Genomic DNA, 144,179 nt, shown 5'->3' with positions numbered 1-144,179 from the left:
TATCATATCTAACAATCATAAACTAAAATATGCTAATTAACATAAACTCCCATCCATCTTCTTGAACTTCAACTCCCCTTTTCCATAAAAAAGAAGAAAAAAGAAAATATTAATACTAATACAGTTACATTCTATTCATTTAAAAGCTATTTAATATTTTGTTATTTCAGTCCAATATTTTTTAAAAAACAAACCATCTCCATTATATATATATCTTTCAAAAATAATCTTTCAAATACGCTGATAATTCTACCTTCTCATCTAAGTCCATTAAGTTTAAAGTCCAATCTTCTATAATAAACAATATCCTATCTTCCGCTGTTGTAATATCAAAAAATATTCCTCAGTGTACCTTATAATCCATCAAATTTGTATATCCATCATACATAATAATAAACACCATCTTTTAGCTAATATAAATTTAACATTTACCTCATATTCTTCCCCCTATTCCCCACACTAAAAAATTTCTAAGCATTTTACACCCCATTTATCATACAATCCATAACTAATTATATTTCTTATCCCTACACAATATTACACTATCAAAGAGTTTCAATATATCTTATATTCCCTCAAATTTATATATCCATCATACCCTGAAAACTTTTATACTATCTAGTTTAACTATCCTCGCTAAAAGTAAATATGACTTATTCTATTCAAAAATATCCCTTATAATTTACCCTATCCCATGAAAGGAAAGTCATTTCATTTGAAAATATTACTTCTTTACTCCTTGCTCTTTATGTTTAATAGTTACAATCGTACTTTGATCCTCCCCTGCAGCTTTTTGTGTTTCTTCTCCCAAAATTACAGCCCCACTTTTAGGTTGTATTTGCTTTGCTTCCTTTTCCCCTTTTTTAACCATTCCCACCTCTCCTTCCATCTTAACTTCTAAAAATGGCAAACTTCCTACCTTTAATACTTTAGTATAAAAATCTCTTGTTTTAAAAACTGTATTAAGACAATATTTCCCTCCCTTATAGTTTACTGTTAATCCAGCTGGTACATTCCATCTATACTGTATCTGGAGATTTCTAAGCTGATCCACCAAAAAAGCATATTCTTTTCTATTTCTTAACATTTTAGAAGGAATTTCTTTCAATACAAATACCTCTTGTCCCAATATTTGAATTTTACTTCTATAAGAAACTTGTGAAATGTCATTCCTAATTTTCCTAGATGTAAAATAAATTACTACATGTCTTGGCAAATGTCTCTGCTTTGCAACCCATGAATTAACACTGTAATTTTTTTCAATTTGGATTTCAAAGTCCATTGGTTTCTGTCCAATCAGCTGTGCAAAAGCCTCTGCAAAAATCTTTTTTAGAGCCTCTCGTTTATTTTCTTTCAGACCTCTTACTCTCAATGCAGATTCCATAACTCTGTATTGCAATAAAACAGGCTCTTCTTCTGCTCTCTCCGCCTTGATCTGGAGCACCTCTATTTTATTTTTTAAGTCCAAATTAACTTGATTAATTTCTTCAACTCTATTATCCAACTGCTTTATATTCTCCGCCTTGGTCTGAAACTCCTCTATTTTGCTTTTTAAGTTCAAATTAACTTGATCAATCTCTTCCACTTTTTCATCCAATTGTTTTATATATTCAACCAGAGTCTTAAATGCTGCCACCACTTCTTCTCTTATCTCTTCATTCTCAGCTGCAACAGAATCTTTAATTTTCAATATTTTCTCCTCAATTTCCTTAATTCTTTTATCCCAAACAGAAATTTGAGCCTTCAGAAATTCCTTCAGCTCCTCTTGTAATTTATGTAGTTGAACTAATGGGGCTCCAACTTCCTTGAAGACAGCAGGCTGTATTTGTACAGAAGCCATCTTACTTTGATTTTATAATTTAAAACAAAGTCAAATCTTTTTGTAAACACAGTATTTAAGTTGAATAAATCAGTTGTATAATTCTTCCAGCTTTCACTTTATAGTTTCTTCATATAAATGTAAAATCCAGCAAGTTTAAGCAAAGTTATAAACGGTAACAGTGTTAATAAACACCTCTTTGACTTTCACTTTCACGCCCATTATACTCAGACGCCATTTCCTTTCTTCTCAAACAGAATCCACACACGGGGTTGAGGTCTGGTATTTACATCTACCTTGCCTCCTGACATTGCTCTGTCTGGTTAAGTCAAAAATCCATTTAAATCACAGATCACAGATGTGGTCGTGGCGTTTTGCTCTGCCAAAAAAGACAGAGGCGTCCTGGATCCGGAGCTCTTCGGGTTACCAAGGGAGCTTTTCCTTTCAAGCCTTCAGGATCATTCCTGGTGCTTTTGGGGGAGCTCTACCTCCACCCGATCGCTCACCTTTCCCTCTTCACCAGGGGAAAAGGTTTCCAGGCTGCTAGACAGCTGATTTTCGCTGTCTTAGCGGCTCTACGCGATCCAGGGCTGGTGGTCTAAAAAGACCATCCTCAATGACCAGCAGAGCCACAGGAAGTTCTACTGGAAGTGCTGTAGAAGTCTTCTTGATTGTCATTGGGAGCATATAGTGCTACTAGGAGTATTTTCATGTTATTGTCTATTATTTCCACCATCAGAGATCTTCCATTCTCATCTGAATATATTAATTTAGTCCTAATTGCGTCTCTTATATATAGAGCTATTCCTCTTTTCTTGCATTGTGATAGTGAGGTAAATATTTTCCCCAATTTTGGCTGTATTAATAATTGTTCATATTGCTTTTTAATGTGTACTTCTTGCAAACAAATTATATACAATTTTAATTTCTCTAATTTGTGAAATGTTTTCCTTCTCTTGATAGCTGAATTAAGTCCATTTATATTTATTGTTATCCATTTTCTCTCTTTCATTTTCATACTTTATAATTAGGGTTTATGGCTCTTGTTGATCTTAGTTCACGTTGTGGTTTGACCTCTACCTTACCACCCACAGCGCCTTCTTCTTTTCCAATCATTGCCAATAATTCTGACTCCTGCAGTTCAATCAATGTGACTTCTCCACTTGTATCCATTTCTTTTTCTTTTAAGTATTATGCATGAAATTCTTTAGCTTTATCTATTGAGTCTATTCTGTATTTTTGTTGCTGCCATGTAAACACCAGACCCTCTGGTGCCAGCCATCTATAGTTAACACCTTTCTGTAATAAAATTTTAGTCAAAAAGTGATATTCTCTTCTCATCTCTCTCACTCTTCTTGGGAGTTGCTTCAGTACTACAATTTCTTTATCTTTGTATTTCAACGTTTTGTCTCTTGCTGTTTGCATTATTTGTGCTTTAATTGATTTTTTAGTGAATCTTATATGGACTTCTCTTGGGCGATTATGTCTTGTTGCATATCTTGTATGCACTCTAGAAATCTCGTCAATGCCATCAATCATCTTTTCTTTACTAATTTCTAAGGCTTTGGCCAAAATTTCTACCATTTTATCTGCCAAATTCTCTCCCTTCTCCTCTTATGTGTTTTGGAATCTGAGAAAAAATTCTGCTCTATCTATCTCCCAACCCAATGATCCACTTTTATCTCTTTCAACCTCCTCCATCATTTGTTGTATATCTTCCACCTCTTCATCCAGTTTCTCTGTTCTTTGCTTAATTTGTTCTGCTTCTTCTTGTAGCTTTTGGATTTCTTGCCAAATCACCTATAAGGTAATCTCTTTATTCTCCTTGTCTTTTTCCTGTTGAAGCATCAATTGTATTGACCTTTGACCTCCTAACAGTGAGGACGAGGGTGTTGATATGGCCAATCCATATGTTGTTCCTTTTCTACTCATTATGATGTATAACAAAGAAAAAAGAAAAAAGCAAAGTAACACCCACAGGACACCAAAGGAAAAAAAAGCACCTCAAAAATAACACAAAAAAATTCTTTAGACTCTTGTGTGTCTTAATCCAATTGTTTCAATTGATCCCAAAAGAAAAAGAAAAAAAGAGGAAGAAAAAACAGCATCAAAAAAGAAAAGAGAAAAGAAAAATAAGAAATTATTGCCCTCTTTTATTTTTAATAATCAGCAGGGAGGGAGCAGAGGAAGGACAGCGGGGGAGAAGGATCTTCTTTTATAAATTCTCCAATGGTTATCTATAGTTCTTTTTCCAGAGTCACTGCAATCTTCTCAGGAAAAAAAAGCAACAGAGCCTTTTTCTTCTTTCCCCTTGCCTTTTCAGGCTCCTTTAGTTGATAGTACCCAGCAGAGAATCTGAATAAACAAGACTGCAGAGTTACAAAGTCTCTTTGAAGCTGTCACCCACTAGCTCATCAGCAACAAAGTATAACAAACATAGAGCCCTTGGAATATATTGTAGCAACTTTCTTGCATCAGGGAAAGTGCAAAGTTGAGGAAAATCAAAGTCCACTAGGTGGCAGTGTTGTTTAGTCTTTCCTTACCTCCCTCCTTCCTCAAGCAAAGAAAACAATAGAGAAAAAGATTTTAAATTTATTACAGTGCCAAAAAATGTGTGTGTGTGTGTGTGTGTGTGTGTGTGTGTGTGTGTGTGTGTGTGTAAAATTTGTTTTCTGAGGTTTTCACAGGTATTTGTATGTAGGTCTTTGGTTATTCAGGTTTTCTCCCGTGTAAAATTAGAAGAGTCTTGGCGACATTTCGACGAAGTCTCATTTGTCATCTTCAGGCTTCAGCTTCGTGCTTATAGGAGCAAATCGAAACGTCGCCAAGACATTTCTAATTTTACATGGGAGAAAACCCGAATAACCAAAGACCTACATATATATATATATATTCCCCAAAAAAAGCACAGGAAAAAAAATTAAGTCCAGAAGAGGCAATTCCCTAATTTCAATTCAGTCCAGATCGGTTTTACAAATTAAATCCAGCATAAGGACATTCCCAGAAAAAAAAGAGTCTTTTTAAAAGGTAAAAGGAAAAATATTTCTTCTAAAATAATCTTAAATCGCCGCTCAATCTCTTTTTTTCTCAAAGTCAGCCTCTTCTAATATCAGGATGATTTTTAAAACCATTTTAAAAGAAACGTCTGTCACCCCACCAGCACACTTCTTTTCAATTCTTCCATTCCGGAGCTGTCCCAACTTCAGCAGTAAATGTAGCTGATACTTCCTGTCTAGAAAAAGGGCTTCTCCTGGATCAGTCAGGGACTTTGTGGTATCCCTGAGATCCTCAGGAAGTGCCCTTAACAATCACTGTCTCTTTGGGACAGTGAGGTCCAAAAAGGGACTGTCTGGACAGGAAAACATTGACGGTGAACCTGGAGCTTCAGGTTCCATCATTTCGTTGCAACGTCAGCTCCCGATGTCCTTGCTTTTTAGTATGCTGTCTAACTTTGCTATAGCTTTCCCCCACAGGAGCAAGCATCTTTTAATATTTTAATTCCAACTTGTGATTTATCTAGCCCTGCCTTTCTCATGATGTGCCCCACATGTAAGTTAAATAGGTAGGGCATCAGTATACAGCCTTGCCAAACTCATTTCCCAATTTTGAACCAATCAGTAGTTCCATGTCCAGTTCTCACTATTGTTTCTTGACCTGCATATAGGTTTCTCAAGAGACAAATAAGATACTCCCATCTCTTTAAGAACTTGCTAAAATTTGTGATCCATACAATACAATTGTTGTGATCCATACAATTAAAGGCTTTAGCATAGTCAATTAAGCAGAAATAGATGTTTTTCTGGAACTCCCTAGCTTTCTACATGATCTAGTGTATGTTGGCAACTTGATCTCTACTTCCTCTGCCTCTTTGAAATCTTGCCTGCACTTCTGGTAGTTTTCAGTCCACATACTGCTGGAGCCTAGCTTGTAGGATTTTGAGCATAACTTTGCTAGCATGTGAAATGAGTGCAGTGGTGCACAGTGGTACTCCAAGACCAAACTTGCCTGATATTCCAGTTATCTTTTGGCTTCCTACTTTAGCATTCCAATCTCCCATGATGATAAGGCCATCATTTTTTGATGTTAATTCTTGAAGATGTTGTAGGTCTTCATAGAACCGGTCAACTTCAGCCTCTTCAGCACCAGTGGTTGGGGCATAAACTTGGACTACTGTGATGTTGAATGGTTTGCCTTGGATTCGAACAGAGATCATTCTGTCATTTTGGGGATTGTATTCCAGTACTGCTTTTTCTATTCTTTTATTTACTATAATGGCTACTCCATTTCTTCTGAGGGATTCTTGGCCGCAGTAGTATACCTGATGTTCATCTGAATTAAATTCACCCATTCCTGTTCATTTTAGTTTGCGGATTCCTAGGATGTAGATGTTCAGTCTTGTCATCTCTTGTTTGACCACGTCCAGCTTGCCCTGATTCATGAATTTTACATTCTAGGTTCCTATGGAGTATAGATCTTCACAGCATCAGACTTTCCTTTCACCACCAGATACATCCACAGCTGAGCATCCTTTCAGCTTTGGCGCAGTTGCTTCACTCTTTCTGGCGCTATTAGTACTAGCCCCCTGCTCTTCCCCAGTAGCATATTCGACATCTTCCGACATGAGGGGCTCATCTTCCAGCATCGTATCTATTTTTCTTTTTGGTATTGTCCATGGGGTTTTCATGGGGTTGAGTAACTATCGTCCAGTCTCCAACCTTCGCTTTGTGGTGAAGGTTGTTGAGAGTGTGGTGGCACACCAGTTACCCCGGTACCTGGATGAATCTGTCTATCTAGACCCGTTCCAGTCCTGTTTCCGACCCGGGTACAGCACGGAGACAGCTTTGGTCGCTTTGGTGGATGACCTCTGGAGGGCCCGGGATAGGGGTTATTCCTCTGCCCTGGTTCTCCTTGATCTCTCAGCGGCTTTTGATACCATCGACCATGGTATCCTGCTGCGGCAGTTGGGGGGATTGGGTGTGGGAGGCACCGTGTTTCGGTGGTTCTCATCCTATCTCTCCGACCGATTGCAGACGGTGTTGGCAGGGGGGCAGAAGTCGACCTCGAGGCGCCTCCTTTGTGGGGTGCCACAGGGGTCGGTTCTCTCGCCTCTCCTGTTCAACATCTATATGAAGCCGCTGGGCGAGGTCATCAGTGGTTTTGGGGTGAGTTATCAACTGTACGCGGATGACACCCAGCTGTACATTTCCACCCCTGACCACCCCAATGTAGCTGTTGAAGTGTTGTCTCGGTGTTTGGAGGCCGTACGGGTCTGGATGGGGAGAAACAGGCTCAAGCTCAACCCCTCCAAGACTGAGTGGCTGTGGATGCTGGCATCCCGGTACAACCGCGGCTGACTGTTGGAGGCGAATCATTGGCCCCAGTGGAGAGGGTGCGCAATCTGGGGGTTCTCCTGGATGGACGGTTGTCTTTTGAAGATCACTTGGCGACCGTCTCCAGGAGAGCTTTTTACCAGGTTTGCCTGGTCCGCCAGTTGCGCCCCTTTCTAGACCGGGATGCCTTATGCACGGTCACTCACGCCCTCGTCACTTCTCGCCTGGACTACTGTAACGCTCTCTACATGGGGCTCCCCTTGAGGTGCACCCGGAGACTTCAGTTAGTTCAGAATGCAGCCGCCCGGGTGATAGAGCCATATAACACCGATCCTGCGTAGGCTGCACTGGCTACCTGTGGTTTTCCGAGTGCACTTCAAGGTGTTGGTTACCACCTTTAAAGCGCTCCATGGCATAGGACCGGGATATCTTCGGGACCACCTTCTGTTACCACATGCCTCCCACCGGCCGGTACGCTCCCATAGAGAGGGTCTCCTCAGGGTGCCGTCAGCCAAACAGTGTAGGCTGGTGACCCCCAGGGGGAGAGCCTTCTCTGTGGGGGCACCTACCCTCTGGAATGAGCTTCCTCCAGGACTTCGACAACTTCCTGACCTCCGGACCTTTCGCCGCGAGCTTAAAACATATCTATTCTTTCGAGCAGGACTGGCTTAATAGGGTTTTTAAACATGGATTTTATTGGGGTTTATTTTATATTTTGTATTGTATTTTAAATTTAGGCTTTATTGAATAAGTTTTTTAAATAGTGTTTTTATTGTAATGTATTGTATTATTTTATCTGCCTGTTAACTGCCCTGAGTCCTTTGGGAGAAGGGCGGTATAAAAATTAAATAATAATAATAATAATAATAATAATAATAATAATAATAATAATAATAATAATAATAATTATTATTATTATTATTATTATTATTATTGTTATTATTATTATTATTCATGGCAAAGATATTGGAGTGGGTTGCCATTTCCTTCTCCAGTGGATCACATGTTGTCAGAGCTCTCTGCTATGACCTGTCTGTCTTGGGTGGCCCTGCACAACATAGCTCATCGCTTCATTGCGCTGTGAAAGCCCCTTTGCCACGATAAGACAGTGATCCATGAAAGGGTTCATTAGACTGATCATTATATCATTATCATTATATCATTATAAACTGGTCATTATATCAGACTTTATATCCAAATAAACCTCATCATTTTATGAACCTTCAGTTGGTCAAATCAGGTATGATATTATCTAACTATGGATTTCCCTCTCCTCTCCTCTCCTCTCCTCTCCTCTCCTCCCCCTTAGCTGTCCATTTTAGATCTTGCGATATGATAGAACCTAGAAATTTAAAGGTTTCTACTGTTAATACTGTGTTGTCTAGTATTGTGAGAGGTGGAAGTATGGAAGGGTTTCTCCTAAAGTCTACCACCATTTCTACAGTTTTGAGTGTGTTCAGTTCCAGATTGTTTTAGTCGCACCACAAGGCTAGTCATTCGACCTCTCGTCTATATGCGGATTCGTCATTGTCTCGAATGAGACCAATCACTGTTGTGTCATCTGCGAACTTCAATAGTTTTACAGATGGATCGTTGGAGATGCAGTCATTGGTATACAGAGAGAAAAGAAGTGGGGAGAGCACACAGTCTTGGGGGGCCCCTGTGCTAATTGTACAGGTATTTGATGTGATCTTGCTTAGCTTCACCTGCTGCTTCCTGTTTGTTAGGAAGCTTGTGATCCACTTACAAGTCTGTTCCGGTACCTGTAGCCGGTTTTAAAAGTTAAAAAAAAATGTTGGCCACACCCACCCAGTCACATTACCCCCCCCCCCAAGCCACACAACCGGTAGTAAAAAATTTTACATTTCACGCCTGACTATTATTATAACAGTAAAGATCTACCCACAACTCAATAAAATATATAGAATATATCGGCTATATATGTATATCTTTTAGCCTAAACATTTAATAATTTATAATGATCAGTGAAAGCTAATACTTCTATCGGTTCTATTGATTACTCATAAATCTTAAGTGCAGGTGATTCTTCAGACTCTTCTTTCTTCACCCATCAAATTTGTAATCTACACAACATTTGTCCCCACTATTGTTGCTACCATTTTTTTGAAAGTCTTTTTGCTGGTTAAAATTTATAATCCACAAAGGCCCCAAAACGCATCAAATCACCGAAATTTTCCAGAACAATAACTAGATGATTATATAATTTCCAAGTTTATCAAAAGTATTTCTCTTGTTTTTCACTCTTCTGTATTCAAACTTAATTTATGTCCTCTAAATATCTTAATAGGTCTTTTGTAATCTTTATAGGTATTATATCAGTCACTTCACTTTTATATGCACTCTTCTTGTCAGTAGATGGTGCTGTTACTCTTTTTAATAGTAAAACAGCTTCTTCCCAAGCACTTTAAGTGCCCTCTCAGTCAAAAACAAAGAGGACAGAAACAAAGGAATAAAGACAACATAAGGTCCTTTCAAAGTAATTAGTCTAGGCTTTCTACCAGCTTGGTCTCCATTTCTTTATAATTATTCTGTAATTCTATTTCGGTTCTGTCGCTGGCTCCAACCACTTAGTCGCCGCTACTCTCCTGTAGTGGAAATCCTGCTCTGGTCTTTTTTGAGTCACACTTTCACACTTTTCTATTGCTATACCAGGGTAAATCCATTGCAGAGAGTTAGAATTGAAAAGTTCTCACCCAGCACTTCTACGCTGCTTCTTGATTTTTGCCTTCCTATCTCTTGCTTAGGTGTCACAGCTTCGAGTCGGCCATGTTGACTGTCTTCTCTCCCGTTTGTGCCAAGGGGTTTCCCTTCATTCTAGCAGGAGATTGTCTTTCTCTGCACTGTCTTTGGGGTTTCCCCTCTGCCTTTTTTAACCACTCCGGGGTTTGTAATGCCCATTAAGGGTCACCAGATAGGAGAAATTGATTGGGGATAATGGAGCCAGTTTCCCCACACCTCTTTGCTGTGATGTCACTTCTGGAGGTCCCCAGTAGATTCTTTCTTCTTGCTTCCCTGATGCATTCATTTCATGTCATTCCAAACTGACAAGTAAAAGTCCCAGGAATGCTGAAACAAAAGAGTCTCAGAGTTGTGAGAGTTTATTGATAAGGTTGGTGGAATATATATTTTAAAAATAAATAAAATAATAAAAGATAATCTTACATCTGACCAATCCCTGCATGCCCGATTTCATTTAGTCCTTATATCTTTTAATAATTGTGTAGTCCATCAAGTAATTGTTCACAACATTTGAGGATTGTGAGATCAAACTGAAAGTGTTGTGACTCCAGCCCCCGAACCTGGCCCCATGCCCGGAAATGACTTGGAGCTGGGCCTGCTGCCAGAAAGTGACTTGGACAGTGAGGGGGAAGGGCCATCAGGACTTACCTCGGGAGCTCCGGCTTCCCTTGCTTAGCTCCAGGAGCCAGAAGCAGGCCAGGTGAAAGAGATAACAAGGCCTCCTTCCCCTGACTCTTCCCCCCCCCAGGCCATGCCTGCAGACCCAGCTGACAGCAATCAGGCTTGGTTTCGTAGGCAGGAGAGGAAGGAACAACAGAAGCAAGGGTGGGGCAGGCCTAGGAAGTGCTGAGTCATGGAGCCACACCCCACAGGATATAAAAGGCAGCCAGAGCTGCTGTGTCTCTTTGTAACAGGCAAATCCACTGATTGACTAGAGCCGAAGTTTGTGACTCACCAGCGTCATGGAAGATAACGAGAGCTCTTGGCAGACGCTGGCTCTTTTGTCGCCAGAGCTGATAGTGCCGGCTAATTAAGCCATCATTCGGACGGAGGCAGAGGAGGACAGAACAGAAAGCCTTGTAGTCCAGACTATCAAGTTAGCTCAGAAAGCTGAATATAGAATTTTTCCACATTGATTAATCCCACGCCTTACTTTAGTATGCTTTTGATAATACTTGTTTGTTTGTTTTCCCTCTTTCATTTTCTTGTCAAGGTTCCCTGTAGATTTAGCAAAGACTTAATTTGCTTTCTTTTCTTATTATTGTTGCTATGGTTATAGTTTGAATTTTTGCATCTTTCATCTTGCTTTTATTCTAACCTGTTTGGGTGTCTAGACAGCTTGCTTTGGAAAAGATTAATTAAGCACATAGCATTTTTCAGTGTGTTGTTTTTTCCAATATCTCCCCCCACCCCCGCCAAAATATTGGCATTAGTGACATGATTCAAGTTTTTAATCAAAGGCATCCAAATGCTGTTTAGCCCAATACAAGTCAAATACAGGGCTACAAAGCACTTCAGTTTTCGTGAAAACTTCAGTTGCTTGTTTCTGTATGATGGGCTTCAGTGGGAAGGAATAGATGGAAGATGGAAGGGAAAACAAACAGGCTTGCTTGCCTTTCAGCAAACGTGTCTGGATGCCAATTGACTTTCCCTGTTTTTTCACAGGTCATTCAGATTTCTATCCCAAAATTGTATTATTTGAATATTAAGAGCCAGTTTAGTCTAGTGATTAAGGCACCAGGCTAGAAAGCAAAGACACTAATTCTAGTCCTGCCTCAGGCATGAAAGCCAGCTGGGCGAATTTGGGCCAGTCACTCTCTCTCAGTCCAACTTACCACACAGAGTTGTTGTGGTGGGAAAAATAGGGGGAGAAATGAGTATTAGGTATGTTCACTGCCTTGAGTTATTTGTAAAAATAATAAAAGTGGATTACAAATAAATAAATTCCGTATTTTTCAGAGTATAAGACACTCCAGAGTATAAGATGCACATTAGTTTTTGGGAAGGAAAACAAGAAAAAAAAATCTGCCTCTGCCTACCAGCATCCATTGGTATTCATCTGGCTAGTGTCCTTGCAGCAAACAGCAAACATCCTGGTCAGCTTTAGCATGTTATCGTTAGCATGAGCAGCTGATAGGTGATTGGATCGGCCTCCTGGAATACCACCACTCAACTGTTCCAGGCTGCAGGGATCACCACAACCCATCGCCACCTCCATGTGTTACGTTTTTGGCATCCACACATTGTGTTTTTGGCCTCTGCACACCCCATTTTAGACCTGTTTCAGGCTGCGGGGATCTCCACAGCACATCGCCACTGATCACTGCCTCTGCATGTCACGTTTTTGGCCTCTGCATGCCACATTTTTGGCCTCTGTGCATCACATTTTTGGCCGGTTCCAGGTGGTGGGGATTGGCTGTGATCCCTGCTGCCTGGAACCAGCTGAAAATGTAAAGCACAGAGGCCAAAAAAAGGGGCATGCGGAGGCCGAAGACATGATGCGGAAAGGCCGAAAATGCAACACGTGGAAGCAGCAATCAGCAGGGATGTGCTGTGGTGATTCCCGCAGCCTGGAATGGGTCTAAAATGGAGCATACAAAGGCCAAAAACGTGATGGGCGAAGGTTGAAAATGGCTGAAAGGGGGGCTGGTGGGTACGCTGGGCTTCGGCAACAATCAGTGTATAAGATACACAGACATTTCCACCCACTTTTAGTTGGTGGGGGAGCGAATCTTATACTCTGAAAAGTACGGTACATATTTCTAGGTAAAGTCTGATAAAACTATTGGTCTAGGGCCCCCTGAGAATTTGTTTATTAGTATTAAGATTCTTCATTGCCTGATGTTTTAAAATTAACTAAAATAATACTGGGGGGAAGGGGAATCCAACAAATTCTTATTTGTATCTATTATTATAAATATGTCATTCCTCTACTGTATTACACAACTTTTTTCTAATTGGATCTTTAAAAATGTGTAGCATATTTAGCATTAATTTTTTATCTCATTCAGAGCCTTCCTAGTAAGTTAGAATGTTTAAAACATTGGACAGAAGAGATTTGGGCTTTCTCCCCTGACACGAAAGCTCACCGAGTTATATTTGGCTACTCAGGGTCTCCGAGAGGAGTTTATGACAATGTTTCTCATACCCAGATATGGAATTCTGGTATTTGTATTCACATATCTTAAATGTAATGAGATTGAGGACAATAGTCTATGATAATGAATGGTTATTGCGGTTATTGTGGGGAAATTTATTTATTTATTTTTGTCACACAGTGTATATAAGCATAAGCATGAAACATACAACACATAAGCATATATATGAGCATGAGTATGTAATAACTATATTAATTGGATATAACAAAGGAAAACAATAGCACAGGAACGGTAGGCATGTTTGTGTTCTTATGCACGCCCCTTACAGACCTCTTAGGAATGGGGTAAGGTCAATGGTAGATAGTTTTTGGTTGAAGCTTTTGGGATTTTGGGAAGAGACCACAGAGTCTGGTAGTGTATTCCAAGCATCAACAACTCTGTTACTGAAGTCATATTTTCTGCAATCAAGATTGGAGCGATTAACATTAAGCTTAAATCTATTGTGTGCTTGTGTATTGTTGCAATTGAAGCTGAAGTAGTCTTTGACAGGAAGGACATTATAATAGATGATTCTATGAGTTAAACTCAGGTCATGTTGAAGGCGGCGTAGTTCTAAATTGTTAGAGTTTGTTGCAAAATCAAATCCAGAAAGCACACACAGGTAAACTGATTCAGCAGGATTCATTCTTTATGTACATAATAACACATGAAGTAAATTTACAATAGCAACAGCAGATTCTTCCAACGTGTTAGAGAGGAGAGATTGTTTTCAGCTCCAGCAGTTCAGAGCAGACTAGTTTGCTAGACTCAAAGCACAGAGCTTAAAGCTGCAGAGCCATGCCCAGGCTCCTTCCAGTTTCAGTTTCCAATTCAGCTCCCATTGGCTGATCTGTTGCCATGCCTATTCATTGGCTGACCTTGTTACTATGTCTTCCCAGACATGAATATTCTGACAGAAATGTTAGAGGCAGCACTACTATGTTCATTAATTTCCTGAATGTAGTGCTTTATATAAACTGAATCCCAACATGTTTTGAAAGTCTTATGTGTTTATGATAACGAAATAACTTATGCTGTCAACATTGCTGTGTTTTTTGATAAGAAAGTGCAATGAAACCTGTAATAAAATTCATTAGACCAACGAAAGAAGATTTTGTCCTTCAAGGGCAAACAATCAGACAATACATGCTGAAGTGTTTATGACTGTTTGACTTACCTCTTTTCATGCTCAAAATTTTAAATTACTTAAATTAGAATATTATGCCATTTTGGAATTCCACTATAATATAATATAATTGGTGTGTGTGTTTGTGTGTGCGTGTATGTGTATATATATGTATATAGGAAATATTTTTTGCATCCTCTAGACCAGTGCCAAACTTTTGAGCACCAGGAACTAGTTCCATGGAGAGAGATTTTTTTTGGCCTGGAAGGGGTGTGGTTTCACATGCTGCCTGCATCCTGTGGATGGGACTTCCCTTGTTTGCACAGCCTGGTTACTGGCATGCCTGGTCCATGAACCGGGGGTTGGAGACCCCTGCTCTACACAATGTGGGGATTAAGGGAAATGAGCATGACAGAAGAGATGAAGAAATTGAAATAATTACTAATGAAACCACCTGTACGAAATCTACTGTCAACTCACAAAGCATCCCTGGCCTGTTCTTGAGTTGCCATATGCAAGGGGGATGGGAAAACAAACTTTGCAGCTGCGGCGAGGTAGCATGTCAGTCAAAACAAATGCACATTCCAGCCTCTGTCAAGGCCGTTTCCGTGGTTACCCACAATGACTGGAGGGAAGTGATCTTTACAACCCGCAAAATTGCTTTGTTGGGGAATGTGACACATCTTGTGGGGAGGGGGAAAACTGGATCAGAACTGGAATGTAAATTATGTGGGGTCAAAGTTGGCTTCACTTGGAATGTGCTGACATGAAGCTCCTAATAAATAACTGATTTTCTTTTGAAGCTTCACTCGAGCTCATGATTTAATTAAGGCATCGGTCAGAACCCTGACAGCAAGCCAACTCTCTCAAAACTAATCAAAATAACCAGGACTCCTGAGCCCTAGGCTCTCCAGTCATTCACCAACCCCTGGGTACATGGAGAGATACTCAGGCTACCATGGCAGAGGTCAGACTATCTGAAGAGAGCCTGATCCAGGCGACCCAGAAAGAGGCAGAACTTGCTTCTACCCAGGGATTTCCAGCACCCAGCAGCCCAATTGAAATCGGAGTGCAAACCCGCACTGACCATCAAAGCTGAGACGCCCACCCCAGCGACTGAAGCAAAAAGGGATGAGTATTGGTGGGGGAAAATCCCTAAAGCAGTTTCCCCACCCTAGCACCGAACGATGGGGAAGGCCCCTGAGCAAGCTAAGAAGAGTGGAATGGATGTGGGACTGGGCACAGGCCAGGCTCCCAAAGCCCCTGACAGAACCCTTGGGGAGATCCATAGAGCAGCTGAGGGAGGAATTTGACCGAGCCACCCTTCGTGATGAGGGGCCATCATGCTGCCCAAAAGAGAGGAGGTTGCAGCTGAGCCCTTTGAAGGAGACACAGACAGAAATGCAGCCCTGCTTCTCCACCCACCAGAAGGAGAAGGAGCCCGAGGCTGCAGCCAGTGCCTCCCCCATGCAACAGGCAAGTGGCCCAGGGCAGAAAGCCCCTCCCTTCTCTACAAAATAGAGCTGAGAAAGACTGCCAGGCACATCAAGTACAGGCTTACAGGGGCCAACATGAGGAGGGAGGAGCAGTGCTGAATGAACTGCCCCAATTCAGGGGGAAATTTTATAGGGACTCAGATCAGCTGGCTCTATTCCTTAACTCAGCTGAAATCCACCTAGAGCACTATGGTCACCTCTAACCATCCCACAAAGCCATGGTGAATACCATTGCCGAGGGGCTAGAAGGAGAAGCAAGAGTTAGGGTTAGCAGCCCTCCACAACAGGAGAGCCCCCTCAACTGCAAGATGGCTTCCTACAACAGCTAGAAGCCAGATTTGAGGACGTGGAGGAGGATCCATATGCAGATGAGCTCTGAAACCTAAATCAGAGAGGGTGACCCATTAAGGAACACATCTGTGAGTTCAGGATAGTTGTGGGGAAGCTACTCCCTTTTGTCAGCGTTCCAGAAAACCCTTCTTGCAGAAAAGACTCCGAAGCAAGACATATTTCTTTTTCTTTTTTTTTTAAAGTTTTATTCTTACAATCATATCAAATAGTTCATCCAATGTACAGTTATATACAATTAGTCGGGCTTGCCCAGTCACCACCCCCCTTTTTAACACTCTTCCCTCTTCTACCTTCTTCTACTTTCCAGACCTTCCTCTCCTTCTCTTATCTACATCCTCTCCTCCCTCCACCCTACACCTTCCTTCTCCCTCTTCTACCCCTCATTCTTCCTCTTCTCCTCTTTCCTACCTCCTACTCTCTCTTTTCTCCCTCCCCACCGTTCTAAAATGGTAACTGGGCAGACCCGACCTTGCATTAATTATATTTATACATCTTCAATAAACCCTGTACATTAACCATCACTCCATCTCTACCAACCCCCAATTCCCTCCCCTTACCCCCACCCCCACCCCGTCTTCCCAGAACATAATGCAGGGTATCAAAACTAACAATCATAATCTAAAATAAATCCTAAATTATAATCTCTAGTCACACCACACTTAGTCACACTCTCAATTCCCTCTCCTTCAAAATATATCTAATACAAAATATTTCCTAAATTTACTCATATGCTATTCGATATTTTTTATCTGATACTTATTTTGAATATAATCAATCCACATTTTCCATTCTAAAATATATTTTCTAGTGTATAGTCTTTCAAGTAAGCGGAGATTTTGCCATCTCTGCCAGATTTGATACTTTGAGTGTCCATTCTTCAATTGTAGGTAATTCTTCTTTCTTCCAATACTGAGCAATCAAAAGTCTTATGGCTGTTATTAAGTTCAAAATCAATTTAGTCTCTATAGCTGTACAGTCCATAATAATTCCTAGTAGAAAGAACTGCGAGTAAACTTAATCTTCTTTTCAAAATATTCTGCATGATCCACCATACTTTAATCCAAAATGCTTTAACTTTTTACAAGTCCACCATATATGGTAATAAGTGGCATCTTCACAATCGCATCTCAACATTTAGCCTGTACATTAGGCTACATACATGACAACTTTTTGGGGTCTAAATGCCATCTATAAAACATCTTATAAAAATTTTCTCTCATATTTTGCGCTTGTGTAAATTTAACATTCCTCACCCAAATTCTTTCCCAAGTTTCCAACATTATTGGTTGCTGAAAATTTTGTGCCCACTTAATCATACAATCCTTAACTAGTTCGGACTCTGAGTCTATTTCTACTAATACATTATACAACCTCTTAATATGCTGTTGACCTTGATCTCTCATTTGTTTTAACAAATTATCCTCAATTTGCTTAACACCTATTTTTTGATCTAATTTCCATCTAGCTTGTAATTGTCCATATTGGAACCATGTATAATTTTTCCCTTCTTCCCCCATCTTTTCTCTAGATTTTAATTGTAATTCCCCCTTTTCCATACAAAGAAGTTCTTTATAGGTAACTACCTCCATCTTTTGATATATATTTATATTTTCTATCATGTGTCTCGCGATTGCCCATATTGGAATCTTTCCATCTAATTTATATTGATATTTCCTCCAAACCCTCAATAATGCATTTCTAATTATATTATTTTTAAATATTTTATCTACTTTCTTATCATATAATATATAGGCGTGCCACCCATATAACAAACCATACCCTTCTATATTCAAAACTCTTTCCTCAGTTAAATTAATCCAATCAGTAATTAATGATAAAACAACTGCTTCATAATACAATTTTAAATTAGGCATTTTAAGACCCCCTTTCCCTTGTATCCTGCATTATTTTTAATTTTATTCTTGGTTTTTGCCCATCCATACAAATTATTAACCCCTTTTGCCATTCCTGTAATTTAATATCATTCTTAAGCACGGTATCATTTGAAATAAAAATAGAAACCTGGGCAAAACATTCATTTTATAGCGCTATTCTTCCCAACAAGGATAGTTGTAACTTCTTCCAACTCTCCATTTCTTTCCATACCTTCTGCCACAATACCTCATAATTATTTTTATATAATTTGACGTTTGAAGCTGTAATATATATTCCTAAATATTTAACCTTTTTAACGATTTCAAAACCTGTAGTTCTTTCTAACTCTTCTTTTTGTTGTATATTCATATTTTTAGTTATCATCTTTGTCTTTTGCTGATTCACCTTAAATCCAGATACTTTACCATACTGACCAATTATATCTTTTAAACCAGTAGCTGAGTATGTTGGTTGAGATACAATAACAACCAAGTCATCTGCGAAAGCTCTTAATCTGTAATCTTGATGTTTAACTCTAATTCCCTTTATTTGATCGAACCACGTATTTTATTCAAAAGAATTTCTAAAGTTAAAATAAAAAGCAATGGAGACAGGGGACATCCCTGTCTCGTCCCTTTCCCAATTTTAAAAGTTTCTGTTAACCCACCATTTACTATTATTTGTGCTGTTTGCTTCTGATATATTGCTTTAATTGCGTGGATAAAATAATCCCCAAATTGCATTTTTTCTATTACTTTAAACAGAAACTGCCAGTCCAATCTATCAAAAGCTTTTTCAGCATCCAAAAAATAAAAAGCCGCTGAGATTTGGTTGTTTCTTTCCAAATATTCAAGTAAATTTACAATTTGCCTCACATTATATCTCATCTGCCTACCCTTAATAAATCCTGACTGATCATTATGAATTATTTGGTTCATCACTGGCATTAATCTATTAGCAAGTATCTTGGCAAATATCTTATAATCAGTATTTAAAAGTGATATAGGCCTATAATTCTCTGCTTTAATACCATCTCGATCTTCCTTCGGTATTAGCGAAATAAAGGCTGTCCTCCATGAAGGGGGAACATCTCCTCCCATTTGAATTTTATTAAATAACTCTTTAAGTGGTTCAACCATCTCATTTTGTAAATTTTTATAATAAACAGCTGTTAAGCCATCTGTACCTGGTGCTTTACCAATTTTAAGTTGCTTAATTGCTAACAAAATTTCCTCTGAAGTAATTAATTGATTCAGTTCTTCTCTTTGATTTTCTGTAAGCTCACAAATATTTTGTTGTTGTAAATATCTTTCTATCTCTATATCATCAATCATATCCCTAGTATATAACTTACTATAATACTCTAAAATGCTTTTTAATCAAATTCTTTGATAAACTTCCTTACCCCTATATTCTATTTTATCAATCATTCGTGATTTCTGTTTTTTCCTTATTAAATAGGCAAGCCATCTTCCTGGCTTATTGGCATTATTAAACGTATCATGTTTTACATATTGTAAATTAATTGCTACTTGATCTGCCATCAACATGTTAAACTGACCTCTTAATATATTTATTGATTCTTTTATTTTACTATTTCCTGGGCTATTTATCAATAACTGTTCTTTCTTTTTAATTTCCTCTTCCAATTCCTTTTTCTTTTTCTGCAATTTATTTTTGTATTTAATATTCATTTGTATAAGATTTCCTCTCATATAGGCCTTGCTAGCGTCCCAAATCATCTCTATAGATGTTTCTTTTTTCATATTCATAATAAAAAATTCCTTCATTTGCTTTTTACATTCATTTACATTTTGTTCATATTTAAACAAATTCTCATTCAACCTCCATGATCTCCTAGCCTCCTTTTCCCGATCAAATTCAATCCAAACCGGACTATGATCAGATAGAGTTCTTGAACAAATCTTAGTCTTCTTCACTCTAGAATACAAATCATTAGAAATCAAAATAAAATCAATCCTCGAAAATGATTGATGCCTGTCAGAAAAGAAGGTAAAATCCCTCTCTTCTGTATTATGTTCTCTCCAAATATCTCTTAATTCCAAGTCCTCCATCATTTCAAAAAAAACCTTTGGTAATTTCGCCCTACTTGACATCTTCCTTAAACTTTTTTTATCTTTTTGAGTATCCAACACACCATTCCAATCACCCATTAATATATATGATTTATAATCCCAAAACACTATTCTTTTATGTAAGAACTTGAAAAATTTTCTTGTTGTTGATTCAGAGCATAAACTCCTATTAATAATACCTTCTTTCCCTCCAACAAAAGTTCAATAGCAATGTATCTTCCTTGCTTATCCACCTCAATTAATTTTGCTGATATATCCTTTTTTATATATATAACTAAACCATTTTTTTCCAAAGAGGAGGCAACAAAATGTACTCCCAGTTTTGAGTTTATCAAATATTTCTGGTCTAAAGATCTAATATGTGTTTCTTGTAAACAGGTAATGTCATTTTTAAATTGTTTCAAATAATGAAATACTTTCCTTCTCTTCTGCGGTGAATTCAAACCATTAACATTCCAAGATAATAGTTTAATTGCCATTATCGGCCAAAGGAAACTTTTGGAACACCAGCTGCGGATCAAATTTTTCTTTAGGCCTTGCTCCTCCACTGTTTCCGTTGTAGTAGTTGCCAGTTGTTGTTGTGCCTTCATCTCTTGTTCCTTGCGTTTAGCAGCAGCTCTTGTCAGCCTTTGTTCTTTTGAATCTAAACCCGTCGTAGGTATTTCCAATACTTGTAATAAATCTTCTTCCATCACAATCTGTTCTTGTACCTGCTTCACTTCTCTTCCTTCACTTCAGCCTCCTTCTTCTAGCTTCCAATGGGGAAGACTTCCAACTTTAATACCTCAACATAAAATTCTCTTGCTTTTCCAACTGTATTGAGATGATGTACTTTCCCTGCATAGTATACTATTATACCAGTTGGAATATCCCATCTATATTCAATCTGACGTTTTTTAAGTTCATTCACCAGGAAGGCAAATTCCTTCCTAGCCCTTAACATATTTGGTGGAATTTCCTTTAATATTAAAATATCTTGACCAGCAATCTGAATCTTCTCCCCCTTATATGAAGCTTGCAAAATCTGATTTCTCACTGTTCTGTTTGTAAAATAAATAACAACATCCCTTGGCAACTTTTTTTGCCTTGCTATCCAAGAATTCACGATATATTTTATCAATTTGATAAGCCACATCTGCTGGACGAGCTGCTAATATCTCAGCAAATACTTCAGAAAAAATTTCCCTTAAATTCTCTTCCTTATTTTCTTTCAAACCTCGGATTCTAAGAGCAAATTCCATATTTCTATATTGTATCAAAACTATTTCATCCTCTGTTTTTTCCATTTTACTTTGAAATTCATCCATTTTATTTTCTAATTTTAAATTATGTTGCTTAATTTCTGCAACCTCCTCTTCTAATAAAATCACATTCGTTGCCAAACTTTGTACTGCCATTACAAATCCTTCTTTAACTTCTTTATTTCCCACTTGAATTTCTGATATCTGCTCTTTCATTTCAGACATCTCATCAGTTATTACTTTAAATTTTTCTTCTATAAAGCCTTTTAAGTTCTCTTGTAACGCCTCTAAATTCAATGTTCTAGTCTCTGCTGTATGAGCTGGAGAGGCACCAGATGATAAAGTTCCAGAACTCTTTGTTACAGTAGACTTTAATTGTTTGGCTGCCATCTTCTATGAAATTATTTATTTATTTATTTCCAACTTAATATTCACTTTAAATCTTCTTAACTTCTAAGAAACACAGTCTTTTGAAGCAATATTTAAAAATCTCCCTAGATTCTATCAGCAGGCAGCAAAGAGTTAAAGAGTTAAAGCAGCAAGTAACATGCAAATTACCAACTGCAGACAAACGCTGAAAGTATCACTTTCGCTTTCCACTCGTTAACTTGTTAACAATTCGCCTCCATTTTCTTGCTGTTTTCAAGCTTGTTACAAAGTAACGGGGAATCGGCTTAGCTACTTGCATAAAGTTCTCCCACTTTCGTTCTGTCCGGTATAATCCTTTATTGTCCAAAATAAGTCTCGGCGTTTGGTCGTGGTGATTGGTTCCGCCAAAGCAGAAGAATCCTCGGATCTGGAGCACTTCGGGTTACTGGAGGGAACTTAACCCTTCAAACCCCTTTTTTCTCAGGGGCTTTAGGGAAATTCAACCTCTGCCCTCAGCTCACCACCTTCTCCTTCTCCCGAAGAGGGGGTTTTCCGAACCGCTGGACAGCAGATTTAAGCTGTCCTAGCGATTCCACATAATCCAGAGGTTGGTGATCGTAAAGATCACCGCCATCACCTACGGTGCCAAACCGGAAGTCCGAAGCAAGACATATTTCAAAGTTCTTTTACTAGCATAGGTAACCTGGCACTGTGGGAATAGAACGTCTGCAGTTTCATATACATGCAGGTTGTTTAGATGGCTGACCACTAGATGGTAGACCACTACAGCCGGACCATGTAAAACAGTCTCTACCTATGACTCATCCCCAAGGAATCTCTGCCCTTGCAAAGACCCTGACACACACTGGTACCTCTGTTGGCAGAAATCATTTTCTATCATAGCAGGTATCTATCTCAGCTTAGCACTCATTGAATAGGCAGCACCTCAGCCAATCATATATTGTTTTATTGTACATGCATCTTCGCTGACCTATCATGATGCTACATATATGTATCCCCTTGTATGAAGTATAATAAAAGGGAGCTTTGGATTTGACTCTGCGCTCTCATCCCGAGGAAATCTTGTGTGATGTCCCTCATTATTCGGCTCATTTCATGAGAAGCCCACCAGGGAAAAACTGCAACTGGTGACCCCGATGTGATTCTGCAAAGAATACGTCCTTGGACCTCTCATTCTCATCGCCTGGAAGAGGCTTGTGCACACGATATCGTCCGAAGCAAGACAAATATCCCCTCGTGAGTATGAGAGGAGGGTTTTCTAAATCGCAAGCAGCGCACTTGCAGGAACTTAGAGAACTAACCAAGTCCTCAATTGTTATATTAAAAAACAATGGGAAATTACTCCCTATTTTGACCAAATCCGACCTTGTTGAATTATTGTCCTATATTTGGAAACAATGTCCAGCATATCTGGAAAAGGGCTCGCTCAAAGTGATTACATGGAAAAAATTGGGTACCTATTTCCATGAAAGTCCAAGAGCCCCTGCAAAAATTCTGTCCACGTGGCACGTAGTCCTTGAATGCCTCAGTTCACACGAAAAAGGACTTGCAGACACCACTTAGCCACCTGGAGACCTGTCAGGACCTCCGCCTTATCAAAAAATGACTCAAAAGGATCCACAATCACATTCATGATTTAAACTGCTGAGTTTTCTCAGACAACTTCCCCAGGTCTGTAAATGTTGTTTGATGGTGTGTATGTATGTGTGTAACCATTTTCAGATTTGCATAAGAATTGTAGAGATAATTGTGATGCTTGATTTGCATGGAATGTGTGTATGTGCAAAACTCATTGAGAAGGTGTGAGATTTCTGTGTTGTCTTTTGGATTTGCAAGAAATGTGTGCATGTGTGAGAAATTGTCTCTGCATGTGTGTGTGTGTGTGTGCAGTGTGTGTGTGTGTATGTGTGTGTGTGTGTGTGTGTGTATCTGTATGCAAAAATTTCGTATGCAAACAGTGAGATACTTTTGAAAAAAAAAATTTTTTTTTCCTTTTGCAAGCAGTGAGTTACTTTTGGAAATTTTTTTTCTCTGTCCTCGCTGGCTTATCTTAACTACCCCCCCCATTACTCCTTGTTGAGCCAGGGAAGGGGGTGGGTGACGGGGGAGAACCATTCACCCCCACTCCATTTTTTCTCTCTCTTCTTTCTTGTCTGAGAAGGGAGGGACAATTAGGGTCTCTGGAAGCATTGCTTTTGCAAAAAGCTATGTAAAAATTATGCAGATATATTTTCTTTTCCACCCTGAAAACAATTTTGATTTTAATTTTCAACCCTGAAAACACTTTTGATTTTAATTTTTTTTTTTTTTTGTTTGTTTACATTTATACCCCGCCCTTCTCCGAAGACTCAGGGCGGCTTACAGTGTATAAGGCAATAGTCTCATTCTATTTGTATATTTTTACAAAGTCAACTTATTGCCCCCCCAACAATCTGGGTCCTCATTTTACCTACCTTATAAAGGATGGAAGGCTGAGTCAACCTTGGGCCGGGCTCGAACCTGCAATAATTGCAGGCTTCGGTGTTCTTAATAACAGGCTATTACCAGCCTGAGCTATCTATGTTAACTATGAAAACAATTTTGATTTTGATTTTGATTTTTAATTTTTCTTTTTTCTGGAACTTTTTGAGGTTTAAACTGCCTGATTAAACCTATACCTTTATAAATGTTTTCAAAGCACTGAGTTTGACTCAAAATGTTTCATTTAGCTTTGTATTTTTGAAGCTGTTAACATACATAAAGAGAGTTGAAAGGGACCCTTGGAGGTCTTCTAGTCCAACCCCCTGTCCAGGCAGGAAACCCTACAGCATTTCAGACAAATGGCTATCTTCTTATCTGTTTTTTAAAAAATGCACTCAGGTTTTCCACATAAACAGGCTCACCCAAAAGCTTACAAAATGTTTTTTTTTTGAATCAGACTCAATGTGCCCCTTATTTGCTGTTTGTATTGTTTATTTTTCTTTTTTAGCAGCACAATATGTGCCCTGTTTTAGGAACTATTTCAGAGATAAGTTAGAAAGTTACAGGATGTGATAAGTTAGAAAGTTACAGGATGTGAAGAGAGAGTTAAGAAGATGATCTGATACTAGTGCTGAGAAGGTTTTAATTTGTTAAGTCAAGCCTTGAATTTTAAGCTTGAGGCATAATGGAGCTGAAATAAAAGTATGAGCAAGTGTGATTTTGCAAGTTAGGAGGAGGAGTTAGAAAAGTATGAGCAAAGTAAGACAGATGGTGATTTTGCTAAGATATAATGTGATTTGTTTTTGGAAGTTTTTGATAGTATGGATTTGTTAGTGAACAAGTTCTACCAAAAAAAAGGGGGAGGGAGTTGGGTTTTTGTTGATTGTTTGTCTTTTTCTCTGTCTTCCACATAGTACCTTTGTTAAAAAACAAAACTGAGATTTGTATGTAAACCACCTCCCCAAGTTGTGTCATCTCTTCTTTGTCCCTGCTTTTGTGTGGGTATGAATTTTAAAAATGCTGGAAAGAAGAAAAATGACTTTTCGCCCAGGTGAACAGAGTTCAACTTTCTTTCTTCTCTGTACTTTTGTTTAAATGATTTTACCTGCTCATCTCTACCTTTTCTCATATGGGAATATATTGTAATGCTGATATGTTGTTGTTTATTTTCAAGTTCTACCTGCAAGCTATCTATTTCCCCTTGGCCCCCTCCCTAATCTTCCAACAATGCCTTTTCTCACCCAAAAGGGAGGAGGAGGGGATCCCTTTTCATGTCTTTTAACCATGTAACGATCAAAAGACTTTTTTTTCAATTCCCAGAAGACAGTTGGTTCTTTCTTGTTTAATGTATTCATGTAAGGATTGTATTTGAAAAGTCCTGCTGAACTCATCACCTGGGGATGGGGCTATGCTGCCATCCAAACCAACGGTGAGACCTTGTGGGTCCCTGGGCGACATATCCGTCCCTACCATCAAAAGATTGACACTTCCTTACTGAGTCATACCGGCAATTGACTCTCTCCCTACGGGAGACACCTCATCATGCGGATACTTTCCCTTTTGTCCTTTCAATCCGCCCTGGTGCTGTCATACTTCCCACCAGCTACATCAAATTCTGCCCATCAACCGCAGAATCTGACTTGGGTTGTCCTGGATACGTATCATGACCTTCTTAACTCCACCTCAGCACTTCAGGTACCAGGCTCATGGTTTCCTGATTTGTATTTTGACTTTGCACAAATGCTACACGGTACAGAAGACCACAAATTTATACAAAAACATCATTTCTACGTCTGCCCGGGACATATCAAAGAGTTGGACAACAACAGGTATTGAGGTCAGGCTGACAAATCTGTAGTTTCCTGGATCTAATTTTTTTCCTTTTTTGAAGATGGGAACTACATCAGCCCTTTTCCAGTTCTGTGGCAGTTCCCTGGTGCTGCAGGATCTCTGAAAGATATAATTCAAGCAGAAGTTGACTGCGTAGGCAATGGTGGTGATCCCTTTGATTGCCAACCTCTGGATCGTGTGGAACCGCTAGGACAGCGAAAACCGGCTGCCCAGAAGTTCATAAACCCCCCTCTTTGGGTAAAGAAGAGGAGGTGAGTGGTAGGGGCAGAGGTAGAACTTCCCCAGAACCCCTGGAAGATACCAGTGGTGTTGTGACTCCAGCCTCCAAACCTGGCCCCATGCCCGAAAGTGACTCTGAGAGTGAGGGGGAAGGGCCGGTAAGGCTTACCTCAGGAGCACCAATTCCTTTGGCCCAGTTCCAGGAGCCAGAACCAGGCCAGTCGGAGGACGTAATGAGGCCAACATCCCCTGATTCCTCCCTTCCTCAGGCTACGCCTACAGATGTAGCTGTGACCAATCAAGCCTGGACCGATCCGCGCTTCAGAAGATTAGAGAGCCGGCGTCATCAAAGGGAAGGCTATATAAAGAGTTTTGGGACTGCTTTCAGTTCTAAGGGAAGCAAATTAGCTGAACCATGTCGAAGTGAGCTGAAGTCTTAATCTCTTTGAACTTTTTGGCAGGCAGCTGCGTTTTCCCGGCCAGGACTGATAAGAGCCATGTATCCACTGTCTGAAGGCCAGCTCATTACTCCAGAGTGAAGACGGAGACAGAACAAGTGGGTTCGAAGGGTTAAGCTCCCTCAAAACCAAAAAATCAGAACCAAGGATTTTTCCTGCTTCGGCGGACCTAATTACCACGACCAATGCCAGGACCGATTTCGGCTTATAGAAGTATATACCGGACCGAACAGAAACGGGAGAACTTTAACTTTAAAAGCAAGTAATCAAAATCAATTCCCTGTTATTTTATTTTAAGTTTTGGAACTGATTTCAAAGTGAAAATGGCGGCTGGTTTCTAATGAGCTAACGAGCTGAAAACGAAAGTGTTAGAACTTTTACTGCTTGCTGTGTATTGCTGAAGAAGTGCTGGAGACTTTTTAAAACATTATAACAAGAGGGGGGAAGAGATATTGAGACTGTTTTTTTCTTTCTTTTAAAAGATTTAGAAGATTTATAAGCAATATTGAGTTAAAGAGAAATTTTCTAGAAGATGGCAGCAAAACAATTAAAGACAATTGTAACAAAAAGGTCAGGAACATCTACACTGGGAGTTTCTCCAGCACATACAGCAGATACAAAATCATTAAATTTGGAAGCACTGCAGGATAATTTGAAAGATTTTATGAGAGAATCCCTTAATGATGCTATATGATCTCTGGAGGGCCAGGGATAGGGGTTATTCCTCTGCCTTGGTCCTATTAGACCTCTCAGCGGCTTTTGATACCATCGACCATGGTATCCTGCTGCACCGGTTGGAGGGATTGGGAGTGGGAGGCACCGTTTACCGGTGGTTCTCCTCCTATCTCTCCGATCGGTCGCAGACGGTGTTGACGGGGGGGGCAGAGGTCGGCCCCGAGACGCCTCACTTGTGGGGTGCCTCAGGGGTCGATTCTCTCGCCCCTCTTGTTCAACATCTATATGAAGCCGCTGGGTGAGATCATCAGTGGTTTCGGTGTGAGGTACCAGCTATATGCTGACGACACTCAGCTGTACTTTTCCACACCGGACCACCCCAACGAAGCTATCGAGGTGTTGTCCCGGTGTCTGGAGGCTGTACGGGTCTGGATGGGGAGAAACAGGCTCAAGCTCAATCCCTCCAAGACGGAGTGGCTGTGGATGCCGGCATCCCGGTACAGTCAGCTGCAGCCGTGGCTGACTGTTGGGGGCGAGTCATTGGCCCCAATGGAGAGGGTGCGCAATTTGGGCGTTCTCCTGGATGGACAGCTGTCTTTTGAAGACCATTTGACGGCCGTCTCCAGGAGAGCCTTTTACCAGGTTCACCTGGTTCGCCAGTTGCGCCCCTTTCTAGACCGGGATGCCTTGTGCACGGTCACTCATGCTCTCGTGACATCTCGGCTGGACTACTGCAATGCTCTCTACATGGGGCTCCCCTTGAGGAGCACCCGGAGGCTCCAGGTAGTTCAGAATGCAGCTGCGCGGGTGATAGAGGGAGCCCCTTGTGGCTCCCATGTAACACCTCTCCTGCGCAGACTGCACTGGCTGCCTGTGGTTTTCCGGGTGCACTTCAAGGTTTTGGTAATGATCTTCAAAGCGCTCCATGGCATAGGGCTGGGTTACTTATGGGACCGTCTGCTGCCACCGAATGCCTCCCACCAACCCGTGCACTCTCACAGGGAGGGACTCCTCAGGGTGCCGTCGGCCAGGCAGTGCCGACTGGCAACACCCAGGGGAAGGGCCTTTTCTGTGGGGGCTCCCACCCTCTGGAACGAGCTTCCCCCAGGACTTCGTCAACTTCCTGACCTTCGGACCTTCCGCCGCGAGCTTAAGACACATCTATTCATTTGCGCAGGACTGGACTAGGGTTTTAAATTTTTAAATGACTAAATTTTAGCTTTGGTTTTTAAATTGGGTTTTATTATTTATATCTTATTTTAAATATTTGGCCCTTTATAATAAGTTTTTTAGATGAATGTTTTATTTTGTATATTTGTGTGTTTTTATATGGCTGTACACCGCCCTGAGTCCTTAGGGAGATAGGGCGGTATAGAAATACGAATAAATAAAATAAATAAATAAATAAATAAATATAAATTTGCAAACTTCTCTGATAGAAGAAAAGCTTAAATTAATTACAGATGAAATGTCAGAAATGAAAAATCAGATGTTAGAAATCCAAATTGGAAATAAAGAAGTTAAAGAAGGTTTGGTGTCAACTGTACAGGGTTTGGCATCAAATGTGATTTTGCTGGAGGAGGAAGTAGAAGAAATAAAGCAATTTAATTCAAAGTTGGAAAATAAGATGGAGGAAACTCAAAATAAAATGGATAAAGTAGATTATGAAATTGTTTTGGTACAATATAGAGTCATGGAATTTGCTTTAAGAATTCGAGGTCTAAAAGAAAATAAACAAGAGAACTTGAAAGAATTTTTTTCTGAGGCCTTTGTGGAGATTTTGGCAGTTCGCCCAGCAGATGCGGCTATCCAAATTGATAAAATTTATCATGTGAATTCTAGGATAGCAAGACAAAGAAACCTTCCAAGAGACATTGTTATTTACTTTACTACTAGAACAGTGAGAAATGAGATTTTACAAGCCTCCTTTAAAGGAGAAAAGATCCAAGCGGCTGGTCAAGAAATTTTAATTCTAAAGGAAATCCCTGCAAAAATGCTGAGAGGCAGGAAGGAATTTGCTTTCTTGGTGAATGAATTTAAAAAACGTCACATTGAGTACAGATGGGATATCCCAACTGGTATAATAGTTTATTATGAAGGGAAAGTACATAATCTTAACAGAGTTGGGAAAGAAGGGGAGTTTTATGCTTATGTGCTCAAAGCTGGAAGTTCACCATTCTCAGTTGGTAGGAGAAAGGAAGGTGAAACTAAGGAAAGAGAAATGATAGTGATGGAAGAAGATTTTTTACAAGTGCTGGATACATCTAAGATGGGTTCAGAGACTCCAAGAGAGCAAAGGTTGACAAGAACGGCTGCCAGACGCAAGGAACAAGAAGTAAAGTCCCAGGAGACTTCCGGTTGGCTCCGCTGGTAATGGCGGCGATCTCTTTGATCGCCAACCTCTGGATCGTGTTGAACTGCTAGGACAGCAACAATCGGCTGCCCAGTGGTTCGTAATTCCCCCTCTTCGGGCGAAGAAGAGGAGGTGAGTGGCAGGGGCAGAAGTAGAGCTTCCCCAGAACCCCTGGAAGATACCAGTGGGTTTGAAGGGTTAAGCTCCCTCAGAACTCCGAAGTGTTCCAGATCCGAGGATTTTTTCCTGCTTTGGCAGATTTAATTGCTGCGACCAACACCGGGACCGATTTTAGCTTATAGAAGAAAATACTGGACTGAACAGAAACGGGAGAACTCTAACTATAAAAGCAAGTAACCAAAATCAATCAGAGATTGGGATCAGAGATTCCAAGAGAGCAAAGGTTGACAAGAGCTGCTGTTAAACACAAGGAGCAAGAAGAAAAGGCCCAACAGGCTCAATCTGCAACTACTAAGACGGAAATAGTGGGAGGTGCATGGCCCAAAGAAAATTATGATTTGCAGCTGGTGCTTCAAAAATTTCCATTTGCTGATAATGGCAATTAGACTTTTATCATGGAATGTTAATGATTTAAACTTACCACAAAAGAGAAGAAAGATATTTCATTATTTGAAGCAATTTAAAAATGACATTGTATGCTTACAATAAACACATATTAGAATATTAGATCAGAAATATTTGATAAATTCAAGGTTGGGAACACATTTTGTTGCCTCTGCTACGGAAAAGAAGAATGGACTAGTTGTTTATATAAAGAGTAATTTAACTGCAACATTAATAGAGGCGGATAATCAAGGAAGATATTTTGCCATTGAACTTGTATTGGAGGGGAGAAAAAAGATATTTCTCATAGGAGTTTATGCGCCAAATCAACAAGAGAAGTTTTATAAGTTTTTACACAAAAGAATAACATTTTGGTATTATAAAATTTATATACTAATGGGTGATTGGAATGGATTGATGGATATTCAGAAAGATAAAAGTAGTCTTAGAAATATTTCAAGCCGTGTCAAATTACCAAAGGCCTTCTTTGATATGATGGAAGATTTAGAATTAAGAGATGTATGGCGAGAACATAATGAGGATGAGAGAGTTTTACTTTTTTCCCCGATAGACATCAATCATTTTCTAGGATTGATTTTATTTTAATTACTAATGATTTGTTTTTTAGAGTGAAAAAGACTAAACTTTGTTCCAGAACTTTGTCTGATCATAGTCCGGTTTGGATTGAACTTGATCGAGAAAAGGAGGCCAGGAGGTCATGGAGGATGAATGAGAATTTGTTTAAATATGAACAAAATGTAAATTTACTTGAATATTTGGAAAGAAACAGCCAGGTCTCAGCAGCACTCTTTTTTTTTGGATGCGGAAAAAGCTTTCAATAGATTGGATTGGCAGTTCTTATTTAAAGTAATAGAAAAAATGCAATTTGGGGATTATTTTACTCAAGCAATTAAGGCTATATACCGAAAGCAAACAAATAATAGTAAACGGTGGATTAACAGAATCTTTTAAGATTGAGAAAGGGACTAGACAAGGATGTCCTTTGTCACCGTTATTATTTATTTTAACTTTGGAAAGATTATTGAGTAATATACGTGGTTCAGATCGAATAACAGGAATTAGAATTAAAAATCAAGATTATAAATTAAGAGCGTTTGCAGATGACCTGGTTGTTACTTTATCTCAACCAACACATTCAGCTATATATTTAAAGGAGACAATTGATCAGTATAGTAAGGTATCTGGGTTTAAAGTGAATCAACAGAAGACAAAAATGATAATTAAAAATATGAATACACACCAGAGGGAAGATCTAGAAAGAATAACTGGATATGAAGTAGTTAAAAAGGTTAAATACTTAGGAGTATATATTACTGCATCGAATGTGAAATTATATAAAAATAACTATGAGGTATAGTGGCGGAAAGTAATTAAAGAAATGGAGAATTGGAAGAAGTTACAATTATCACTATTGAGAAGAGTGGCAGCTATACAAATGAATGTTCTGCCTAGATTTTTATTTTTGTTTCAAATAATTCCAATATTGAAGAAAGATGCAAACTTACAGGAATGGCAAAAAGGAATGAGTAATTTTGTATGGAAGGGTAAAAAACTGAGAATAAAGTTAAAAATAATGCAAGATGTTAGGGAAAGAGAGGGTTTAAAAATGCCTAATTTGAAATTGTATTATGAAGCAGTTGCCTTATCCTTAATTTCTGATTGGATAAATTTAACAGAGGAAAGGGTTTTGAATATAGAAGGTTATGGTTTAATAATAATAACAACAGAGTTGGAAGGGACCTTGGAGGCCTTCTAGTCCAACCCCCTGCCCAGGCAGGAAACCCTACATCATCTCAGACAGATGGTTATCCAACATTTTCTTAAAAATTTCCAGTGTTGGAGCATTCACAACTTCTGCAGGCGAGTCGTTCCACTTATTAATTGTTCTAACTGTCAGGAAATTTCTCCTTAGTTCTAAGTTGCTTCTTTCCTTGATCAGTTTCCACCCATTGCTTCTTGTTCTACCCTCAGGTGCTTTGGAGAACAGAATACTTCTCTGTGGCAGCCCCTGAGATATTGGAACACTGCTATCATGTCTCCCCTAGTCCTTCTTTTCATTAAACTAGACATACCCAGTTCCTGCAATCGTTCTTCATATGTTTTAGCCTCCAGTCCCCTAATCATCTTTGTTGCTCTTCTCTGCACTCTTTCTAGAGTCTCAGCATCTTTTTTACATCGTGGTGACCAAAACTGAATGCAATATTCTAAGTGTGGCCTTACCAAGGCATTATAAAGTGGCACTAACACTTCACGTGACCTTGATTCTATCCCTCTGTTTATGCAGCCCAGAACTGTGTTGGCTTTTTTAGCAGCAGCTGCACACTGCTGGCTCATATCTAAATGGTTATCCACTAGGACTCCAAGATCCCTCTCACAGGTACTACTATTGAGCAAGGTACCACATATACGGTACCTGTGCATTTTGGGTTTTTTTGCCTAAATGTAGAACCTTACTTTTTTCACTGTTGAATTTCATTTTGTTAGATAGCGCCCAATGTTCAAGTCTGTCAAGATCTTTCTGTAATTTGAGCCTATCTTCTGGAGTGTTGGCTATTCCTGCCAGCTTGGTGTCATCTGCAAATTTGATGAGTTCCCCATCTATCCCCTCGTCCAAGTCATTGATGAACATACAACTAGAGGGATATAAATTATTTAAAAGAAATAGACCAAATAAAAGAGGAGGTGGAGTTGCACTATATATAAGAAATAACTACATCTCTACAGAAATAGAGCACAACAATGATGAAAATCATCTTGAATGTATTTGGGTCAATATAAAAGGGGTGAAAAACGATATTGCCATAGGTCTATACTATAGGCCACCCAACCAAACAGAGGAAGTAGATGAACTTTTTGCTAGTCAGCTAACTAAGGTATGTAGGAAGCACATCACAGTATTAGATTTAACTACCTGACATCAACTGGGAAACAAACTCTGCACCAAGTGGAAAATCAACAGGTTCTAACAAACCTAGCAGACAACTTTGTTTCCCAAAAATAGAGAAGGCGACAAGGGGTCAGCCATATTGGACTTAATTCTCACTAACAGAGATGAAATGATAGAAGGTGTTGAAGCTACAGGAACCTTGGGGCAAGTGACCATATTGAATTCAACATTAAGCAAATACAAGTAGTAGAACAAAGTCAAACTAGAGTCTTGGACTTTAAGAGAGCTAATTTCAATAAACTTAGAGAGATCTTGAGAAGGATTCAATGGTTGAGAATCATCAGGGCAAAAACAGCTCAAAAAGCTTGGGAAATTTTGAAAAGTGAGATTATAAAAGCACAGTCTAACACAATACCAATGAAGAAGAAAATAGTAGATCACAAAGAAACCAGCATGGATGCATAAAGAACTATCTGACAAATTGAAAGACAAAAGGACAAATATAAAAATGGAAGAGGGGCAAATAACTAAGGCAGAATATCAGCAAATAGCCGAGCCTGTAAAGATGAAGTGAGGAAAGCTAAGGCTCACAATGAACAAAGGCTAGCGACAAAAGTAAAAATAATAAAAAGCTTCTTCCAACATGTTAAAACAAGAAAAGTCAAGAAACAATTGGCCCATTGCTGGAGAAAGTGGCAAGAAGATGACAAGCAACAGGGAGAAAGCAGATCTACTTAACTCATATTTTGCATCTGTCTTTACAAAAGGAAAAACAATCCAACCTATCAAAACAGCACTACAAAAACAGATTAGAAACACAAGTTAAAATAGGAAGAAAATGGTAAGTGAACACCTGTCTACCTAGGCGTGTTCAAATCACCAGGACGGATGGATTACACCCAAGGTTCTGAAGGAACTGGCAGGCGTGATCTCAGAACCACTGAACTATATCTTTCAAAGATCCTGGAGCACAGGAGCTGCCAGAGGACTGGAAAAGAGCTGATGTAGTTCCCATCTTCAAAAAGGAAAACAGATCCAGACTACAGACCTATCAGTCTGACCTCAATACCGGGAAGATTCTGGAAAGATAATCAAGCAACGAATCACGAACACTTAGATGCAAACAAAGTAATAACCAAAAGCCAACATGGGTTTGTCAAAAACAAATCATGCCAGAGTAATCTTATTGCATGCTTTGACAAGGTAACAAAACTAGTGGATCAGAGAAATGCTGTTGATATAATTTATTTGGACTTCAGTAAGGCATTTGATAAAGTAGACCATAACCTACTACTAGATAAAGTAGAAAAATGTAGGTTAGACAGCATCACCACCAGATGGATTCATAAGTGGCTGACCAACCGCACTCAACGTGTAGTCCTCAATGGAACTGCATCTACATGGAGGGAAGCATGCAGTGGAGTACCCCAAGGCTCTGTTTTAGGCCCAGTACTCTTCAACATCGTCATCAATGACTTGGACAAAGGGATAGATGGGGAATTCATCAAATTTGCAGATGACACCAAGCTGGCAGGAATAGCCAACACTCCAGAAGATAGGCTCAAGTTACAGAAAGATCTTGACAGACTTGAACATTGGGCTATCTAACAAAATGAAATTCAACAGTGAAAAAGTAAGGTTCTACATTTAGGCCAAAAACAAAATGCACCAGTACCGTATATGGTACCTTGCTCAATAGTAGTACCTGTGAGAGGGATCTTGGAGTCCTAGTGGATAACCATCTAGATATGAGCCAGCAGTGTGCAGCTGTTAAAAAGCCAACACAATTCTGGGCTGCATAAACAGAGGATAGAATCAAGATCACGTGAAGTGCTAGTACCACTTTATAATGCCTTGGTAAGGCCACACTTGGAATATTGCATCCAGTTTTGGTCATACGATGTAAAAGATGTTGAGACTCTAGAAAGAGTGCAGAGAAGAGCAACAAAGATGATTAGGGGACTGGAGGATAAAACATATGAAGAACGGTTGCAGGAACTGGGTATGTCTAGTTTAACAAAAAGAAGGACCAGGGGAGACATGATAGCAGTGTTCCAATATCTCAGGGGCTGCCACAGAGAAGTGGGAGTCGGGCTGTTCTCCAGAGCACCTGAGGGTAGAACAAGAAGCAATGGGTGGAAACTGATCAAGGAAAGAAGCAACTTAGAACTAAGGAGAAATTTCCTGACAGTTAGAACAATTAATAAGTGGAACAACTTGCCTTCAGAAGTTGTGAATGCTCCAACACTGGAAATTTTTAAGAAAATGTTGGATAACCATCTGACTGAGATGGTGTAGGGTTTCCTGCCTGGGCAGGGGGTTGGACTAGAAGGCCTCCAAGGTCCCTTCCAACTCTGATGTTATGTTATGTTATGTTATGTTGAAGAGTACTGGGCCTAAAACAGAGCCTTGGGGTACCCCACTGCATACTTCCCTCCATGTGGATGTAGTGCACACGTTGAGTGCGGTTGGTCAGCCAGTTACGGATCCATCTGCTGGTGGTGCTGTCTAACCCACATTTTTCTACTTTATCTAGTAGTAGGTTATGGTCTACTTTATCAAATGCTTTACTGAAGTCCAAGTAAATTATATCGACAGCATTCCTCTGGTCTACTAATTTTGTCACTTTGTCAAAGAATGCAATAAGATTAGTCTGGCATGATCTGTTTTTGACAAACCCATATTGGCTTTTGGTCATTACTTTGTTTGCTTCTAGGTGTTCGTGATTGCGTTGCTTATCTTTTCCAGAATCTTCCCGGTATTGAGGTCAGGCTGATAGGTCTGTAGTTTCCTGGATCTGTTTTTTCTTTTTGAAGATGGAACTACATCAGCTCTTTTCAGTCTCTGGCAGCTCCCTGTGCTCCAGGATCTTTGAAAGATATAGTTCAGTGGTTCTGAGATTTCGTCTGCCAGTTCCTTCAGAACCTGGGGTGTAATCCATCAGTCCTGGTGATTTGAACCGTCTAGTGTAGACAAGTGTTCACTTACCATTTTCTTCCTATTTTAACTTGTGTTTCTAATCTGTTTTTGTGGTGCTGTTTTGATAGGTTGAATTGTTTTTTCCTTTGTGTAAAGACAGATGCAAAAATGAGTTAAGTAGATCTGCTTTCTCCTGTTGCTTGTCATCTTCTGCCACTTTCTCCCAGCAATGGGCCAATTGTTTCTTGACTTTTTCTTGTTTTTAACATGTTGGAAGAAGCTTTGTTATTTTTACTTTTGTCGCTAGCCTTTGTTCATTGTGAGCCAGCTAATATCTTTACAGGCTCGGCTATTTGCTGATATTCTGCCAGTTATTTGCCCTCTTCCACTTTTTATATTTGTCCTTTTGTCTTCAATTTGTCAGATAGTTCTTTATGCATCCATGCTGGTTTCTTTTGAGATCTATTATTTTCTTCTTTGTTGGTATTGTGCTAGACTGGCTTTTATAATCTCACTTTTCAAAATTTCAAGCTTCTTGAGTTGTTTTTTCCTGAGGACTCTATCCATGAATCCTTCTCAAGCTCAAGTTTATTGAAATTAGCTCTTAAAGTCCAAGACTCTAGTTTGACTTTGTTCTACTACTTGTTTGCTTAATGTTGAATATTAGTGGTATTGTTTAAGGTTCCTGTAGAACATCTTCTATCATTTCATCTCTGTTAGTGAGAATTAAGTCCAGAAGGCTGATGTTGCCTTCTATTTTTGGGAAACAAAGTTGTCTGCTAGGTTTGTTAGGAATGTTGGATTTCCACTTAGATTTGTTAGGATTTCAGTAGTTAAAATTACTACTGTGATGTGCACATATTAGTTAGCTGACTAGCAAAAGTTCATCTAATTTTGTTTGGTTGGGTAAAAAATGAATAGTTATATATTGACCCAAATACATTCAAGATGATTTTCATAATTGTTGTGCTCTATTTCTGTAGAGATGTAGTTATTTCTTATAAATTTGTTTGTTATATGGTTATATGGTTTGTTATATGATTGGCATGCATATGTATTATATGATAAGAAAATTGATAAGACATTTAAGAATAATATAGTTAGAAGTGCTTTGTTGACAGTTTGGAAAAAATATCAATACAAGTTAGATGGTAAGATACCAATATGGGCAATCCCCAGACATTTGATTAATCAGAACTTTTGATTATAGAACAGGGGGAATTATAACTAAAAACTAGGGATAAACTGAGGGACGAAGGGAGGAATTATATGTGGTTTCAGTATGGACAATTGCAAGCTAGATGGAAAATAGATCAGAAAATTGGTATTAGGCAAAGTGATGATAACTTGGTAAAACAAATAAAAGACCAAGGCCAACAGCATATTAAGAGATTATATAATGTATTGGTAGAAATTGATTCAGAAACAGAGTTGGTTAAAGATTGTATGGTAAGATGGGCACAGAATTTTCAACAACCTATAATGTTAGAAACATGGGGAAAAAATTGAGTGAGGAATGTTAAATTTTCACAAGCACAAAACCTATGGGAAAATTTTTATAAAATGTTTTATAGGTGGCATTTAGATATGAAAAAATTGTCATATATGTATCCAAATGTGAAAGCAAAATGTTGGAGATGTGATTGTGAGGATGCTACTTATTATCATATATGGTGGACCTGTAAAAAAGTTAAAACTTTTTGGATTAAAATATGGTGGATTATGCAGAACATCTTGAAAAAGAAGATTAAGTTTACCCCACAGTTCTTCTTATTAGGAATAATTCCAGACTGTACAGCAACAGAGAGTAAAATGATTTTGAATTTAATAACTGCTGCGAGACTATTGATTGCACAATACTGGAAGAAAGAAGATTTACCTACAGTTGGAGAATGGACAAGTAAAGTATGAAATCTAGCAGAAATGGCAAAACTTTCTGCGTATTTGAAAAACTATACACAAGAAAAATATATTTTGGAATGGGGAATGTGAATTGATTATATTCAAAATAAGTATCAGATAAAAAAATATCAATTAGTTTTTGAGTGAAGTTAGGATTTGTTTTGTATTAGTATGTTTAAGAAAGAGGGGAATTGATTGTGTGAAGGTGTGAGTGATTGAAGATTATGTTTTATGTTTTATTTTAGATTATGTTTGTTAGACATTATACCCTGTATTCTGTTCTGGGAAGTCTCGGGGGTGGGGAGGGGGAGAAGGGGGAAGATTACAAACTGATTGATTGCCAATATACAGGAATAATTGAAGAATTAATTAAGTTGGAATGGTGCAAAGTTGGGGCTGCTCAGCAACCACTCCAGAAGGGAAAGGGTAGGGAGAGAGGAGAAAAATATAATTCAGTGGTTTTGAGATCATGCCTACCAGTTCCTTCAGAACCCTGGGGTCTAATCCATCTGGTCCTGGTGATTTGAACTTTTTTTAGGGTGGACAGGTGCTCACTCACCATTTCCTTCCTTATTTTGATTTGTGCTCCTAATGTGTTTTTTGTGGTGCTGAAAAGAAAAGAAGAAAAGGAAAAGAAAAAAAAAGAAAAGTTATAAAGGAGCAGCTTCCAGCTTTCTTAACAGCAGTTACAAAGTAAATTTATGTTTTAGCCTTCTTTCTATCGTCTACTCTTTCTTTTTTTTGAAAACTTTTTTTTCTCATAAACAGTTTCTTATCTAACATACATATTTTCTTTTAACTTTCATACTAATACAATGTTCATCCTAAACAATTTATATTTGGCGTTGCTCTTCTACCATTTCATCTCCCTTGTTTTACAACAATCCTTCTTCTCCCTCTCCTCTCTTTCCTTTCCCTCCCTTCTTCCATCTACTCTTCTACTTTCTCCTTTCCTTCTTCTTTACTTCCACTTCCTTTCATCCACACCTCTCTTCTTCCTCCCTTCTAACCTTCTCTCCTACTCTTGTTTCCCCTCTCTTCCTCTCCTTTTCCGTTTCTTCTTTCCCTCTCTCTCCTTCCTCTCTCCTCTCCTCTCTCCTTCTCTGTTCTCTCTCTATTGTTGTATTCATTTTTAATTTAATATTTTCCAAAGCAGTATTCGAGCAATCCTGATTTTTACTTTCTTTTCAATTACTTTTTCATTTTACTAAATTCACACATATCATCATAAATGTACATTTATATAATAACATTTTCTTTCTTCCCTCCCTTTCCCCTTTTCCATTTACACAGGTATCTTCTGGGTTTCTATTTCTTTTTTGTCTTCTCTGTCATTTACTTATACCTTATCTAATTTATTTCTCTATAATCTTTTATTCATATTTCTTTTCTAACCATACATAAAATCATCCCCATGTCTTGAAATACACTGATTCCTTTTTATCTTTTGTTCTCAATGTTAACCTATTCATTTCTGCACATTCTAAAATCTTCTTTATTACCTCTCCTTCTGATGGGATTTTTTTCTGTCTTCTACTTTTGTGCAAATACAATTCTCGCTGCTGTTATTATATGAATAATCAAATATGTATCTTCTTTGCTATATTTCTCCAGTAATATACCCAATAAAAATGCCTTTGGTTTTAACTCTATATGTTGGTGCAACATCTCCTTTAACCATGCCTGTATTCTAATCCAATATTTTTTTGCTTCTGTACATGTCCACCACATATGATAATATGATCCTGGCAATTGAAAACATTTCCAACATTTAGCTGATTTATCCTTAACCATTTTTGCTACTTTCTGGTGACATACACCATCTATAAAATATTTTATATAAATTTTCTTTATATTCAGTTGCCACTGTTAATTTATAATTCCTTTCCCATAGTTGTTGCCATCTCTCTAGTTATATCGTATAACCAACGTTTTTTGCCCATGCTATCATTGTCTCTTTTACTTCTTCTTCTTCTAATCTGATTTGCAATAAGTAATTATACAATTTCTTAATCATTTTTTCATCTGTCCCAATCAATACCTTGTCCAATTCTGATTTTCCCAAATTAAAACCATACTGTTTCAAATCTTTATCATATCTTGATTGTATTTGCAGTCGTGTATACCAATCTGTCTCAATCCCTTTTTTTTCTAGTTCTTATTTCTGTTTTAGTTCTCCCTTCTCTGTTAAAATATCCTTATATCTTTCATTATTTTTCATGTTACTCATATTTGGATGTGTCAAAGCGTCTATTGTTGAAAGCCACATTGGTATCTTCATATAATGTCTTTCTTTCACTCTTTCCCATGTTGTTAGCAAACCATTCAGACTTCAGAGGATAATTAGAACTGCAGAAAAAATAATTGCTACCAACCTGCCTTCCATTGAGGACCTATATACTGCACGAATCAAGAAGAGGGCCATGAAAATATTTACAGATCCCTCAAATGCAGGACATAAACTGTTTCAACTTCTACCCTCAAAATGACGCTCTAGAGCACTGCACACCAGAACAATTAGACACAAGAACCGTTTTTCCCGAAGGCCATCACTCTGCTAAACAAATAATTCCCTCAACACTGTCAAACTATTTACTAAATCTGCACTACTATTAATCTTCTCATCGTTCCCATCACCAATCTCTTTCCACTTAATGACTGTATGACTGTAACTTTGTTGCTGGCAATCCTTATGATTTATATTGATATATTGACCATCAATTGTGTTGTAAATGTTGTACCTTGATGAAGGTATCTTTTCTTTTATGTACACTGAGAGCATATACACCAAGACAAATTCCTTGTCTGTCCAATCACACTTGGCCAATAAAAAATTCTATTCTATTCTATTCTATTCTATTCTATTCTATTCTATTCTATTCTATTCTATTCTATTCTATTCTATTCCTTATGTAATGTCTCTGAAAATACACATGTATCCTATTTTTTCCATACCAAAGAAAAGTGCGCCACCCTAGTTCCAAATCATGTCCTTCCAGAGTCAATATTCTCGTATTTCTCAATAAAATCCATTCTTTAACCCAGGTTAATGTCACCACTTGATAGTATAGTTCCCAATTTGGTAGTCCAAACCCGCCTCTAGTTCTAGAATCTTGAAGCAGTTTAAGTTTAATTCTTGCTTTTTTCCATTGCCATACATATTTCCACATCATTTTGTTCAAATTCTCAAAATGTATTTTCTCAAACTTTATCAGTATTGTTTGAAAAAAAACCCAAGTTTCTGGGTAGTATATTCATTTTAATTAACGCTATTCTTCCCATTAGTGATAATTGCAGATTTTTCCATTTCTCCATTTAAATTTGATTTCTCAGTTTGTAATAGTTATCTTTCTTCACTGTTATACACTCTGAAGTTAATTGAATACCCAAATATTTCACTTTCTTTACTGTTTGAATGTCTTACTTCTCCATTAGTTGCTTTTTTTGTTTTTCTCTGATATTTTTAACTATGATTTTTGTCTTGTCTTTATTAATTTTCAATCCCGCTACTTCTCCGTATTCCTCTATTTGCTCAATTAACTTTGGACCTGTTTCTGTTGGTTCTTCCATGATAAACACTAAATCATCCACAAAGGCTTGTAGTTTGTAGTCTTCTTTTTTGATTTTCATTCCTTTTATTTCTTTATCTTGTTTTATCTTTCTGTTTAAAATTTCTAATGTCAATATGAATAGCAATGGAGATAATGGACATCCTTGTCTAGTTCCTTTTCTAATATCTCTTTTTCTGTCATTTCACCATTCACAATCACCTTTGCCGATTGGTCTTTATATATAGTTATAACTATATTTATAAATCTATCCCTGAAGTCCATCATTTGCAATTATGTAGTCATAAATTGCCAGTTCACATTATCAAACACTTTCTGTGCATCCAAAAATAACAATGCCATTTGCTTTTCTGGATGTGCTTCATAGCATTCCAATGTGTCCAATATAATTCCCATATTATCCCTAATCTGTCTTTTAGGTAGAAAACCATTCCGATCTGGATATATAAATTCATTTATTAGTCTCTTCAATCTTTCAGCCATAACTGATGCAAAAATTTTATAATCCGCATTTAATAATGAGATTGGTCTATAGTTCTTTATTTGTTGTAAATCTGATTCCGCTTTTGGTATAAGAGCTATATATGCTTCCATCCATGAATTTGGAATTTTGGCTTTTAATAATAAATCATTAAATACTTGTAACATTACATTGCTTAATACATCTTGCAACATTTTGTATAGTTCTGCTGGCAATCCATCTGGTCCTGGTGTTTTACCATTCTTTTGTTTCTTAATTCCCTCCATCAATTCCATCATCAATATTCTTTCTTCTAACAACTTTTTAAATTCTTCTGGAATTTTAGGTATTTTAACTTTTTCTAAGTATTGTTCTATCTTTCCTTCTGCCACCATCTCTTTCTAGTATAAACTTTTATAATATTTCTCAATTATTATTTTCTTTTCCTCATTTTGATAGCATATCCTTCCATCTTGATCTAATAATTGATTTATCATTTTTTTTCTTTTTTCTTTTTCATCTTATATGCCAACCATTGTCCTGGCTTGTTTGCATTTTCAAAAAAATTTTGCTTTGTTGATTTTATTTTATTTGCCAATTCTTCATTTTCCATTCAGTTTAATTTATGTTTTTGCAAACCCATCAAATTTTTTATTTTTTATTCTGTGGCTGCTTCTGTAGTTCTTCCTCTAGATTCTTATATTCCTTTTCCAACATTTTTTGTTTTTGTCCATTCTGTTTTAATCAGACATTTCATAAGAAATTGATATTCTTTTCTTAAGTCTCTAACTCTTCTTGTAATTTGTTTCAGTGCCTCTATCTCTCTACCTTTGTGTTTTATTGTTGCATTTCTCATCAATTGCAGTATCTCTGCTCTAAATGTTTTCTTGGTAAATCTGACATGTATTTCTCTTGGTAAATTATTTCTCATTGCATATCTTTTTTTTTTTTTTTTTTTTTTGTTCAAAAAGTTTTTATTAGTCAAAAAAGGTTTATACAAATACATATCAGGTATGGTAAATTTTCATTTTTCTTATCTAAAATAAGAATTTTACTCAAATTTTTAACATACAACAGCCATAAGGCAAGCAGGTGACAGTAGCAAGTTTGCAAATTTTAAATCGTAATAAAGAAGAGTCAAGAATAAACAGAATATCGTCAAAGAGAATAAGGAAAACCAACACAATCCCAAATATCTTTATCACTTCCTAGTTTTGGATCTCAGAACTCTGGGTTCAGCCTGACCCAACTCCAGGGCCGCAACAGCGGCAGCCGCTTCAGCCCCATGATCTATAACCTCCCTTCAATTCCTGGGTCATCTGATTCCAGGAAGGCTGTGTTCCTCCATAGGCGTAGCCTGCAATTGTACTGATTTTTTTCGTAATGCCCTCCAAAATCATCAATCCTCTGGCATCAGCCATCTGAGCCACTCCTTCTGGTACAATTTGCTTGACAAAAATAATATTTCTTTCTTTTTCACGTACCTGTCTGGGAATCTGCCTCAGAATGGCTATCTCCTGCCCCTGTAAATCAGTGACTCCTATGTTTTCTAAGAATTTCATCTCTCGTCTCTCTTCTCACAAATTTGACATGAACCTCTCTGGGAACTGCATGCGTGCGTGCATATTTTTAACTCTAAACTCGATCCACATCCCAATTCATGAAATCAACACTTCTCCCAAAATTCTCCCAACAATTTAGTCACAACATCTCTCAAGTCTTCTTGGTCCACTTCTTCCAAATTTTGAAACCTAAGGAAATAAGACATTTTATCCATCTGTAGTCAAGCACAGCATTGCCTGTCGTCTCCTCTCTTTTCTGCACTGCCCGCATTTCACCCTCAGACCTTCCACTTTCTGCTTGTTTTCTGCTGAGACTTGTTGAGTATCCTTTAAATCCTTTTGGATAGTCACAATTTCTTCTCTTATTTCCGTTTGGCCTCTTTGCAAATCATCCAGTTTCTTGTCCATATTGGATAACTTTTCCAGAATTCTCTCCCTCTCTCCAGCACTTGGTCTCTGTCCTTTTGCCATTTGAAAAAAAAATCAAAATCCTCAGGCAAGCACAGTATCCTTGTAATTTCCTCCGGATCCACCAGGGGCACTCACAGGAGCAACGAGTCCAGAGTACAGTTAGTCAACCAGGAAACCGAAGGAAGTGATGTCATCAAAATTCTCATAGTGAAGGCGGAAGCTGGGCCACCACTGTTCCCCAGAAGGAGGGGGGCCTCAAACCTTCCCTCCTAAATTTCTCCATCACCTCTTCTCCGGAGCTCCACAAACCGGTAATCTTCTTATTTTAAGTTCTCCTCTCTCCAATAACTCGTGCTCCTTCCAACCGCAGGGGAGAGAAAACCCCGCACTCGAGCACTCCTCACGTTTACCGATATTCCTTCCCTTCTCCTCCTCAATTCTTCTCCGTGCCCTGTTCACCACCAGGCTGCTGCAGTTATAAATCCAATGCCCGGTATCACGGGCTGCAAGCGACAGCACAAAAATAATGGCGGCCTGTGGCCTCGAACCCGCCAAGCCTAGGGCGCCAGCATCGGTCCCCACAGTCCTGTATGTCGGCTGGGAGACCCCTGGCGGCGTCTGTCCACGGCAGGTGTCCTTTTCGGAACACCTGGCCCCTGAGGGCCTCGGCGGCGGCCGGATTCGGGCGCTGGAGGCAGGAGAAACCTTCCAGACGTCCGTTGCCACTGGATACCGGAAGTCGTCTCTCTCATTGCATATCTTATATGCACTCTATCTTTTCTTTGTCCTCTTCCATTGCTTCCACTAATATTTCTGCAATTTTTTCTGCTAGGTTCTCTCCTTTTTCTTCTTCGATATTTTGAAATCTTAGATAAGCTTTATCTATTTTGAGAATTATAATTGTCCTTTCCTGGTTTTTATCAGTGGTTGCAAATCTATAATCAAAATTAAAATCAAAATTCAATCCATAATCAAAATCTTACCCTAATCCATAAAGCAGAGAAAAAAGGGATATAACAAAAATTTAAAAGTTCAGATTTGAAAATCAAAAAGAGCCAAAAATAGTCAAAAATATTAAAAGGACAAAAAAGTAAAAATATACCTATCACCAAAAAAGTGTTAAAAGGAAAAAAGGAAAAAGAATTGAAAAAAGAGATATAAAATTTCCAAGGAGAGAGAAAAAAAGAAGCTAATCTCCAAAAATTTAATTCCAAAGAGAAGGAGGAAAAAAAATCCAATTTTTAAAAAAGGACCAAATACAAAAATCCACCTTTCCACAATTTATAAATCTGCAAAACAATGGGCAGGCAGTTCAGTTTTTAGCTGTATATTTCTTTTTTTTTTTCTTCTCTGCTACAAAATCACCAGACCATTTCTTATCAGAGTTCTCAAAACATTATTCAAGGTCATTCCATTCTTATCTTCTTCTTTGTTCAATTTAATTGTTGAATTTTCTCTAGCACCAATGGATGTTACTATAATTTACCCAATTATCTGAAGTTATATTATACAATTTTTTAGTTTTTCAGATACAAATCGCGGGTTTTCATGCCAGAAGAGGGGAGATAGCCTTGTATCCACTCCCTCCCCTCTCCTCTTTTGCCGTTCTCTCTCAAGTAAAGTTTTTTAAAGTCAGAGAGTAAATTTTTTTACAAAAGGAATCTTATTTCCAAGACAGAAATTTGTTCTCACCCAGACGTTTCACCTCACTTTCTTCTTTTCTCATTCCGTGTGGCCGCCCCAGTTTATGACAACTCCCTGGCAGACTTTCCAGCTGCTGAGTCGGAGGCTATCTGCCAGTACTTCAGGGAATTTGCAATTTCCCTTTGTGTACCAGCCTGTGCCTCTTTTCTTCACTGTCCTTATGAGACAGCTATGACCCTGAAGGACCCCTAAATAGCTGTGATATCAGCACTATCTTCAGAGCCCCGAAGTTTCATACTGTGTCACTGCAGTGCTGGCCATTGCATTCTATAGTCTACCCTTTCTAGTGATCAAACCTTAAATCACAAGTCCATTTTTTTTCAGCAAAAAGAGGTTTCCAGTCACTAGTAAATGTAGATATTGTTCTTTCTCTAACCAGCAATATCTAAAGCAAATTGTATTACTTCTGTATATGGTAGAACCATTATGCACAGTGCACTTATCATTAATTGTCCTAAATTTACAAACAATGAAAGTACCACTTCTAATTAAAAATCCAAATGGAAATCTCAAAATTTTGTATTTTGCATGTATTAGCAAAATGTCAAATATATCCATTCCTCTGTATAATATAATGCAAGTTCCTGTTTTCCAAAACTGACAGAAAATAATAGCTACTAGTCATTAATTTGGAATTTGCTATTTTCTTCAGCTTTAAAAAAGCATTTAACCCTGGAATAACAAATGATGACCAGTTACCCATAGATCTCTTCAAGAAGATTTTTAAATACTAATATCAAAAATTTTGTTTTTATTTGGACTCCAGCTAAACATGTTGCATTAAGGAGGGAAAAGCTACGATGAATACATTTATTATTTATGGTTTTATTTGTTGAATTGTCAACTATCTCAGATGTCCTGTGCATATGATATTACAGGTAGTCCTCAACATATGACCATAATAGAGCTTACCTATTACAGTCATAAGCCATAAAATAGATCATCCAGATGACCAACTCAATTTTATCTAGGATACTTGAAAGTATATAACTGTTATGTGGAAACTGGGAAACAATCTGAGCATGTAGTAAAACAGGTAAAATATTGTATTTCCTAAGATCTCTTGCTGTTATTGAAGACACAGTGATCAGTGTAACTACTGATAATCACTCATTCTACCATTCCCATTATAGGTTTTTTATTTTTTTACAAAATTTATATTTTTCTGGATTATTATTTTTTTCATCCCAAGAAGGGGAAAAAATATTCTAAAGGAGAAAAAGAAGTCGAGGCTCAGACCTAAAAGATGTTTGAAGATAATTGGAGACAGTGCCATTCCATGTAGCATTGAGGAGAATATAGCAGCCAATCTGGATGGAGAGAACACATGAAAGACAGAATAAATTGGGATAAATAGCCATTCTCACTGGTGGCCATGTATGGTGCAGGAGTGAAATTCACTTACCTTCTCTACTGGTTTGCAAATGTGCGCATGCAACATCCTTGCACACTCAAAGCCTTCTGTGCATGCACAGAGGCTTGAAATGTTGCAAAAAAGCAAGATCATGATGTCCATGTGGGTGGTCAGAGCCTTCCACAGCTGCTGCTACTGGTTCGCCTGAGCAGAATAGAACCAGCTGAATTTCACCCCTGCTATGGTGTATATAAAAGCTCAGGGTTTTTTTCTCAACCTTTATGTTAAGTTCGGGAAGTAACGAGGCTGGAGACCAGGGTAGTGACAACAGCTCTTTAATATAGGGTGAACCCAGCAACAGGCTGGGGGAAAAACCTCTCCTTTTATACAGTTCTGCTGGAGGCTTCGTCCAATCAGCAACGTGCTGATTTCCCGCTCAAATATTTAAAGGTACAAACATAAATACATAACACTCCTCCCCTCCCAGAAAACACTTTGCCTCTATTTACATATTTATTTACATGCTATTTTTCGACGTAGTCACGCAAATAACCTGGGCGTCTCCTAGTTCTTTCTGACCTGCGCGGTTCAGTTCTGGGTGGTGTTTTGAGCTGGTCGGAGGGGCCGTTTCCTCCTCCCAGCTCTCTCTCTGAGCCAACGGGCTCTGGATTATTGGCTGACTCTTTTTCTTGGCCATCCGGCCTTGGATTACTTCTGAAACTTTCCCAGCTGTTTCCCTCGGGAACCTGATGGCGTCGCTGGAACTCTGGGACCTCAGCTAAGTCTTGCGCCTCCCCCAGGTCATTGTCAGCTGTGAATTCAAATTGGTATTGGTCATGATTTGTTTCATTTGGTTCAGTTTGATCAGTTATTCGTTTCCTTAACTGATCTATGTGGCGCCTCCACACTCGGTTGTCTGGTAGCTCTACCACGTACGATTTTGGCCCGGTTATCTTTATTATTTGGCCTGCGAACCAACTAGGGCCGTCCCCATAGTTTCGGGCCCACACCCGGTCGCCTATGCTCATTTCCCTTGTCTTTTCTAGTTCCCCCTTGTAACCCTCTGGTGTGTAATGGGGATTCAAACGGTCAAGTGGGCACCGGAGTTTCCGTCCCATTAGTAATTCGGCTGGGCTTTTTCCGGTGGCCGTGCTTGGGGTTCTGTGCTGGACGGCTAGGAAAAAGTCTATCTTTGTTTGCCAGTCACCTGGCTTGAGCCTGGACAATGCCTCCTTAGCGCTCCGGACGGAACGCTCTGCAAGGCCATTCGACGCAGGGTGGAAAGGCGCAGAGAGGGCATGTCGGATGCCCTCCTCTGCCAGGTATTCTTCAAACTGGGCTGCCGTGAATTGAGGCCCATTGTCGGACACCAGAGTGTCCGGCAGCCCGTGAGTTGCGAATAGGTGGCGCAGGGCTGCGATTACTGCTTCGGCCGTAGTGGATTTCATGAGTATGATCTCCAACCATTTAGAGAATGCATCAACAACCACTAGGAACGTTTGGCCGTGGAAAGGGCCAGCAAAATCAATGTGGATTCTTGACCAGGGCCCTTGGGGTTTCTCCCATTCCCTGACTGGGGCCGTTGGGGGTAGAGGTCTGGACTCTTGGCAAGCCTGGCATTTCCCTACCCTCTCAGCAATCTCTGCGTCCATGAGTGGCCACCACACATAGCTTCTAGCCAACCCCTTCATCCTTACGATCCCTGGGTGACCCTCGTGGAGGAGATCCAATACCTTTCCCCTTAACTTATCAGGAATTATTACACGATCACCCCATAACAGGCACCCCCCTTGAGCCGAGAGCTCATCTCGTTTCTTAACAAATTCTTTGAACCGTTCGCCCGGCGCAGCGGGCCACCCTCTCTGTACCCAACCGAGTACAGTTCTTAACACAATGTCCCGGTATGACGCCCGAGCCACTTCCTTAGATGTGACTGGGCCAGAGTCCAAAGAGTCAATAAGTAGGATGGGTGTCCCCGGGGTGGGGTCTTCGGTCGCCCCTGGTAGTGGGCATCGGCTTAACGCGTCCGCATGCCCCACTTCTTTTCCTGGTCGATGTTGCAGCTTGTACGAATAAGCGGCTAAGAATATAGTCCATCGGGTCAAGCGTGGCGAAAGTGCCACAGGCGTTGGGCGGTCGCCAGCCAGTATTCCTAGTAACGGTCTGTGGTCAGTCACGATCTCAAAATTCCGCCCAAAGACATATTCGTGGAATTTTTTAACCCCTGACACAATGGCTAGTGCTTCTTTGTCTAATTGGCTGTAGTTTCTCTCTGGGGAGGACATCGTTCTAGAGTAAAAAGCTATAGGGGCTTCTGTGCCATTTGGAAGTCTATGGCTGAGTACAGCCCCCACCCCATAAGGGGAGGCATCGCAAACCAACACTAGGGGTAATGAGTTGTGATATTGTATGAGCAGGCTATCACTTGAGAGCAGGTTCTTTACTGCTTCGAAAGCCCTATTTTCTGTCTTTCCCCAAGACCAAACAGTATTTTTCCCTAAGAGCCTATGCAGCGGTTCCGCAACGGTTGCTTTGTTCTTTAAAAAGACCGCATAGAAATTCACCAACCCCAGGAATGCCTGCAGCTCTGCTTTATTTTTAGGCGCTGGAGCCTTCCTAATTGCCTTGACCTTGCTCTCAGTAGGGTGAATTTCCTTCTTGTCTATCCGTAGCCCAAGAAATCGGATTCGACCCCTATCTGGCATTTGTTTGCCTTGACTTTTAATCCGGCTGTCCGGAAAATCCCCAAAACCTTTCTTAAACGTTCCCCCAATTCCTCCATGTTTTCCCCTGAAATGAGGACGTCATCAAAGTAGGGAACTACCCCTGGGAGCCCCTGCAGTAGTCGTTCCATTAGGTTTTGGAACAACCCTGGTGCCACACTGACCCCAAATTGCAATCGGTGGCACTTGAATGCCCCCCTGTGCGTTACAATTGTTTGGGCTTCGGCTGTGCGGGCATCTACGGGCAGTTGCTGGTAGGCTTGGGCTAAGTCTAACTTCGCAAAGACTTGTCCTTGCCCCAAAGAGTGCAATAAGTGTTGCACCACGGGAACCGGGTAAGCGCTTTTCTGTAAGGCTTTGTTAAGCGTCGCCTTGTAGTCAGCGCAAATTCTAATTGACCCGTCCGACTTTATTGGGGTGACGATTGGCGTCTCCCACTTTGCGTGATCGACTGGCACCAAAATCCCCTGATTAATGAGCTTGTCCAGCTCCTTATCGATTTTCGGTTTTAGGGCAAAAGGGACTCTCCTCGCTTTAAGCCTAATGGGGGCTACCTGGGGGTCTAAGTTGAAGGAAATAGGGGTCCCCTTGTACTTGCCCAGGCAGTCCTTGAAGACATCTTCGAACTCGTTAAAGAGAATGTCTTTCAGGTTACAGTCACTTTTGTAGATGCCAGTCACTCCCATGCCCAGGGCACGAAACCAGTCTAGTCCCAACAGACTGGGCAGAGTTCCTTCGACGATCGTGATGGGCAGGGTCTTCTTGTATGGACCGTACTCGACTCGGACGGAGGTGGTCCCTCGAACAGGGATGCGATTCCCCTGGTAGTCGTGGACTCGTAGCCGTTGTGCTTGCAGGTGGCGCTTTGCGACGGACGGCAGCGACTTCGCCAAAGTGTCCCAGGACATGATGGTGATCGCTGATCCCGTGTCTACTTCAAGCCGGCACCGTACTCCCTCTATTTTTGGCTTAGTGAAGATCTTCTTCTCCACTTGGGTCGAGGCGCGGCCTATGACCACCGTTGTTTGGTTGGAATCCGCGCCTTTTTTGTTTGAGCCAATCGCGGGTCGCCTTGCCGATTCCGCTCTGATTAACCCGATTTGAATTTTCGGCGGGAAGGTTGGGCCGCTCGACAAACTTGGGCTAGGTGCCCTTTCTTCCCACACCGCCGACATATCGCGTCCTTAAACTTGCAGCGTTGGCGCTGGTGTTGACCCCCGCAGCTTCCGCACTCGTCTCGGTCCCCTTTGTCGCGTTTCTCGGTGCGGCAGACCCCTTCCTCATCTTCACCGTCGGATTCGGTCTGAACCTCCTCCTGGTGCACCGGAGTTGCCTTCGCGCTCGCCTTCTGTGGGACCGGCTTCTGCAGTGTCTCTGCCGCTTGGGAGGACATTTCATGTGCTCTGGCTTCGTCCAGAGCGTTGGCCAGCGTCAGGTTGCTCTTTGCTAGCAGCCGTCGCCGCAAACGGATGTCTTTGACCCCTCGGATGAGTTGCTCGAGGAGCACCTCGTCTAGGTCACGGTATCCGCAGTCCTTGGACGCTTTTCTTAGGGCGGCCATGTAGTCACCGATGGATTCGCCCTCCATCTGCCTTCGCTCTCCGAATTCAAACCGCCGCACGTATTTGGACGGCGTTGGTGCGAAATGGTTTTTTAGTAAAGTCTGTAAAGTTGGCCATGACACCGACTGCAACGGCGTTGGCTCTGCCAGGGCTTCCGCGATATCAATGACCTCCGGACCACAATGGCTTAAGAAGTAAGCCCTTTTTCGGTTATCTGGAACTCCTTGCAGTTCGTTGGCTTCTAGAAAGCTTTCGAAACGGGTCATATACGTTCCCCATTTCTCTTTAGCCGGGTCAAACAGTGCGGGCAGAGTGTAACTGGCCATCTCCGCTTTTCTGCCCTGGGTTTGCTGGGTTCGGGTCTATCGTGCTTCAGCTCGGTTCTGGTTCTCCTTAGCCTCGAGATCCCATCCTCGTCGCCAATGTTAAGTTCGGGAAGTAACGAGGCTGGAGACCAGGGTAGTGACAACAGCTCTTTAATATAGGGTGAACCCAGCAACAGGCTGGGGGAAAAACCTCTCCTTTTATACAGTTCTGCTGGAGGCTTCGTCCAATCAGCAACGTGCTGATTTCCCGCTCAAATATTTAAAGGTACAAACATAAATACATAACACTTTACTGTGTCTGCAACATCTTGCTCCAGTTCCTATCAAATGGCTATGGTTTTTTTGTCTATATATTTGATTCAACCAACTTAATGCTCCTCTTCCAATTTCATTTTCAAACTCTCTATGAAAGTTTTTTTAGCTGTGAATGAACTTCTACATTCTCAGGTGCTACATCTCTTCATATAGTTTACTAGGAAGAAATTATAAAAGCATGGTGAATATTTAACAAAACCCTATCTTTGGCTTATAGTAACATTGTAGGTATGGTTAATGAGCCAATTTATTATTTTGAAAGGTTAATTAACTATGTCCTTATTTTTTTAAAATCAAAACAAATCTGGGTTATAAAACTTGCTAGCCATTTTTCTTTGCAATTTTGTATGATTCAGTCTTCATGTATTCAGGTGCACCTACATGCAACCAGACACATACAAAGAGAGAGTCTGCAAATCTGCTTTAAATGAGCACAAATGGTAAAAACAGTTTAGCTAGAGGGTAAATCAACAGAACAAAAGACCCCAAGACTTTATTTCACTTCTGAATATATTTCTAATTCCCTTTTCAAACTTATATTTCATAAAATAAACTGTCGTGTATCAGGAATGTAATCAAGTCTGGGGAGCTGGTTTGGGATTATAGCTTAGCTGCTCTGTCTTTTGGCAATGCAACCATAGCTCAAGCCATATTGTAAGAGGTAAAGGAAATTACAAAGGCAGGTTAGAAGATTCAGCCCACAATGGTAACTAAAGTGGGTGGTCCCTGTGGCAGAACCACATTTCCTGCTTTCTCCACAATCATTCACAATGCCCTGTGGAATTCAACATTGAAGAATCTTCATATACTTCTTAGCTGGAGCCTAAGCCTCAGCCCAGAGAGTCTGGGAAGGTTAGTGGAACATAAAACTACCCTATGCTGTTTTTGGCAAGGATATCGTATTTTCTATAAAGGTTTGTGCTACTTTCTCTTGATATGTTACAGTATTCTATCTCTCTTCCCCATTTTTCTTACATTAGTATATTAATCATCTTAGAGTATATGATCTCTGACTCAGCAGTTGATGTGTAAAATAGCATGTGGCAAATGGAACCTCTATTGTTATTATTATTATTTTATTTACACAAAATGACAGTATACACAGCAAACGAGGTAATTATGCTGGATTTCGTATCACAGATCACTAGTCAAACACTTCCCAAGCATTTAGGACTGCGTGATGTATCGGCGAATTATGCAATCCCAGTAAGGTGGCCTTCTGCAGCTGACCAATCGTGATCTTGTCAACACCAATTGCTTTTAAGTGCTTGCCTAGGTCTTTAGGCACAGCTCCCAGTGTGCCGAGTACCACTGGAACCACCTGCACTGGTTTATGCCAGAGTCTTTGCAATTCGATTCTCAAAACTTGGTATCTGGTGACTTTTTCAAGTTGTTTCTCATCAATTCTGCTGTCACCAGGTATAGCAATGTCGACTATCCACACTTTTTTCTTTTCCACAATCGTGATATCTGGGGTATTGTGTTCCAAAACTTTATCAGTCTGTATTCGGAAATCCCACAGTAGTTTTGCATGCTCATTTTCAATCACTAGTTGTGACACAAGTTCCAGTGGACTTGTTGTTGTTGTTGTTGTTGTATTTACCTGGGCTTACTGCATATTCAGCATTTGGCCTTGAGCCAGTTTCTGCTCCTTATTTCTTTCATTCCCCATTTGCAGATAAGAAGAAAGATGAAATGGAGTTTTCAAAAGTTATGCAGCAGAGGCATAGTTCAGTTAAGAATTGCAACACCTAAAGTGATACAGTTCTTTCCCCCACCACATTTCCTTGTGTTGAAGTACTCTGTGATTCTTGACATTGCTGTAGTAAAATAAAAATTACTTTACTATACAGTAAATAAATAATACAATAAATAAAGTAGTATAGTAAAGTAATAAATATAGTAAAGTAATAAAACATTTTTTTTCTTTTTTCCTTTTGAAATCTTTTGTTTTTAAATACCAAGTTCAGGGCAACCTGATATTGATCATATGCTTGACAACCCTACCACACTTTTTGATTCATAATTTGATTCCAAATTTAAATGCAATATATAGATCCTTGGCATCAATTTATGACAGTCATTACTCTAATGCATTTGAACTATCATCTTGTACATTCAAAGATACATAGCAAGATACGCTGGCATGCCCTTCTGTAGTGATTCTAGGTACTTGATTTATAAGTGGGTAGAGGTGAGTCTGGGATGTTTTATAAAACCCTGTTTCAGCAGTAGGCAATGTAGGCCAACTCATAACTCTCATTTTCTTCCTACTTCATCTCCAATCAAAGAGCTTGCTGCACAATTGTAAAGATTTTAGCATCATCTCTTCTCAGCTTTGTTATGAGACTATGAGAGGTATGATGTGTGTGAAGCAGAACAATATTGCTTCAAGGTGAGAGGACAAATGTAATAAAAGTAAAATCTAATGCATGGTATATTTCATATCTTTATTCTATTGAAAGTTACACAGGAAGGAAGATGAAGAGATAATTTAAGACACAGGAGTAGGTTCAGTTCCCTAGACTTCTGCTGTGTTGTGGAATTTAAAAGATACATTTCAGCAACAACTTTAGAAAGATGACAATTTATTAGTTTTATTACTCAGTTACAGGAACAACTGATTGCAATTCCAAAATATGAAATATTTTATTCCAAAAATTGATATGCACCCCCGCCCCTCTTGTTTTTTCAAGAGTGCTGAAAATGTTGATTCATGGCATGATATGTTACTTCTCCATAGCATGGAGATCCGTTGTATTATTTAATTGTTATTCAGAGTTCTGCAGTCTAGTTTTTCCCATTGTTGTTACCAAAATCTAGTGCTGGGTTTCTTCAACTACTCAATATTCTCTACCCAATTTCAAATTGATTAGAAGCATTGATTGGTAGCAGGCACTGTTCCCAGTGGCAGTTTTTAAGGAAGTCCCAAATCTCATGTATTTACTCTAGGCTTTTTTCTGAATGTGTTGGATTCTTCCTGGAATTCAGTCAGAGCTAAATGTTTAGCAAATTATTTTAATATTGAATATACTAATATTTATATGATCCACTGGAGAAGGAAATGGAAACCCACTCTTTGCCATGAAAACCCCATGGACAGTACCAAAAGGCAAAAAGATATGACACTGGAAGATGAGCCCCTCAGGTTAGAAGGTTACTGGGGAAGAGCAGAGGGCTAGTACTAGTAGCGCCAGAAAGAGTGAAGCAACTGGGCCAAAGCCAAAAGGATGGTCAGCTGTGAATGCATCTGATGGTGGAAGGGAAGTCCGATTCTGTAAAGATCTATTCGCCATAGGAACCTGGAAAGTAAGATCCATGAATCAAGGCAAGCTGGACGTGGTCAAACAAGAGACTGAACATCGACATCTTAGGAATCAGTGAACTAAAGTGGACAGGAATGGGTGATCACCATTCAGATGACCATCAGGTATACTACTGTGGGCAAGAATCTCTCAGAAGAAATGGAGTAGCCTTCATAATCAATAAAAGAGTAAGAAAAGCAATACTGGAATAGAATCCCCAAAATGACAGAATGATCTCAGTTCGAATTCAAGGCAAACCATTTGATATCACAGTAGTCCAAGTCTATGCCCCAAACACTGGTGCTGAAGAGGATGAAATTGACCGGTTTTATGAAGCACCTTATAGAATTAATACCAAAAAATGATGTCCTTATCATCATGGGGGATTGGAATTCCAACAACCCAAGAGACGACTCTACACATGGACATCACCAGACGGTCAACACAGAAATCAAATTGACTATGTGCTCTGCAGCCAAAGATGGAGAAGCTCTATACAGTCAGTAAAAACAAGACCAGGAGCTGACTGTGGCTCAGATCATGAGTTTCTCGTTGCAAAATTTAGACTTAAATTGAAGAAGGTAGGGAAAAGCACTAGGCCACTCAGGTATGAACTAAATCATATCCCTGATGAATATACAGTAGAAGTGACCAATAGATTTAAGGAATTAGATCTGATAGACAGAGTGCCTGAAGAACTATGGACGGAGGTTCACAGCATTGTACAAGAGGTAGCAATTAAAACTATCCCAAAGAAAAAGAAAGGCAAAAAAGCAAAATGGCTGTCTGAAGAAACTTTGCAAATAGCTGAGGAAAGAAGGGAAGTGAAAGGCAAGGGAGAAAGAGAAAGATACACCCACTTGAATGCAGAATTCCAGAGAATAGCTAGAAGAAGTGAGAATCTTCTTAAATGAATGGTGCAAAGAAATAAAAGAAAACAATAGAATAGGAAGGACCAGAGATCTCTTCAAGAAAATTGGAGATATGAGACGACTTCCGGTATCCAGCGGCAACGGACGTCTGGAAGGCTTCTCCTGCCTCCAGCGCCCGAATCCGGCCGCCGCCGAGGCCCTCAGGGGCCAGGTGTTCCGAAAAGGACACCTGCCGCACGGACGGCTCGCCAGGGGTCTCCCAGCCGACATACAGGACTGTGGGGACCGATGCTGGCGCGTCCTAGGCTCGGCGGGGTTCGGAGGCCACAGGCCGCGGCCATTATTTTGGTCGTCGCCTGGGCCGCTGTGCCCGGTGACACCGGGGCATTGGATTTATAACTGCAGCAGCCTGGTGGTGAACAGGGCACGGAGAAGAATTGAGGAGGAGAAGGGAAGGAATATCGGTGGCGTGGTGGACTGCTCCGAGTGCGGGGGTTTTCTCCCCTGCGGTTGGAAGGAGCACGAGTTATTCTGGAGAGAGGAGAACTTAAAATAAGAAGATTACGGTTTTGTGGAGCTCTGGAGAAGAGGTGATGGAGAAATTTAGGAGGAAGGTTTGAGGCCCCCTCCTTCTGGGGAACAGTGGTGGCGTCAGCTTCCGCCTTCACTATGAGAATTTTGATGACATCACTTCCTTGACTTCCTGGTTGACTAACTGTACTCTGGACTCGTTGCTCCTGTGAGTGCCCCTGGTGGATCCGGAGGAAATTACAAGGATACTGTGCCTGCCTGAGGATTTTGTATTTTTTTCCTTAATGGCAAAGGTCAGAGACCAACTGCTGGAGAGATGGAAGAATTTTGGAAAAGTTATCTAATATGGACAAGAAATTGGATGAAATAAGAGCAGAAATTGTGACTATCCAAAAGGATTTAAAGGATACTCAACAAGTTTCAGCAGAAAACAAGCAGAAAGTGGAAGGTTTGGAGGGTGAGATCACGGGCAGTGCAGAAAGAGAGGAGGCGACAGGCAATGCTGTGCTTGGACTACAGATGGATAAAATGTCTTATTTCCTTAGGTTTCAAAATTTGGAAGAAGTGGACCAAGAAGACTTGAGAGATGTTGTGACTAAATTGTTGGGAGAATTTCTTGGGAGAGGTGTTGATTTCATCAATTGGGATGTGGATCGAGTTTATAGAGTTAATTAGCAATATGCACGCACGCATGCAGTTCCCAGAGAGGTTCATGTCAAATTTGTGAGAAGAGAGGCGAGATGAAATTCTTAGAAAACATAGGAGTGGGGCACTGATTTACAGGGGCAGGGAGATAGCCATTCTGAGGCAGATTCCCAGACAGGTACGTGAAAAAAGAAAGAAATATTATTTTTTGTCAAGCAAATTGTACCAGAAGGGAGTGGGCTTCAGATGGCTGATGCCAGAGGATTGATGATTTTCCGGGAGGGCATTACGAAAAAAATCAGTACAATTGCGGAGGCTACGGCCTATGTGGAGGAACACAAAGCCTTCCTGGAATCAGATGACCCAGGAATTGAAGAAGGGGAGGTTATAGATCATGGGGCTGAAGCGGCTGCCGCTGTTGCGGCCCTGGAGTTGGGTCAGGCTGAACCCAGAGTTCTGAGATCCAAAACTAGGAAGTGATAAAGATATTTGGGATTGTGTTGGTTTTCCTTATTCTCTTTTGTACGATATTCTGTTTATTCTTGACTCTTCTTTATTACGTATTTAAAATTTGCAAACTTAGCTACTTCGTGTCACCTGCTTGCCTTATGGCTGTTGTATGTGTTAAAAAATTTGAGTAAAATTCTTATTTTAGATAAGAAAAATGAAAATTTACCATACCTGATATGTATTTGTATAAACCTTTTTTGACTAATAAAAACTTTTTGAATAAAAAAAAAAAAAAAGAAAATTGGAGATATGAAGGGAACGTTTCATGCAAAGATGGGCATGATAAAGGACCAAAATGGCAGGGACCTTACAGAGGCAGAAGCGATTAAGAAGGGATGACAAAATTACACAGAAGAACTATACAAGAATGAGCTCAGCATCCCTGATAACCACGATGGAGTGGTCACTGACCTCAAGCCAGACATGTCTAGAATGTGAAGTCAAATGGGCCTTAGGAAATCTGAGCAACAACGAAGCTAGTGGAGGTGACAGTATTCCAGGTGAGCTATTCAAAATCTTAAAAGATGATGCAATAAAAGTGTTACACTCAAGACTTCCGGTTTTGGCTCCGCTTCGTGCAGAAGCAGCTATGATTTAGCTGCTAACTCCCTAGTCTGTAAAGCTGTCAGGACATCGTAAATCTGGGTCCGACAGCTTGGAATTCTTTCCTTCGGGCAAAGAAGAAAAGATGAGCAATTAGATTGAGGTTGAGATGCCCTAATAAGCTTTTAAAGCTTGCGGGAAGTTCTCCTTCTATAACCTGATAAGCTCCTGGCTGGGTGAGGCATTTGCCTTTATGGCAAACAAATGAAGCGTCCAATTTCCACGGCAGGAATTGATTTATGATGGATTGTAACGTGGACGGAGCAGAAACTGGCGTTCTAGCACCTGTTTGTAAGAAGACTGTAAGCCCCTGAGGATTTATTTGCTGCGAAGATAGGAGAGAAGAAAGCAAATGGCGGTTTTATGGAATGTGTGTACGGAAAATGAAAGTAGAAATGCTTACTAATGGCTAGTGTTGAAATAGAAGAAAGAAGATACATAGAAACATACTGACTAAACGGAAGACATGAGAATTTTATGATTTATATCTTTTCTTTTTCTTTGGGATTATAGTGATTTAGAAGAAAAGTTTTTTGAATTTTTTTTTCTAAATATTTTTTCTTTTCTCTTGGTCTGTTATTAAGTTATATTTTTTTAAAAAAAATGGCTTTTAAGCAAATAGTGCCAAAAGTGTGTTGAAATAGAAGATACATAGGAAGATACTGACTAAATGGAAAAAATGAGAATCTTACGATTTATATTTTTTCTTCTTCTTTGGGATTATAGTGATTTAGAAGATAAGTTTTTTGAAACTTTCTTTTCTAATTTTTTTTCTTTCTTTTTCTTGGTCTATTATTAAGCTATCCTTTTTTTAAAATGGCTTTTAAGCAAATAGTGCCAAAAGTCATTAAAAACTTTGAAATTTCTTCAGCTCAGATTCAAAAATTAAAAGAAGAAATCAAAAAGGAAGTAAGAAATTCTTTACAGGAGTTTTTGGAGAGTCACTTTTTAGAAATAGATCAAAAATTTGACGAAATAGAGAAAGAGATGTTGGATTTCAAGGAAGTGGTGGAAGAGCAGAAGAGGGAAATGAAAATGGTAAAGGATGCAATTGCGCAAATATTAAGCTCTTGTATTCAGATGCAGGATGATCTTGCAGAATTTAATAAAGCTAATTTAGAGTTGCAAAGGAAAATAGAAGAAATTCAAAAAAATCAAAACAATGGGAACTTAGATAATAAGATGGAAGATATAAAGGCAAAGGTAGATAGGGCAGATGAAGAAAGAATAATATTACAATATAGATTAATGGAATATGCTATAAGGGTGAGGTGGTTGAAACAAAATAGGAAGGAAAATTTAAAGGAGATTTTTACGCAAGCCTTTACTCAGATAAAGGGTGTGGAGCCAGAAGATTTTGAGACTAATATTGAAAGAATTTATCGTGTTAATTCTTGGTGGGCAAGACAAAATAGAGTACCTAGGGATGTGGTTATTTATTTTACAACTAAAAAGGTTAGGTATGAAATTTTGCAAGCCTTTTATAAAAATAAATTTCAGATATTGGGACAAGATATAAAAATGATGAAGGAAATTCCTCCTAAAATGTTAAGAAACAGAAGAGAATTTGCTTTTTTGGTGGATGAGTTTAAGAAATATCAGATATATTTTAGATGGGAAGTCCCAATGGGTTTGTCAGTGAATTTTAGAGGTAGAAAGTATTTTCTTAATTCAGTTATGAAAGCGAGACATTTTTATATTAATGTTTTAAAGAGTGGAAATCCTTTGTTGTTAGATGCTAAATTAACTGGTTTGGAAATGATGGAAAATAGAATGGGAGAGGGGAGGAATGTTTAAGATGTGAATAGGATGATTATGGTTAATTTTTGGAATTGATTTGTTTAGGATATAAATTATAGGATTTTTGTTATTTGCTATTTGTATGGTATAAATCTATGGGATGATATTACCCAATTGTGAAGGATGGAAAATGAAATTTATGAACTTAGATAATGTGGATGTAATGATTTTAACTGTTTACTGTTATATTATGGATGTAGTCTAAATGATTATTTGCTTGATATTTGATTGATGGAGTAGTATTGGAAGACTGAATATTAAATCTTATGACAATTGAAGAAATATATAAGTGATGAAAATTTGAATTTGAGAAGCTGGATTGTAATTTAAGAAATGGACTTATGAAATTTGAAGGAATATATAAGTGGGCGGAAAATTTTTTTTTGAACTTTAGAAGATGGACTAATTTTTAAAATGGACTGTAAGAAGAATGGACATTAAATGTTATGGCAATTGAAGAAATATATAAGTGATAAAAATTTGAGTTCGAGAAGATGGACTGTAATTTGAGAAATGGACTTATGAAATTTGAAGGAATATACAAGTGGGGGGAAAATTGAATTTGAGAAGATGGATTAATTTTAAAAATGGACTGTAAGAAGAAGTAATATGTGAAGTTGGTATTGTTTCTTTTCTTTTCTTTTCTTTTTTTTATTATTCTTTCCTATCTTTTTATTTTTATTGTGAGGGGATCTATAGTTTTAAATTTTTTAAGGTGGGAGGTTATGTATATTTTGTATACTTTAGCTTGTGATTGTTGGTCATAATACCCGGTATTTGCTCTGGGAAGTCTGGGGGGGGGAAGGGGGAGGAGGGGGGGAAGGGGGAAAAAATGAATCAACAAGTGATACATGGACTGATTATTAATGTACAGTAATTTTTGAAGATATGAAATTAAAAAATTTAAAATGATATTGGGGATGCTCGACTGCCATTTCAGGAAGAAAAGGAGAGAGGAGTAGAAGGAGGGAAGAAAGTAGGTAGGAAAGTGTAGAGAAGGAGGAGGGGAATAAGAGGGTTAGATAGGGTGGAAGAAGGGAGGAGTGGAGAAGGAGGAGAGGAAGTAGTAAAGTGAAGGGGATGAAGGGGGAAAGTAGTAGAGGGTAGAGAGGGAGGTTGTGTAGTAAGGAAGTGGCAGTCGGGCAGGCCTGAATCAGTAATAAATAAAAATTAATGATTAATGATGGGAAGAAAAAAAAGTGTTACACTCAATTTGCCAGCAAATTTGGAAAACTCAACAGTGGCCACAGGATTAGAAAAGATCAGTTTACATTCCAATTCCAAAGAAAGGCAATGCCAAAGAATGTTCAAACTATCGCACCATTGCACTCATTACACATGCTAGTAAGGTTATGCTTAAAATCCTACAAACTAGGCTCCAGCGGTATGTGGATCGAGAACTACCAGAAGTACAGGCAGGATTTCGAAGAGGCAGAGGAACTAGAGATCAAATTGCCAACATACACTGGATCATGGAGAAAGCTAGGGAGTTCCAGAAAAACATCTACTTCTGTTCATTAAAGCCTTTGATTGTGTGGATCTCAACAAATTGTGGCAAGTTCTTAAAGAGATGGGAGTACCAGACCATCTTATTTGTCTCTTGAGAAACCTATATGTGGGTCAAGAAGCAACAGTGAGAACTGGACACAGAACCACTGGTTGCTTCAAAATTGAGAAGGAGGAGGAGTCCGGCAAGGCTGTATACTGTTGTTGTTTTTTTAATTTTATTTTTATTACGATTTTCTTTTTTCATAACAATTGTACATATTCTACAGAACCGTGTCATTATTGTATATTTTGGATCTACCTTCCATATAATTTCTATATACATTATATACATCTAATCATCAATAGCCTTATATATATTTTGTTTTCTATTTCTATTGATTGTCCATGTGTACCAATTTTCCCAGACTGCATAGTATTCTGAATCTTCTTTATTTGTAATTCTATGGTAAGCCTATTTGGATAATCAGACTCTCTGGTGGTATGCTACTGAGTTTCCAATATTGCATGAACACAATCCTTGCCGCTGTTAGAATGTGCAAAATCAAATATCTTGTTTTTTTATCAAGTTTTGTCTGAAACATTCCCAAGAGAAATGTTTCTGGGTTCAGTTCAATTTGGCATTTTGTTATATCCTGTAACAAGGCTTTATACTGTCGCCCTGCCTATTTAACTTATATGCAGAGCACATCATGAGAAAGGCGGGGCTAAATGAATCAAAAGTTGAAATTAAGATTACAGGGAGAAATATCAACAACCTCAGATATGCAGATGATAGCCTCTTGATGCTGGTGAAGAAGGAGAGTGCAAAAGTTGGCTTGAAACTCAACATTAAGAAAACTAAGATCATGGCATCCAGCCCTTTCAATTCCTGGCATGGGAAAGAAGTGGAGGTAGTGACAGATTTTATTTTCCTGGGCTCCAAGATCAACACAGATGGGGACTGCAGCCAAGAAAATAAAAGACGCTTGCTCCTGGGGAGGAAAGCTATGGCAAATCTAGACAGCATACTAAAAAGCAGAGACATCACCCTGCCAACAAAAGTGCGTATAGTCAAGGCTATGGTTTTCCCAGTTGCAATGTATTGCTGTGAAAGTTGGACCATAAGAAAGGCTGAGCGCCATACAACTGAGACCTCTGAACTATGGTGCTGAAGAAGACTCCTGTGAGTCCTTTGGAGTGCAAGACAATCAAACCGGTAAGTCCTAGAGTAGATCAACTCTGACTGCTCTTTAGAAGGCCAGATCCTGAAGATGAAACTCAAATACTTTGGCCACCTAATGAGAAGGAAGAACTCACTGGAGAAGAGCCTAATGCTGGGAAAGATTGAGGGCAAAAGAAGAACGGGATGACAGAGAACCAGGTGGCTGGATGGAGTCTGAAGCAGTAGATGTGAGCTTAAATGGACTCCAGAGGATTGTAGAGGACAGAAAAGCCTGGAGGAATGTTGTCCATGGGGTTGCGATGGGTTGGACATGATTTTGCAACTAACAACAAGCCACTTTGCTAAAATTATTCAGTTAAAGAAAAATACTATGAAAGGGTTAACAGTACAGTGAAACAGAGGCATCTTCATTGGAAATTGAAATTTTCTTCCTTTTTGCTTGCCTACATTAGGTAAAGGTGCATCTAAGAGAAGATGAGATGATTATTAAATATGTCACACTTGCAGTCAACCCAAGTACGTCAATTTACAGATCAAAGAATCTATACCTGTTGAAGGCATCTAATAATTTCGAACACTGAATTATACTTTTGGAAGAGTTTTCTCTTTCCCCAGGCCTTGAGTCATTTACTCCCATTTCTTCCATGTATCCATTTTAAATGTAAATATTAACTGAAATGCAAAATTCTGCAATAAGAACTGAACTGCAGCCAGAATTACTGCCTGCACTACGCTTACATGAAGTTTCTCAAACATTGTGGTAATGCAAAACCTAAAGTAATACATGAACCAAGTTCCAGCCCATTATGAAAAAAAAATCTCCAATATTTAATTGAAAGAAGCCTTGTAACAGAAATAATCATGCCACTTATTAAAAGATATGTAACTTTCATCATGCTTTCTTGAGTCTGGCTTTACATTTCAGCAACACCAGTAGTGATCACAATTTCTTTTGCTCTTATCACCAAAATTTTTTTAAACTTTATTTCATAGGGTAGACACTTAAAATAGTGAATGAAAACATTAACCCCACCACTTGCACAGACAAAACAAAAATAAAGTTATACTATTATGTACTGATCAGGAAATCACTAGCCAGCAAGGACCACCGCACAATCGTAATGGTGGTATGATTGCCTATGGTTTTAATAGGTGGCTTGACTCAGAGGTTTTACTGTCTCTTAAAATGTGTTCTAGACTTTGTCTGCCAAAGGCTACTATGGAGAAGAAAAAGAATGTTTTGGTAGTGCTATCTGCATGCACCTGATTAGTGTTTTTTTAAAATGCAATTTCCCCTGTTTGCTCTTGACCTGATCCCATGGTGTCGAAGCTTACTATTTGAGAACCCCTGTTCCTACTTTAATGGCTTGAGATAAATAACAAATCATCCAACTTTTGGGACATGCACATTGATACTAGATTATACAGCTGGTTTTCATTAAATCAATTCAGGCTTTCATTGGAGAGCTTTATAGCAATGTATTCTGCTGACTTAAGTTATAATGTATTCCCAGATACTCCTATTTTTAGCCACATTTTTTAAAGTAAAGCAGTTCAAACATAACCCCAAAATAAGGAAAGTCTTATGAGGCTTTGAGCATTCTTAAAAAATTCTTCTCGTTCATACTTAATTTAAACTTGAGCAGTAGTTTAAACCAGCTTTGACAGGGACAGAACACAATATAGCTGCAATTATTTTCTTTTGAGCTGTATGTTTTTCCTTTATCCTGGAGATATTTCTTAGATTTAGTAAGTCCACTCTATTTATTTATTTATTTATTTATTTATTTATTTATTTATTTATTAATTAATTTATTTATTTATTTAGTCACAACAGTATATATAAGCATAAGCATGAAAGTAACTATATAATATATAAGCCTATATATAAGTATAAGTATGTAATAACTATATTAATTGGATATAATGAAAGGAAACAATAGGACAGGAACGGTAGGCACGTTTGTGCTCTTATGCATGCCCCTTACAGACCTCTTAGGAATGGGGTGAGGTCAATAGTAGACAGTTTTTGGTTTAAGCTTTGGGGATTTAGAGAAGAGACCACAAAGTCAGGTAGTGTGTTCCAAGCATTAACAACTCTGTTACAGAAGTATTTTCTGCAATCAAGATTGAAGCGGTTAACATTAAGTTTAAATCTATTGTTTGCTCTTGTATTGTTGTGATTGAAGCTGAAGTAGTCTTGCAATAGATGATTCTATGAGTTAAATACAGGTCCTGTCGAAGGCGGCGTAGTTCTAAATTTTCTAAACCCAGGATTTCAAGTCTGGTGGCATAAGGTATTTTGTTGTAATCAGAGGAGTGGAGAACTCTTCTTGTAAAATATTTCTGGACACGTTCAATTGTATTGATGTCTGAAATGTGGTATGGGTTCCAGACAGGCGAGCTGTATTCAAGAATTGGTCTAGCAAATGTTTTATAAGCTCTGGTTAGTAGTGTAGTGTTTCTAGAGAAGAAGCTATGTAAGATTAAGTTTACAACTCTTAAAGCCTTTTTTGCGATGTAGTTGCAGTGGGCTTAGGCACTTAGATCATTGGATATGAGAACTCCAAGGTCTTTAACAGGGTGGGGGTCATCTGTAAAGTAATGTCCATCGAGTTTGTATTTAGTGTTTAGATTCTTTTTTCCAATGTGTAAGACAGAGCATTTGCTGGTTGAGATTTGGAGTTGCCAAGTTTTTGACCATTCTGACACAAAGTCAAGGTCTTTTTAAAGGGTAGCTGTATTGTTGGTAGTGTTAAATAGTTTGACATCATCAGCGAAAAGAACACAATTACTTTTAATATGGTCACAGAGATCATTAATGTATAATATGAAGAGTGTTGGTCCAAGAACACTGCCTTGGGGAACGCCGCTATTGATAGGAACAGGATTTGATAGGGCACTGCCTATTTTGACCACTTGTTGTATGTTTGACAGGAACGCTGATATCCAATTGTGGAGGGGTCCGGAGATGCCATAGGATTTTAGTTTTAGGAGAAGTTTGTCATGTGCCACTGAGTCAAAAGCTTTACAGAAGTCTATGTAAATTGCATCTATTGTTTTGCCTTGATCAAGATTTGTAGTCCATATGTTTTTGCAGTGAAGAAGTTGTAAATTACATGATAATTTTTTTCTGAAACCAAATTGTTTATTAGAGAGTAGATTGTTTGTTTCTAGGTGGAGGATAAAGGATTGGTTGATGATAGATTCCATAACTTTACAGGTGACACAGCATAGAGAGATTGGTCTGTAATTTTCAACTAAGCTGAGGTCTCCTTTTTTGAAGACAGGGATGACCGTGGCTTCTTCTGCTTATAATACTGTATTTTCATATTTATACCATCACATATGCTAAAGTAAATTCATGGGCAAGTTGAAACTTGCAGAATATGAACATTTGGGATCAGAAATAATCACAGAAAAGAAAAGAAATATTGAGTAGCCATGAGATGGTATTGAAAGTATATCTGGACTGGGTAATTACAGGATATAACAGGGGCCGGTTTAGCTCACGCTGGTAAAGCCTGTTATTAAGAACACAGTAGCCTGCAATTACTGCAGGTTCGAGCCCGGCCCAAGGTTGACTCAGCCTTCCATCCTTTATAAGGTAGGTAAAATGAGGACCCAGATTGTTGGGGGGGCAATAAGTTGACTTTGTAAAAATATACAAATAGAATGAGACTATTGCCTTATACACTGTAAGCCGCCCTGAGTCTTCGGAGAAGGGCGGGGTATAAATGTAAAAAAAAATATATATATATATATAGAGGGTGTTATATTATGTAAGTATTTATATGGCTATTTTTAGTTTTATATGCAATTGCCTCATCTGAGCTATTATGACAGTAGGTGGCAAATAAAGTATTTGCAGCCTATAGTACAGTGATGGTGACACTGAGTTCCCAAACTGCGTGCATGTATGCCCAAACTGAAAGGTGCATGCACATGTGCAAGTGCATGCATGCATGGAAATGCGTGCATTTGATGAAATGTGCAAACGCACGGAAGCGCAAACATGTGTATGCATGGACATGCATATGCGCAGACATGTGTGCACATGCACAGACACACACACATGCGCAGACACACGCACATGCGCAGCAGAGACCCGAAGACCAGCTGGCTGGCAGGAGGCAAGGCATCCCAATACCGGTAGCACGGCAAGAGGTAAGATCTTTTTCTTTTGTGAACTTCTGTTTCATCATTTGCAGGGAAACAGACGCTCATGAGAGGAACACCACGGAGATCTGACCTGAGGCGACAATGTGAGTGCCAGCAAAGAAGGCTCGGCATGCCACCTCTGGCACATGTGCCATAGATTCACCATCATGGCTATAGTATTTACAGTTCAACATATCTGGGGAGTACTAGACTGGGAAGATCTGACTGAGTCCTTGGTCCAACCAGTTTTGTAGCCCAAACAGATTTTGAGAAATTTTTTCATAGAGAAATGAAAGCATTAAAGAGAAAATTCACATTAAAAGCATCATTGTTTGAAAGCTTGTAGCATTTGGGTACATTCTAATATTTATTGCCCAATTTATTTATTCAATTTCTATAGCCAACCATCTCAATCAATGACTAGGTGGTTTACAATTCAAAAAATATGTTACAATTAAAACAGTAAAACATTAAAACAATGAAAACATCCAAAATAAATGCACATAATAGTTGAGATACTTGCCCAGTTAGCAATACAGCTAGGGAAGGGTGTCTTGATGCATTCAGCACTCCAGGCTCAGGAACATGGTCAGGTTTTTAGGGTCTTATTAAAGGCTAACAGAGTGGGGCATATGTGAGGGAGGTTGTTCCATAGAGCAGTGACCACTGCAGAAAAAGCCTGTCTTCTAGTCCCCATCAGCCAACTGGTATATTTACTGTATGTCCATAGCTTGTCTGTCTGTCTGTCTCTCTCTCCATCCATCCATCACCTGTCACTCCTCCTCCTCCTCCTCCATCTCCATCTCATTTTTCAAAAGCCTGCTTGATCAGAATATACTATGAACTTAACATTTAAAGGTTTATATAATGATGGAACAATCTCATATATTAAAAAGCAGTTATTTGGACCTAATCATATGTTATATTCAGTATTTGTGAATAGAACTGAAAAGAAAACATTGTGTATTTTTTTAAAATCAATTTTTTATTGATCCCCCCACACACATAGTTTATGAACAGATTATTGGCCACATCATATCTTATACAACTTAACGTATTCAAATACATTTTACTTAGTTACAATTTCTGCCAAAATATTCTTTTTCTATATTTTAATCATATCTTAATATTTCTATGCTCATTTATATAAACCACATCTTCTTTCGCCCTCAAGTTCTAATTTATCCATTTTTACTAATATATATTCTCTTTTATTATTTTTAGCTAATTCAATTTTTATCCTGATATATTCAAACATGTTCCGGTTTGTCTTTCTTCCATTTCATCTTTTTTGTTTTACAGCAATCTTTCTTCTCAAGAAAATATTGTGTTGAAGAAGAAGATTTTGAAAGTAATTAAATGACCAGAAGAAAATGCTAAATTTTATATAAGTTTAGGAAATTCTTTGAGGAAGGGAAAATACTGTTTTGTAAAAACAGGAAATTTTTTAGAGGGAAATCTTTGAAGACAAGATATATAGTCAGGACAATGATGGATGCCGCATCTTATCCATTAATTGTAAGTACTAGAAATATGCGTCAATGACAACTTGATGCTGCTAGCTTGATGCGGCCAGCAGGGGTGACCTTGCCACTACTGACTCCTTTCTGCCAACTTGCTACCACCATTTCTTTGCAGGACATCTCAACACCTAGTATAGCTTCCAAAGCTTTCACACCATAAATTTGCTACGAAGACAACTCACTGAGGGCACTGGATGGAGAACCGAGTGGGTGGACTGTCAGAGGACAGCAGTGATGAATGGGACTTGTCAGAGTTTCTTGCAAAAATCAAACCCAGAAGCACACCCAGATAAACTGTTTCAGCTGGATTCATTAACTTCTTTATATACATAATAACAGATGAAGTATTTACAATATCAATATAGGTTCTTCTTCAACGTAGTAGCAATTACAACACAAGGCAGGAGAGAACAGTTAGCTTCATTTCAGCAGAGCAGACACACACAGGTTTCAGTTTCTCTTTACAGAATCAGAAGCTGCAGAAAGCTGCAGAATACACGCCCTGGCTCCAGTCTGTCTCAGCTCCCAATTGGCTGACTTAGTTGCTATGCCTATTCATTGGCTGACCTTGTTACCATGTCATAACATAACATAACATAACATAACATAACATAACATAACATAACATAACATAACATAACATAACATAACATAACATAACATAACATAACATAACATAACATAACATAACAACATAACATAACATAACATAACATAACATAACATAACATAACATAACATCAGAGTTGGAAGGGACCTTGGAGGCCTTCCAGTCCAACCCCCTGCCCAGGCAGAAAACCCTACACCATCTCAGCCAGATGGTTATCCAACATTTTCTTAAAAATTTCCAGTGTTGGAGCATTCACAACTTCTGAAGGCAAGTCGTTCCACTTATTAATTGTTCTAACTGTCAGGAAATTTCTCCTTAGTTCTAAGTTGCTTCTTTCTTTGATCAGTTTCCACCCATTGCTTCTTGTTCTACTCTCAGGTGCTTTGGAGAACAGCCCGACTCCCTCTTCTTTGTGGCAGCCCCTGAGATATTGGAACACAGCTATCATGTCTCCCCTAGTCCTTCTTTTTGTTAAACTAGACATACCCAGTTCCTGCAACCGTTCTTCATATGTTTTATCCTCCAGTCCCCTAATCATCTTTGTTGCTCTTCTCTGCACTCTTTCTAGAGTCTCAACATCTTTTTTTTTTCTTTCCAGTCTTTCCAGTCTTTCTTTCATGTCTTTCCAGTCATGAATATTCTAACAGGACTGTACCCGATAGGAAGCAAATTTGAGTTGCATTCAAATCTTTACCCATCAAGCAGATTACAGAGTTTGCAGCAGTAGTGGGTTGCTACCAGTTCTCTCCAGTTCGCAAGAACCAGTAGTAAACATTTTGAGTAGTTCGGAGAACCAGTAGTAAAAATTCTGCCTGGCCCTGCCCCCAATCTATTGCTGCCTCCCAACTCCCAGCTGATCGGCTAGAAAAAATCAAGACTCACTTGTCGAAGAAGAGAAAAAAAACAAGACACCGTCCCTTTAAATTGAGAAGCCAAGAAGCCTCCCAACTGATCAGCTCGTTTCTCAGCCAGGAGATCGCTTGGCAAAGAAGAAGGGTGGGGGGAAACGCTGTCCTTTTAAATTGACAGAAAGGCTAGAAGCGCCTTTCTGGGTCAGCTGAACAACAAATTGGATAAGAGGAGGAATTCTTATATGGTTCAATGTTTTTGAAGTTTTGGGGTTTGTGCAATATGGGCTTTGTGTTTCTAAAAAGGTTTGGGTAATTTCCATTGTGAAGTATCCTGTCTTGAATGAGTTTTCTGCCTGCTTGTAAATGGAGCCGAACTTCCGGCTTCCACTTTCTATGATCTCTAAGCACCGGCAGCTGTTTTCTGCTTACAAAGTTTCCTTTATGCAGCTGGCAGGAATGTGGAATTCCAGGCAGGTTCCTTGCTAGCAGCTTGATTATTCCTTAATTATCTGGGATATTTTATTTGGGAAATGAAGAGGGGGGAGCTTGATTCCTTCCCAGAACAGATTAGGGGGGTGGGGAGGAAATGGGGATTTTGAAGTAACCTTCCCCTGGAATGGGGAGGGAATGGCAATTTTAGGCTTGCTGTCAAACATCAACCATAATACTAATGATTGTTTTGAACAATATGCCAGTTGTATTACATGAATGGCTATTTTATATGTGAAATTATGACTGAAACCTATATAGGTTCACACTGTCAGGAAGTTTGTCCTTAGTTTTAGGTTGCTTCTCTCTTTGTTGAATTTCCATCCATTGCTTCTTGTTTTGCCTTCTGGTGCTTTGGAAAATACTTTCCCTCCCCCCCCTTCTTTCTAGCAGCCCCTTAAAAGACTGTTGCCTATCACACTCTTGGGCAAAGCATGTGAGCCATTTCCTCCTTTCAGTGGTCCACAAAAGTGCATCTATAGCAGAGGTCTCTAACCTTGGCCACTTTAAGACTTTAAGACAGCAAAGCTGGCTGAGGAATTCTGGGAGTTGGTCCACAAGTCTTAAAGTGGCCAAGTTTGGAGACCCCTGATCTATAGTATGTAGATAATAAAGTTTAAAAAAGGTGAACAACATTTTTGCAGAACTATAGATACATTGAGGCTGGGTGTGACAAGGAATGGCTGGGGTGGAGGGGCCAGGCAAGGTACCCCTTGACATGAGAGACATTGAGTTGACGATGCCTACCCAGTCATATGACCATCAAGCCACACCCACTGTCACATGACCATTAAGCCACACCCACAGAACTGGTAGTAAAAAAAATTAGAACCCATCCCTGGTTTGCAGCTGCATTTAGCTGCAGGTCTGATGCACTATAGAAATGGGGCTGCATGGACAGGAAAGTTTGGAGTCCAACCTGAAAAAAACCCTCATCTCAGCATTACTCTTTTGTCAGCTTTGGTGGGGGGAACACTCTGCACATGACCAAAAGCACCATGAAAACACTCTGCATGTGATCAGAAACACCATGAAATTATCTACCTGGATTTGGACAGAAAGCACTCAGCACATGACCAGAAACACTATGATTTCCTGGTCATGTGCAGAGTGCTTTTATGGTGTTTCTGTCATGTGCAGAGTGCTTTTCCCCCATGCCAGGTGGGTGATTTCATGCTGTTTTTGGTCATATGTGGAGTGCTTTCATGGTGTTTCTGGCCAAGTGCAGAGTGCTTTTATGGTGTTTCTGGTCATATGCAGAGTGCTTCCCCCCCAAAGCTGACACAGATGCTGTGAAAAGAATAATGCTGACATGAGGGGTTTTTTTCAGTTTGGACTCCAAACTGTCCTGTTCGTGCAGCCCCATTTCCGTAGTGCACTAGACCCACAACTAAATGTGGCTGCAAACTTTGCAATCTGCTTGAATGCAACTCAAAACAAGCCTTTTTAGTTTTAAAAAAGCTGACATCCCACCCCATTGTTTCCAAAGCTGCCCTTATTTTCAGAGCAAGACACTCTCAAACATTAAGAAGTGTAGCTTAAAAAAAACTTGCAGGGAAGTGGGGGCTTCCCATTTTGACACCCCACCCCACTCGCTTCCCCACCCCATTGCTTTCCAAAGCTTCCTTATTTGCAGGTGGCAGGAGCTTCCCATTTTGACACCCCATCCCATTTGCTTCCCATCTGGTGCAGACCTGCCCATTGCCGCTCTCCTCTGACAGTCCACTCACCTGCCCACCTGGCATTCTATCCAGTGCCCCCAGTGAGTTGTTCTTGCAGCAAATGTATGGTGTTGAAATGTCCCACAAAGAAATGATGGCAGTGAGTTGGCAGGATGAATTCAGTGGTGACGAGAAGGCCTCCCCCTGCTGGTTATGTCTAGCTTGTAGCCTCAAGTTCTCTCATTTCATAGAAATACACAGTCAACATGGGTAAGATTGTTAATGTGTGTTGGACATTTTTGTGCATTGAACAAGAGAGCCACAATTATAATTACTCTGACCTAGTGGTAACCAGCTATATACACCAATAATTTTCTGTAGGTGATACATTGCAGACTTCTTTCTGTCTAGATCTGAAGTCCCCAAATTGTGTGCTGGGGCAACCCAGCATGCTGCAGCACATTCACAGGGATGCTATGGGATATTTCCCCACTGTTCTGACCTAGGCTTCCTTAGAAAGTATAAAGCACAATCTTAGTCTTGGCAAAACCTCTTTTATTTACATGACTGTGAATTATTGTCATTCACAGTCCGCAAGGCTTCACAAACAGTCTTTCAGGGGAATGTTTATAAACACCCATCTTATCTCTCTTGGAATGCTGCCAGAGAACTAATTGTCAAATGCAGGGCAAGGCCAAACTTGGCAGAGTCAAACAGAAATTTTCAAAGCTTGAACCAACCAGATGAACTAATTGCTTCCTGAAAAAGCTCACTTCCCATTCGCTTCTCTTTTATGTCTTATGGCAGTGGCCAATCATCTCCAAGCCTTACTCCCAAGTTTTAATTGTTCTTGTCTTCTGGCAGCTCTGTGCATGCACACACTGGGAACAGGCTCCCACTGTTCTTCTGCCTCACTAATGTCAAACTTGGGAGACTCCGGAGACAGCACATAACTCTCTGCCTCCGATGCAGAGCCCTTGTCCAAACTTTTCCCAGCCCCCAGGACTGGCCCAAGATCCTCCCCAACCTCCTCACTGTCCAACTCTGCTGCCAGCTGTGCTGGCCACTGGCGGGCCACAATACCCACTTAGGACAGTTCCATTTATTTAGAAGTAAAATTTCCTGTCCTGCTCCTGTGAGTTTTCTATGGCTGGAATCACTATGAAAAAATGAGACACAAAGTGTGCTGTGAACTGAGAAAGTTGGGAATTTCCAGTCTAATACCTGAGTAGCCTTATGTGTTTCACCCCAAATACTTCCCAGTTTTGACCTAGTATCCTAAGCATTGCATAATACATCACTACATAACTTATTCATTAATATTGTTTGGAATGCTGATGTTAAAAACAAAAGAAAGCACATTGCAAATATAGATTCTAGGGCAGACCTTTTCTGGTACTCAGGGCTTATAAATATAAGCTGTTCTGAGGGATGAACAACTGAGCTGCCTTAGGGCCCTTTCAGGCCTGCTACTATTCAAAACTCAAGAAATAAAACCCCCAACTCCATTTATTTAGAGAAGAGGTACTTTTATTAAGTTTGAAATGATAACAGTGAAAGCAAGGCAAAATATGATTCAAGACACGTGAAAGTTACAGATTGAAAGTCACCCCAAGTCCCTCCCCCCCAGGGTCCAGCACTGAAAGTCCAATCAACATCCAGTATGATGTTGTGAAAAAGCTCATCTTCAGGTATTTCTCCCATCTGGAGTCTCAGGACGGTTGACCTTGACGAAGTGTAAACAACTCCACTCAGCAGCAGCATACTTCATGAGTGCAAACCTCCCTTTCAGTTCTCATGGAACTACTACACACCAGCTCACTTCCCCATCCCAAATACATGAGGCTCCCCTCCCTATTACTAAGGCAACCAATAGTGAGCATGCTGAAGAAACCCATGCTGAAGATCCAGCTGACATTCGGTCCACCTGCATCAGGGATGTTAGTCCTATAAAAGAAGAAAAAGCAAAATGCAAACTAACACATATAGTACAACAAAATCCAAAACAAAGGAGAGACATTTTTTCAATAAACTAACATGAAATATAGGATGGATCCGTCTAAGGTTTTTTTTTAGCTCTAATTGCACAGTAACCGGGTTAATGATTGTGACTATGAAGAAAGAGCCCACATACTTATGTCCCAATTTCTCCAATTTTTGGGTACACCTTATCACCCACTTAGAATTCTATTGGTTTGGTCCTCTTTTTTAGCAGCCTGCTTCTTATGGGCCTGATGTGCCTTGTCCAGTGCTTTACATGTGACTGACCATGTGTGTTGCAATTCTTCAATCCACTCCATTAAGGAGGGGATCAGAGGCTTCTCCTGAGGTAGTTCTGGTTTGAGAATGAAATCCTGACCAGAAGCAACTTTGAATGGGGTGAAGCCAGTACTACTATGTATTGAGTTGTTAGCAAAGGGCAGTAAGTTGCCCTAATTGTCCTGTTGGTAATTTATGTAGAACTTAAGGTACTGTTCCAGAACTGAGTTGGCACTTTCACAAGTGCCTGGGGCTCGCCATGCTTGGGGATGGGGGAGGAGATGCTGCTGCCCAACCATGGCAGCAACCTACCAGACCCATGCTGGCTTGCTGGCCGATCCCAACTGTCTTCAGCAACAGCCACGAGCCACCCGCCAGATGATCCCGATTTGTGGGTTCGTGCCACACAGCTGAGCACTCAATGGCTTCTGATGGCCTCCGCAGCAGCCAGGAGCCACCTGCTGACTTACCAGAGGTAAGTCCTGATGGCCCTTCCCCCTCACTTTCTGAGTCACTTTCTGGCAGGGAGCCCTACTCGGGGGGGGGGGAGGCACAGACACAACAACTAGGCTTGGCATGGCTAGACAAGTAGGAACCCACAATCTGGTGGGAGGGGGGCTTTAGAAAACTGAGTATAGCAACCGGCCCCAACCCACCGGCCCATGAGCAGGCACAGTCAGGGACATTGGCCGTACAGAGACGAATAGGGGAAAAACCCTGGAGGGGGTCTCCCTTTCCACGGGTCTATGCAGACCTGGCAGAAGTATTTAGTGAGGCAGAATGTGAGGTCCCACCCCCCTACTGCCTCACCAATTGTGCCATAGAACTGATACTGGGGACAAAACTACCCAAGCTGAGAATGCACTCAATGACGCCGAAGGAGATGGAGGAATTACGGTGGTACATAGATAAGAACTTGGCTAGGGGGCTTATCCGGCCAGTCCCCTTGCGTGTGGCAGCACCAGGGGTGAAATGCTCCCGGTTTGGACTGGATCGCCCGATCTGGTAGCGATGGCGGCAGGTGGTTCGGAGAACCGGTAGCAAAAATCCCTGCCCCCCCAATGCCCAGCTGAGCTGCGTGATCATCAGAGTTTTTTTAACTTCTAAAAACATTTTTTCTTCAGCCGAAAAAATGCTTTTAAAAGTAAAAAAAGAGTCTCTGATGATTGCGCAGCTCCGCTGGGTGCTAGCCAAAAAACGGGAGGGAGGTGTCCATTTTTCCTCCTAGCAGGCTCTGCTATCCAAACCAAAAAATAGGGGGGGAGTTCATTTTTCCTCCCAGCAGGCTCTGCTAGCCAAACCAAAAACTAGGGGGAGTCTGTTTTTCCTCCCAGCAGGCTTCCCTGAAGTTTCCCTGAAGCCTGCTGGAAGGAAAACGGACTCCCCACCCTCCCATTTTTGGGTTTGGCTGTCAGGGAAGCCTGCTGGGAGGAAAAATGGGGTGTGAGGGGGTTTGTTTTTGAGAGAGAGAGAGACAGAGACAGAGAGAGAGACAGAGAGAGAGAGACAGAGAGAGAAAGGAGGCAGGGAAGGAAGGAAGGAAGGAAGGAAGAGAGGAGAGGAAGGAAGGAGTACAAACCTGGCACTAGGGGCAGCTTCAGAGGATAATCCAGGGCTGGAAGGGACCTGGAGGTCATCTAGTCCAACCCTGCTCCAGCAGGACATTGCTAGTGAGTTTCTGTCTTTTTTTTTCTACAAAAAGTTTTACAAAAAATCCCCCCCTTTCCCCCCACCTCCCCTCCCCCCTTTCTTCACAACTCCCTCCCCCCCGACTTCCCAGAATGAGCACAAGGTATAGTTAAAAATAAAACAAACATGCTAAAAAATTTTCGTCCCAACTTAATTATACTCCTACAATTCTCATCAATTCCTAACTTCCCCTGAAAACAATCAAAAATAATACATCATAATCATTCAAAAGCAGTCTGATAACTCTTAGTCTGAGTGAGTTTCTGTCTTTTGATCCCCCAGCCACATAGCCACACCCACCCAGTCACATGACCCCACCACCACCAAGTCATACCCATCAAGCCATGCCCACAGAACCGGTAGCAAAAAAAATTAGATTTCACCCCTGGGCTGCACCCATAATATTCTGGGAGAAGGATGGAACTCTATGCTTATGCATTGATTTCCAGGGTCTGAACTGGGTCTCTGTAGAAAAACTCCCTACCCTTGATGAAAGATCTGCTAGTGACTTTGGCCAAGGGGCGGTTTTTCACCAGACTCAATCTACGAGAGGCCTATTACCAGGTCCAGATTTGGCTGGGGGACAAATGAAAGACCACATTCAATTGTCCCTTGGGGTGCTATCAGTTCCAGGTGATACCATTTCGGTTACAGGGAGCACCAGCTGTGTTTATGCAGCTTATCAACGAGGTGTTGCATGAACACCTATACTGGGAGTCCTTGTTTACCTGAACAACATCCTGATCTACACCACCACCATGGATGAGCACATCCGATTGGTGCAGCAGATGCTCCAGAAACTGTTAGCTGTAAAGTTATACATCAAGCTGCTGAAGTGTGAGTTCCACCAAACCCGTCTGGATTACCTGGGCTACTGGATATCCAGTAATGGGGTGGAAATGGATCCACACAAAGTTCAGGCAGCTTCCTGGGCTTTGCCAACTGTTATCACCTGTTCCATCATTCACCAAAGTCACACTACCCTTGACTGACCTACTGCAAACAAAACACACCATGGCAAAGCCTCAGCCTGGACAACCCCTCCTTTGGATAACGGACTGTCAAAGGGCCTTCAAAGCACTGAAAGTTCTCTTTGCACAGGAGTCCATCCTGAGACACCCTGACCCCAGACGGCCATTTGTCATGCAGGCCAAATGGAAAGGAACGGTTGCAACCCTGTGCCTACACCTCCTGTAAGCTTCTTTACAGATGGAACTAGCTTGGGCAAGCTGGGAGAAAGAGGCCTTCATGGTGCGGTGGGCATTACTAACATGGCAACATGTCCTTGAGGGGGCTCAGGAATTGTTTGAGGTTTGGACAAATCATAAAAACCTTGAAGCAACACACCACAGCAGTTGTCGCCAAAACAGGTCTGGTGGGTGCAATATTTTCAATGGTTTAATTTCACCCTTTGGTATGTCCCTGCAGGGAAGAACTTCTTGGCTGATGCCCTGTCACACATGCCTCAATACCATAGTTGCCACAAAGATGTAGTGCAAGCCATCATTCCACCCGGCCAAGCTAGTGGCTTGGATAACGGTTGAGGACCCGGGGAGGAGTTGACAAAGGAGCTGCGAATTGCATTGTTGAAGGACTCCTGGCTTTTGGAGAACAAAACACTGTTCACGCACAGAGATGGATTATAATGAAGGAATGACAAACTATATATGCCACTTGCCCTAAGACCCACTGTGTTGCAGTGGTGCCATGATGTCAAACAGGCTGGCCATTTTGGGTTCCTTAAAACCCTCCACCTCACCAAATGGCAGTTCTGGTAGCCCTGCATGAAGGCAGTGATCAAGAACTATGTAAACAGTTGTCCAATGTGAGCAGTGATGAAGGCATGGCCTGGAAAACCCCTAGGCTTCCTGCAGTCCATGGCTGATCCTGTCAGACCATGGGGAGAGATCACCATGGACTTCATAGTAGATCTGTAATATGGCACACCGTAATATGGACAGTCATTGACCTGTTCTCAAAACAGGCACATTTTGAGCCATGCACTGGGATACCATTGGCACAGCAGCTAGCCAGGCTCTTTATCAATCACATCTACTGTCTCCATGGAGTGCCCTGATGTATCATCTCGGATGGGGGGGTCCAATTCACAGCCAGATTTTGGCACGACTTTGTAAGCCTCGTAGGTTTCTCCCAATGCTTGAGCTCAGCATTCCACCCCAGCATCAACGGAGCTTCTGAATGAACAAATGCCATGGTGGACTGCTATCTGAGATGTTGCGTCTCATATCAACAGACAGACTGGGCAGGCCTACTTCCCTTCATGGAACTGGCATACAAGAATTCTGTGCACAACAGCATTGGGTCCACCCCCTTCTGAGTGGTACATGGGGTGGAGTTTAAGCTCATTCTGGAGTGGATCCAGGGGGCCCAGGGCTCGGGAAATGCTAAAGAGTGGGCAGACAAGATACCAGACACCTGGGGAGCTGTAAAAGCAGCATTGTGGAAAGCATCTGAAACCCATAAGGTTCAGGTTGACAAGAAACGAGCAGCTCACAAACCCTTTAGGGTCAGAGACCAGGTTTATCTCTCCACGAAATACCTTAGGTTGAGGGTACCATGCAAAAAGCTGGGGCTGAAGTACCTAAAGCTGTTTACTATCATTCAGGTAATAAACCTGAAGCTCCCACACTTGCTGGGCCGGTGCATCCCGTGTTCCATAGCAGCCTGCTAAAACCCATGGAGGCTACCAACATCTGGCCGCTTCCTGAGCCACCAGGCCCAGTAGGACTGGACCAATATGAGATCAATGGGATTTTAGACTCATGAGTACACAGGGGTAAACTCCAATACCTGGTACAGTGGAATGACTAGCCTGTCACTGAGGCATCCTGGGTTGCGGAGCGGGATGTAAAGTCCACACACCTGTCGTGGCAGTTCCACCAATGGTATCTCAGCAAAATGGGAGGGAGAGTTGCATGCCATTGGGTCATATCTAACACCTCTATCTCCTGTCTTCCAGGTCGACCCCTGGTAGGGGGGAGCTGCCTATCAAGCCCCGGCCCTGGCCAGGGACTCGCCATGCTTGAGAGGGGAGGAGACACTGCTGCCCAGCCATGGCAGCAACCTATGGGACCCACACCAGCTTGCTGGCCAATTCCGGTGGTCTTCAGCAATGGCCACAAGCCACCCACCAGTCGATCCTGATTTGTGGAGCCGTGCCGCACAGCTGAGCACTCAATGGCTTCTGGCAGCCTCTGCAGCAGCCAGGAGCTACCTGCCAAACATTCCTCAAGGCTGCGCCATTCAACTGAGCAAGTGGCAGCTTCCATAGGTTCCCACAACAGCCATGTGCCATAAGCTGGGCCTCCCCGACCATGTGGGTGTCGGCAGCTAGACATACACTGCTCACCACCGGATGGTGGCTTACTAAGTGCCAGCTGGCCAGGGGGCAGGGCCCAAGGACTTCAAAAGGCACTGGGAGGTGCAATTAAGCAATTAAAAACAACTGCTTTTAAAAATGTTGGAGTGTGCTGGCATTTGCTTGTAAGAAGTTTTTAGCAAATGGTGTTTTGTGTATTGGAAGTGAAAGTTAAGGAAATGCTTATTATAACTGCTGGCGTGGAACTTATAAGAAGAACATAACAAGCTACTTTTTAAATGGAATGAATAAGAACTGTTAATGATTTTTTTTCTTTTTACCTTTTTCTTTATCACAATGTTTAAGAAGAAAAGTTTATTGAATTTTTTTCCCTCTTTTTGGTAGATTTTACAGTTTAAAAATGGCTCTTAAGCAAACAGAACTAACTACTAAAATCTTGGAAACTTCTTCAGTTCAAATATGGAAAAAAAAATTATAGGAACTTTTGGAGGCTTATCTTTTCTTAATAAGTTTTTAAACAAGAGATTTTTACACCAATATATTAAAGATTGGAAATTCTTTATTGTTAGATGTTAAGCTGATTGGTGAGCAGATGGTGGAAAATGTGTAAGATAGAAGACAAGGGGAAGGAGAATGCTTAAGATGTGATTTTGATGGTATTTTTTTTTAAATATATATATATAGGGTTTAATTTTTATAACTGATCTATTTTGGGTATAAGGTGTTACTATTTGATATATGTGAAGTATAAAGGAATGGGAAAATGGAATATCATTTAATTTTGGAGGACAGATAGAAAAATTTATGAATTTGGATTATGGATGTAATGTTGGTATTTGGTTAAATAGAATTTAATTGTTATAATTGATATATTTTGGATATAAGTTATAGGTATAATTTTAATAATGTTATTTGACATATGTAAGGTAAATTGAAGAAATATTAATATTAGCAATGTTATTTGATTTATGTAAGTGATATTAAAGATATGAGAAGATAGAATATTGTTTATTTTTGGAGACTGGATAAAAATTTAAGAATTTAAGCTGGAAATATGAATTATATTTGGGAGACTGTTTAAGGAAGAAAGATATATTATAAAAGAATTTCTGATGAATACTGGAAGATGGAATATCGTCTTGATCTTGATCGATGAAGATTGGAGGTGGACGCTCCCAGCACTGACTTTACAAGGACTTTTTTCCTGATCACTGTGTTCTGAGGCTCTGGCCTGGTTGGGAGTGAATTAAAGCAGAGTTTGCCGCAGTTGCATGATTGTCCCAACTCTTACTTGTATCCTTACAAGGTCTGGCCTAGACCAGCTGAGACTCTGTTACTTTGTGGATGGAGTATAACCCCTGAATGAAGCTTAACAACCTTAGTAATTCCCACCAAAATTGGGAGGTGAACTTTACCCTCCTATCTGAGACGATGTGATCAGGAACTCCATGTAATCTATACATACGTTGAATAAACAGTTTAGTGAGCCCTTTAGCTGAAGGTATTTTAGGGCATGGGACAAAATGCATCTGTCTGGAAAATAAATCTGTAACCATGCAAATGACTATATTTCCACCACTCTCAGAGAATTCTCTTATAAAATCCATAGATATTTCTCTCCACGGGGCCCTAGGATTGGCAACACTATGGAGGAGTCTGGTGGGCTTCCCCAGGGGTGTTTAGCTGCTGCACAAATGGGACAGCTGGCCACATAAGACTCAATGTTTGTTGGTAAGGGAGAAGCACGGCACATCAATACTTTCAAAGGAATTACATAAGAAATGCATTATTAGGAGTGTGGAATAAAATCAAACAAGAAAGTTATATGAAAATACCAGTCTGGCTCTCCACCTTAGAAGCATTAATACACCCAAACCTTATAAACATGGAAAAAAAGGTTTCATATAAGGATATATTAAATGATAAGGATGAATTGAAAACCAGACAAGAATTAAAAGAGCAAGGGGTGGATTTGGAGTGGTGGTCATACCTGCAAATACAATCATGTTATGTAAAGGATGTGAAAGTATGGGGTATCTTTATGGGGTATTAGTATGGGGTATCTAATGTTGTTAATAGAGAATTAACAACATTAAATAAACTATTAGTGGGGACTGATGGCAAATTGATAAAGACAATATATAAATATATACTAGACTACAAAATGGAGGAAAAACAAGTTATGGAGACAATGGTTTGCATATAATATTGATTTGGATAATTGGCAAAAACTTTGGGAAAAAACAGGACATTGACATTGGCCATATCATATAAAGAGAATCTTTATAAAATGTTTTACAGGTGGCATCTCCCCCCAGCAAGATTGGCTAAAATGTTTAGTAATACATTTCCAAAATATTGGAAATACAAGCAATCGCCAGGTACATATTACTACATGTGATGGTAAAAAAAAACAAAATAGGAAATTTTCATTAGAAATTCAGAATTGACTAGAAAAAATGGCTAGACAACTTATAGAATTTAAGTCAGAATTATTTCTATTAGGCATTATAACAGATGGCTATAGCAAAGGGTCAATATACCTAATACTACACATCCTGATGGCAGCAAGAATGGTATATGCACAGCAATGGAAATATGAAAACACCGCTTCAGAAAATGAGATAATAAGGAAGATATTAGTATGCGCAGAGATGGATAGATTAATGTTAGAATTAAAAAACAAAGGAGAGTCCGAATATTATGACACATGGAACAGATTGTATCAATGGCTGGAAGCATGAGACGGGAGTTGGAACATGAAAAAATCAGGCTAAGTAGACCTATAATGAGATATATATGTATTAGAATGAATACATTGGTCAAAAATAATTGTACAAGACCAGCACTATGTAAGTAGTATATATGTTATTTGTCTTTCACTTTGGTTTTCATGGCAGATGAGATGTCAGGATGGTCACACTGTGTTCGATATACTTATATGTAAATAATAAAATATTATATATATATATATATATATATATATATATATATATATATATATATATATAAATATATATATATATATATATATATATATTTATATATATATAATATTTTATTATTTATATATATATAAAGATTCAATGTTCATTTTCAAAGAAGGCCACAAAACTGCCGCTTGATCAGGTGCAAGGTTTTCACAAAACCAAAATGGCTGGCAGCTTTTGAATCATAGGCCCATTGCAGGACAGTTGCCCTCACATTGGTGGGCATGTATAATTTAGCACTAATCCATGTCAGACCATCTCATATAGTACAGTCCTTTGTGTGGGATAAAAGCCACTCGTCACTCTTTAGCACCCCCTTCAGCTCTTCACATAAGTCACTGGGAAGCTCAGGCTCAAATTTTTTCTGGGTCCTGGTAACCACAGAGGCGGCCAGTTACTTAGAAGGGATGACTGGTCAGATCACCTCAGGCCTAACATTGTTGTACTGGGACAGTCTGGACTATCAGCCATAAAGTTCTTTCCCCCCAGGAAAATAGCACAGTGCAAAATTAAACTGGTTAAGGTATTGTGCCCAATGAACTTGCTTATGTGACAATTTCCATGGAGTTTTCAGGGCCTCCAGATTTTTGTGATCTTCACACCTCAAAAGGCTGCTTGCCCTTTTAGAAATGTTAGCAGTGGCCATCAAACAGCAAATGCTTCCTTCTGCCAAATTGCGCACCTCCTTTCAGTCTCAGTTATTTCCTGGAGGTCTAAGCACAGATTTGTAAGTCCCCCTTGGCATTTGCCTGGAACAACATGGATCCCATGGCCACATCACTAGCATTGGCCTGGGCCACAAATGGGACATCTGTGTCGGCGTGTTTAAGTATGGGTTTAGCCATAAACAGCCGCTTGAGTTTTTCAAAGGTCCACTCAAATGGTTGGCACACACTAACTTCACATGCTCCTACATAGTCTCCATGTATATGAGAATGTCATCTAAGTAGACCAGGACTCCTTTGTACAGATTGTTGTGGCCTGTGTTAGACAGCAGTGAAGCAGAGGAACAGCTGGAACCTGTTCCCAGTGTGCACATGGGCAGAGCTTCCAGAAGACAAGAACAACTCAGAAAGCAGGGTTGACTTGGGAGTAAAGCCACACCTTGGAGATGATCGGCCCCTCCCATAAGAAATAAAAGAGGAGTGAACGGGGAGGGGTTTTTTGCATGGAACAATTTGTTCGTTCAGTAGTTTCAGGAGTGAAAAGTTCTGTTCGTGACTCTAAGAGACTCTGTGCCAGGTTTTGCCTTACTCTGCATTTGGAAACAAGTTATGTGGCAGCATGCCAAGTGAGCTAAGATATGTTGAGAAATATTCCTTTGAAAAACTGTTTGGACAAATCTTGCTGACTGTGAATGAAAGTAATTCATAGTCATGTAAATAAAGGAGGTTTTGCCGGGACCAATTCCTGCTTCCTGCTTTTTAAGGTAGCCTAGGTCAGAACAAAATGTTTATGCAGCACTTCATTGATCAATTGCATGAACACAGCAGGCACCCCTTGTAATCTGAATGGGAGCATTCTGAACTGGAAGCAGCCTAGAGCAGCGGTCACCAACCACTGAGAATGAGAAAATGTTGGTGATCCATGAAGAAATCTTCATATTTGGTGGAGGAGCTGCGGTGCAAGCGGGCTGAAGCAGCAATTGAGATGGCTGGAAGCTGTGGGAGCAAAGCACTACGTGCACTTGTGCAGCTTCAGCATTCCGCCTCGGTATATTTGCCCAGCCAGTGGTGCAAAGCAGCCCTCATCACCTGTTGCTTGGGACTCGGAGCTGTAAATGGCATCTGGTCAGGGGAGCAGCCGGATTTTGTTCTATATTGCGGATGCCAGATCAGCCCCCTGCAAGTTCTCATCTCTAGACAAGTGCTCACTGAAGTGGCATGGGAAACTTTTGCTGGGCTCCTCGAGAGACGAGAGCTTGCAGGGGGCTGGTCTGGCATCTGCAATGGAGAACAAAATTTTGGGACATTGGATAAAATGCACTTGTTTGGAGAACAAATCAGTAACCACACAAATAACTGTATTTCCCCCACTCTCGGTCAGTTCAACAATAAAATCCATGGATATTTCCCTCCATGGGGCTCCTGGTCTGGCCACACTCTGAAGTAACCCGGGGGGGCTTCCCCAGAGGTTTTTTTGCTGCTGCACACACAGGACAGTTCGCCACATAGGCTTCTATGTCTTTCTTCAAAGTCAGCCACCAGAATTGTTGTTTAACTAAGTGCAATGTCTTTACAAATCCGAAATGTCCAGCAACTTTAGTGTCATGGCTGTGTTGCAAAATTGCTCCTCTCAGGCTAGCAGGGACATACAGCTTTGCACCCACCCAGACAAGCCCCTCCTGAATGGTGCACTCATTTGAGTGGGCTAAAAACCAATCATCAGTTTTACTGCTTCTTTTAGTTGCTCAGTCAAGTCGCCGGATATGGGTGGGTCCGCTTTCGCTTGGCTTCGGGTGACTACTGGGGTCGCCAGCTGATTTGCAGGAACAATTGGACGAATCACTTCCATCTGAGCACTATTGTATCGAGGTAGTCTCGAGAGGGCATCTGCCAGAAAATTCTTTCCCCCAGGGAGGTAGCGTAAAGAGAAGTTAAAACAGTTAAAGTGTTGGGCCCAGCAGACTTGCTTAGGTGACAGCTTTCGAGGTGTTTTTAGGGCCTCTAATTTTTGTGATCAGTCCACACTTCAAAAGGGTGCTTAGCCCCTTCCAGAAACTGGCTCCATGTTAACAGTGCCCAGCGAATAGCAGAAGCCTCCTTCTCCCCGATGGCCCATCATCTCTCAGTGTCAGACAATTTCCGGGAGGTATATGCACAGGGTTGCAACTTCCCTTCAGCATTGGCTTGAAGTAAAACTGCTCCGATGGCCACATCACTGGTGTAGATTCCTTGTGTTAAGACAATTGGGTAACTTGTTATCAAGTGGTGCTATTGTCCCAACCCTGTCTGAAGATACATAAGTTGGTTGCAATGTTCTCATCTGGAAAACACTTTTATAACAGTAACAAGTAATGTTAATAGGAATTTTAATCAGGATTAAACATTTTGCTCAGGGATTGCAATCTTTATGGTCCATGGGGAGTATTCCCAACCACTGCTTCCTCCTTCCTTCAAAAGAACAATATTTCCTGATATTCACATGACTGACTCTCTCCCTTCTAGCTTTTAGAAGTCAATTAAAACATGTTTTTTTTAATCAGGCCTGGGAGGCTGGAATCGTGTACCATTTAGCAGTATCATATCATTTAGCAGTATCGTTCCATTTAGCAGTATCAGTTGTGTTTTATTTGGTGAACTTGATTGGTGCTACATGTTGCCATCTGTTTCTCTATATTGAAATTATGACAAATTGTGGCTCCGCCATCTTCTTACGATGTACATTGTATGTTTCATCATAATTGTACTCTGTTTGGGATATATACCACACACTCAGCTTCAACTATGAGACCAATAAAACAAACAAATTCATGAAATAGCTCAACAGTTCCATCTAGGTTGTCCTCATTTACATTTCTGTGAGGTCCTCCCCAAAAAAACCATTTTCTGGCTTGGATTCTCAGCATAAGTAATTTCATACACACATATAGAATAGAATAACAGCATGCTGTCTTGATGTTGTGTTTGTGGAGGATCTTGCTGATTCTGTCTGTGGTGCCTTTTTACAGCAATGCAGCTCACCAGTTCAAATCCCCCTGCAACTCAGACTAACCTGAGCACAACCAAGCCCCCCCAAACAGAACACACCTCCACCCAATCAGAACACAGCCAAGCTCCCAACCAATCAGTTCAGACCCCCACTAGCAGTTAAAAGGAAGAAACAGCTGCAATCACACATTGCTCCTAGAAGCACGAAGCTGTAAACACCAGCCTGAAGATGATGAATGAGGCTTTGTTGAAATGTCGCCAAGGCACTTCCAATTTTACGTGGTAAAAAACCTGAATAACCAAAGACCTACATACAAACACCCGCGAAAACCTCAGAAAACACACACACACACACACACACATATATTCACTATACCATAAACCATGTTTTGCAACAATAATCAACAATAACTAGATTCACACACTGCACTCAGTTTTTCTATACTATATATATGTACACACGTATACATATACATACATACATACATACATAGTTAGTTAGTTAGTTAATATAGAAAAACTGAGTGCAGTGTATGGACCTAGTTATTGTTGATTGCAAAACATGGTTTATGGCACAGTTAACATAAGCTGCAGCTTTTTCAGAAATCTGTGATTAAATCAGCCATGTCTTGGTATGATATTGAACTCAGTTACACAATTTGTGGAGTTGATGTTTCTCTTAGATGTACCATCCTGCATCCCAAAGACCTCTTTTTTTGGAAAAGTTTTTTATTTTTATTTTTCATAAACATATTTAAATGTATAGTCTCTTATCCATCATTAATCATTAATCATTGATGATTAATCATTAATCATTCATCTTATCCTTTTACTTTCATTTGTTGATTGTTTGGGACTGCTCTTTTACCATTTCCTCTACCATTTCCCTCCTTTCCTCTTCCTCATCCCTTCTCTTCCTTCTTCTATCTCTTTCTACTTTCCTCATTCCTCCTCTCCTTCCCTTTTCTACTTCATTCCCTTCCCCCACTCCTCTCTTCTTCCTCCCTTTCTAACCCTCTCTCCTACTCTTCTTTTCCCTTCCTTTTCTTCCTCTCTTTTTCTCTCTCTTCTATCCCTCTCTCTCCTTTCCTCCCTTCTCCTCTCCTTCCCTCTCTCTACTCCTCTCTCCTTTTCCACTCCCTTGTTGTTTCCATTTTCAATTCGATCTAGAATGGTATTTGAGCAGCCCAAATTTTCTATTTACATACTTCATTTTGATTTTTTTTGCTTTATAATTACATCTATTCTATCATTCCGATACATCATTAATCAATCCATGTATCATTGGTGTCATCATCTTCATCATTTATCATCATTTTCTTAATATATACATTTATCTTTCCTCTTTCATTTAATTTTAATGTATTACAACATATTCTTCCCAAAATTCTTACTTTTACATTGTTTATTGTCTATACTCACTTTCTATCCATTGATAAAATTTCCCTCATATATTGTAATACTCCGACTCTTTCTTCCCTTTGATTGCCAATATCAATCTATTCATTTCTGTACATTCCAATGTTTTTTAAATTATATCCTAAAGACCTCTATGGAGATGTTCCTTGGGCCATCTCATGCTAAAATTTGGCAAGTGACTCCACTGATAACAATTTAAAAAATATTATACAGAAAACTTGTCATGATTTCTTTCCCTCATAGGATTTTGACTTTTTTCCCCCCTAGGAGTTGAAATCTGTATTGTGTTAGACCCTATTACAGTATGTTTTATTTCTTGGCTGGGTTTTGTTCTTAACCTTTAAAAAGTTAATTGTATGTTGTAATGCTGAGGGTTTATTTTTTTAAAAAACCTTGACTTTCTTATATGCATTTGTGTTTTCTAATCATGTCTGGCATTGTTGTTTTTTAGGTATTTGCATTATATTGCATTTACATTTTAAAACATAATTTATAAATACAAATAATCAGCCAATGGATGAAAACTGAATTTGTCTCTCCAATTTCATTGTGGGCATTTTAATTGGTTGATAATTAACTCATATCTCAGCATGCAAAAGCAGTCATGAGAATTATTTCAAATCCAAATATAGACAGTCTATAATCTGTGAAGAGCTTACTGGTGAAAAATTTGTGAATGTAGATCAATGATCCCCCAAAAGTTTGGGCACCAGTTCTGTGGACTGAAGGGGGCATGGTTTTGCATGCCGCCTGCATCCTGTGGATGGGGCTTCTCTTGTTTACATGGCCCAGTTTCTGGCATGCCACAGACTGGGGCTCATCCACAGACTGGAGGTTGGGGATCCTTGATTTAAATAGTCTGTAATCTGTGAAGAGTTTATTGATGAAAAACTAATGGTGGTAGCCTGATAAAAATTCCTTTAAGGTCAGTGGCCTATTTCCTGACTCTTCCAAAAGGAATGGGTTTTGTGGATTTCTTTTAAAATAGATCTATCACTTCCCAACTGGGCCTCTTCAGCAATAGGAAAATCACAAAGTACAGTGTTTTTTACTGCTTCTCAAACTTTTCAGAATTGCTTAGTTTTTATTTGGGGATAATAGTTCTCTTACTGTGCTAAATGAGGGATATCAATCCTCTCGTGTTCAGGTCTAAAAACTTCTTTCCTAACCCACAGATGTGAAACTCTCTATGCTCTTATACAAAAGGCATCTATCTTGCTGCCAAGAGTGTCTCACTCATAAGCATAGCCATCTATTCTACAAATAAATCCAAGGTGGTCTTTTCCTTTCCAAAGAATTCACAAGTTGTAATTACAGAGTGCACTGGGTCAAACTATTTTTCTTTTGACTTGGGTTAATGCAATGTACGAACAAAGCCATATGTGGCATATTTAACAAACCAAGATTAAGACAGTCAGGTTTAGCATAATGCATCAATCCACTCAGCATTTCTCTTCAGGGGTATGGGAAGTGTCAGGAATCTATGGCCCTGTGTATGTTGATGAACTACAACATCTTTTGCTGTCTGTATGAGATGGGATTCCCACATAGAAGAGGTGGGGAATTGTGGCACTTCATGTGGTTTAGAACATAAATGTAACATGGCTGCACTACCTTCTGCCTGACTAGGGCCAAACCCTGTTCATTTCTTTGCCTAATTCTATCAGAACCAAATTCATATTCCCTGCTACCAGGGACACCCCTGCCCCCAATCCCACCTAAATCGAAGAATAGAGGGCTTGCTCACCCCAAAGACAGCCCTGATAAGAGAATTGCAACATAGTAACAAGGTAAAAAAACATAACATGGTTGTAATGGGATGTGTGAATGACTGAGGGAAAAGGGGAAGAGATGCTGCCTAGGAAACAATCAAACAAGAAGGTCAGAAGCCACAGTCACTTTATTGTCAGAGAAAGAAACTTAGGAAGAATCTGTCCTAATGGATCAAGCAGTTAAAATTGGAGGTGGGAAATCTGTGCCTTTAGACTTACAAGATTCTTTAATTTAGCCTTATATTAAAGTAGATTTTTTTCAGGTTGTCATGTTTGATAACCAAATCTGGCCCTAGGTTTATCTTCCCAATTAGCAACTGAGGTATAAAATCATTTAAAAGTAGTTTATTAGGGTATTCTGATAAAGTGGGAACCCCCTATGAAAAAGGAGAACCCCAAGTCCCATCTTACATTCCTTTTTATAGTTAACACAACAAAGAAAATGCAAGAGGAAAGTTTTGGATAGGATAAAAGTAACCTATCCTTTGCATATGAAATCAGTTATATGTAGTTAAACATTTTACATATTTGCATCTCATAATATCACATATGTTCATTAAAATGAGGTCTGATGTCAGAAGGGGTGTAAATCGTAAGGAAAAAGGTTGTTTAGAGTTCATGAAAGAGATAAACCAGACCCCAATTTGTACTAACAAACTTTTTCTTATCTGGAGATAGTCTTCAGTCTGTTTATCTTTTCAGTTTAGGAATGTTAAAAGCTATTCCTACATTGTAGTCTGTAATGAGCCTGAACATCATTTTAAAAGAAAGAAAATGAGTCAAATTAAAATACAAAATAATTATATTAAAAATACCAAAAAAAATATAAAATAACTATGTTAGCTAACAAATTACAAAGTCCCTGTCATGTGCCCCCATAATCCCCCTTTGATGCTAAAGGGCAAATAAAAGATACCAAAAAGAAAATAACACTAAACAAAAGCCTAAGGCAGGGGTGTCAAACTCAGTTTCATTGATGGCCGGCCACATCAGGTTTATGTTTGACTTCAGGGGGGCGGGTGTGTGTGGCCATGAGTTGTGTGGCCAGGGTGGGCATGGCCAGCTCAACGTCACTGGTGTTGGGGGCACCTGTGGTGGCCTGAGTGCTCTGCTAGAGAGAACAGACTCCCAAGCTCCATTTTCGGCTGCAACGGCCTCCTGTAGCCCTCTGCCAGTGAAAACGAAGCTCAGGAGGGCTACATGCGGCCCTCCCATGCTTCATTTTTGCTGGCAGATGCACTGTGGGCCAGTCCTTCACTATTTCCAGGGTGGCCCCATGGGCCAGATCTAAGCACCCTGTGGGCCAGATCCAGCCCCAGGCCTTGAGTTTGATACCCCTGGTTTAAGGAATTTGGACCAACAGTATCAGGAACCAAATGTGCTGAAGTGTCAATTTGGAAAAGAAGGAATAAAAGCCTTGTGGAAACCTGCTCACAAAAATGGCATAATACAGGGCAGGAACCCTGAGTAAGAAGAAACAAAGCAAAATCCCTAATATATCAATCAAAATAACAAACATCAAAATGGTACCAACTATGTCAAGGCAGATAACCAGGAACAAGTAAAATTCATTTAAAAAAATGAAGGAAAAAGAGGTGTCAACACATAAAACAATGTAACACATGGCCTAAGTTAAAATGACCCCAAAAACCAAAAACCTTACTCTGGTAATAGGCAGAACAACTAGAAGTATTCAGTGCAGAAACACCTTCTATATGTGCCCATAAAAAAATCTAGGGCTGTGTATTTCCAAATAGCAATTAGAGACACAGGGGAGACTCTAGTTGGTAGTATCCTAATGACATTAAGAATAATATGGCCATAGATTACAAGCCACACAGAAATAAGGAGGGCAATGTGTGTGTCAAACTGGATTTCTATGAGGGCTGGATCAGCATTGTAGTTCTCCTCCATGGGCCGGGGTGAAAGGGTAAGGCTTTATAAAGTAGTACTAATACTTCATGCGATTTTGATTCTATGCTTCTGTTTATACAACCAAGGCAGTGGTGGGTTGCTACCAGTTCGCACAGGTTCAAGAAGACCGGTAGCGGTAATTTTGGCTACTTTGGAAAACTGTTAGAAATTGCTGGCTGGCCACACCCCCAAACCGGTCCCTGGTTGCCACTCACTCGCCCCGGCCGCCATGTTCATCACCGCCATGTTCTTCACACATGCGCATCCCTTTGTCTTGCAAGTGTCAGGCCTGGAAACCATACTAGGCCGTAGGTTTCCTGACACTGCCACATTTCTCCCCTGAAGGGGAGAAGGTGGGGTGATGGGTATAGTTACATTCTTCATGCGGTCAAGGTCGGATTGTGTTCGCATCTGCAGAAGGAGTGGCAAGAAGAGGTTTCAAATAAAGTGGAAGAACGTTGGACCATGTGACCGGCAAAGAGGTTCTTGGGGTTTGTATAACTGAGAAAAGAATCCGGAAGTTTCAGTTTTGGAATTTCACTCATTGTGTGCCAGTTTCCTTATGCTAGTAAAGAACTTTGAAAGACAATGGCTTCAGAGTTTTTTTTATGCAGAAGAGGTTTTTCTGGAACCTTGACATTACTCCAGAACTTCAACTTTCTTTGGCTTAACAGTACCCTCTCCTCCGCTCTGGGGGCCCGTTAGTGGGGTGCTGGGCCCCAGCCTCCGCAAACTCCACAGCGGTGTGAAGACCCAGTGAAGATGGAGAGCCAGCAAGCAGAAACCCTAGAAGAGGCAGTGCGGCTGGAATCTGAGGACTTGTTCGAGATCACCTACTTCCCATCGGAAGATGTGACTCAAAAGCCTGAAGTTGTGGAACCTGCGTGTCAGCTTGGTGCACGGCCTAAAGACTCCGATTCATGAGTAAGCTGTTGCTCCGGCCAAACCCCTCCCCATCAATTGCAAGAAGTGAGATCCCTGAGAGAAAACATTTTCCCAGGGCGGAATGGAGAGCCCCCTCCCTCTTCTCAATCTAAATGGAGGACAGTAAAAACTGGAGAATCGGGAGAGTCACTGGATTGGGGCCTGGGAAACCCTCTAAAATTGCAATCCCTATTGGACCTCCCAGAAACTTTTGAGCGTTTGGAAGTGAGGCCTCGCATAAGCTCAGCTCACCTCCCTTGAGAGCCATTGAATTTAGCTCAGCCTAAATTCATCTTCCCTCCCAGCAGAGGGAGGGAAATTACTGAAGCTCGAAGCCATTCCGATGAATGCAGGAGGCCCTTCCATCCTTCACACAGCAGGGAGTTCAGGCAGCACAAGTGACTTGGGGGAAACCGCAACCCCCCCAATTGACTTTTCCCGCCAGCCGAGGCCTATGCTACCTCCTGCTGCTTCTATTCCTCCTGGTTGGGCATTTTATCCTGGACAGGGATGGGTCCAATACCAATGGCAACCAGCGGTTTCAGCAGCTTTCTTTCCTGGGGGCCCCCGGCTGGGTTTTGCTGCGCCAACTGAAACATTTCAGCCAACATGAAGAGATAGTACATGCGATGATTCCTGATAGCGAACCAGCCAGCCAAGCACTTACTCAACTGCGATCACACCGTGGTGCTAACATCCCACCAAATAAATTACTAGCAGAATTAAAATCAGCACTCGCTGACGATGCTTGGTTTAAAGAAAACTTGACGGACCTCACCTTAAGGGATGGACTATCCTGGAAGGGAACCAAGATTTATGTACCCATCGCTATGCGGCTGGTTGTACTACAGGGAAGCCACGACTCTCGCCTAGGTCACTTCGGGTTTTTGAAAACTCTCCACTTGGCTAGAAGACAATTCTGGTGGCCAAAAATGAAATCAGATGTCAAAGACTATATGCGGAGCTGTGCCACCTGCGCCACCATGAAATCCAGACCAGTGAACCCCCCCAGACTCCTACAAACTGTGGCCAAACAGTTTGGGAGGAGATTGCCATGGATTTCATTGTTGAACTCCCACCTAGTGGGGGAAATACGGTGATATGGACCGTGGTGGATTTGTTCTCTAAACAGGCCCACTTCTCTGCGTGCAGCGGATTGCCATCGGCAAGAAAATTAGCAAAGCTCTTCATAAAACACATCTACAGACTACATGGAGTTCCTAAAAGGATAATATCCGACAGGGGTGTTCATATCACGGCCAAGTTCGGGAGGAAATTCCTACGGTCCATTGGGTCATCTCAAGGACTTAGTTCTGGGTTCCATCCTGAAACCAATGGTGCGGCTGAGAAATTGAACTCAATGGTGGAACAATACATACAGTGTTATGTAAATTACCAACAAGAGAACTGGTCCGATTTGTTAGCATTTGCAGAGGTCGCATATAATAATGCTGTACACAGCGGCACGGGGTTAACTCCTTTTCAGATAACCACCGGCATGGACTTTGTTCCAATGCCTGAACTCCCCGTGCAACCCCCCACTTCCGTTTCCTTAACGGACTGGATGAATTTGTTAAAAAAAGTGTGGGAAAATACAAAAAGGGCCTTAGCTGTAGCAGCTCAAAAATATAAAGCCCAAGCTGACAAACACCATTCCCTTCAACCTCCTTTTCGCATTGGGGATAAAGTCTTTTTATCTACTAAGTATCTGGGTTTGAGATTACCAAACAAAAAATTCAGTCCAAAATTTTTGGACCCTTTCCCCATTGTAAAGATTATTAATCCCGTAACCGTCCAACTTAAACTCCCTCGAATATTGGGGAAAATACACCCGGTATTCCATAGCAGCTTATTAAAACCTGCTAGACAATCTGGACTGAGACCTCTACCTCCCGCCCCCCCCCCTTGATAATCCAAGGTGAAACCCACTAAGAGATCAAGAAAATCCTTGACTCTAGACTATACAGAGGTCAATTACAATATTTAGTCCACTGGAAAGGATACCCATTATCGGAATCTACTTGGGTCAAAAGTTGGAAAGTAAATGCTGACAATTTGATTAAACAATTTCATGACACTTTCCCTGACAAACCTAAAAAACCTCTCGGAGGGAGGAGAGGGGGGTAGAAGGGAACGTGCGGAACACCAACAATCTTCTTTATTAATTCTTTGTTTTCTTTCCTAGGATATAGCTTCTTTTGCAAGTGGGGCCTGGAAACCATACTAGGTCGTAGGTTTCCAGATGCTGCCACATTTCTCCCCTGAGGGGGAGAAGTGGGGCTGATGGGTATTGTTACATTCTTCAAGCGGTCAAGGTCGGATTGTGTTCGCATCTGCAGAAGGAGTGGCAAGAAGAGGTTTCGAATAAAGTGGAAGAACGTTGGACCATGTGACCGGCAAAGGGGTTAGTGGGGGTGGGACTCTTGGGGTTTGTATAACTGAGAAAAGAATCCGGAAGTTTCAGTTTTGGAATTTCACTCATCGTGTGCCAGTTTCCTTATGCTAGTAAAGAACTTTGAAAGACAATGGCTTCAGAGTTTTTTTTATGCGGAAGAGGTTTTTCTGGAACCTTGACAGCAAGTCCAATGGGATGCACATGTGAGAAGAACATGGCTGCAATGGCAGCAGCTTTTTCCATGGCTGTGAAGCTTGCCGGGCTGGGTCGCCATCTCCCCACCTGCCAGCAGTTCCCGAATCCGCCGCCATTGCAGCCACGGTGGGGAGGGGTGGCCAGCTTCGCCCTCCCCACCACCACTGCTCTCTCCTGCTGAGGCTGCTCCTGCCACCACCACTGCCTGTTGTGACCCAGGTTCCTGGACCTGGATTCCTGGACTTGGATGATTCAGAAAGTGAGGGAGAAGACCTGGCAAGCCCTACTTCTCTTGAGCCCTTTCCCTCCCTGGCACCCACTCAAAGGGAGGAGGAGGGGCCGGCAAGACCTGATTCCCTGGAGCCTTCTTCTGATTTGGCAACGCCCCAAGAACAGTTTTGGAGTAATGCAAGACTGCGCAGACGTGACCGGCGCGTGCAGCAGGGGAAGCGTTGGGATAAAGCCAAGTCATAATTGTCATGCAGTGACATCTGCAGAGACTATAAATAGGAGGCGGGACTTCCTGGTTTTTTTTGTCTTGGACAAAGCAATGAATTTGCACGGGCAAACTGTATCAATGGAGGGAAGAATATATTCGTGAGTAATTCTGGCCTTATCTATAATTTCCTTGTTATCTCCAGAAACTTGGCAGGCCCGTGGGTAGACGTGGCCAGGAAATATATCTATGTAAATAAAAGGAGAAAAGAAGGCCTCTGACTGACTCTTTGCTGGGAGTATTGGGGGGAGGGAAACAGAACATTTTGTCCAAGACCCCGACTAAAACATCTTCCACCAAAGATGGACCAGCAGCAGGTTCAGCAGCAGTTACAGCAGCTACAAGCGACTAATCAACAGCTCCAGGAGCAAGTGGCTCACTTGGCAGGCCAACTTGCTGCCAGGAATGTGCCTGCAGCCCCCCCCCATCCTCCCACTCCTCCTCCTCGTCACAAGTGCCCGATAACCGTGCCAGATAAGTTTTCTGGGCAGCCTGAGATGTTCCCAACCTTCTTGGGACAGTGCCAGCTCTACATGGCTATGAGGCCAGAGGATTTCCCAGACAACCGGGCTAAGGTGGCCTTCGTGATTAACCTTCTTTCCGGCTCGGCTGCTCGATGGGCCACGCCCCTCTTGCTCCAGGACAGCCCCCTGCTGGCGGACCAACAGCATTTTTGGCAGCACCTGCGCACCATGTATGAGGACCCCGTTCGAATGCTGACGGCAACCAGGCGCCTTAAGGAACTCCATCAAGGGAAACGCCCCCTGCAGGAGTACATCGCCGAATTTAGTCTTTTGTGCCAGGACTCTGACTGGAATGATGCAGCGCTGGTGGACGCATTCCAGGAGGGACTCTCAGAGGAATTGCAAGACGAGCTGGCCCGAGTGGAGGCGCCGCGGACCCTCGACAACTTGGTGCCCCTTTATCTCTGCCTCGATGCCCGTCTGCAACGGCGACCGTCCCGTCGCACCCCCCGAGACCCGCCGTCGACATCTGCACCCCCACTTCCTGCACCACCAGCACCCCGGGTCGCCCCACGTTTTGTAACCGCTGCGGAAGAGCCCATGGAGTTGGGAGCGGCCAGACCTCGCCTGACAGCCCAGGAGTGGAACTGGAGGTGCCAAGGGGGATTGTGCCTGTACTGTGGGGAGCCTGGCCACTTCGCCACTTCTTGCCCCAGAAAGCAAAGTGGGGCACGCACGCCGGTCCCCGAATCACAGTGTGAGCAATCGGGAAACAGAGCAGGCCCGACCTCGGGGAAACCCTAGGTCGGGCACGTACTAAGCCCCCACTGGACGTTGCGGAAGTAGACTCTGGGCCCCCTCGGCATCTGATTCTGGAGACACGGATATGGTTAGGGAACCAGTTGGACGGGCTCCGGGTGCATGCGCTGGTGGACTCAGGGGCCACAACAAACTTTATGGACCAGGCCTTTGTGACCCAGTTTGCGGTCCCCGTGGTTCCGGTGGACCCTCCAATGCAGGTAAAGACAATTGATGGATGAGAACTGGTGGCCAGCCCCATTAAATTCCCCACCCAGCCTTTGTGCCTGGCCATTGGGGACCACGAGGAGGCGATCCAGTTTTATGTCATGGCAGACCTTCATATTCCCTTGGTCCTTGGGTTGGCCTGGCTTCGGACCCACGATCCTCAAGTGGCCTGGTCACGGAATGCCATCTCTTTCCCGAGTCAGCAGTGCATCAACCACATCCACCACACCTGTGCTGGCCAGAACATCCCCACCCCTGCCATCTCCTTGCCTCCTGAGCTGATGGACTTCGCTGACATGTTCAGCGAGAAGGAGGTGGACCGACTACCCCCGCATCGGCCCTACAATTGCCCCGTGGACCTTCTGCCCAACGCACCACTGCCTCTGGGACACCTGTATTCCATGTCGGAGCCCGAGTTGGCCGCCCTCAGGGACTTCCTGGACAAAAATCTGGCCTGAGGGTTCATCCGGCCTTCAAAGTCCCCTCGGCCCGGTCCTCTTCGTGAAGAAGAAGACAGGGACTTGCGCCTGTGCTGTGATTACCGCCGGCTAAACGCCATTACGGTGCGGAATCGCTACCCCCGCCGCTCATCCCGGAGCTGCTGGAAAGGTTGCGGAGGCCACGATCTTCACCAAGCTCGATCTCCGGGGCCTACAACCTGGTGCGGATACGAGAAGGAGACAATGGAAGACGGCATTCAGCACCGATATGGACACTACGAATACACTGTCATGCCATTTGTTGACCAATGCTCCCGCCGCTTTTTCAGCACTTCATGAACGACGTGTTCCGAGACATGTTGGATCGGTTCGTGGTTATCTACCTACGACATCCTGATTTACTCCCGGTCCAGGAAAGCCACCTTGACACGCCGGTCTGGTTCTGCAACGCTTGGGAGCAACAACTCAATGCGGTTGGAGAAATGCGCCTTCTTCCGGACTTCCATAGAATTCTCGGGCATATCATCTCGCCCGAGGCATAGCCATGGACCCATGCAAAGTAGAAGCTTTGTGTAGCTGGGAAGCCCCTCGTCGGGTGAAGGATGTTCAGCGCCTGCTGGGCTTCGCCAACTACTACCGGACCTTCATCCCGGGCTTCGCCACACTGACGGCTCCACTTACCCAGCTCCTCAGGAAGAAGGGTGCATTCCGGTGGTCCCCGCAGCAAGAAGCATTCACCGCCCTCAAGAAAGCCTTCATCACGGAACCCGTCCTGAGGCATCCCGACCCGCTCCGGCCTTTTGTGGTGGAAACGGACGCGTCCAATGTGGCTCTGGGAGCGGTGCTGCTACAGGCTCCGACGAATGGCGGCACACTTTTTCCCTGCGCTTACTACTCCCGGAAACTCAATCCTTCCGAGCGCAACTACACCATCTGGGAAAAAGAGTTGCTGGCTATCAAGGCTGCATTCGAGGCTTGGCGACACCATCTGGAGGGGGCCCGACATCAGGTGGAGGTCCGAACAGACCATCGGAATCTCGAGCACCTCACCACAGCTCGGAAGTTGAACCAGCGGCAGATCCGGTGGTCGTTGTTTTTTGCCCGGTTCAACTTCCGCGTGACCTACATTCCCAGCGGTCACAACCGGAGGGCAGATGCCCTGTCCCGCAAGCCAGAGTACCTCTGCGCCAAAGACCCCCTTCCTCCACGGACAGTGCTGCCGGCAGAAGCCTTGGCCGCAGCACGGGAACCAGTGGACTTGCAGGCCCATGTGCGAGAGGCGCAGCGCCAGGACGCCTGGTCGCAGCAAAGGAGAGCGGAGATGGGCCCCACGTCTCCTTGGACCTTGGAGGAGGACTTACTCAGGTTTCGGGGGCGATTATATGTGCCCACAGGACCACTCCGAGCCCTCGTCATGACCCAGTGCCACGACAACCCTGCAGCAGGACATTTTGGGTTCTTCAAGACCCTCCACCTGGTGACACGGACCTTTTGGTGGCCCCGAGTGCGGCATGATGTACATGCCTACGTGACATCCTGCATACCGTGCCGGCAAGCCAAGGCCGCCAAGGGGGCCCCTCCCGGGCTCCTCCAGCCCTTGCCGACACCCGACAGACCCTGGGGGGGGCGATCTCCATGGACTTCCTGACGGACCTGCTGCCGTCCTCTGGGTTCACCATGGTGCTGGTGGTGGTGGACATGCTCACCAAGATGGCACACTTCATCCCATGCCGCGGACTGCCCACAGCCGCAAAAACGGCCCGTCTCTTTCTGCAGCACATCTTCCGCCTCCATGGTCTACCGGACAGGGTGGTTTCGGACCGCGGAGTTCAGTTCACAGCTCGCTTCTGGAAGAGCCTGATGGCCACGTTGGAGGTGCAGGTGTGTCTGTTGTCATCACACCATCCGGAGACCGACGGGGGTACAGAGAAGGTCATCGGTATCCTGGAACAGTATCTCCGTTGCTTCATCAACCAGCAACAGGACAACTGGGCCGATTACCTGTCCCTGGCGGAGTTTGCTTTTAACAACTCTCAGCACACCTCTACTCAGATGACCCCATTCTTTGCCAATGTGGGGTACCATCCGCGGCTCTTCCCTCTGGCACCACCGGATTCTCCTGTTCCCGAAATGCAGACCTTCCTGACGGAATTGCATGCGGTCCAACAGTTGGTACGTCAGCAGCTGGATCGGGCAAAGGAAGACTACAAACGATCCGCCGACCGTTCCCAACGGGCAATGCCCCCGCTGGCAGTTGGAGACCGGGTGTGGCTCTCCAGCAAACACCTTCCGTCCGACCGACCGGTAAAGAAGTTGGACCACCGATTCATCGGTCCGTTCCCTGTCGAGGCAGTCATCAACCCGGTAGCCTACCGACTGACTCTGCCACGATCCATGCGGATCCACCCCATCTTTCACCGGTCCCTTCTGGTTCCTGAGGCCACACTGAGTCCCCTTCGGTGCCCAACAGCACCCGTCACTGTCGCCGAGGACAGGTCGGAGGAATACGAAGTCCACAGCGTACGAGACTCTCGCTGGCTGAAGGGTCGTTTCCAATATTTGATCGCGTGGAAGGGATACGGGACTGATTTCTCCTGGGTAGATGCCTCCGACGTTCATGCCCCTGACCTGGTGCAGGCCTTCCATGATCGTCAGCGCCGGGGGAAGGGCCCTGCGGTGAGGGATAGTGTTGTGACCCAGGTTCCTGGACCCGGACTCCTGGACTCGGATGATTTAGAAAGTGAGGGAGAAGACCTGGCAAGGCCTGCTTCTCTTGGGCCCTCTCCCTCCCTGGCACCCACCCAAAGGGAGGAGGAGGAGCTGGCAAGGCCTTCTGATTTGGCAACGCCCCAAGAACAGTTTTGGAGTAATGCAAGACTGCGCAGACGTGACCGGCGCGTGCAGCAGGGGAAGCGTTGGGATAAAGCCAAGTCATAATTGTCATGCAGTGACATCTGCAGAGACTATAAATAGGAGGCGGGACTTCCTGGTTTTTTTTCTTGGACAAAGCAATGAATTTGCACGGGCAAACTGTATCAATGGAGGGAAGAATATATTCGTGAGTAATTCTGGCCTTATCTATAATTTTCTCGTTATCTCCAGAAACTTGGCAGGCCCGTGGGTAGACGTGGCCAGGACATATATCTATGTAAATAAAAGGAGAAAAGAAGGCCTCTGACTGACTCTTTGCTGGGAGTATTGGGGGGAGGGAAACAGAACACCGCCTTTCCTTCAGAGATCTAGAAGGTAAGGCCAACGCTATTGGTGGGGGAGGGAGACCTGCTGTACTTGCCTGAAGAGCCATCTCAGGAGGCTCACTTGCCTTTTGGGCCTGGCGTACTCAGCCTTGGGTGATGCCATGTGGCTAAAGCTTGCTGGGATAACCAATCCCCTTCCTGCCAGCTAGCAGCTCCCAAGTCACCCACTGCTTTTGCAGGCACAGTGGGTATGGGGGACGGAGCAGCCCGGTAAGCTTTGCAGCAGCCGTGTGGCTAGAAAGCTTGGTGGGCCACCACCCCCTTCCCCTCTGGGCTAGCATTTCCCAAAGCTGCCAGGGTTGCAGCTGCACCCCTCTCCCTGCTGCTTGGAGCTCACTTGCCTGGAGCAAAAGCTCACTTTTCTCCCACTGCCACTGCCGGGCTATTCTGCTGCTTGGAGCTCTGGGCTTCCTTTTAACTGCTAGTGGGGTTTGAACTGATTGGGTGGGAGCTTGGCTGTGCTCTGATTGGATGGGGTTTTTTGTGCTCTGATTGGCTGGGGTGTGTCCTGTTTTGGTGGGGGCTTGGTTGTGCTCAATTTAATCTGTGTTGCAGGGGATTTGAGCTGGTGAGCTGCATAGCTGTTGTTTGGCTTTGTGGTGGTGCTACATCTTCATAGTGGGTGTCAGTCTGCTGCATGTATGGATTGGAGGGGTTTGAAATGGCTAATGTTGCAGCTGCGGTCTGGGTTCTGGTCCTTGGTTGTGCTTCCTGATCAGTGTGGGTTTGGGTGTGCTTTCTGGGTGGATGTGTGGTGGTGACATCCTGTGTGGACCTCGTGAGTGTGGGTCTGGTGTCATTCCTTGCGTTAGGGATTCGTTTGTCAATAGGGCGGGTTTCCAAATGGCTGGTAGGCGGGAGGTATCATCTCGTTTGTTCATGCTGTGTGGGCGTTTTTCTATCTCAATGGCTTCTCTGATTATTCTGTTGTTAAAGTGTTCAGTTTTGGCGATAGTTCTGGTCTTTTTAAAGTCAATATCATGTCCTGTGACTTTAAAGTGTTGGACCAGGGAAGAAGTTGGTTCCTCTTTTTTGACTGAGTTCTTGTGTTCTTCAATGCATGCACTTATTCTTCTGTTGGTTTGTCCGATGTATGTGGTGGGGCAGGCGGTGCATGGGATTTCATATACTCCTTGATTTTCTAACTCAATTTTGTCTTTGGGGTTTCTTAGGATGGTGGATATTTTTTGGTTTGTGCAGAATGCTGTCTTGATGTTATGTTTGTGGAGGATCTTGCTGATTCTGTCTGTGGTGCCTTTTATATATGGGAGGAGGGCTGTGCCGTTTTCTTGTTCTCTGTCTTGGATTTTAGTGGGGGGTTCTTTTTGGATTAGCTTGGTAATCTTATTTCTTTGGAATCCATTGGATGTTAGTAATGCTAGTGAGAGTGTCTAGTTCGGTTTTAGGTGTTGTTCGTCAGCTAAGCATTTTGTTCTGGAGATGAGTGTCTTGGCTCGGAGTTGATCTGTGCTGGGTGGTGGTGTGAGAGTGCAGGTAGCAGTTTGTGTGTGTTTTCTTCTGGTAGATGGTGTGTCCTAGGGAGCCATTGGGTTTCCTGTAGACTAAGACATCCAGGAAGGGAAGTTGGTTGTTAACTTCTGTTTCCATGGTGAACTGTATTTTGGGGTGTAGGCTATTGAGGTGTGTGAGGAAGTTGTCAAGTTTTTCTTTCCCGTGTGGCCAGATTATGAAGGTGTCATCTACGTATCTGAGCCAGAGTTTGGGTTTGTGATCAGATTTTTCTAGAGCTTGGGTTTCAAAGTGTTCCATGTAGAGGTTGGCAATGACAGGTGAGAGGGGTGATCCCATGGGTGCTCCTTCTATTTGTTTGTATTTTTGTCCATTATAGATGAAGTATGTGTTGGATAGGCAGTGGTTGGTCAGATCTAGGATGTGCTTGGGGGGGTTATATTTGTTTTGGATAGCTGTCAAGGCTTCTTTGATTGGCACTTGGGTGAAGAGGGATATGACATCAAAGCTCACAAGTAGGTCGCTGGGCTGTAAGTTTTGTTTCTTTATGATCTCTATGAACTGGAATGAGTTTTGGACATGTGAGGCGATGGATTCTGCATAGGGCTGTAGTTGTTTGGCGAGAAATTTGGCTAGGTTTTGTAGAGGTGAGCCTATGGAGCTGACTATGGGTCTGAGTGGGGTTCCTTCTTTGTGTATCTTGGGGAGACCATAGAGTTTAGGGCATCTGGATGATTTCTCCCTGGGAATGATTCTTTGTTGGATTTCTTCGCTGATGGGGGAGGCTTTTATTTTGGATCTAGTGGTTTTTTCTAGGTAGGTGGTGGGGTCTGTTTTTAGGGGCTTGTATGCAGGGTCTTGGAGTAGGTTGGTTAATTTGGTTTGGTAGTCAGATGTGTTCATAACTACCGTGGTGTTGCCCTTGTCTGCTGGTAGGATTATTATGCTGGTGTCTTTTTTCAGGTTAAGTAGTGCTGTCTGTTCCTCTTTGGGTAAGTTGCTTTTGGGTGGCTTGCTGCTGCAGAGGATGTTGGTGATTTCGAGTCTGATTTTGTTAGCGTCATCGGGGTTGATTTTGGTCAGGCTGGTTTCTACTCCGCATATAATGGTTTCAGTGGGGATGTATTTGGGAGTGACTGCAAAGTTGAATCCTTTGGAAAGGACATCGGTTTCAGCTTTGGTGAGGATCCTATCCGAGATGTTATGCACTGTTTGTTTCATGTGTGGCTGTGAGGGGGGAGGGGTTTGTTTCTGGCGTTCTTGTAGTCTTCGGAGTTTGTTGGTGTGTGTATCTGTCTTGAGGGTGGTCTGTGTTTCGGCTCTCCAGACGGCGAGTTGTTTGGATTTGTCCCAAAGTGCAGGGTGGATCTTGTTGCTGAGTTTGAGATGAAGTGTGAGGAGATCTTTGTTGATTTGATCTAGGAGGAATCTTTTTGTGTGAAGTTCATTTCTGATTAGGGCCAATTCTGTTCTTTTTAGGATGCGCTTGGCGGCTGCAGAGTTGGAGTGGAATTTCAATTGGAAGCATGTGGGGATTAAATTTTGATCTCGGCAGTTTCGTAGGAATGCAAGGTCACATAAAATGGAAGCTCTTTGGACTTCTAGTTTTTCATAGGTCCTGGTCAGATGGTGGATTTCCTCCCCGTAGAGGTGCAATATTTGTTTTCTGAGGTTTTCGCGGGTGTTTGTATGTAGATCTTTGGTTATTCGGGTTTTCTCCCGCGTAAAATTGGAAGTGTCTTGGCAACGTTTCGACGAAGTCTCATTCGTCATCTTCAGGCTTCAGCTTCGTGCTTCTGGGAGCAATGTGTGATCGCAGCTGTTTCTTCCTTTTAACTGCTAGTGGGGGTTTGAACTGATTGGGTGGGAGCTTGGCTGTGCTCTGATTGGATGGAGGTTTTTTTGTGCTCTGATTGGCTGGGGGTGTGTCCTGTTTTGGTGGGGGCTTGGTTGTGCTCAATTTAGTCTGTGTTGCAGGGGGATTTGAGCTGGTGAGCTGCATAGCTGTTGTTTGGCTTTGTGGTGGTGCTACATCTTCATAGTGGGTGTCAGTCTGCTGCATGTATGGATTGGAGGGGTTTGAAATGGCTAATGTTGCAGCTGCGGTCTGGCTTCTGGTCCTTGGTTGTGCTTCATGATCAGTGTGGGTTTGGGTCTGCTTTCTGGGTGGATGTGCGGTGGTGACATCCTGTGTGGACCTCGTGAGTGTGGGTCTGGTGTCATTCCTCGTGTTAGGGACTCGTTTGTCAATAAGGGCGGGTTTCCAAATGGCTGGTAGACGGGAGGTATCATCTCGTTTGTTCATGCTGTGTGGGCGTTTTTCTATCTCAATGGCTTCTCTGATTATTCTGTTGTTAAAGTGTTCAGTTTTGGCGATAGTTCTGGTCTTTTTAAAGTCAATATCATGTCCTGTGACTTTAAAGTGTTGGACCAGGGAAGAAGTTGGTTCCTCTTTTTTGACTGAGTTCTTGTGTTCTTCAATGCGTGCACTTATTCTTCTGTTGGTTTGTCCGATGTATGTGGTGGGGCAGGCGGTGCATGGGATTTCATATACTCCTTGATTTTCTAACTCAATTTTGTCTTTGGGGTTTCTTAGGATGGTGGATATTTTTCTGTTTGTGCAGAATGCTGTCTTGATGTTGTGTTTGTGGAGGATCTTGCTGATTCTGTCTGTGGTGCCTTTTATATATGGGAGGAGGGCTGTGCCATTTTCTTGCTCTCTGTCTTGGGTTTTAGTGGGGGGTTCTTTTTGGATTAGCTTGGTAATCTTATTTCTTTGGAATCCATTGGATGTTAGTACGTTAGTGAGAGTGTCTAGTTCGGTTTTAGGTGTTGTTCGTCAGCTAAGCATTTTGTTCTGGAGATGAGTGTCTTGGCTACGGAGTTGATCTGTGCTGGGTGGTGGTGTGAGTGCATGCAGATAGCGGTTTGTGTGTTTTCTTCTGGTAGATGGTGTGTCCTAGGGAGCCATTTCTGTAGATTAAGACATCCAGGAAGGAAGTTGGTTGTTAACTTCTGTTTCCATGGTGAACTGTATTTTGGGGTGTAGGCTATTGAGGTGTGTGAGGAAGTTGTCAAGTTTTTCTTTCCTGTGGCCAGATTATGAAGGTGTCATCTACGTATCTGAGCCAGAGTTTGGGTTTGTGATCAGATTTTTCTAGAGCTTGGGTTTCAAAGTGTACCATGTAGAGGTTGGCAATGACAGGTGAGGGGTGATCCCATGGGTGCTCCTTCTATTTGTTTGTATTTTTGTCCATTATAGATGAAGTATGTGTTGGATAGGCAGTGGTTGGTCAGATCTAGGATGTGCTTGGGGGGGTTATATTTGTTTTGGATAGCTGTCAAGGCTTCTTTGATTGGCACTTGGGTGAAGAGGGATATGACATCAAAGCTCACAAGTAGGTCGCTGGGCTGTAAGTTTTGTTTCTTTATGATTTCTATGAACTGGAATGAGTTTTGGACATGTGAGGCGATGGATTCTGCATAGGGCTGTAGTTGTTTGGCGAGAAATTTGGCTAGGTTTTGTAGAGGTGAGCCTATGGAGCTGACTATGGGTCTGAGTGGGGTTCCTTCTTTGTGTATCTTGGGGAGACCATAGAGTTTAGGGCATCTGGATGATTTCTCCCTGGGAATGATTCTTTGTTGGATTTTTACTGCTATTATAAGTAATAGATTAAATAGATTTATAGATAGATATATAAGCTATAACCAAGTAGGTTTTGTGAAGGGTAGATACATGAGTGATATTGTTAGAAGAGTATTAAATATTATAGATGTAGCTGAATATAATGGTGATAAAATTGGTATAGTATCATTGGATATTTTTAAAGCTTTTGATTCTGTACAATGGGAAACTATTAAAGTAATTGTGGAGGCTTTAGGCTTTGGTAATAAGTTTATACATGTTATTTCAAAATTGTATCAAAGAAGCAGTGCAAGAGTGAAGGTGAATGGAATATTAACTGAAGAGATAAAATTAGAAGCAGGTACGAGACAAGGATGTCCCTTGTCCCCAACATTATTTTTATTGGCTATGGAAATTTTGACAAAAATGATAGAAAAAGATGAAGAATTAGAAGGATATAAGGGGTATAAGATAAATTTGTATGCGGATGATACTTTAATTATTTTGAAAAATGTAGAGAAAGACCTGAAAAAGATATATAAGCATTTGATAGAATTTGAGGAAATGACAGGTCTGAAAGTAAATTGGTCAAAGTCAGAATTATTGATGGATAGTAATGATAATGAGTGTGAGAATATGCAAGAGCAATTTGGGATAAGGATTAAAAATACATTGAAATATTTGGGTATAGTGCTTTCACTCAAGGTTAAAGAATTGAAAAAACTTAATTATGATGTGGTGATTAATGAAATTGAGAAGAAGATAGACAAATATAAAATGTTAAAGTTGTCTTGGTTTGGTAGAATTGCAATGTGTAAGATGATGTTGCTGCCCAAGTTCAACTTTTTATTCGAGATGCTACCGCTAAATTTGACAGAGAAAGATATTGAAGGATATCAGAAAAAATTGGATAAATTTTGTGATGGTGGTAAAAGATCTAGATTAGTGAAGAAAATGTGGTATCAAAATCAAAAGGAAGGTGGATTAGGAATCCCCAAATTATTTAATTATTACTGTGCGTATGGTATCCGGATAGTGGTAAAAATATTTAAAGGTGAAGATAACTATTGGAGAGACTTAGAGTTAAGGGATATAGAGAAATTTGGATCAAGGTGGTTTTTAGATAAAGCAAATTCAAAATGTGTAATTAGAAGTTATTGGTTAAAGGGATTAAGTAAAATGTGGAATAAATTTGTTAAAATTTTAATTCCGGATATAATCTTTTTGGGGGAGACAATTGGAATTTGGCCGATTAAAAATAATATAAAACGTAATGAAGTGATTAAAGAGGAAAATATAGAAATTATTAGAGATTGGATAAAAGTTATGGGAAATGAAAGGAGGAATAAAGAAATTATTGAAAAATTAGGGTTAAGTTGGTTTGAAAAATACAGATAGAAAATGGACAAAAAACTAAAGGAAAATTATTCGATAAATAGATGTGAAACTGAATTTGAATATTTAGTATCTCGGATTATGAAAGATGAAATTGGGCTAAAGGGACTCGTTAGTAGGGTTTATAAGATTATAAATTCTGATGAAAAATTACAAAGAGTGATGAGGACAAATTGGGAAAAAGATCTTAATATTGAAATACCAGAGTCAGATTGGAATGTGAATTGGAAGAGTAGAATTATGAGAACTTTATCTATAAGGATTAAAGAGCACAATTATAAAGTTGTTTGGAAATGGTATTTGACTCCAGTAAGATTGTCACAAATGGATAAAAAAATTAGTAAAAAATGTTGGAGATGTGAGATGGAATTGGGGACTTATGAACATATGTGGTATAATTGTGATAAGGTTAAAAAGTTTTGGCAACAATTGGAGAAAATGATATTTGAAATGATGGGGAAAGTAATAACATTGAGAGTGGAAACTATATTATTGTTGGTAATTAAGGAAATAGAATTAACAAAATATGAAAAAGAATTGATTAGAATTATGATTATAATAGGTAGAATTATAATAGCTAGATATTGGAAAAGTGGTGTGTATAAAGAAGATATTTTCTGGAAGACTTGGAAACCATTTGTGGACTTTGCGCTTGGAACATTGGACGCTTCGGTACCTGTACCTCGAGAACGTGGATTTTGGCGATCGTGAGGATATATCCGAAGACCCAAATCTTCCTTTTTTTATGTATAGCACAAGGGTGTAATAATGTGTTTTCTTTTTCTTTGTTTGTTGCAAAAAAGTAATAAAAAAATTAAAAAAAAACAAAAAAAACAAATGACCCCCACTTATTAAAGACCTTGGAGTTTTCATATCCAATGATCTAAGTGCCAAAGCCCACTGCAACTACATCGCAAAAAAGGCTTTAAGAGTTGTAAACTTAATCTTGCGTAGCTTCTCCAAAAACACTACACTACTAATCAGAGCATATAAAACATTTGCTAGACCAATTCTTGAATACAGCTCACCTGTCTGGAATCCATGCCACATTTCTGACATCAATACAATTGAACGTGTCCAGAAATATTTCACAAGAAGAGTTCTCCACTCCTCTGAACACAACAAAATACCTTATGCCACCAGACTTGAAATCCTGGGTTTAGAAAATTTAGAACTAAGCCACCTTCGACATGACCTGAGTTTAACTCATAGAATCATCAATTACAATGTCCTTCCTGTCGAAGACTACTTCAGCTTCAATTGCAACAATACATGAGCACACAATAGATTTAAGCTTAATGTTAACCTTCAATCTTGATTGCAGAAAATATGACTTCAGTAACAGAGTTGTTAATGCCTGGAATGCACTATCAGACTCTGTGGTCTCTTCCCAAAATCCCCAAAGCTTCAACGAAAAGCTGTCTACTATTGACCTCACCCTATTTCTAAGAAGTCTGTAAGGGGCGTGCATAAGAGCACAAGCATGCCTAGCGTTTCTGTCCTATTGTTTCCTTTCATTATATCCAATTAATATAGTTATTACATACTCATACTTATATATATGCTTATATATTGTATAGTTATTTCATGCTTATGTTTATATATACTGTTGCGACAAAATAAATAAATAAATAAATAAAAAATAAATTCCCTCAACACTGTCAAACTATTTACTAAATCTACACTACTATTAATATTCTGATCGTTTCCATCACCAATCTCTTTCCACTTATGACTGTATGACTGTAACTTTTTGTTCCATACTGTTTTTGTATGGAAGGGTTTCTCCTAAAGTCTACCACCATTTCTACAGTATTGAGTGTTCAGTTCCAGATTGTTTCGGTCGCACCACAAGGCTAGTCATTCGACCTCACGTTGGCTATTCCTGCTAGCTTAGGGTTATTTGCAAATTTGATGAGTTCCCCTTCTATACCCTTATCTAAGCCATTTATGAAGATATGGAAGAATAGTGGCCCTAAAACGGAACCTTATGGTACCCCACTGCTTAATTCCCTCCATTTAGATGTAGTACTATTAAGGACTACTCATTGAGTAGTTTGTCAGCTAGTTATAAATCCATCTGGTGGTGATGCTGTCTATCCCACATTTTTCTATTTTACCAAGAATTACTTTGTTAAATGCCTTCCTGAAGTCTAAGTATACTATGTCCACAGCATTTCACTGGTCTATTAATTTAGTCACTTTGTCAAAGAATGAAATAAGATTGGTTTGGCATGAACTGTTTTTAACAAACCCATGCTGGGTTCTAGTTATCACTTTATTTGTTTCTAGATGTTTACAGATATGTTTTTTGATTATTTTTTTTTAGTATCTTCCCAGGTATTGATGTTAGGAAGTTTGGTCTGTAGTTTCCTGGTTTGGTTTGGTTTTTCCTTTTTTGAAGATGGGAACCATATCAGCTCTTTTCCAATCCTCTAGTAGTTTCCTGGCGCTCCAGGATTTTTTAAAGATATTGTCAGCTTTCCAGAAAACCCCTCCTGCAGAAAAGACTCCAAAGCCGACATCTTTCAAAGTTCTTTTACTAGCATAGGTAAACTGGCACAGTTGGATGAAAACCAAAACTGGGGATTCTGGTTCCTCCTTCACTAATAAAAACCCCAAAATCTCCAACCTCATGACCCCTCTGCCGGTCACATGCTCCAATCCTCAACCGTCCCATGTCGAAGCATCACTCCAACCACTCCTTCTCCAGATGCGAACCTAACCTGACCTTGACCGGCAGGAAGAATGTTGCTTTGTCTAATCATCCCTTTTATTACCACTCTCCTCCCCTCCTTTCCCACAGAGGAGAAAGTGATAGCGTGTGGAAGCCTTCGGCCTAGTATGGCTTCCAAAGTTGACAGGCATCCCACCCTGCAGAAGAAAACACATCCTAGAAAACAAAACAGACAAAAAGCAAAAGATGGGGTTAACGTCCAGTATGTACTCTTCTAACCCCCTATCCCCCCTCCAGGAGGATCTTTAGGTTTCTCTTATCATGAAATTGCTTGACTAGAGCATCAGCATTTACATCCCAGCTTTTCACCCAAGTAGCTTCAGACAACGGGTATCCTTTCCATTGTAAGTGACCTCTATATAGTCTAGAGTCAAGAATCTTCTTAATTTCATAGTGGGTCTCCCCCTGGATTATCAAAGGAGGTGGGGAGCAGCTGGTAAGGGTCTCAAACTAGATCCCCTAGCTGGTTTCAATAAGCTACTATGAAACACTGGGTGTACTTTCCCTAATATTTGAGGGAGGCTAAATTGGACAGTCACCAGGTTAATTACCTTTACTATGGGGAAAGGACCTATAAATTTAGGACCAAATTTTCTGCTAGGTAATCTTAATCTTAAATATTTAGTAATTTAGTAGAAACACACTCTATCCCCCACCCGGAAAGGGGGTTGAAGGGAGTTTGTTGGCTTGGGCTTTATATTTTTCAGCCACTTCAGCCAAAGCTTTTTTAGTGTCCTCCCACCCCTTTTTCAATGAGTCATCCAGTCCGTCAGGGACACGGAAGTGGGAGGTTCTATGGAGAGCTCAGGCATTGGCACAAAATCCATGCTGGTGGTTATCCGAAAAGGAGTTAACCCCGTGCTACTGTGTACGGCATTATTATATGCCACTTCTGCAAACGGTAACAGTTCTGCCCAATTCTCATGCTGGTAGTTTACATAACACCGAATATACTGTTCCACCATCACATTCAATTTTTCTGCAGCTCCGTTAGTGGCTGGATGGAAAATGGAGCTAAGTCCCTGGGATGACCCAATGGACCGCAGGAACTCCCTCCAGAACTTAGCAGTAAACTGGACTTTGCGATCTGATACTATCCTCTTTGGAACTCCATGTAGTCTGTAAATGTGCCTCATGAACAGTTTTGCCAATTTCCTTGCTGATGGTAACTCGCTGTAGGTGATGAAGTGGGCCTGTTTGGAAAACAAATCAACGACCGTCCATATCACTGTATTCCCTCTGCTGGCAGGGAGCTCAACAATGAAATCCATAGCAATCTCTTCCCAGGGCTTCGTGGGTTTGGCCACAGTTTGGAGAAGACCAGGGGGTTTCCCTGGTCTGGATTTCATGGTGGCGCAAGTGGTGCAGCTCCTCACATAGTCTTCTATATCTCCCTTCTTTTTTGGCCACCAGAATTGTCTCCTAGTCAAATGGAGGGTTTTCAAAAACCCGAAGTGGCCTTCAAGCCAAGAGTCATGACTTTTCTGCAGTACCGTGAGTCGCATACTGTCTGGTACATAAATCTTGCTATCCTTCCAAGCCAGTCCTTCCCTTAGGGTCAAGTTTGTTAGGTTGTCTTTGAGCCAGGAATCTGTTGTAAGGGTTGATTTTAGCTCCGTCAATAACCTGCCCTCTGGGATGTTGGCACCATGGCGTGGTTGCGCCCGAGTATGAGCTTGGCCTGCTGGTTGGGTTTCGGAAATAATAGCGTGCACTATCTCCTCTCGTCATCTGTCAAATTGGGGCTTTCTCGATAGGGTGTCAGCTAGTAGGTTTTGCCCCACTGGGATGTACAGTATTTGAGATTGAAGTGAAACCGCTTGAAGAATTGACCCCATCGAACCTGTTTAGGGGAAAGCTTTCGAGGGATCTTTAAGGTCTCGAGGTTCTTGTGGACTGTATACACTTCAAACGGTTCTTTCATGGGTAGGTGTTTTGTATACAAATGCAGTTAATATTTCTAAAGTCAATACATAATCTTAGAGATCCATCTTTCTTCTCCTTAAACAGCATGGGTGAAGCCACTGGTGATTTTGCCGGCTCGATGAACCCTCTGGCTAGGTTAGTGTCGATGTATCTCCTTAATTCAGTAATTTCAGCAGGTGTCATTGAGTACATTCTGGGTTTTGGTAGTTTCACCCCGGGCTGTAACTCAATGTCACAGTCAGTGGGCCGATGTGGGGGGGAGGAGGTTACATTCCTCTTCACTAAAGGCTTCTGCCAAATTTACATATGCTTTAGGGATGCGTGAAGTCTGATTCAGTGGCTGCTGGCTCTCCCTGGTGGTTTTCATGGATCGGTTGTTTCTCAGGAGGGGGGACAGGGGCTAAGGGATCGACATCCAATATGATTTTTCTGAACCCATCTTTCCACTTGATTGTGGGGGCCCACTTGTCCAGCCAGGCTAGGCCTAGTATAATGGATTCTGACATTTTTGGAATTACTATGAATCTTATAAGTTCATGATGTTTTCCAATTTCTAGGCCAATCAACTCTGTAATTTGGGTGGCTGGGACTCCACCAATTAATATTCCATCCATTTGTGGAATTTTATTGGGTGTTTTAAGGCTAGTGTTCTGATACCTAGTTGGTTCACAACTGACATCCCCATTAGACCTCTGGTACAGCCAGTATCTATAATGGCTGGCACCTCTTTCCTCTCTCCCCTTAGTGGAATTATTAAGTTCACTTTGATAGCGAAGGGGGGAATGGGTGCACTTACCGTCAGGTCATCTTCTCCGGCAGGGTCATTGGGAGGTGTTTCAGCTGACGGAGTTCCCTTGCTTTCTTCAGTGGGGAGGCTAATGTCCACGGCTTGACTCGCAAATCGACTGGTGTCTGGGTTTTCTCTTGGGGGATTTTTTCCCTCGGACAGCGGTTGCTGGACATTGTGTGGGATGGGTGCTGCAGCCAGGCAGGCAGAAGCTTGGTGTCCTAATTTGCCACAGTGGTAGCATTTTATAACTTTCAGTGATTGATGGGTTGAGAGTGTTGCAGATTGTGAGGAGGGTGGTCTGGCCAATGGTCTTTGGGGAAGCTTTTCAGCCAGTGGGGGTGTGGGGGTTGATTTCTCTGTCTAGAGCTATGGAGATGTTGTACCAGTCTTGTAGCCATTCAGGCATGCCCCGTATGCTACAGACTTTTCTGACTTCTTGATTGATTGCCTCTTTGAAATAGTGGAGGAGAATCAGGTTTGGCCAATGGCTGAGGTTTCCTGCCACTCATCTAAAGTCCCATACAAAGTCTTTTAAGCGTTTGTTACCTTGTTTCATTGTTTTTACGGTGGCTTCACTGTCTGCGATACGATCTTCATCTTCAAATCTGGTTCTGAGCAGTGCAACAAACCTGCAATGTCATTCAATTCTGCAACATGTTCATTTTGGAGCTGGGCAATCCATTCAGAGGCCTCTCCTTCATTCATTCCATCAGAGATGGCTGTTATTAAGTCCCTTTCCAATTGGTATTGATCTCCAAATTGATCTACGTGAGCCCAGATTCTGCTGAGGAAGTAAGCTAGTTTGTGTGGTGTGCCATCAAAAGTTGCTCTGAAGTGAGGGGGGGTTGGTCGGGTGGGTGGCAGCTCAGCTGCCGGCAGTTGGGAAGGAATTTGAGGCCAGCTGCTCTGGGTTGCTGGAAAGGCCCCTGTTGAGGGGGAAGGGCTGTCAACGCCAGAGTTGCTTGCTGGGCTACAGAGGGGGATGGAATTCTGGCCGGCTGCTGGATCAAACCCCCTTATGCTGCTTGGATAGATGGGCCATACAGGAGCCAGAGAGATCCATGGAAAAATGAGCAGAAGAAACTGGCTGCCACTGGCATTGGATTTATTTATTTATTTATTTATTTATTTATTTATTTATTTATTTATTTATTTATTTATTTATTTATTTATTTATTTATTATTTATATACCGCCCTTCTCCCAAAGGACTCAGGGTGGTTTACAGCCATGGTAAAAAGCACAAATCAGAAAGTTAAAAAAGCTTTTAAAAAACTAATTAAATTAAAGGCTGAAAGAATTATAATAAAACTATATTAAAACCCCAATAAAAAACTTCATTAAGCCAGCCCTGCACGATGGAACAGAAAGGTCTTTAGCTCGCGGCGAAAAGTCCGGAGATCAGGAAGTTGACGTATCCTCAGAGGCAGTTCACTCCAGAGGGCAGGAGCCCCCACAGAGAAGGCTCTCCCCCTGGGGGTCGCCAGTCTACATTGTTTGACTGATGGCACCCTGAGGAGACCCCCTCTATGGGAGCGCACGGGTCGATGGGAGGCTATTGGTAGAGCAGGTGGTCTCGTAGATAACCCAGTCCTATGCCATGGAGCGCTTTAAAGGTGATAACCAACACCTTGAATTGGATCCATCCTTGTCCGGGGTAGAATGCCCATCCTGGGGGGATGGAAACTGCAGGGGGGAGCACAGGGCCTGGCAGGGGGAAGGGTTCCTTAAGGGGGGGTTGCCCTCCCCAAGCCATTTGCATTGGATGCATTCCAGCCATGTAAATTCCCTGCTGCACCTGGGAGGTGATCAGATTGTCTCTGGGTTCATTGGAATGGGCTTGAGCCCCCCTAATTTCCCCCTCTTTCCAAGGGGGAAAGGTGAACCTAGGCTGGGCTAAATTCCATTTCTCTTGAGGGGGGTGGGAGGGGGGTACATGGCTCCCCCTTCCAAGCATTCAAACCTTTCCAGGAGCCCAGTAAGGGATTGCAATCTCATGGCAGATGGCAGAATCCATTCCCTTGAATCTGCCCCGGGTTTTCCATCTCTCCACTGTGGCTGGAAGTATGGAAGGGGGGACTTCGCTCGGCCGAAAATGCCACGCTCCTCCGGAGATCTCCCCTCTGGTCCCCTTTCAGGTGTCAGGTCAGACTGGCAACTTTTCCAGGAATCGGATCCCTTGGGCCGCGCTCCTAGCTTTCAAGTAGTTTCTGCAGCCTCGAGGCCCCGCACCACCTCTTCCGACGGGGAGAATCTGGTATCGATAAGTTCCAGAGACTCTGGGCCCCCTACCCCCTCCATTTCTTTCCATTTTCGCTGGGTCTTTGCACCATCAAAAGGGTTTGGTGGATGCTGGGGGCCAGCACCCCTGACGGCCCCAGGGGGGGGCACTATGCTAAAAAGCAGTTTTGGTTTAATGTCAGCTTTCCAGAAAACCCCTCCTGCAGAAAAGACTCCAAAGCCGACATCTTTCAGTTCTTTTACTAGCATAAGTAAACTGGCACAGTTGGATGAAAATCGAAAGTGGGGATTCTGGTTCCTCCTTCAATAATACAAACCCCAAAATCTCCAACCTCATGACCCCTCTGCCGGTCACATGCTCCAATCCTCAACCGTCCCATGTCGAAGCATCACTCCAACCACTCCTTCTCCAGATGCGAACCTAACCTGACCTTGACCAGCAGGAAGAATGTTGTTTTGTCTAATCATCCCTTGTACTACCACCCTCCTTTCCCACAGAGGAGAAAGTGGCAGCATGTGGAAGCCTTCGGCCTAGTATGGCTTCCAAAGCTGACAGATATGGTACAATGGTTCTGGGTTAACATCTGCCAGCTCCTTCAGAACTCTGGGATGTAAGCCATCAGGTCCCAGTGATTTGTATTCATTAAGATCAGATAGGTGTTCTCTAATCATTTTCTTGCTTATTTTAATTTTTATTTCTGGTCTGTCTTTTACAGTTATGTTTTTGGTAGGTTGGGCTATAGTTTCCTTTTGCATGAAGTCTGGTGCAAAGAATGAGTTAAGCAGTTCTGCTTTCTCTCTGCTGCCTATTACTTTCTTGCCATCTTTTCTCTTTAGTGGACCAACTGTTTCCTTGACTTTTTTCTTGTTATTTATATGTTGAAAGAAACTTTTTAAAAAATTATCTTTGACTTTCGTTGCAAGTCTTTGTTCATTGTGAGCCTTTGCTTTCCTGACTTCGTCTTTGCAGATTCTGGCTATCTGCTGATATTCTGCCTTAGTTATGGGTCCCTCTTTCCATTTTTGTACTTACCCTTTTTGTCTTTTAGTTTATCAGAGAGATCTTTGTACAACCTTGCTGGTTTCTTCTTGGATTTCTTGTGTTTCTTTTTCAGTGGTATTGTGTTGGACTGGGCTAGTGAGAGGACATTTTAATAAGAAATTTGCCTTCAAAGTCAATAGGTGACCTTGATGTAATACTGGCAGTCTTGTTAATCATGTTCCATGCTATGCAGTCCCTCTGTGCTATGGAGCAAGAAGTCCTTTCATAGAAGAAAATGTAAATATAAAGTCAGTTATCCCCACAAATAAATAACCTCACAATCTGTGATGCACAGTTTTCTGCAAGTATTCCCTAGAATACATACAAATAAAAAACACATATACAAATCAATACCCAAATGTTCACCATCTCATTGTTCCATTAAGCTAAATAATATTAGTCCTAGGATAAATTCAGTCAATGCAGCAATGACAATCTTGTTGTAGCTGAAATGGTGATCAGTCTGTAGTGATCAGCAGGAAAATTGTAACAAGTCCTATGCCACTGCCTATTTATTTATTTATTTAATTTATTTTTTATTTTTTATTTAGATTTTTATACCGCCCTTCTCCCGAAGGACTCAGGGCGGTGTACAGCCATATTAAAACAATTCAATATACAAATTAAAACAACAATTAAAATACATATTCTATAAGTGGCCGAGAATTAAAACCGTCAAATTGACCCATACTAAAATATCCCAGTTAAAATTATTAAAAATCAAAAATTTAAAATTTAAAAATCAAGCCAGTCCCGCTTGGATAAACAGATACGTTTTCAATTCACGGCAAAAGGTCCGAAGGTCAGGTAATTGACACAAACCGGGGGAAGTTCGTTCCAGAGGGTAGGTGCTCCAACAGAGAAGGCCCTTCCCCTGGGGGCCGCCAGCCGACATTGCTTGGCGGACGGCACCCTGAGAAGACCCTCTCTGTGTGAGCGTACGGGTTGGTGGGAGGCATAAGGTAACAGCAGGCGGTCCCGTAAGTACCCGGGCCCTAAGCCATGGAGCGCTTTAAAGGTGGTAACCAACACCTTGAAGCGCACCCGAAAGACCACAGGTAGCCAGTGCAGACTGCGCAGGAGCGGTGTTACCTGGGAGCAATGTGTGGCTCCCTCAATCACCCGCGCAGCTGCATTCTGAACTAACTGGAGCCTCCGAGTGCACTTCAGGGGTAGCCCCATGTAGAGAGCATTGCAATAATCTAGATGAGAAGTGACGAGAGCATGAGTGACCATGCATAAGGCATCCCGGTCAAGAAAGGGGCGCAACTGGCGAACCAGGCGGACCTGGTAAAAGGCTCTCCTGGAGACGGCCGCCAACTGATCTTCAAACGACAGCCGTCCATCCAGGAGAACGCCCAAGTTGCGCACCCTTTCTGTTGGAGCCAATGACTTGCCCCCAACAGTCAGCTGCGGTTGCAGCTGACTGTACCGGGGTGCCGGCATCCACAGCCACTCTGTCTTGGATGGATTGAGTCTGAGTCTGTTTCTCCCCATCCAGACCCATACGGCTTCCAGGCACCGGGACAGCACTTCGACAGCTTCGTTGGGGTGGCCCAGGGTGGAAAAGTACAGCTGAGTATCATCAGTGTACAGCTGGTAACTCACCCCAAAGCCACTGATGACCTCGCACAACGGCTTCATATAGATGTTGAACAGGAGAGGCGAGAGAATCGACCCCTGAGGCACCCCACAAGTAAGGCGCGTCGCGGTCGATCTCTGCCCTCCTGTCAACATCGTCTGCGACCGGTCAGAGAGCTAGGAGGAGAACCACCGATAGACGGTGCCTCCCACTCCCAAACTCTCCAACCGGTGCAGCAGGATACCATGGTCGATGGTTTCAAAAGCCGATGAGAGATCTAACAGGACCAGGGCAGAGGAATAACCCCTATCCCTGGCCCTCCAGAGGTCATCCACCAACGTGACCAAAGCTGTCTCCGTGCTATATCCGGACCGGAAGCTGGACTGGAACGGGTCTAGATAGACAGCTTCATCCAGGTACCGGGGGAGCTGCCATGCCACCATACTCTCTACAACCTTCACCACAAAACGAAGGTTGGAGACTGGACGATAATTACCCAAAATAGCTGGGTCCAGGGAAGGCTTCTTGAGGAGGGATCTCACCACCGCCTCTTTCAAGGTGTCAGGAAAGACCCCTTCCAACAAAGAAGCATTTATAATTCCCCGGAGCCAGCCTCGTGTCACCTCCTGAGTGGCCCGCACCAGCCAGGAGGGACACGGGTCCAGTAAACATGTAGTGGCATGTAACCTCCCCAGTAACTTGTCCACGTCCTTGAGAGCCACAGAATCAAACTCATCCCAAACAACATCACCAAGACGCGTCTCAGTCATCTCACCCGGATCATTGCAATTTTGGTCCAAACTATCCCGAAGCTGAGCGATTTTATCGTATAGATAACCACTAAACTCCTCGGCACGTCCCTGCAAGGGGTCATCCCGCCCCCCCTGATGTAGGAGAGAGCGGGTCACCCGAAACAGGGCGGCTGGGCGGTTATCTGCCGACGCAATGAGGGTGGAAACGTAGGAACGCTTCGCCACCCTCAGTGCCACTAGGTAGGTTTTCGAAAAAGACCTAACTAGTGTCCGATCAGCCTCGGAACGGCTGGACCTCCAGGTACTCTCTAGGCGTCTTCTCCGGCGTTTCATCTCTCTCAGCTCCTCAGAAAACCAAGGAGCCAATTGATCTCTGCTGGGTCAGAGGCCGCAAAGGCACGACACGGTCCAAAGCCCCAGCCACGGCCTGTTCCCAGGCCGCAACTAGTTCTTCGGTCGTGCCGTGGGCAAGATCCTCAGGAAACGGCCCAAGCTCCATCCGGAACCTCTCGGGGTCCATCAGGTACCTGGGACGGAACCAACGCATTGGTTCTGTCTCCCTGCGGTGGTAAGCGGTGGTCTGAAAGTCTAGGCGGAGGAGAAAATTATCTGACCATGACACAGGAACCGTCATTAAATCTCCTAATACCAGATCATTAAACCATTGTCCAGAGATATAAATCAAGTCCAGTGTGGACCCCACCATGTGTGTAGGGCCATCAGTTACTTGAATCAGGTCCAAGGCCGTCATGGAAGCCTGGAACTCCTGGACCACCGTTGATGACAAGCCGGCCGATGGCAGGTTGAAATCCCCCATGACCAAAAGTCTGGGAATCTCAACCGCCACCCAGGCAAGCACCTCCAGTAGCTCAGGCAGGGCTGTAGTCACGCAACAAGGAGCCAGGTACGTGATCAACAGACCCACCTGATTCTTATGGCCCCACTTCACAAGGAGGGATTCACAACCGGCTATCTGAGGCACAGTGGACTCTCTCGGCTCCAGACCTTCCCTCATCACAACCGCCACCCCTCCACCCCTAGCCTGGGCCCTCGGTTGATGGAATGCTCGGAATCCCGGAGGGCACAGTTCAACCAGGGGTACACCCCCTTCTGTGCCCAACCAGGTCTCCGTAATGCCCATAAAGTCCTCGGACTCCCCCTGAATAAGATCACAAATCAGGGGGGCCTTATTGACCACAGACCGGGCATTGCACAATATCAACCGGAGGCCCAAGCTCTGAGGATCCTGACCTTCCGGGGAACGGGTAAGGACTAAGGGGCCGGAGCACGTGATCGCTTTTAAACAGCGAGCACGTGCTCCCAGAGAATGATACGGCCCCTTGCTTCCGCCATATCTGCCCCTCCCACTTATCGTACAGATGGAACTGCCCTCATCGCCTGGAATGTGCCCCTCCCCCCCCGCCCTCGGACCAGATGAAAAAACGCCGTGAACAAACCCCGGGACTGGACATATCCTCTCCGACGGGTTTTTCCCCCCACCCGTTTCTTCCCTCCCCCCCTTTTAAAAACCCTTTTTAAAAAACCTATTTACAAATCCCCAAAGGTTCTTCTTCATCGCATGCCACCTCTCCGGGTCCCAAGACCCCTCGTTAAGGCAGGCCCTCGATAACCCGGAGGGCCATTCCTGCGAGGCGGGGGAACCTCACAGTCGGAGAAGTTCAGCAGGCGAATATTTCATGCAAAGTTTATAAATAACAGCAGGAAAAAAGGGGTTCCCTGGTCGCAGGATGATATCGCGGCTTATGGACAAAGCTAGGACAGTCACGAACCAAGGCCAAAACAGCCGGTAGGGGCAACAATAAAGATGGAAATTCGGCTGGATGTTCGGCTAGATGTTGCTAGATGTTGCTAGCAGATGTTGCTAGCAACATCAGCTAGATGTTGCTAGCAGTTTTTCTTTGGGATACAGAAGTGGCTTACCAATGCCTTCCTCCTAGAGATGGGGGGGGGGGAAATAATCAGCCCCAAATTACCCAACTAGCCCTCATGGCCAAATCAGGATTTGAACTCACAGTTCTCCAGCTTTGTAGCCTGTGGCAATATCCATGAAACCAAATTGGGTCTCTATAAAGGTTTCCCTTCCCCTCCTTGGCTTCAGGGAAAAGGAAAACAAGATGAGCACATGCATTAAGCAGCAACTAATCATCTTTGTTGCAGTAGCAAGGAGTTCCTAAAACACATGTTGAATCAGATGTTAAATAAAACTTCATAGGATTGTTCTTTTGACAAGATGCCCTCAAATGCATTATTAAGGATAAATCCAGAGTAAAATGCAAAGGAAAGTCACTGAAGCTTGATACACATACACACACACACATACACAGAGAGAGAGAGAGAGAGAGAGAGAGAGAGAGAGATGGAAGGAGGGAGAGAGAGGGAGGGAGAAGGAGGGAGGGTGGGAGACAGGGAGGGTGGGAAGGAGGGAAGGAGAGAGAGAGGGAGGGAGAGAGGAAGGAGAGGGAGGGAGGGAGAGGGAGGGAGGAAGAGGGAGGGAGCAAGCAGGAGGGAGAGAGAGGGGGAGGGAAGAAGACAGCGAAAGGAAGGGAGGGAGGGAGAAGGAGGGTGGGAGGGAGGAGTGGGAGGGAGGAGAAAGAGAGTGAGAGGGGAGAGACAGGAGGACGGGGAGAGGGAGAGGAGGGTAGGAAGGAGGAAGGTGAAAGAGAAGGAGAAAGGGAGGGAGAGGGAGAGGGAGGGAGAGGGGGGAGGGAGGGAGAGGGAGGGAAGGAGACAGCGAAAGGGAGGGAGCGAGAAGGAGGGTGGGTTGGAGGAGAGAGAAAGGGAGGGAGAGGGAGGGAGGGAGAGGAAGGGAGGGAAGGATGGAGAGAGAGGGAGGGAAAGAGAAAGAGAGGAAGGGAGGGAGGGAGGAGGGATGGAAAGAGGGGGGGAGAGAGAGAGGGAGGGAGGGAGAGAAAATGAATCAGAGTTGGATGGGACCTTACAGGTCTTCTGATCCAACCCCCTACTGAATCAGGAAACTATCCTTTTCAGACAAATGTTTATCCAATTTCCTCTTTAAAATTTCCAGTAATGAAGCACCCACAGCTTCTGGAGACAATCATCCCATTGATTACTTATTCTCACAGGCAGGAAATTTTCCTTAGTTCTAGGTTGGTTCTCTCCTTGATTAATTTCCAGTTAAAGAACTGATATGGCCCCACTTTTAAAAACAAGTTGATTTTTCCTTTTGTGGTAGTCTGTTAGATATTGGACAAAGGCATAAACATACCTAATTCCTGCAGACCAGAACAGGCAAACAGAAACTGCCTCTTTTTCTTTCTTTCTTTTTTTTGTATTGTGAGGGAAAGCAGATGTCAGATGCCACAGTTCCCCTCCCTTCTCAGGCAAATGTAAGTAAAAAATAAATAAATAAAAGTTTAAAAGGAACAGAAAAAAACGCATCTTGCTTTCCTGTGAGAATACAATTTCAAAGGCAGAATGAGAGTTGCATTACCTTAAATATTCACTCCGGCAGTTAATCTTAATTACATCCCTTGGGTCTTTTGCAGAAAGAAATGACCCTCAAATGTTACCAAGGTATAGAAAAAAAATCTCCAAAACAATCACCCACAAACACAATGCAGATTCTTCTTAATGTAACAAAGAGAGAATAGAAAACAATTCCTTCAAAAAAGATCTCAAATACTATGTAACCAGTGAGTTAGCCCAAAAATAATAAAATCACAGATACACAGAAAAATTTCAAGACAAAATATTGCACTAACAGGTTTCTTACATTCACTTTCATTCCTCCTTCTGTCTCACACATTCCGGTTAGAAAAGGTTGGGGGCAGATTTTCCCTCTGTTGTCACGCTCCTCCAAACTAAATTGTTGGAAGAAATATGCATCTAGGTTCAGTTCCAAGTGGAGAGAAAGACACTGGAAACATGGTGGCTGCTTGGAAAGATGATTTAATGGTGGACAGGACCACATGACTTGAGGTCCTAGGCAAAAAAGCACATGGGTGAGAGAGATATTTATACCCTCTGTCGGGCTTTGAGTTTGAGTTTATATTCTGATTGGTTGTCAGATTCCCATAGGGCGGGGGCTCTTAGCTAATTTTGTAGATTCTCTGGGTCCCAGGCTTGATTAAGCCTTGCTGGGTGATGTAATCTTCCCAGGTTCCATGTGGTGAGATGGGTAGAGGGCTAATCCTATCATGTCCTAAGCGTCATTTCTTAATCCCATCACCCTGGACTTGAAGGGGGGGCAGGGAGCTGCAGGGAGCTGCTTTGCTTTAAAACATGTTTCTCCTTTTCTCATCCAGGGAGACATAATATTCTGCCTTATTTATATAAATATTTATAATATTTATATTTATTTCTAAAATATTTCATTCTTTTAGGAGAGGGGTGGGTGCTAACTTCCTTCAATCACCCCTTTGGGCCATAAAAATGTGGGTTGAACACTTTTTCTGGCCCAAGATTAGGAATTGATCTGATCAGGGAAACTTGATGGGTACTTTTAATTTTTCTGATGCAAAGAGGAAGGCATTGATAGAGGCAGCAGAAGAATGATTCCTTCAGTGGCTCCCAAAAAGAGAGCTTTCAACCATGAAGATCTAGCAGCCAGGGCAAAAGTTCTGGAAAGAAATTTACAGTATTTAATTTTCTATGCCAATTAATTTCAGATTTCATATATCACTTGTTGTGAGTTTCCAGTCATGTTTCAAGCAAGCACAAGTCCCAAAATTCTTCACAGCGATGGTTTTCCTTTAAATTACAGGCTGCCCATTTCCAAGGGATGGTTAATAAACCTGCCTTAACTCAAATCTTTAGTGCATCCAGGATTTGTGAGTTCAAATTGAGATTAGCCAGTGTGCAATCCAGGCTATTTAGTATTTTTAAAATTACACACAATGAGCCCTGGGACTCCTACTCATGAAACCACCAGTGCAACATATCCTACTGGGCAGCTGGGCAGCTGGGCAGCTGGGCAGCTGGGCAGCTGGGCAGCATCATTTGTGAGTCACAGTCAGGGCTTGGGTTTTGGAGATCTCTTTTCTGCTATCTCTTCAAGTGAGGGAATTGCCTGAGAGGGATACCCTTCCATCATGGAATTAGCAGGGAATGTCAAGGAGCTTTGTGAGGAGATAGATGAAGGGGATAGTTTCAGTCTAATTCTGAATGGTGTGTCTCTTTGTGTGTGTGCTTGTGTATGCAGCTACTTCTAAAATACAGGCAATACAGACATTTTGGACAAATTTCCCTCCCACCAGACAGAAGTCTAAGGTATTCAGAATTTGTTGTGCCAACCACTCCCAAATACAATCGCTACATGAATCCATTTAACTGATTACAACATAAATGAGACAAGAAAGAAACCTTTCAATGAATTTCTACCCTCCCCCATAGTCTTTCCAGCTGTCTTCTGGGGATTGAAAAAAGTCCATTACTTGTCCATTTCAGGGTTCTTTCTTTCACATCTGCCGCGTGAAATGCTTGGTGGTAAGGCTGGTCAGTCAGGGGAAGGTCTACTCCACTCTGATTGCTGTGATGACTTTCTAGTGGAGTGCTGGATCCAAACCCAATTCCTGGCTCAATGAATGGAAGGTTTCCTCTGGAGGCAGCATCTGGATCCATGTGCTCTGCTTCCACAGGTTGCAGAGTCATCTGAGCAGGGCTGAAAGACATTAGAACAGGTTCCCCTCCCCCGCCCCTTTGTGGGTGAGGAAAGGCATTGTAGGCGACTAAGAGATGGAGAGATAGAATGGAGGTTGGTAAATAGCTTGCAGGCAGAGTTTGAAAAGAAAAACACACATCAGTACTATAGTTATTAAACAGATAATACAGTTTCAACAATATGGGGGCAAAACAGATTGGGGGAAAAACTGGATTCACATGCTTCAGAAAAAGGATGAACAGGTAAAACCATACAGTAAATGCAAGAATGATTTCTTTTTCTGTAAATGAACTTAAAACATGCCCATGTAAACTTGGGCTGTACAGAGAGGGAAGGGAATAAAATTGAACAGACTTTTCTCTTCACCCTCTGTTTTGTGAGCCAGACAAAACCAGGGTGAAGGCATTTTCCTAGCAATTTTTAAAAAATAATTGTTTTTGGATTGGAAACATTTTACAGTTTCAATTACTTTGAGGGAACACAAAGATATATACACATATACTGTATACATACAAAGACAAGGAAAACAAAACAGAAGAGGAAAACAGAACCCTCAGGCTTACACACACATTGGTCATTCCCACCATAAATCTCAGTTAAATTAGAGAAGGCACAAATCTTAACAAACATGTCATGTGGTGGAAGACAGAGAGGAAGAGAGATAACAAGATAAACAAACCCCCAACATTCCTATTTATAAATTTCCCTTTTCTTATGTACCTTTATTTAGCCAAATTGGTTTTCCAACTTCATCTTGTCCCTGAGCAAAGTCCACTTCTTTACACAACCTTTCCCCCCTTTTTGTCCGTTTATCATGCCCACCTGGGAAGGCAACTGCCTCCTTTAGTCCCAGTCATCAAGCAAGTCTTCTCCCGGGGAGCCTACCTTGACCCTTGAGCTAGAGCATCCCATGTTTCCCCTCCAATGTAGGGATTCAAGTTGGTTCTGCTAGGTCCCGCCAAATCTTGGGCTTCCTAATGAAACCCTCACCCCCTTCTCAGTTTTCAGACCAAAAAGGGTCTGGGGAGACTCTGTTTCCCTCTACACAGTAAGGACCCTCCCTCTGAAGAAATTCCACTCTCAGTTTGCAGACCAAAAAGGGGTCTGGCAGAACTCTACTGCTCCCCGCAGTAAGTATGGGCACCTGCTTCCCTGGTCATTTTCCTTTTCCCGCCTCAGTTTTTGGACTCACTAAAGTCTGAAGGGACCTCTGCTTGTTTCCCAGAGGTAAGGACCCCCCTTTTAAGGGCTTTGCTCAGTGACCTCCCAGCTAGTTACAAAAAGTTCAACTCTCTTATTCATTTTTTTCCATTCCTTTTCATACACTCTCTCCCCTTTCCCTAACAGAAGGTCCTATGCTCTGGCCTGATCCCTATACTTACCAGGCTCTCTTGGTAGAATACACAGAGGAAGCAAGATCCAGCTGTGATTGGGAAAAGGATCCCCTCACTCTCACAGATACAGGCATACACACATTTCCCATGCTTTTCTGGACTATACAATTCAGAGGTACTCACCTTCTTTCCAAGCAGCCTTTGAGCGCAACACTCAAAACCCCTTTAAAACCTTTGTTCCAAATGGCCAAAGTCCAGGAAACTCACTCACAGACTCAATAGGTCTGCTGCCAGCAATGGAGGATTACCTGGGCCAGATCCATTGATCAGGTTACCTTGGAGTCCCATCTGGGGTGCCACATTGTTGGAAGAAATGCCTATCTAGGTTCAGTTCCTAGTGGGGAGAAAGACATTGGAAACATGGTGGCTGTTTGGAAAGATGGTTTAATGGTGGACAGGACCATGTAGTTTTAGGTCCTGGGCAAAAAAGCACATGGGTGAGAGATAGAGAGATAGAGAGAGATTTATACCCTCTGTTGGGCTTTGAGCTTGAGCTTGTATTCTGATTGGTTGTCAGACTTCCATGGGGCGGAAGCCATAGCTATCTTTGTAAGTAGGCTGTCTGTTCCCAGGCTTGGTTGAGCCTTGCTGGATTATGTAATCTTCCCAGGTGCCATGCGGTGAGATGGGTAGAGGGCTAATCCTACCATGTCCTGAGGGCCATGTCTTAATTCCATTACCCTGGAGCTGAAAGGGGGGCAAGGAGCTGCAGGGTGTCAACTTGCAAAGGATCCCTGGCCTGCTCTTAAGTTGCCATAAGCCAGGGGGATGGGAAATCAGCGAAATGGCACAGCAGCCAAAGATAGATGCATGCTTATCTCTCTCAAGGCTGTATCCCAGGATTACTTACAGCAGCTGAAGGGGAGTGACCTCTATAAAGTGGTGCAAACCTATAAGAAACAGGCAAACACCAAGCCCCGCAATGGCCATTCCAGCTGGGGGAGAAGGTCTACTTCTCCACAAAATACCTGAGGTTAAAACTTCTCAGCGAGAAACTGGGGTCAAAGTTTATGGGACCATTCCCATAGTAAAGATCATCAACCCAGTCATGGTGCAATTAAAATTGCCCCAACTGCTAGGGAAGATACACCTGGTATTTATTTTTTATTTATTTATTTTTCATATTTATATACCGCCCTATCTCCCTAGGGACTCAGGGCGGTTCACAGGCAATTAAAATACATATAAATACAGACTAAAACAACGATTAAAAAACTTATTCTATAGCCAAATTATTAAAAACAGTATAAATAATAAAAACCCATTAAAACCAGTAAATTTAAAATCTAATCCAGTCCCGCGCAGATGAATAAGTGTGTTTTAAGCTCGCGACGAAAGGTTCGGAGGTCCGGAAGTTGACGAAGTCCTGGAGGGAGTTCGTTCCAGAGGGTGGGAGCCCCCACAGAGAAGGCCCTTCCCCTGGGTGTCGCCAGACGGCACTGCCTAGCTGACGGCACCCTGAGGAGTCCATCTCTGTGAGAGCGCACGGGTCGGTGAGAGGTATTCGGTAGCAGTAGGCGGTCCCGTAAATAGCCCGGCCCTATGCCATGGAGCATTTTAAAGATTGTCACCAACACCTTGAAGCGCACCCGGAAAGCCACAGGTAGCCAGTGCAGTCTTCGCAGGATAGGTGTCATGCGGGAGCCACGAGGGGCTCCTTCTATCACCCGCGCAGCCGCATTCTGGACTAACTGAAGCCTCCGGATGCCCCTCAAGGGGAGCCCCATGTAGAGAGCATTGCAGTAATCCAGACGAGATGTCACGAGGGCGTGAGTGACCGTGCATAAGGCATCCCGGTCTAGAAAGGGGCGCAACTGGCGCACCAGGCGAACCTGGTGGAAAGCTCTCCTGGAGACGGCCGTCAAATGGTCTTCAAAAGACAGCCGTTCATCCAGGAGAACGCCCAGGTTGCGCACCCTCTCCATCGGGGCCAATGACTCGCCCCCAACAGTCAGCCGAGGACTCAGCTGACTGTACTGGGATGCCGGCATCCACAGCCACTCTGTCTTGGAAGGATTGAGCTTGAGCCTGTTTCTCCCCATCCAGACCCGTACGGCTTCCAAACACCGGGACAGCACTTCGATAGCTTCATTGGGGTGGCCCGGTGTGGAAAAGTACAGCTGGGTGTCATCAGCGTATAGCTGGTACCTCACACCGAAGCCACTGATGATCTCACCCAGCGGCTTCATATAGATTTTGAACAGAAGGGGCGAGAGAATTGACCCCTGCGGCACCCCACAAGTGAGGCACCTCGGGGCCGACCTCTGCCCCCCTGTCAACACGGTCTGCGACCGGTCGGAGAGATAGGAGGAGAACCACCGATAAACGGTGCCTCCCACTCCCAATCCCTCCAACCGGCGCAGCAGGATACCATGGTCGATGGTATCGAAAGCCGCTGAGAGGTCTAATAGGACCAGGGCAGAGGAACAACCCCTATCCCTGGCCCTCCAGAGATCATCCACCAACGTGACCAAAGCCGTCTCCGTGCTGTAGCCGGGCCGGAAACCAGACTGGAACGGGTCTAGATAGACAGTTTCATCCAGGTGCAGGGGAAACTGATATGCCACCATACTCTCTACAACCTTCGCCGCGAAGCGAAGGTTGGAGACCGGACGATAATTACCTAAGACAGCCGGGTCCAGGGAGGGCTTCTTGAGGAGGGGCCTCACCACCGCCTCTTTCAAGGCGGCTGGAAAGACTCCCTCCAACAAGGAAGCACTCGTAATCGCCTGGAGCCAGCCTCGTGTCACCTCCTGAGTGGCCAGCACCAGCCAGGAGGGGCACGGGTCCAGTAAACACGTGGTGGCATTCAGCCTACCCAACAACCTGTCCATGTCCTTGGGAGCCACAGGGTCAAACTCATCCCAGATAATATCACCAAGACCACCCTCAGACGCCTCATCTGAATCGCTGCAATTTTGGTCTAGACCGTCTCGAAGCTGAACGATTTTATCGTATAGATAACCGTTAAACTCCTCAGCACGTCCCTGCAACGGGTCATCCCGCTCCCCCTGGTGAAGGAGGGAACGGGTCACCCGAAACAGGGCGGCTGGGCGGTTATCTGCCGACGCAATGAGGGAGGAGGCGTAGCAACGCCTCGCTTCCCTCAGTGCCACTAGGTAGGTCCTAGTAGTGGCCTCTTAAAACCTGTGGTCGGATTGACCCTGAGGCCACTACCCTGTGAGCCCCCGGATCACGTGATCATAGGGAGCCAAACCCATTATGAGGTACAGTGAATCCTCGACTTGAGGTGGCACAGGAGACAACTCCAATACTTAATCAAGTGGAAGGGCTACCCCTTATCAGAGACATCCTAAAGGGTAGGAACATCCAAGCTGACCTCCTCATAGCGAAATTCCATGCAGACAACCCAAACAAGCCTGGGGGGGGGTGTCACAACCCTAAAATCTATACCTGTATTCAAATTGCTCCATGACTTTCCATGCTAAGTGGGCCAAAATTGTTTTATGATCCTGGAGGTTTCAGTCTCTCCAGGATCAACTAATGAATTTTACTCTGCTCATTAGAATCTCAATTAGTTTTATGACTTACCTCTCTTCAGAGTCAACTAGTGCACTTTCCCTCAATCACTAGAAACTGAAAGAAAAGTAAACAAATCAAGACTCACCAAATTTCCCATCATTCTGAAGTGGTAGCCAGGCAGTTCCGATCTTACATTAATTATACATCTTCAATCATCTTTGTACATTAACTATCAATCCATTTTCTACCCTCATCCCCCCTCCCCCTCCATTCCCCTTCCTCCTCCCACCCCCCGGGACTTCCGAGAACCGAATACAGGGTATAAAACTAACAACAAAAATTAAAATATAGCACAAATCATAATCCATAATCACTCCTTAAAACCTCCACTCCCCTTCCAGAGACAGAAGATACTTTTCTTCCAATCCATTATATATCAGACCATTCCACTCCTAGAGTTCTCAGAAATTTCCGATTGAGTTAGTGTTTGTTCTTGAATAAAGTACATAGTTTTTAATATCCAACCTTCATCAATCAATATCAAAACAACGTTCCATCTTCCAATATTCACCAAGGGTTCTTCTAAAATGTCTTTCTTCCTTAAGCAGTCTCTCAAGAATAGTTCATATTTCCAACTTAATTTCTTTAATTTTTCTGTCCAACCTTCAAGGGTAAACAATAGTCCATCTTTTCACATCTTTAACATTTATATACAACAAATAATATTACAAATATCCAATATATCAATTGTAATAATTAAAATCTTCACTTTACCTTACTTATATCAAATAACATTATTAAAATTACACCTATAACTTATCCAAAATATATCTATTATAACAATTACATTCTAATTAGCCATATAACAACATTACATCCATCTCTTAAATATAATATTTAATCCAAATTCCTAAATTTTACTATCTATCCTCCAAAATTAAACAATATTCCATCTTCCTATTCCTTTATACCTTAAATATATCAAATAGTACCCCTAAAATTACACATTTATATCCACAATAAATCATTTACAAAATTAACCATAATCATATATAATAGAGTTAAACATTCTCCTCCCTTCTTCTGTCTTACACATTTTCCAAAAAATTCCTTTAATACATTAGTGTAAAAATCTCGTGCTTTACAAATTGTATTGAGAAAATACTTTCTTCCTTTATAATTCACTGTTAAACCAGCTGGAACCTCCCATCTAAAATATATCTGATGTTTCTTAAATTCATCCACTAAAAAGGCAAATTCTTTTCTTCTTAACATTTTAGGAGGAATTTCCTTCATCATTATTATATCTTGTCCTAATATTTGAAATTTATTTTTATAAAATGCTTGCAAAATTCCATACCTAATCTTATTTGTAAAATAAATAACCACATCTCTCGGTAAACACTTCTGCCTTGCCCACCAAGAATTAACACGATAAATTTTTTCAATATTAACTTCAAAATCTTCTGGTTCCACTCCCACTATCTGAGCAAAGGCCTGAATAAAATCTCTTTCAATTTTTCTTCCTTACACTCTTTTAATCCTCTCACCCTTATAGCATATTCCATTAATTTATATTGTAATATAACCCTTTCTTCATCTGCCTTATCAACCTTAACCTGAATATCATCTATTTTATTTTCTAAATTCAGATTAATTTGAACTTCATCTATTTTCCTTTGCAAATCTAAATTAATTTGGTTAAATTCATCCAGTCTTTCTTCTGTCTGTGTGCTAGATAACAATAATGGGGTAATTGATTCCTTTAATTTTTTCATCTCCCTCCTCTGCTCTTCCACCAAATCTTTAAAATCCAGTATTTCTTTCTCCATTTCATGATCTATTTCTGAAAGATGAGCCTCCATAAGCTCCTGTAAAAAATTCCTTAGACTTTCTTTAATATCCTCTCTCAATTTCCGTACCTGAAGTGAAGAAATTTCCAATATTTTAGAAGTGGTTAAATCTCTTTGCTTAAAGGCCATTTTTAAACTAAATAATACCAAGAAGAAGAAAAAAAAAAAGGAATAAAAAGAAAAAAAAATTCAACAAACTTTTCTTCTTAAACACTGTAAGAAAAAGATAATAAAAAAAAGAAGAGATTTAAAAAAAAAAGAATTCCATTTAAAAAAAAAATCTTGTTATATTCTTCTTAAAGGTTCCACGCCAGCAATTGTAATCAGCATTTCCTTAGCTTTCGCTTATCTTAGCTTTCACTTTCAAGACACAAAACGCCATCTTTCATCATCTCCACTCTTGAATACAAATACCTTCTCTGTCAGGGAGTTAAAATCATCTTACAATCAAATGCCAGCCCTCCTGTTTTCGGCTCTTTCTGTGTTGGCAATCTATCAATAATCCTTTTCAGTCACAGAGATGGACGCTGCGTTTTGTTCTGCATTTGCAGAAGCGTTCTGGATTCTGGAGCTTTTTTCGAGCTATAGAAGGAGCGTTCCCAACAAACCACCAGAAATCATTCTGGGGCTTTCCTTGGGAGCTCTACTTCAACTCAAATGCTCATCTCCCCCTCTTTGCCCGAGGGCAGAGATTTACGAGCTGTTGACAACAGATTAACGCTGTCTAAACAGCTCTACAGAATCACACAGAACTGGTGGACTGAGATCGCCCGCCATTAACGAAGCGGAGCCACCCAGAAGAAGGAAGTAGAAGAGAGAAGGAGGTAGGAAAGAGAAGAGGAGGAAGAGGAAAGGAAGGAAGAGGGATAGAAGAGGGAGAAGAAAGGAGTAGGGAGGAAGGAGGAGAGGATGTAGATAAGAGAGGGGGAGGATGGTTGTGGAAAGTAGAAGAAGGTAGAGAAGGAGAGTAAAAGGAAGGGGGTGGTGACCGGGCAGATCCGATTAATTGTATATGATGGTACATTAAATGTTATTGGATATGTTATTGGATAAGAATGTTAAAATAAAACTTTTTTAAACAAAAAAGACTCACCAAATTTCTTTTGAGTAAACATCATCTGAATGGATGCCTTTCGATCTTTCTTTTAGTCCCCCTTTATCTTACTTAAAAAGGTCTTTTGAATCTCCAACATCAGTTTCTTGAACCTCACATAAAAATCAAAGTCCCTGTTGCCTGGGGAGGGTGAATAATGGGCATCCTGGAAGTTCCGGAAGTCTGGAAATGGGCCTGTTTCCGGCCTCTGGAGGCCTCCAGAGCCTGAGGGAGGCTGTTTTTGCCCACCCAGAAGCTCGAGGAAAAACTCCAGAGCCTGGGGAGGGCAAAAAACAGGCCTTGTGGAAGTTCTGGAAGTCCAGTAATGGGACCATTTCCGGCCTCCGGAGGGCCTCAAAGCTGGAGGGGGAAGCCATTTTTGCCATCCCAGAGGCTCAAGGAATGCCTCCGTAGCATGGGGAGGGTGAAAAAGGGGCCTACCAGAAGTACCAGAAGTCTTGAAATGGGCCTGTTTCCTGTAGGAGGACCACCTGTCCTCAGAGGCTCATTAAATGCTCATGGTGCATAGTTGCTGATTTTTTTGAATCTCACACATGCAGATGGTCTTTGGGAATTATGCGCATGCCTGGGGTATGGACACAGAAGTGCATTGTACAACACATGCTTTTGGCACAAACACACTGATATATACAGTACAGAATCATGAAATTTTGATTAATTTTTCTCAGGAAAGGATCATGTTTGTCTTGGCTTTTTTGACAACCAACCCCCAGAGATCTGTGTGTGTGTGTGTGAGAGAGAGTACTACTACTACAACTACTACTAGTAGTAGTAGCAGCAGCAGAAGTAGTAGTATACACATGTATAACTTAATGTATAACATGTATAACCCATTCACACTTAATGTGGCAATCTCCAACGTATTTTAGCAAACCTAGACTGGCCAGAAAGGGAAACTGTTATGTATTAACAGTTGTGCCTTTAAATATTTGAGCGGGAAATCAGCACGTTGCTGATTGGACGAAGCCTCCAGCAGAACTGTATAAAAGGAGAGGTTTTTCCCCCAGCCTGTTGCTGGGTTCACCATATATTAAAGAGCTGTTGTCACTACCCTGGTCTCCAGCCTCGTTACTTCCCGAACCTAACATTGGCGTGAGGTGGGATCTCGAGGCTAAGGAGAACCAGAACCGAGCTGAAGCACGCTAGTTCGAACCCAGCAAACTCAGGGCAGAGCGGAAATGGCAAACACGCCACCGCACCGCATTACAACCCGGCAAGGAGAAATGGGGAACATATATGACCCGCTTCAAAGCTTTCTAGAAGCCAACGAACTACAGGATCCTGATAACCGCAAGCGGGCTTACTTCCTAAGCCATTGCGGGCCGAGTGTCAGATTGCGGAAGCCCTGGCAGAGCCAACGCCGATACAATCGGTATCGTGGCCGACTCTGCAGACTTTGCTGAAGAACCATTTCGCACCGACGCCCGTCCAAATCGTGCAGCGGTTGAATTGGAGAACGTAGACAGATGGAGGCGAGTCCGCCGGTGACTACATGGCCGCGTTGAGAAGGCGTCCAAGGACTGTGGATACCGAGACTTAGGCGAAGTGCTACTCGAGCAACTCATCCGAGGTCAGGACATCCGCCTACGGCGGCGACTGCTAGCCAGGAGCAACCTGACACTAGCCACCGCTCTGGGCGAGGCCAGAGCACACGAAATGTCTACTAAAGCAGCAGAGACTCTGCAAAAGCCTCTTCAATCAAAGCGGCGCAAAGCCAGCGCCAGTACACCAGGAGGAGATTCAGTCCGAATCGGGTGAGGCGAGGATGAGAGGTCTGCCGGACCGAGAAGCGACACTGAGGACCGTGGCGAGCGGAAGCTGCGGAGGGCAGCATCAGCGCCAACGCTGCAGGTTTAAAGACGCAACATGCGGTGCGGTGGGAAGAAAGGACATAGCTCAGGTTTGCAGAGCGGCCCAACCTTCCGCCGAAAATTCAAATCGGCCAATCAAAGCGCGGAACCGGAAAGGCGGCCCGCGATTGGTTCAAACAAGAAAGCGCAAGTCTAACCAAACGACTGTCATTATAGGCGCGCCTCAACCAAAGTGGAAAAGAAGATTTTACAAAGCCCAAGATCGAGGGAGTGCGGTTGCAGGCTTGAAGTAGACACGGGATCAGCGATCACCATCATGTCCTGGGACACCCTGGCGAAGTCACTGCCGTCCGTCGCGGCGCCATTTGCAAGCACAGCGGCTACAGTGCCACGACTACCAGGGGAATCGCATCCCTGTTCGAGGGACCACCTCCGTCCGAGTCGAGTACGGCCCTCACAAAGACCCTGCCCATCACAATCGTCGAAGGAACTCTGCCCAGTCTGTTGGGACTAGACTGGTTTCGTGCCCTGGGCATGGGAGTGACTGGCATCTACAGAAGTGACTGCAATTTGAAAGACATTCTCTTTAACGAGTTAGAAAGATGTCTTCAAGGACTGCCTGGGCAAGTACAAGGGACCCCTATTTCCTTCAACTTAGACCCCAGGTAGCCCCCATTAGGCTTAAGGCGAGGAGAGTCCTTTGCCCTAAAACCAAAATTGATAAGGAGCTGGACAAGCTCATAAATCAGGGGTTTTGGTGCCAGTCGATCACATAAGTGGGAGCGCCAATCGTCACCCAATCAAGTCGGACGGGTCAATTAGAATTTGCGCTGACTACAAGGCGACGCTTAACAAAGCCTTACAGAAAAGCGGCCCGGTTCCGTGGTGCAACATTTATTGCACTCCTTGGGGCAAGGGCAAGTCTTTGCAAAGTTAGACTTGGCCCAAGCCTACCAACAACTGCCGCCCGCACAGCCAAGCCCAAACGATTGACGCACAGGGGGCATTCAAGTGCACCCGATTGCAATTTGGGGTTAGTGTGGCACCAGGGCTGTTCCAAAACCTGATGGAACGACTACTGCAAGGGCTCCCAGGGTAGTTCCTACTGATGATGTCCTAATTTCAGGGGAAAACATGGAGGAATTGGGGGAGCGGTTAAGAAAGGTCTTGAGCATTTTCCGGACAGCCGGATTAAAAGTCAAGACAAATAAATGTCAGATAGGGGTCGAATCGGTAGATTTCTTGGGCTACCGGATAGACAAGAAAGGAATTCACCCTACTGAGAGCAAGGTTAAGGCAATTAGGAAGGCTCCAGCGCCCAAAAACAAAGCAGAGCTGCAGGCATTCCTGGGATTGGTTAATTTTACGGTCTTTTAAAGAACAAAGCAACTGCTATGGAACCGCTGCATAGGCTCTTAGGAAAAATACTGTTTGGTCTTGGGGAAAGTCAGAAAATAGGGCTTTTGAAGCAGTAAAGAACCTGCTCTCAAGTGATAGCCTGCTCATCCAATATCACGACTCACTACCCTAGTGCTGGTTTGCGATGCCTCCCTTATGGGGTGGGGCTGTACTCAGCCATAGACTTCCAAACGGCACAGAAGCCTATAGCGTTCTACTCTAGAACGATGTCCTCCCCAGAGAGGAACTACAGCCAATTAGACAAAGAAGCATTAGCCATTGTATCAGGGGTCAAAAATTCCATGAGTATGTCTTTGGGCGGAATTTTGAAATTGTGACTGACCACAGACCGTTACTGGGACTACTGGCTGGCGACCGGCCAACACCTGTGGCACTGTCGACGTTTGACTCGATGGACTATATTTTGGCAGCTTACTCATACAAGCTGCAGCATCGACCGGAAAGAAGTGGGGCATGCAGGCGCGTTGAGCCGATGCCCACTGCCGGGGCGACCGAAGATCCCACCGGGGACACCCATCCTCCTTATTGATCGTTGGACTCTGGCCCAGTCACATCAAAGGAAGTGGCTCGGGCATCATGCGGGACATTGTGTTAAGGACTGTACTCGGTTGGGTACAGAGAGGGTGGCCAGCTGCGCGAGCAGTTCAAAGAATTTGTTAAAGCGTGATGAGCTCTCGGCTCAAGGGGTGCCTGTTATGGGGTGATCGTGTAATAATTCCTGTTAAGTTAAGGGGCAGGTATTGGACCTCCTCCACGAGGTCACCCAGGCATCGTAAGGATGAAGGGGTTAGCTAGAAGCTATGTATGGTGGCCACTCATGGGCAGAGATTGCTGAGAGGTAGGGAAATGCCAAGCTTGCCAAGAGTCAGACCGCTACCCCAACAGCCCCAGTCAGAGAATGGGAAAAGCCCCAAGGGCCTTGGTCAAGAATCCACATTGACTTTGCTGGCCCTTTCACGGCCAAACATTCCTAGTGGTGGTGGATGCATTTTCCAAATGGTTAGAGATCATACTTATGAAGTCCACCACAGCGAGCAGTAATCGCAACCCTCGCCACCTATTCAACTCACGGGTTGCGGACACTCTGGTGTCCGACAATGGGCCCCAATTCACGGCAGCCCAGTTTGAAGAATACCTGGCAGAGGAAGGCATCCGACATGCCCTCTCTGCACCTTTCCACCCGCGCCGAATGGCCTTGCAGAGCTGCCCGTCCGAGCGCTAAGGAGGCATTGTCCAGGCTCAAGCCAGGTGACTGGCAAACAAAAATAGACTTTCCTAGCCGGCCCAGCATAGAACCCCAAGCACAGCCACTGGGAAAAGCCCAGCCAATTGCTAATGGGACGGAAACTCCGTGCCCACTTGACTGCTTGAACCCCATTACACACCGAGGTTACAAGGGGAGCTAGAAAAACAAGGAAATGAGCATAGGCGACCGGTGTGGGCCGAAACTATGGGGACGGCCCTAGTTGGTTCGCAGGACAAGTAACAAGAGTAACAGGGCCAAAATCGTATGTGGTAGAGCTACCAGACAACCGAATGTGGCGGCGCCATAGATCAGTTAAGGAAACGAATAACTGACCAAACCGAACCAACAGAGACAGGTAATGACCAATACCACTTTGAATCCACAGCTGACAATGACCCGGGAGGCGCAAGACTTAGCTGAGGTCCCAGAGTTCCAGCGACGCCATCAGGTCCCGAGGGAAACAGCAGGAAAATCAAAATTAATCCAAGGCCGGATGGCCAAGAAAAGAGTCGGCCAATAATCCAGGAGCCCGAGGCCCAGAGAAAGAGCTGGAGGAGAAAACAGCCCCTCCGACCAGCTCAAACACCACCCAGAACTGAACCGCGAGGTCAGAAAGAACTAGGAGACGCCTAGGTTATTTGCGTGACTACGCCGAAAATAACATGTAAATAAATATGTAAATAAGACCAAGTGTTTTCTGGGAGGGGAGGAGTGTTATGTATTAACAGTTGTGCCTTTAAATATTTGAGCGGGAAATCAGCACGTTGCTGATTGGACGAAGCCTCCAGCAGAACTGTATAAAAGGAGAGGTTTTTCCCCCAGCCTGTTGCTGGGTTCACCATATATTAAAGAGCTGTTGTCACTACCCTGGTCTCCAGCCTCGTTACTTCCCGAACCTAACAGAAACATTTTTTTTTCTATATTTATCATTTCCTGTAGGAATGAACAGGTAATAAGAAAAAAATATTATGCCTGTAAGTTGAACTGAGTCCTCTGGGAGAAGGGCGGTATAAAAATCTAATAAAATAAATAAATAAATAAATAAACATGACTATGGTCTTTTTTTTTTTTTTTTTGTGGCCATGTTTTAATCCTACGTGTGATATTCAGCAAGCACCATTTTAAGATTTGGTGGATTTTAACAAGAACATCCTTTAGGGCAAAAAATTTGCTTTTAGTTTAAATTTCATTTTGGAAATGGCAAAGTTTGCAATTCCAAAGTATCCTTCATGTGACCTAATAAAATGACATCAGTTTTATTATCCTCAGTATGGTGGATATTTTTTAATTGGTGATTATTATTCTTTTCATTGACAAATATTATTTTTGTATTCAATATTGTTAGCTGCCTTGTTGCTAGATAGACTTGGTAGAAAAATAAGGCATAAATTTCTTATGTTTTTTTTTTAAAAAACCTACACTTAATAAAAATGCAATATGTTACTTTTTGCCTAATGTGAACTCAATTATTATGATGTTATAAACCTGTGATTGTGATATAAACCTACTTGTGATTCTGATTAATCTTTGATTAAAAGTGTATGTGTGTTAAACAAGTTGTGTAATACGCATGTCAGTTTAGGGAACATCTTAAAGTGCTGGTAGAAGATTTCCATATATCAAGATGATATCAGGGTTTTTATGAAATTGCCATTTTATAAAAAGGGGTTGTTAGTGATTTTATGTCTCATGACAATGTGTGCATCATTAGCAATATCTCTGTGCAGTGCAGGGGAACCTCACCGAGGTATATGAGAACAAACTAACCCCAACTCCCTATCTGCTTCCTAAAATATTCTAGAATTCTCTATTTCCTATCTTAGGCATGCTTAGTGGTGAATTTCAGGATTGGCAAGAAATTGAACTAAATGAACTTAAAACCTTTTCTGGTTTTATTGGTTTTTTTCTTCTTGATCATTTCAAATAAACATAACATTTCTCATCTCAATAAAGCACTGAAAGATTTCCTATCAAAATATTGATGTACTTTTTCATATTCCTGTATAGATTAGTAGGCATGGACAGATCTCAAGTATTCTGAGGTACAATGAACACAAATATATGTTTATATTGTAAGGACAAAGTAGCCAAAGGGCATCCTGTAATGTCAAAATACTAAGTACAATATTATTAGCTATTTAAGTGGATTAACTTTGGGGATGAAAGTGACAATTGGTTGTCAAAAACTAAAATTTATTTTAATAAATTGAATGGAATAATTTTTTAAAAATCAGGCTAATTAATGAGCTGCTGCAAATATAGAGTACCAAATGGTTACCCTACTTTTTTCCTGAAAGGAAATTAGCTACTTCAATTCTCTAGCCTAAGATCTTGTCTCCACTGTTACCTAGCATGTCATAGACATGGCAACATCTTTTTTCTGCCATGTTCACATGGTTTGTGGTCTCTTCAGACCATGAATTAGGTCAGCTTGATGTGTCCTTAGCTCTTTTGAGGTCCAAGAAGAATTTCCTTTTATTCTAATACAAAAAAAAAAAAAAAGCAGCTTCAAGGTGTATAAAATCTTTTAGGCTTTGTCAATTATTACATCAGAAGTAATAGAAGAATCAGAAGGATGATTTTATTGAAGGTGCCAGTAAAAGCAGAATAGCAATGGGTCTGGCATATTTCATACTCGCTTAGTTTTAAGCCAATATAGAGAAGAATGGAGATTAGCCATAGGGAAAATCTATCCACGTTAGGCAAGCATATGCAATCTGTAGGTTGGATTATTTCTTTTTCAACTAAGACCACAAGTTTCAACAGTTACAGCATATTGCAAAAGGCATGCGTATGTAATTTTAAAAATTGAATAGAGTTTATACAAAATTCAAGTTTCTTCATATTTTTTTTTTAAAACAAGTTTTTATTGATTTTTCAATTTGCCTCCCTACACATACACACATACATAGTTTGGCCATGAACAGAGTATTGGCCATATCATATCTTATACAACTTAACATATCCAAATACATTTTACTTAGTTACAATTTCTGCCAAATGTTCTTTTTCCATATTTTAATCATATCTTAATATTTCTATGCTCATTTATATAAAGCACATCTTCCTTCGCCCTCAAGTTCTAATTTCTCCATTTTTACTAATATTTATTCTCTTTTATTATTTTTTAGGTAGTTCAATTTTTATCCTGATATGTTCAAACATATTCGGGGTTGTCTTTTTTCCATGTCATCATTTCCATATTACAGCAAACTTTCTTCTCCTTCTCCTTCCTCTCCCTCCCTTCTTTTATCCTTCCTACTTTCTTCTCTCCTCTCCTACTTCTTCTCCATTTCCCCTTTCTTTCTCCCTCCTCCTCCATTCTTCCTCCCTCTCTAACTTTCTCTCCTACTCCTATTTGCCCTCCCTTTCTTCCTCTCCTCTTCTCTTTCTTCTTTCTCTCTCCCTCCTTCCCCCTTTCCGTCTCTCTCCTTCTTCTCATCTCTCTATTGCTGTATTCATTTTCATTTCAATCTTTTTAACAATGGTGTCCAGACAACCCCGATTTTCCCATTTATCAAGTATATTTCTCAGCATTCCCCTCATATGTTTTAATTATTAACATTGTCTTCATCTTATCCCATTTTTATCTTACAACCTTTTAATTAGTACAACCTTCCATCTCTTGTTTTCTTTAAATTCTTATTCACAATTCAATAATTATTTTTCTCTTCCAGTAGAATACATCATTTACTAACACTTCAATTTTATTCCATTTTACATCTCAATTTCAATTATTTTCACTTATACACCATACTGTCTTTTATATCTCATCTGCTGGACTATTTTTCTTAAACCATATACTTCTTTTTTTTACTTCTTCTCAGTGTTATATCTTAATTTCAATCAATTTCTTTATTCTTTTCCATATTTAAAATATATTTTTTTACCATCCACTATAATTCTTTCACATTCCATGCATTCTCAGGCAATAAAACATATATCCCATTATATCTTTCACATTTCATCTACTTCTCCATTTTGCGTTAAACAGCATATTTCTTCTTTTTTACTTCTTACATTCACTTCATTTCAACCTTTTTTACGTCCCTTTTACAATAATCATAATTATTGTACCAATCATACCAACAATGAGTGCAACGACCTAACACACATAGATTTCACAGAAGATAATGTTGAAAAAGCTCTTCGCATACTTAAACCATCCCTATCTATTGGACCTGATGGACTATGTGCATACTTCTTAAAAAAGATTTCCACTAATATACCAGAACCCCTAAGCATAATTTTTGAAAGAGCTTTCCCTTCCCAAACTTTGGTCATTTGCCATGGTCATCCCTATCTTCAAAAAAGGAGACCCAGTCTAGTTGAAAATTACGGACCTATCTCTCTTTGCTGTGTCATCTGCAAAGTAATGGAATCTATCATCAACCAATCCATTACCCTCCATCTAGTAACAAACAACCTACTCTCTAATAAACAATTTGGTTTCAGAAAAAAATTATCATGTAATTTAAAACTTCTTCACTGCAAAAACATATGGACTACAAATCTTGATCAGGGCAAAGCAATAGATGCAATCTACATAGACTTCTGTAAAGCTTTCAACTCAGTAGTACATGATAAACTTCTCCTAAAACTAAAATCCTATGGCATCTCAGGACTCCTCCACAATTGGATAACAGCTTTTCTATCAAACAGACAACAAGTGGTCAAAATTGGCAATGCTCTATCAAATCCTGTTCCTGTTAAAAGTGGCATTCCCCAAGGCAGCATTTTTGGACCAACACTCTTCATATTATACATTAATGATCTCTGTGACCATATTACAAGTAATTGTGTTCTCTTTGCTGACGATGTCAAACTATTTAACACCACCAACAATACAGCTATCCTCCAAAAAGACCTTGACTTTGTATCTGAATGGTCTAAAACTTGGCAACTCCAAATCTCAACCAGCAAATGCTCAGTCTTACATATTGGAAAAAAGAACCTAAACACTAAGTATAAGCTTGATGGACATTACCTTACTGATGACCCCCACCCTGTTAAAGATCTTGGAGTTTTCATATCAAATGATCTAAGTGCCAAAGCCCACTGTAACTATATCGCAAAAAAGGCCTTAAAAGTTGTAAACCTAATCTTGCATAGCTTCTTCTCCAAAAACACTACACTACTAACCAGAGCATATAAAACATTTGCTAGACCAATTCTTGAATACAGCCCACCTGTCTGGAACCCACACCTCATTTCGGACATTAATACAATTGAGCGTGTCCAGAAATATTTTACAAGAAGAGTTCTCCACTCCTCTGATTACAACAAAATACCTTATGCCACAAGACTTGAAATCCTGGGTTTAGAAAATTTAGAACTACGCCGCCTTCGACATGACCTGAGTTTAACTCATAGAATCATCTATTACATTGTCCTTCCTGTTGAAGACTACTTCAGCTTCAAATTGCAACAATACACGAGCACACAATAGATTTAAGCTTAATGTTAACTGCTCCAATCTTGATTGCAGAAAATATGACTTCAGTAACAGAGTTGTTAATGCTTGGAACACACTACCTGACTCTGTGGTCTCTTCCCAAAATCCCCAAAGCTTCAACCAAAAACTATCTACCATTGTCCTCACCCCATTCCTAAGAGGTCTGTAAGGGGCATGCATAAGAGCACAAGTGTGCCTACCGTTCCTGTCCTATTGTTTCCTTTTGTTATATCCAATTAATATAGTTATTATATACTCATACTCATATATATGCTTATATATTGTATAATTATTTCATTCTTATGCTTATGTATACTGTGTGACAAAATAAATAAATAAATAAATAAATAAATAATCTATATATTTCTTCTAAATTACATCTTACATAAAATTTCTACCACTATTTTAATTTCTTTTCTGCTACTCATTTTTCTACTTCTTTTAACCATTTTCTTTCAGTCTCTCCAAAATTCCAATTCTTAGTATTTTTCTTCCTTTCTCCCATTCTCTAATCTTCTTCTTTTTCTCTTTCCTATTTCTTCCTTTCTACCTCCTTTCTCTAATTTTTACTCTTTTGGTTTTCCCACTCAATCTTTCCCCATTTCCTCCTCTTCTCTTTAGTCTGTCACTGCCAATCCCAGTGTAATCATCTGGTTTTTTTACTCTTTTAATTTTCCCCCTCAAACTTTTCCCATTTCTTTCTTTTCTTTTCTTTTTTGAAATATCCTTTCCCCAATCCATTTCTATTTCATCACTGACAATCCCAGTGTAATCATCTATGTTTTTAACTTCAATTATTTCCCTTTCAGCAGTGTATTCTTTTTTTTTATTGAAAAAGTTTTAGAACAACAATTAAATTTTTTCCCCTCCCCCCCCTTCCCCCCTCCCTCCAAAACCCCCTCCCCCCCCGACTTCCCGGAGCAAACACAAGGTATAGTTCATTAAACAAACAGTCATACATTAAATTTTTTAAAATCTAACACAATTATAATCCTTCTCTCCCACATAACCTGACTTCTTCCATTAAAATCAAAAACAACATCCTTCATTCAAAGGCAATCCGAAATTTCTTAATCTGATATCTATTTTGAATATAATCAATCCAATTCTTCCATTCATTTAAATATTTTTCTTGAGTATTGTCTTTCAAGAAGGCTGAAATTTTAGCCATCTCAGCCAAATTGGAAACTTTCAATATCCATTCTTCTATTGTGGGTAATTCTTTTTTCTTCCAATATTGTCCAATAAACAGTCTTGCTGCTGTTATTAAGTTCAAAATCAACTTAGTCTCAATCACTGTACAGTCCATTGTTATTCCCAAAAGAAAAAAATTGCGGTAGGAACTTTATCTTCTTCTTCTTCAGAACATTCTGCATAATCCACCAGATTCTTATCCAGAAAGACTTAATTTTCTTACAAGTCCACCATACATGAAAATATGTAGCATCATCACAATTACATCTCCAACATTTCGCTTGCATATCTGGATACATACATGATAATTTCTTAGGATCTAAATGCCATCTATAAAACATCTTATAAAATTTTCCTTAAATTCTGTGCTTATGTAAATTTAACATTTCTAACCCAAATTTTTCCCATGTTTCCAACATTATTGGTACTTGAATTTTCAGAGCCCATTTTATCATACAATCCTTTATTAAATCTCTTTCAGAATCTATTTCTATCAACACAGTATACAATCTCTTTATATGCCCCTGGGTTTGATTTCTAATTTGTTTAACCAAATTTTCTTCATTTTGAATAATACCAATTTTCTGATCTTCTTTCCATCTAGCCTTTAACTGTCCATATTGAAACCAAGTATAATTCCTCCCTTCTTCTTTTAATGTATCCAAAGATTTTAGTTGTAGATTTCCCCTCATTATATAAAAGATCTTTATAAGTAATAATTTCTTGTTCTGTTCTATATTTATATTCTCTACCGCGTGCTGAGGACTTACCCATATAGGAATTTTATAATTTAACTTATAATAATATTTTTCCAGACACGCAGAAGAGAAATTCTCAACACATGATTCTTAAAAGCTTTATCTACTTTCTTATCATACAATAAATATGCATGCCAACCATATAATAAATCATAACCTTCTATATTCAAAATCCTTTCCTCCGTTAAATTAAACCAATCACTTATTACCGAAAGAACAACTTTCATAATACAGTTTTAAATTAGGCATTTTTAATCCTCCTCTTTCCTGTGTATCTTGCATTATTTTCATTTTGACTCTCACTTTTTTCCCTTCCCATATAAATTTATTAATTCCAATCTGCCATTCTTCCAAATTTTTATCTTTCTTAATTATTGGTATCATCTGAAACAAGAACAAGAATTTAGGCAAAACATTCATTTTTATAGCTGCTAGATAAAGATAATTGTAATTTTTTCCAAGTATTCATTTCCTTCTGAATTTTTTTCCATAACACATCATAATTATTCTTATACAATTTTACATTTGATGAAGTAAGAAAGACTCCTAAATATTTAACTTTTTTTATAATTTCAAATCCTGTTATTTCCTCTAGTTTTTCTTTCTGGTTCTTAATCATATTTTTGGTTAACACTTTTGTTTTATTTTGATTCACTTTAAACCCTGAGACCCTTCCATATTGATTAATTACTTCCAACAAATATACACTCAAATTTATAGGCTGAGTCAACATAACAACCAAATCATCTGCAAATGCTCTAACTTTATATTCATGTCTTCTAATTCTAATACTCTCTATCTCCCTTAACTCTCTTATCTTATCCAATAAAGGTTCCAAAGACAAAATAAACAATAAAGGTGATAAAGGACACCC

This window comes from Ahaetulla prasina, chromosome 5 (assembly GCF_028640845.1).
Source record: "Ahaetulla prasina isolate Xishuangbanna chromosome 5, ASM2864084v1, whole genome shotgun sequence".
NCBI classification, from domain to species: domain Eukaryota; kingdom Metazoa; phylum Chordata; class Lepidosauria; order Squamata; family Colubridae; genus Ahaetulla; species Ahaetulla prasina.
Note: the sequence above shows the minus strand (reverse complement) of the source record.